Below are 141,128 nucleotides of genomic sequence, written 5' to 3'. Positions count from 1 at the left end.
TTTCATTTTTTAGATTTGCAATTTTCTTGTAATATTAATTGTTTTATTTCATTATACCAATGAAGTATAACAAATAATATTACAAGAAATTGCAAACCTAGAAAATGTATTATAACTTTAATTTGTGATTTTATTTAATAATAAAAAAAGTGTTGAAAATTTGAAGATATTTCTAGATGAAAGGAAAATAACAAATAAAGTTTTAATATTTGTGATTTTGCTTTTGACTTTGAAGTACTTGAAATTTTTCACATATTTTTTTTAGATATTAAAATGTTTTAAAGATTAAAATTTTTTAATCAATATAGATTTCAACATGAAATTAAAAAACAAGTAGAACAACAAATTAAAGTTGTTTCATTTTTTAGATTTGCAATTTTCTTGTAATATTAATTGTTTTATTTCATTATATGTTATATATCAATGAAGTATAACAAATAATATTACAAGAAATTGCAAACCTAGAAAATGTATTATAACTTTAATTTGCGATTTTATTTAATAATAAAAAAAGTGTTGAAAAATTGAAATTATTTCTAGATGAAAGGCAAATAACAAATAAAGTTTTAATATTTGTGATTTTGCTTTTGACTTTGAAGTACTTGAAATTTATCACATATTTTTTTAGATATTAAAATATTTTAAAGATTAAAATTTTTTAATCAATATAGATTTCAACATGAAATTAAAAAATAAGTAGAACAACAAATTAAAGTTGTTTCATTTTTTAGATTTGCAATTTTCTTGTAATATTAATTGTTTTATTTCATTATATGTTATATATCAATGAAGTATAACAAATAATATTACAAGAAATTACAAACCTAGAAAATGTATTATAACTTTAATTTATAATTTTATTTAATAATAGAAAAAGTGTTAAAAATTTGAAGATATTTCTAGATGAAAAGCAAATAACAAATAAAGTTATAATATTTGTGATTTTGCTTTTGACTTTGAAGTACTTGAAATTTCTCACATATATTTTATTTAGAAATTAAAATGTTATAAATATTAAAATTTTTTAATCAATATAGATTTTAACATGAAATTAAAAAATAAGTAAAACAATAAATTAAAATTGTTTCATTTTTTAGATTTGTAATTTTCTTGTAATATTAGTTGTTTTATTTCATTATATGTTATATGCCAATGAAGTATAACAAATAATATTACAAGAAATTGCAAATGTAAAAGATGTATTATAACTTTAATTTACAATTTCATTTAAAAATAGAAAAAGTGTTGAAAATTTGAAGATATTTCTAGATGAAAGGCAAATAACAAATAAAGTTATAATATTTATGATTTTGCTTTTGACTTTGAAGTACTTGAAATTTCTCACATATTTTTTTAGATATTAAAGTGTTTTAAAGATTAAAATTTTTTAATCAATACATGAAATTAAAAAACAAGTAGAACAACAAATTAAAGTTGTTTCATTTTTTAGATTTGCAATTTTTTTGTAATATTAATTGTTTTATTTCATTATATGTTATATATCAATGAAGTATAACAAATAATATTACAAGAAATTGCAAACCTAGAAAATGTATTATAACTTTAATTTGCGATTTTATTTAATAATAAAAAAAGTGTTGAAAATTTGAAGATATTTCTAGATGAAAGGCAAATAATAAATAAAGTTTTAATATTTGTGATTTTGCTTTTGACTTTGAAGTTCTTGAAATTTCTCACATATTTTTTTAGATATTAAAATGTTTTAAAGATTAAAATTTTTTAAACAATATGAATTTCAACATGAAATTAAAAAACAAGTAGAACAACAAATTAAAGTTGTTTCATTTTTTAGATTTGCAATTTTCTTGTAATATTAATTGTTTTATTTCATTATATGTTATATATCAATGAAGTATAACAAATAATATTACAAGAAATTGCAAACCTAGAAAATGTATTATAACTTTAATTTGCGATTTTATTTAATAATAAAAAAAGTGTTGAAAATTTGAAGATATTTCTAGATGAAAGGCAAATAACAAATAAAGTTTTAATATTTGTGATTTTGCTTTTGACTTTGAAGTACTTGAAATTTCTCACATATTTTTTTAGATATTAAAATATTTTAAAGATTAAATTTTTTTAATCAATATGGATTTCAACATGAAATTAAAAAACAAGTAGAACAACAAATTAAAGTTGTTTCATTTTTTAGATTTGCAATTTTCTTGTAATATTAATTGTTTTATTTCATTATATCAATGAAGTATAACAAATAATATTACAAGAAATTGCAAACCTAGAAAATGTATTATAACTTTAATTTGCGATTTTATTTAATAATAAAAAAAGTGTTGAAAATTTGAAGATATTTCTAGATGAAAGGCAAATAACAAATAAAGTTTTAATATTTGTGATTTTGCTTTTGACTTTGAAGTGCTTGAAATTTCTCACATATTTTTTTAGATATTAAAATATTTTAAAGATTAAAATTTTTTAATCAATATGGATTTCAACATGAAATTAAAAAACAAGTAGAACAACAAATTAAAGTTGTTTCATTTTTTAGATTTGCAATTTTCTTGTAATATTAATTGTTTTATTTCATTATATCAATGAAGTATAACAAATAATATTACAAGAAATTGCAAACCTAGAAAATGTATTATAACTTTAATTTGCGATTTTATTTAATAATAAAAAAAGTGTTTAAAATTTGAAGATATTTCTAGATGAAAGGCAAATAACAAATAAAGTTTTAATATTTGTGATTTTGCTTTAGACTTTGAAGTACTTGAAATTTCTCACATATTTTTTTAGATATTAAAATATTTTAAAGATTAAAATTTTTAATCAATATGGATTTCAACATGAAATTAAAAAACAAGTAGAACAACAAATTAACGTTGTTTCATTTTTTAGATTTGCAATTTTCTTGTAATATTAATTGTTTTATTTCATTATATCAATGAAATATAACAAATAATATTACAAGAAATTGCAAACCTAGAAAATGTATTATAACTTTAATTTGCGATTTTATTTAATAATAAAAAAAGTGTTGAAAATTTGAAGATATTTCTAGATGAAAGGCAAATAACAAATAAAGTTTTAATATTTGTGATTTTGCTTTTGACTTTGAAGTACTTGAAATTTTTCACATATTTTTTTAGATATTAAAATGTTTTAAGGATTAAAATTTTTTAATCAATATAGATTTCAACATGAAATTAAAAAACAAGTAGAACAACAAATTAAAGTTGTTTCATTTTTTAGATTTGCAATTTTCTTGTAATATTAATTATTTTATTTCATTATATGTTATATATCAATGAAGTATAACAAATAATATTACAAGAAATTGCAAACCTAGAAAATGTATTATAACTTTAATTTATAATTTTATTTAATAATAGAAAAAGTGTTGAAAATTTGAAGATATTTCTAGATGGAAAGCAAATAACAAATAAAGTTATAATATTTGTGATTTTGCTTTTGACTTTGAAGTACTTGAAATTTCTCACATATATTTTATTTAGAAATTAAAATGTTATAAAGATTAAAATTTTTTAATCAATATAGATTTTAACATGAAATTGAAAAATAAGTAAAACAATAAATTAAAATTGTTTCATTTTTTAGATTTGTAATTTGCTTGTAATATTAGTTGTTTTATTTCATTATATGTTATATGCCAATGAAGTATAACAAATAATATTACAAGAAATTGCAAATATAGAAAATGTATTATAACTTTAATTTACAATTTTATTTAAAAATAGAAAAAGTGTTGAAAATTTGAAGATATTTCTAGATGAAAGGCAAATAACAAATAAAGTTATAATATTTATGATTTTGCTTTTGACTTTGAAATACTTGAAATTTCTCACATATTTTTTTAGATATTAAAATGTTTTAAAGATTAAAATTTTTTAATCAATATAGATTTCAACATGAAATTAAAAAACAAGTAGAACAACAAATTAAAGTTGTTTCATTTTTTAGATTTGCAATTTTCTTGTAATATAAATTGTTTTATTTAATTATATGTTATATGTCAATGAAGTATAACAAATAATATTACAAGAAATTGGAAACCTAGAAAATGTATTATAACTTTAATTTGCTATTTAATTTAATAATAAAAAAAGTGGTGAAAATTTGAAGATATTTCTAGATGAAAGGCAAATAACAAATAAAGTTATAATATTTGTGATTTTGCTTTTGACTTTGAAGTACTTGAAATTTCTCACATATTTTTTTAGATATTAAAATGTTTTAAAGATTAAAATTTTTTAATCAATATAGATTTCAACATGAAATTAAAAAACAAGTAGAACGACAAATTAAAGTTGTTTCATTTTTTAGATTTGCAATTTTCTTGTAATATTAATTGTTTTATTTCATTATATGTTATATGTCAATGAAGCATAACAAATAATATTACAAGAAATTGCAAACCTATAAAATGTATTATAACTTTAATTTGCGTTTTTATTTAATAATAGAAAAAGTGTTAAAAATTTGAAGATATTTCTAGATAAAATGCAAATAACAGATAAAGTTCTAATATTTGTGATTTTGCTTTTGACTTTGAAGTACTTGAAATTTTTTACATTTTTTTTAGATTTTAAAATGTTATAAAGATTAAATTTTTTTTAATCAATGTAGATTTTAACATGAAATTAAAAAACAAGTAGAACAACAAATTAAAGTTGCTTCATTTTTTAGATTTGTGATTTTCTTGTAATATTAATTGTTTTATTTCGTTATATGTTATATGTCAATGAAGTATAACAAATAATATTACAAGAAATTGCAAACCTAGAAAATGTATTATAACTTTAATTTGCGATTCCATTAAATAATAGAAAATTTGTTGAAAATTTGGAGATACTTCTAGATAAAAGGCAAATAACAAATAAAATTATAATATTTATAATTTCGCTTTTGACTTTAAAGTATTTGAAATTTCTCACATATTTTTTCTTTAAACATTAAACTATTATAAATATTAAAATTCTTTAATTAATGTAGATTTTAACATGAAATTAAAAAACAAGTTGAACAACAAATTAAAATTGTTTCATTTTTTAGATTTGCAATTTTCTTGTAATATTAGTTGTTTTATTTCATTATATGTTATATGTCAATGAAGTATAACAAATAATATTACAAGAAATTGCAAACCTAGAAAATATATTATAACTTTAATTTGCTATTTAATAATAGAAAAAGTGTTAAAAATTTAAAAATATTTCTAGATAAAAGATAAATAACAAATAAAGTTATAATATTTGTGATTTTGCTTTTGATTTTGAAGTACTTGAAATTTCTCACATTTTTTTTTAGTTATTAAAATGTTATAAAGCTTAAATTTTTTTAATCAAGATAGATTTTAACATGAAATTAAAAAACAAGTAGAACAACAAATTAAAGTTGTTTCATTTGTTAGATTTGCAATTTTCTTGTAATATTAATTGTTTTGTTTCATTATATGTTATATGTCAATGAAGTCTAATAAATAATATTACAAAAAATTGCAAATCTAGAAAATGTATTATAATTTTAATTTGCGATTTTATTTAATAATAGAAAAATTGTTGAAAATTTGAAAATACTTTTAGATAAAAGATAAATAACAAATAAAATTATAATATTTGTAATTTCGCTTTTGACTTTAAAGTACTTGAAATTTCTCACATATTTTTTTCTTTAAACTTTAAAATATTTTAAATATTAAAATTCTTTAATCAATGTAGATTTTAACATGAAATTAAAAAACAAGTAGAACAAAAAATTAAAGTTGTTTCATTTTTTAGATTTGCAATTTTCTTTTAATATTAGTTGTTTTATTTCATTATGTGTTATATGTCAATGAAGTATAACAAATAATATTACAAGAAATTGCGAATCTAGAAAATGTATTATAACTTTAATTTGCGATTTTATTAAATAACAGAAAAATTGTTGAAAATTTGAAGATACTTCTAGATGAAAGACAAATAACAAATAAAGTTATAATATTTGTTATTTTGCTTTTGACTTTGAAGTACTTGAAATTTCTCACATATTTTTTTCTTTAGATATTAAATTGTTATAAATATTAAAATTCTTTAATCAATGTAGATTTTAACATGAAATTAAAAAATAAGTAGAACAAAAAATTAAAGTTGTTTTATTTTTTAGATTTGTAATTGTTTGTAATATTAATTGTTATATTTTATTATATGTAGGGGTGTTCAAACCCAAACCGATCTAAATTAAACCACTCATCTAATCCAATCCAAACTGAAACTCGATTAAAATCGCACGAATTCAAATTTGATTGGATTCTATTTTTTACAAACTGCTGGATCGGATTGGATTTTGGATCTACTTTTCATAACTGATCTAATCCAATCCAAACCGCACAATATGCTATAATATTATTATTTTATTATTATATTTACAATTATACTTATAACATGTTCAATTTGTTATATATTTTTATATTATTCATGTATTATTATTATTTAATAAATATTTTATATTCAAAATATTATTTATTCATTTATTTTAACTAACTTATAATTTTATTTCTATTGTTATGTTATTGTCAGCTTTTTAAGATATTGTTGAGACTTGTTATGTCATTGTTAATTATTTAAAATTTGATGTTGAGACTTGTTATATGTATTTAATTTTTTTAATTTACAAAACTGCAAATCCAATTCAATCTAAACCACTTGAAATTGGATCGGATCGAATCGATTTTTTTTTTTAAATAATCCAATACAAACCGCACCACAAGTAAAATTATTGTTCGAATTAGATGAGTTTTTGACTCAAAACCGATTCAAATTGCACCGCAAATACCCCTAATTATATGTTTATATGTCAATGAAGTGTAACAAATAATATTACAAGAAATTACAAATCTAAAAAATGTATTATAATTTTAATTTACGATTCTCTTTAATAATAGAAAAAATGTTAAAAAATTGAAGATACTTTTAGATAAAAAAAATAACAAATAAAATTATAATATTTATTATTTTGTATTTGACTTTAAAAAAATTTAAATTTTTCGAGATATTTTTTCTTTAGATATTAAAATATTATAAAAATTAAAATTCTTTAATCAATGTAGATTTTAATACGAAATTAAAAGATAAGTAAAACAAAAAATTAGAGTTATTTTATTTTTTAGATTTGCCATTTTTTTGTAATATTATTTGTTATGTTTCAATATGTGTTATGTAAACCCCGATAAATTAGTAGATAATTAGTCAATAAATTAGTTTTTAATAAAGAAGATTAGAAATGTGAATATTATATCAAATTGGAATAGAGCTCATCGAAACAAGAATTTCGACACTAATTTCAAAAAAAAAAGGGTCCAAGATTGGACCGCATAGACCGAATCGGTTGAACCGGACCCAAAACCGGACCGACCTATTAAATGAACCCAGCATTGCCTTCTCCCTCATTTCAACAACACGAAGCTGAAAGCTTCCCAAGGAGAAGAAGAGCGAAACACCCCCGTAACCTTACGGCAAATTTCCAACTCCCGTAACTCCTCCATCCGAGCTCCGATTGTCGCACCGTTTGCGGCCACGTGTTCACTGTGTCGAGCTCTACGTTTCTACCGGAACAATTTCATAGGTAACTTTTTATTTCACCCTCAACCTCCTCTTTCCCCAATTCTTGAACTATTGAATCGGAAGTTGAATTTCTTTGATTTCTGATATTTTATGATCCAATTAGCTTGAGAAAAATGTTCACTCTTGCTTATGTGAAGTTTGGATAAGGTGAGGATACGATAATTCTATTTTAATTTTATTAAATTCGAGCTTTGAGTATTAAATTGGATATATATGTGTTATGAATGTATATTAGGTTGTAAATAAATAATTGGAGCTTGAAATTGTGAATACTGGAACTTGGAGGAAGCTGATTAGTTGAATTTTGAGGGGCTACCTTGGTTTTAAATAAACAGCTTTGGTCGTTACGTGGAAATCGGCCAAGGTATGGTTTAGATTTCTTGCATTTAATATATAATGTTATGTGAAAACTTAGGCTAGATGACCATAGGATAAGTTGGATTGCATGTGTATATTTAATACTTAGTATCCTGTTGATGAACATGGTTGGTTTGGTACTTATTGATTAACTGGTGATTTGGTGAATTATTGATTTGAGGTATAACTATTGTGGAGGTTGTTGAGATAATGAGGTATTTTGTGTTAAAAGCCTAGGATTTGTGATCTATGATCCTTAGTTGAATTTTGGTTGTTGGATTTGAATATTGTATGAGTATAATTATTGATTTGAGGTAGATTTATTGTGGTGATTGTTATGATGATGAGGAAGGGTATGTTGAATTGAAAAGAATGAAGGTTTGGACCCGAAAAGGGTGGCAAAGTCCGAGTTTTAGAGGAGATACTGCCGAATTTTATAAAAATTAGATATTTTGTTTAGATGATTATTTAAAAAGATTTGGATTCAAAGGTTATATGGTTTGATTTTGAGTTATTAAGAAAATGAGTATGTTTTAAGTTTGATTCATTTAGAAAAGAATGAATTATGTTTTGAATTGGAACTATTTATGGACGGAATGGGAGGTGTGATAATGAAAGATAAGGATTGAATATGATTGATGTATGATGATGAATGAGATGCGATTGAGAATAATGTGGATGTTGATTAATTATAATTGAATTATTTATATGGCTTATGAATTTAAATAATCTGAGATACGAGATTCCTGGATTAAGTGCCGTGGCTTGCCACCACGTATACCAGGTTGAAAACTCGACACTCTGTTGACCCTACGACGTAAGTGTGACCGGGCACTATATAAATTCCCGGGAATATTACCCCCATTGAGCAATATTGATTATTTGAGATAAAGCTATGTATAGACTCTTGGAGATGCACGTCTGGGGACAGTCTAAGTACAATTAAGACTTGTCGAGTTGGCTGGATAACCGACAGATGAACCTCATCAGCCATAGGACAGACATGTATCTTATGCATATTACTTGAATTACTTGCTTGTGCTTTAATTAGGTGTGCCTATATGTACTTGCCATGTTAAATGTGTATTTGTTACCTGCAGTATTTGTAACCTTCTTGTGCTTGTCTTTATCTGTCTATTTGTTTGTGAAAATGCATGATGGAGTTGGAGGTATGGAAGAATGGCAGTATGGGACTTAGATTTAAGGTTAAGTTAAGTTAGGTTTAAATATTCTTAGAAAACCACCTTTTATGGCTCCTGTTTAATACTTTAAGCTCTATAATCTGAGTGTCGGCGTTCTAGGATTGTCTCTGGCGTTCTAGGATTCCCAGGACCTTATATATTATGTGTGTGGCACCTTTACCATATTGAGAACCTCCGGTTCTCATTCCATACTATGTTGTTGTTTTTCATATGCAGGTCGAGAGGCTTCTCGTTAGGTGTCTGGACTCTTGTAGCGGAATGGTTACTGGGTTATTTTGTTATGCTGTGATGTATATATAAGTACTTAGTTTTCTCTTCGCATAACTTGTTCTTTTTTATCCTCTTAGATGTTTATGGAGAGGCAGGATGATGTATATGTACTTTCGAGTTTTGGATATGTATGTATATGTGTGTAAATATTCTCCGGCCAGTCTTGACTTCGTAGGCTGAGTTAGGAGCTTGTTATTTTGTATCTTTGGCACTCTATTCCTACTTCTGTTATCATATGTTTAATAGTTATGGTTTCCTTAGCATGCAAGTTAACTCATTCCTTGAGCATTGCGCCTTTATTTCGCGATTTTTGTTTCCTCTATTCTTCAAGGCTCCTAGCATATTATAATTCTTCTGTTATTATATGTATTCATTTTATTTTAGAGATCGTAATACCACACCACCTTTGTTTTACGACTTAAGCGTAAAGCTTAGTGTGGTAGGGTGTTACATTATGGTATTAGAGCATTTCGTTCCTATAGAGCCTGAAAGACGGACTGATTGTGCTTCTGTGCATTCTCTGTATATGTGTTTATATGCTATTAGGATATCTGACTGATATATATTGCATAAATGTTTGTGAGCATGCATTTGGAACTTAAAGCATTAGACCTGCGATATTGAGACTGATCAACTTAATATCACTTGTTTGGTGTGTATAGGGACCAGATGTCGACTCGCGGATGCAGTCGCGGGCGAGGTAGAGGTAGGATAGGCACCGTTACTCCTGCCCCCACAGGGACTGATCCAGTGGACTTTATGGTTGCCCTGGGAAATATGGCTGCAGTTATGCAGGCGACAGCTGAGGCACTGGATAATCATATAAACCAGGGTAATCATGGGGACAATAATGATGAAGACGGTCCTATGACACTTGCTACATTTCTGAAAGCTCACCCTCCAACTTTTAGGGGGACCTCAAATCCCACTGATGCAGATAATTGGATCCAGGCTTTGGAACGAGCATTGTGATGCGTGAGCATCTTTTCCAATTTTTTCCTAGTGAATTTGCATGTAATTTGTTGAGTTTAATTAAGAATTAATTATATTTTAGCCACTATGGATGCTATTTTGATTTTTGTGCAATACTGTTTATTTTAGGTAGCATTCGGCTGTATTTGATGGAGTTTCTGCAGCACAACAATCAAAGGAGATGGCAGCGAGGAGCGACGCGCACGCGTGCCTGACGCGTGCGCGTGATTTGGAAGTATCCATGGCGACGTGTGCGTGTGACTGACGTGTACGTGTAATTTGAAGATTTGCTCAGCGACGCGTGCGCGTGACTGACGCGTACGCGTGACTCCCGAAAAAGACCATTGACGCGTGCGCGTGACCGACGCGTACGCGTGACATGCGCAACATGCAAAAAATCGCAGAAAGACGCTGGGGGTGATTTCTGGGCTATTTTGACCCAGTTTCCAGCCCAGAAAACACATATTAGAAGCTGCAGAATGGACAAATCAAGTGGTCCCCACCCATCAGCTGAAGACTTGTTAATTAATTCGAATTTAAATTCAAATTTGATTTTTAAATAGGAAAAGATATTATTTTAATTTTAATTTTAGAAATTTGATTTTTAAATTATTAGGATTAGTTATAAAAGGGGATTCAGATCCATCAGATTGGAACTCAGTACATTTTACCTGAATCCTTATTTTCTCTTTTCCATGAGCAACTAAACCTCCATTGTTAAGGTTAGGAGCTCTATCTATTGTATGGATTGATTTTATTGTTTCTCTATTTTAATTCATGTCTTGATTTATATTTAAGAATTATTTTCGTTCTTTATTTTATGAATTTGGGTGGAACGGAAGTATGACCCTCTTTCTATTTGAGTTCTTGTATAACTTGGAAAAGCTCTTTACTTGAACAACAGCTTGAAAATAAATTCTCTTAAATTTTAATTATCTGGATTTAACGGGATGACATATAATCCTTTTATTTTTTAAGTAATTAGAGTTTTTGTGGCATATAAACTGGAATTTGATCATCACCCTCTAATTGGAATTAATTGACTAAGGAATTGGCTGTTGATGAATTTTAGAGGAGACTAGAAAGGTCTAAGGAATTAGGGTCTAGTCACATGTAGTTTGCCATGAATTAAATCTTGCATGATTAAAATAGTTAATAAGAAAAGTCGATCCGAAAAATAGATAACTCTGAAACCTTAACTATCTTCTCTATATTTTTTCCAAAGTATTTACTTGCCTTTCTTCAATATTCTTTATATTGTTTAATGTCTTTTATATTGCATCTCAATACTCTTTTCTGTTTGTCTAACTAAGCCTATCAAACACTATTGTTGCTTAATCCATCAATCCTCGTGTTTCCCCTGCTGTTACGTGAGTAAGGGTCGATCCCACGATGATTGATGGATTAAGCAACAATAGTGTTTGATAGGATTAGTTAGACAAACAGAAAATAGTGTTGAGATGCAATATAAAAGACATTAAACAATATAAAGAATATTGAAGAAAGGCAAGTAAATACTTTGGGAAGAAAATATGGAGAAGATAGTTAAGGCTTCAGAGTTATCTATTCTTCCGGATTAACTTTTCTTACTAACTATTTTAATTATGTAGGATTTAATTTATGACAAACTATATGTGACTAGACCCTAATTCCTTAGACCTTCCTAGTCTCCTCTAAAATTCATCAGTAGCCAATTCCTTGGTCAATTAATTCCAATTAGAGGGTGATGGTCAAATTCCAGTTTGTGTGCCACAAAAACTCCAATTACCCAAAAATAAAAGGATTATATGTCACGTATCCCGTTAAATCCAGATAATTAAAATTTAGGAGAATATGTTTTCAAGCTGTTGGTCAAGTAAAAAGCTTTTCCAAGTTTTACAGGAACTCAAATAGAAAGAGGGTCATACTTCCGTTCCACCCAAATTCATAAAATAAAGAGTGAAAACAATTCTTAAATTATAAATCCATACATAAATTAAAATAGATAAAGCAATAAAATCAATCCATAGAAATAGACAGAGCTCCTAACCTTAACAATGGAGGATTAGTTGCTCATGGTTCAGAGTAGAAAATAAGGATTCAGTAAAATGTACTGAGTTCCAATCTGATGGATCTGAATCCCCTTTTATAACTAATCCTAATAATTTAAAAATCAAATTTGAATTTAAATTTGAATTAATTAACAAGTCTTCAGCTGATGGGTGGAGACCACTTGATTTGTCCATTCTGCAGCTTCTAATATGTGTTTTTTGGGCTGGAAACTGGGTCAAAACAGCCCAGAAATTGCCCCCAGCGTCTTTCTCCATTTTTTTGCACGTTGCGCATGTCACGCGTACGCGTCGGTCACGCGCATGCGTCAATGGTCTTTTTCCGCGAGTCACGCGTACGCGTCAGTCACGCGCACGCGTCGCCATGGATACTTCCAAATCACGCGTGCGCGTCACTCCTCGCTGCCATCTCCTTTGATTCTTGTACTGCAGAAACTCCATTAAATCTTGCCGAATGCTACCTAAAATAAATAGTATTGCACAAAACTCAAAATAGCATCCATAGTGGCTAAAATATAATTAATTCTTAATTAAACTCAACAAATTACATGCAAATTCACTAGGAAAATATAGGAAAGATGCTCACGCATCACATTGCAGGCCCAACAGGTTCCTGAAGAGCAATGGGTTGAATTTGGAACTTATCAGTTACAAGGTGAAGCTCAGTATTGGTGGCAGGGAACACGACGTATCCTGCAGCCTGATGGTGCTGCGATTCCTTGGGAGGTTTTCCGGACAGAATTCTATAAGAAATACTTTCCTAATTCATCTAGAAATGCCAAGGAACTTGAATTAATGCAGTTAAAGCAGGGACATATGACAGTTGCTGAGTATACTAGAAAATTTGAAGAGTTATGTCGCTTTTCTCGTATCTGTCAAGGTACGCCTGAAGATTTTGCTGAGTGGAAGTGTATTAAATATGAAGAAGGTCTTCGGAGTGATATTCTGAGCTTTGTTGCCCCAATGGAGATCATGGTGTTTTCTGAATTGGCGAATAAGAGTAGGGTGGCTGAGGATTGTGTGCGGAAGGCGGCAGCAGAGAAAGGAAGCTTGAGGTGCCTTTTCAGAGGCCTTCAGGGAGGAACTTTGCTCCGAGAGGTAGGAATTTCAAGCTTGGAGGCTTTGTTCCGTAGCAGACTCAGGGTCAAGGTAATTACAGATGGCCAAATACTAATGTTAGTCATGGAAGAAGGTTTGGGAAGCAGCTACAGCAGGATCTGAACTGTCAGAAGTGCAGAAAGTATCATCTTGGAGTTCCATGCAGATTAGGACTTGGAGTATACTATTCCTGTGGACAGCCCTGGCATATGGCCATTAATTGTCCGGAGAGAAAGAAGTATGAGACTGGTAGGGTACAGCAGCCAGGAAGAGTGTATACCACTTCTACAATAGGTGCTGAGGGATCTGAGACACTGATTAGAGGTATTTGTGAAATGGCTGGTAAAATCTTAAATGCTTTATTTGATTCAGGAGCAAGTCATTCATTTATTGCATTTGAAAAGGACAATGAGTTAGGATTGAGAATGGTTGTTTTAGGTTATAATTTGAAAGTATATAATGCTACTCATGAAGCTATGGTGACAGGATAGGATGTCCACAAGTTCCCTTTCAAGTACAACAGCGTGAATTTGTGCATGATTTGATTTGTTTGCCTATGACTGATCTTGATCTCATCTTGGGATTGGATTGGTTATCCAAGAATCATGTTTTGCTTGATTGTTCTGAGAAGTCAGTACAGTTTATGCCGGAAAGGTCAGAAGCACCGGTTGTGGTGAATAGTTACTATTTGAACTCTATGATAGTAAACTGTTCTGGAACTGAATTTCAGGGTATTATGTTATTAACTGCGGGAGTATCAGGTGATGATCAAAGTTTAGAGCAGATTTCGGTTGTATGTGAATTTTCAGATGTGTTTTCGGATGATATTAATGAATTTCTACCTAACCGAGAGGTTGAGTTTGCAATTGAATTAGTGCCTGGAGCCGGTCCGATTTCAATTACTCCTTACAGGATGTCACCTTTAGAAATGGCTGAACTGAAAGCTCAGCTGGAAGATCTGTTGGGTAAGCATTTTATCCGACCAAGTGTTTCTCCGTGGGGAGCGCCATTGTTACTGGTAAAGAAGAAGAATGGGAGTATGCAGTCGTGTGTTGACTATCGGCAGTTGAATAAGATCACTGTGAAGAATAAATATCCGTTGCCTAGAATCGATGATCTAATGGATCAGTTACAGGGTGCCGGTGTGTTTTCTAAGATTGATCTGCGATCCGGTTATCATCAGATAAGGGTTAGAGATGAAGATATTCCAAAAACTGCTTTCAGAACATGTTATGGTCATTATGAGTATACAGTGATGTCTTTTAGGTTAACTAATGCTCCAGCAGTATTTATGAATTATATGAACAGAATTTTTCGGCCGTATCTGGACAAGTTTGTCATTGTCTTGATTGATGATATTCTTGTTTACTCTAAGATTGAAGAGGAGCATGCTTATTATTTGCGAACTGTGTTGCAAATTATGAGAGACAGGAATTTATATGCTAAGTTATCTAAATGTGAGTTTTGGAAGAGTGAAGTAAAGTTTCTTGGTCACGTGGTGAGTAAGCAGGGAATAGCTGTGGATCCTGCTAAGGTGGAAGCAGTGATGAATTGAGAGCGACCAACTTCAATGATAGAGATCAGGAGTTTCCTAGGTTTGGCGGGGTATTATCACAGATTCATTAAGGAATTTTCACAGCTTGCTTTACCTTTAACTAAGTTGACTAGGAAGGATACGCCTTTTGTTTGGACTCCGGAGTGTGAAGAGAGTTTCCAAGCATTGAAGCACAGGTTGATTACTGCACCCGTATTAGTATTACCTGAACCAAGTGAACCATTTGAAGTGTATTGTGATGCATCTCTGAAGGGTTTGGGGTGCATTCTGATGCAGTACCAGAATGTTGTAGCATACGCCTCACGGCAATTAAGGCCGCATGAGATGAATTATCCGACACATAATTTGGAACTTGCTGCTGTTGTGTTTGCTTTAAAGATCTGGAGGCACTACCTCTATGGTGTTAAGTTTCATGTTTTCTCAGACCATAAGAGTTTGAAGTATCTTTTTTAGCAAAAAAAGTTGAATATGCGTCAGAGGAGGTGGATGGAGCTTCTAAAAGATTATGATTTTGAATTGAATTATCATCCAGGAAAAGCGAACGTTGTGGCGGACGCCTTGAGTCGGAAGTCTTTATATGCAGCTTGGATGATGCTACGGGAAGAAGAGTTACTAAAGGCATTTCAAGGTTTGAATTTGGGAGTTAGAGAAGAATCTGGAATTCTATGTCTGAGTCAGTTGCAAATTTCAAGTGAATTTAAATCAGAATTTATGAAAGCTCATCGAGACAGTGAAGCATTACGTAAGGTATTACCAGCAGTTGGACAGGAAAAATAGTGGAGAATGTCAGAAGGACAGGATGGTTTGTGGAGGTTCAAGAACCAGATTATTGTGCCAGATATTGGAGACCTGCGACAGAGTATCTTGAAGGAAGCTCATAAGTGTGGGTTTTCAATCCATCCAAGGAGCACTAAAATGTATCAAGATCTGAAAGCGATGCTCTGGTGGCCAGGTATGAAGAATGATGTGGCATTGCATGTATCTAAATGTTTAACGTGTCAGAAGGTTAAGATTGAGCATAAGAGACCATCAGGAACTCTTCAGCCTTTAGAGATTCCACAATGAAAATGGGAGAGTATCGCAATGGATTTTGTGATAGGTTTGCCTAGAACCCGATCTGGTTGTGACGCTATTTGGGTGGTTGTGGATCGATTGACAAAATCAGCTCACTTTCTTCCTATCCGAATAAGTTGTACAATGGAGGAATTGGCTTGAATGTATATCAAAGAGATTGTCAGGTTACATGGCGTGCATTCTACTATTATATCTGCCAAAGATCCCCGTTTTACATTAAGGTTCTGGGGAGCTTTTCAGCGTGTATTTGGGACTCAGTTAAGTTTGAGTACTGCGTATCACCCTCAGACAGATGGTCAGTAAGAGAGAACTATTCAGACCTTAGAAGATATGCTAAGGGCTTGTGTATTGGACTAGCCAGCGAGCTGGGATTGGTATATGCCATTAATAGAGTTTGCTTATAATAATAGCTATCATGCGAGCATTGGAATGGCTCCACATGAAGCTCTGTATGGCAGAAAATGTCAATCTCTGCTATGTTGGTATGAAACTGGAGAAAGAAGTTTGTTAGGGCCTGAGATGATAGCTGAAACTACTGAACAGATAAAGAAGATTCGTAGCCGAATGCTTATAGCCCAGAGCCGTCAAAAGAGCTATGCTGATCAGAGGCGAAAGCCTTTGGAGTTCGAAGAAGGAGAACATGTCTTTCTGAAAGTTACACCAACCACTGGAGTGGGAAGAGCTATTAAGACTAAGAAACTGAATCCCCGCTATATTGGACCGTTTGAGATCCTGAAGAAAATTGGACCAGTGGCTTATAGAATTGCCTTACCACCGTATCTTTCGAATTTGCACGACGTGTTTCATGTGTCACAGCTTCGGAAGTATACTCCTGATGCAAGTCATGTTCTAGAACCAGAACCAATCCAAGTAAGAGAAGATCTAACACTTTCAATAATTCCAGTAAGATTTGATGATACTAATATTAAACGATTACGCGGAAAGAAAGTATCATTGGTAAAAGTACCTTGAAGTCGAGCTGGTATCAAGGAACATACTTGGAAACTCTAATCAGATATGCAGAAGGATTACCCACATCTCTTTTTAGGTAATTGAATTTGAATTTTGAGGGCAAAATTCTTTGTTAGGTGGGTAGGATGTAAACCCCGATAAACTAGTAGATAATTAGTCAATAAATTAGTTTTTAATAAATAATATTAGAAATGTGAATATTATATCAAATTGGAATAGAGCTCATCGAAACGAGAATTTTGACACTAATTTCGAAGAAAACGGTCAAATCTTGGACCGCATAGACCGAACCGGTTGAACCGAGCCAAACCGGACCGACCTGTTAAATGAACCAGCATTGCCTTCTCCCTCATTTCAGCAACACGAAGCTGAAATCTTCCCAGGAAGAAGAAGAGCGAAACACCCCCGTAACCTTACGGCAAATTTCCAACTCCCGTAACTTCTCCGTCCGAGCTCCGATTGCCGCACCGTTTGCAGCCACGCGTTCACCGCGTCGAGCTCTACATTTCTACTGGAACAATTTTATAGGTAACTTATTATTTCACTCTCAGCCTCCTCTTCCCCCAATTCTTGAACTATTGAATAGAAAGTTGAATTTCTTTGATTTCTGATGTTTTAGGATCCAATTAGCTTGAGGAAAACGTTCACTCTTGCTTATGTGAAGCTTAGGTAAGGTGAGGATATGATAATTCTATTTTAATTTTATTAAATTCAAGCTTTGAGTATTAAATTGGATATATATGTGTTATGAATGTATATTAGGTTGTAAATAAATAATTGGAGTTTAAAATTGTGAATACTGGAACTTGGAGGAAGCTAATTAGTTGAATTTTGAGGGGCTACCTTGGTTTTAAATAAATAGCTTTGGTCATTACGTGGAAATCGGCCAAGGTATGGTTTAGGTTTCTTGCATTTAATATATAATGTTTTGTGAAAACTTAGGCTAGATGACCATAGGATAAGTTGGATTGCATGTGTATATTTAATACTTAGTATCCTGTTGATGAACATGGTTGGTTTGGTACTTGTTGATAAACTGGTGATTTGGTGAATTATTGATTTGAGGTATAACTATTGTGGAGGTTGTTGTGATAACGAGGTATTTTGTATTAAAAGCCTAGGATTTGTGATCTATGATCCTTAGTTAAATTTTGGTTGTTGGATTTGAATATTGTATGAGTATAATTGTTGATTTGAGGTAGATTTATTGTAGTGATTGTTATGATGATGAGGAAGGGTATGTTGAATTGAAAAGAATGCAGTTTTGGATCCGAAAAGGGTGGCAAAGTCCGAGTTTTAGAGGAGATACTGCCAAATTTTATAAAAATTAGAGATTTTGTTTAGATGATTATTTAAAAAGATTTGGATTCAAAGGTTATATAGTTTGATTTTGAGTTATTAAGAAAATGAGTATGTTTTAAGTTTGATTCATTTAAAAAAGAATGAATTATGTTTTGAATTAGAACTATTGATGGACGGAATGAGAGGTGTGATAATGAAAGATAAGGATTGAATATGATTGATGTATGATGATGAATGAGATGCGATTGAGAATGATGTGGATGTTGATGAATTATAATTGAATTATTTATATGACTTATGAATTTAAATAATCTGAGATACGAGATTCCCTGGATTAAGTGCCGTGGCTTGCCACCACGTGTACCAGGTTGAAAACTCGACACTCTGTTGACCCTACGACGTAAGTGTGACCGGACACTATATAAATTCCCGTAAATGTTACCCCCTATTGAGTAATATTGATTATTTGAGATAAAGCTATGCATAGACTCTTGGGGATGCACGTCGGGGGACAGTCTAAGTACAAATCAGACTTGTTGGGTTGGCTGGATAACCGACAGATGAGCCTCATCAGCCATAGGATAGGCATGCATCATATGCATATTACTTGAATTACTTGCTTGTGCTTTAATTGGGTGTGCCTTTATGTACTTGCCATGTTAAATGTGTATTTGTTACCTGCAATATTTGTAACCTTCTTGTGCTTGTCTTTATCTGTCTATTTGTCTGTGAAAATGTATGATGGAGTTGGAGGTATGGAGGAATGGCAGTATGAGACTTAGATTTAATGTTAAGTTAAGTTAGGTTTAAGTATTCTTAGAAAACCACCTTTTGTGGCTCCTGTTTAATACTTTAAGGTCTATAATCTGAGTGTCGGCGTTCTAGAATTGCCTCTGGCATTCCTAGGACCTTATATATTATGTGTGTAGCACTTTTATCATACTGAGAACCTTCGGTTCTCATTCCATACTATGTTGTTGTTTTTCATATGCAGGTCGAGAGGCTTCTCGTTAGGCGTCTGGACTCTTGAAGCGGAGTGGTTACTGGGTTATTTTGTTATGCTGTAATGTATATATATGTACTTAGCTTTCTCTTCGTATAACTTGTTCTTTTTGATCCTCTTAGAGGTTTATGGAGAGGTAGGATGGTGTATATGTACTTTCGAGTTTTGGATATGTATGTATATGTGTGTAAATATTATCCGGCCAGTCTTGACTTCGCAGGCTGAGTTAGGAGCTTGTTATTTTGTATCTTTGACACTCTATTCCTACTTCTGTTATCATATGTTTAATAGTTATGGTTTCCTTAGCACGCGAGTTAACTCGTTCCTTGAGCGTTGCGTTTTTATTTCGTGATTTTTGTTTCCTCTATTCTTCAAGGCTCCTAGCATATTATAATTCTTCTGCTATTATATGTATTCATTTTATTTTAGAGGTCGTAATACCACACCACCTCTGTTTTACGACTTAAGCATAAATCTTAGAATAGTAAAGTGTTACATGTTATATATCAATAAAGTATAATAAATAATATTACAAAAAATAACAAACTTAAAAAATGTATTATAATTATAATTTGCGATATTTTTTAATAACAAGTTACTTCATTTTCTTGTAATATTATTTTTACAAAGACTACTAAAAGATATAATAATGCCCATTAAAAACTTCTAGTCAATTTTTAATATATTAAAAACTATTAAAACAAATAGTACACGTTGATTATATACTATAGTGTGAATTGGTTAGAAAATTTTAAATGAGTTATCATTATGTTTCGGTTACTAATTTTTATGATTTTGTTATTATCTTATCCTCTTATTTTTTTTCTCAACTTTTTCATAGTTAAAAAATAATTTAAAAATATTAAAAATTGAAGATATTTTTAGATAAAAAAAAATAACAAATAAAATTTTTAATATTAAATTATAAATTTTTAATTATTTTTCCTATAATTCATTAATTCTTTCATATGCCTCGTTTCAATTTTTAAAAGTTTAACCTAAAACAAAACTTGAAGGGTAATATCGTACTTTCACAAAACTTGAAGTACCTTCTCTTCGAAGTTCGAACACAAAACTTGAAGCTTGAAACTTGAAACTTGAAATTGAAACTGAAAGTGATCTGATTCCCAAAACAAAAACCAAATCCTAACAAAACCACAGTTTTCTGGAAACAAAGTTTTTGACTTCCGATTCAACCACTCTCACTCTCAGGTAATTTCTCTTTTCCCACTATTTGGTTAAAAAAAGTGTTCTTTTTCCTTTTTTTATTATTATTTTTCTTTGCATTCGTGATTGGGGATTAGGGATTGTGTGTATTCGATTTTAATCATGTTTTATGCTTTTGGGTCATTGAAAAGTTTTATCTTTTACCCTTTTTTATTTTAATTACGTCTCTTCCCATTAATGAGAGTGTTTTTTTTTTCTTCGCTCTTTTTTGTATTATTTTTCTCAGCATCAACAATCATCAAACTTGATAGGAAGAACAACCCAGAATAGTTTACCTCATTGAAGCATTTTCTTTTTTGAAATAAAATAAAAAAGGAGAGTTTTTTTTTTTCTTTAATCTTTGTCTTCAAGAATTCAGCTAGATTATTTGCTCCTAAGAGGGAAGAAAGCAAGTTTGGATTTGTAGCAGAATTGTGATTAGCATTAGCAACATATAATGCTGTAAGAGAAACTTTATGGCACAATAAAAGTGTTTTTGTTTCGCAGGTTTGAATCTTTAAGGTGTTGTATTTAATAATTTGGAGTTGCTGACAATGGTCTTGCTAAGTGGCAATAACAAAAGGTAATCTTTAAAATCACCTAGAGTTAATCTGATTTTAGGTTTTCTAATGTTTAGTTGAAGCCATGATTGTTCTTATTTGTAGAAGTCCTATTGCTTTAGTTGACTATATTAAGTATTAATCTTATTCTTATCATAGCCAATTAAGGTTTATCGCTAACCAATGGATTGTTGCATGAACAAGCTGGATTCGAACTCTAACAATTGCTTAAGTAGATGAGTGAGTTCACCACTCGACCAACCTAAGATGGATTTTTGTAGTTAGTTAGTTAGTTGGTGATTATTGTGAATAAAATAGGGTAAAGAAAAGGGTTCCCATCATTCGAGTAATTGTGAGTGTTAGGAGAGTCTAAGCGGGATGTCAAATACCCTATCTATCTTGTAAGTTGTAATTCGTCAACAAACAGTAATAATCTGTTGCAGTGCTAACATTATGTTATGCCATTATGTTCAGCATTTTCTGTTTATCTTCTGGTGTGATCGAAATGTAAAATGTTTAAAATATGAGATGCCTTTAGCTGCTCGGATTTCATTCATAATCTTAGGATATGGAGAGGTTGCCTTGACACTAATCCCTTAGAAGTATGCTTAATCTTTGATATTTGATATCAAAGTAGTTTTTGGGATTTCTCTTCTTTTGTTTCTTCGAAGTATTGCGAATATGGTGAAACAAAGAAATGAGATGTTGGCGACAAAAACATGTTTGAAAATAGAGATAGAGGCGCATACTTGTCCAGTTGTCCTGCCTCGGGACAAATTTTCAAGATGACTTGTGCAATTTCAAAATAGAGGGACGTAAGAAACGTGTCATGGGGATGGGACGTGTCTCTACTATCGCATTGTCTCCGTCGTTTCCTACCTAGCGACAAGATTCAAATGCTATCTAAGAACTTAGCAGTGTGTGTATTCGGTGGAAACATCATTGCCGTATTTGTAACCTGTATTATTTGTCTTCATAACCGGTTTATGTTTACCTGATGTTTAAGTGCAGTGTTTCGCAACAAACCAATGATGAGAGATCCAAAGCACAAGGCGTTACAGCGATTCACAATTCGCAAGGAAACAAGAGCACTGATGGTGGCCGAATGCAGAGTTCGTTCGACACAAGCATGAATAAAGGAATGACAATAATGGATGAATTCAAATATGGGTTTCCATCACAAGGCTTGTCAACTACTTCAAATAAATGGTGGGGAAGTAGTGATCATGATGACAGTGCAGGCACCAGTGGAAGCCGAGCCGAGTGTAAAATTGAAGAAAGTGCCGCCGGGGAAGCAGAAAAGGTGGCATCTGAAACTGGAAATGCTGGAAGCAGCGAAATTCCTCAAGGAGCGGCTTTGCTGATGACCGTGCGCAAAAGAGCTGCAGAAGAAGGAAGAGAAGCGCTCAAGTTAGGCGTTTTCCAACGCTATGGTGTAAACAAGCTAGGAAAAAGGGAGAAAACGCTGCTTCGCCGAATATTCAGATCTTCATTGCCAAGTTCTTGGATACCTGATTTGTAATTTGGTGTGCCAGAATTCGAATTCTGGTGTTTGGAGCTAATGACATGATATGTGTAAGTGTAATACTCTGGTGCTGAGGTTGCTGAGATTGTAGTGACTAATGAGAGAATATGAGAACCAATTAGATAAGATTTGATCAAAATTAGTTACAGCTTTGAGTTATTAACTATGGACACAGATTTTTTTCCCTTTCTTAATGGAAATTAAAATGTTTAATGGTAAAGGAAAAATTTAGACAATATTGTGTTAGTGAAAATTTTTTTTTCTAAGTTCATTTACAATTTCCCTTCTCATCTCTTTCTTTTTTTATAAGTTTGTCCCAACACCATTTGTTGCCGTCGAATATCTTAAATTCTAAATTCTAAACTCTTAAATCTAAATTATAAATGCAAAATCTTTCAAAGAGTGAGGGTATAAATATAATTTTAATATGAAAATTAGTTCAATAGACATTTTTCAAGTGTATTCTAAAGTGAATCATATTTGTGGGAAGAAGATTTTAGAGAGCACCAAAATGGGGTTCTAAGCTTAGGCTAACCAAAAAAGAAAGTTGGGTTTGGGTTTAAAGAAATTTGTAGATATGTATTCTATTGTAAATGTATGGTAGACACCTAAACTCATGGTTTCCATGTGCTTAGTTTATTGAAGAGAAAAAACTCTAAACGACACTGACAATTATTTCGAAAGACAACGAGACTCTCAATAAAAAAATATCATTTTTGATTCCTAATCTTTATTTTTATGAGACTGATTAGTTTCTTTGTCAATATTTTCTATCTATATTAACGGATAAACCTACATGATATGTTAAACTAACATGTTAAACTGTTAATTTATCCATTAAGAATGAACTAGGATTAACATCAAGGCCGTTTAGTTTTTATTTTTATTTTTTATTACCTTTTTCAAATACATTAGTTAAATTTATTGTGTAAAACTAAGAAATATTAGTAATTTTTAAATTGTTTTTACTTATAAAAGTTAAATAGAGAATATATTAGTGATTAATATGTCACATAAATATGTTTTAAAAAGAAATCATTAAAAGAAGGACTAACCAGTCTCACAAAATTAAATATCAAGAATCAAAAATGGTATTTTTTTTTTTGTTTAAAGACCTCGTAATCCTTCGAAAAAATTATCAGCATCGGGTTGGATATTTACTCTTTATCGAATATTAGTGAGAAGAGTATTATTTAATAGATATAGTATATCATCTTTTTTATTTATTTACTTTTTTTTCATTCTGAAATCTTACATCAACACGTTTGTGCATAATTCTTTCCTTCTTTTTTGGTCTGTGTAATGAGATGAGGTCTATTAGTGTCTAAAATAAATAAATATTTTTATTCTGTAAAAACAAAAATCTAGATAATAATAATAATAAGCACATCCACACCTAATGTATAATATTGATCTTAAAAGAAAAATCTAATGTTGTATTTCATAAAATGGTAAAGGCATGTTCATGTGCTTATAATAATTAACATGTTATCTGTTTTTGAGATAAATTAAAAGAAAATGAAGATGTTGATGTATAGCCATTAGCCAAACATTTTTATTGTAATTTATTGTGGCACCATGTGATATTTTTTTTAGAGAAACAAAAGAAAAAAGAAATATGAAATTTATACCAAGTTTTTTAATACTCTCACATTCTTTTTTCTGACTTGTGGGAAGGGAGGGGACATTCATACACTAATATAATGTGTAATACAATTAATCAATTATTTTATAGTCAATAATTACATTTAATTTTGTTAGCATAAACCTTGGTATTATTAATTTTAGGATATAGACCCAAATAACTAGGGCTGTTCATGGATTGGATCGTATCCGCAGATCCACGGTAAATATCCGCATCCGATTCGAAAATTGCGGATAGATCCGCAAATTGATGCGGATCGGATCACGGATATCTGCTCTACATCCGCGTATCCGATCCGTGGATCTGCAGATCCGCACTATAATAATTAATAAATAAATAAATATATATGTTTGGTATTATATTTACTTGTTTGTATGTTTTAGTTAGTAATTATTATTCATATATTGTATTATTTTATTTTGTTATTTAGAGAGAGTTTGATTAAAATATTTTAGGAATAAATAAGTTTAAAAGTATAAAAGAAATATTTTTATCGAATTCTTTTACATAGAAATATGATTAAAAAGAGAAGGTTTAATTATGCGGATATATCCGATATCCGATCCGGCACTAAAAAGTGCGGATATCATATCCGATGAAAATTATGCGGATTGGATCGAATTTTCGGCTATATCTGATCCGATCCGATCCGTGGACATCCCTACAAATAACAAGCCTTAGGAGAAAAAGTTGGTCAACCACGTGAGGTGCACATGATGCATGTGAAGAGTTGTAAACTTATAAAATGCACATCTCAATTCTCATTAGAGAATTAAAGAATATAATATATAAAATATTAAAGAATTAAATAATCAATTAACAAAACAATAGTAGAATTAATGTAGTCATAGATAAAGCTTTTATCAATGAATTCTATAATTTAATAGTACCACTAATAAGTAGCAATGAAATAAAATACTCCTATATAGAATACAGCATCTCTTAACATTAGTACTCTGTGACAATGAGAATAATTGTTCTTATGTCATTGTTTGTTTCATGGTTTTTGGATCTCATTACTAATTTTATTTGAAATTACTTTTCAGAGCTTTTGAGTAAAATATTACTCATTTGACATTAAAAAAAAAATTAATACCAAACAATCAATGAATTAATGAAGCAACTTCTAATGAATTAAGATTTTTACATATGAAGTAAAAATAATAACCTAAATTAGATTACTGAAAATCTCTTGATGATTAAAAGAAATGTTTTTTTTTTGTGTTATTTTATCTTATTTTTTATAGGATCTTTTTTATAAAATTTAATAAATAAAGTACTCTTTTCCTATAAAATAGAAAGGGAAATATGCAAATCCCTAAAGTTAAGAACTAATCACTTGATTAAAAGTTTTTTTTTTTCAGGTCCTACTTAATTAAAAGGTTGAGTTACATATTAATATATTATATTTAAGAAAAATGTGGGCTATGACAAATTTTTGTGTACATAGACATTGCTTTATCCCTCTAATTACAAAGTTAATCAAGAAGATAAAGTCCACAATTTATGATAATCATCAAGAGAAAAAAAAAGTTGCAAGGTTGTTTTTGGCTCATACTTTAATAAAAAGTTATGCTTCAAATCAAAGCTTTTGTTTATGTAGTTCTTCCTCCACTTTGATTTGGTAATGTTGTATAGCTATGTTAAAAATTAATTAGATGTCAATATATAATAGATGAGGATTAATTAAACATAAACTTATGTAGCTATAACTATTTCATTTAATATCATATTCTTGTGAAACACTTAATATAATTTCATATTATAGAAAAGTTAAGACTTAAGAACCCTATCACCATGAGCTTCTTTTTTTAAAACATAAAATAATGTTTGATAACTAATTAAATATGAGAGATAATTATGAATATATACACCTTTTAATCTAGGTTTAATTACTCTGCTAATCCCTATAATTTTGTAAAATTTTCAATTAGGTCTTTATATTTTTTTTCTTTTAATTGAGTCTTTACACCAAATTTTTTTTTAATTGGGTCCCTACACTTTTTTTTTTCCTTTTATTTAGGTCCCTGTACCAATTTTTTTTTTAGTTAGGTCCCTATAAAATTAAGCTAATTACTACTAAGAAGGACTTAATTGAAAAAAAAGTTGGTGCAGGGACCCAATTAAAAAGAAAAAAAGTATAGAGACATAATTGAAAATTTTACGAAACTATAGAGACGAACATAGTAATTAAACCTTTAATCTAAGATTCATAATATAAATTTACACTTTAAAAATACGATTTTATTTGGTATTTTTATTTTTCTTTAAAAGTTTTATAAAAAAGATAAAAATAAAAAAATAGAATTTTTTATTTTTTATTCACAAAATTCTAAAGAACAAAAATATTAAAAAATACTTTTTTTTTCTTCACCCGATTATTTCCTTAACAATTTCATTACTTGACATTGACAATATACTAAGGCATTAATAAACAATAAGAAATCTTGGATTCAAGTTTCAAAAATAAGAAAAATTTAAAGTATTTTTTATAGATTATAATTTTTTATGCAATAAGATTATTTATTTATTTATTTATTTATTTTCCTTATTTCACACAAATAGGACAATTTTGGTTTGGTAAGCATACCTTAGAACAATCCTAGATTTGGCTTCAGCAATCAGCAGTTTCTCTCTGTTCCATTGAGGTTGACCCTTCTCTCTCTTAAAACCACTTAGCTTCTTTCTCTCTCTTCCAAACTCCACTTTTCTTTTTTTCACTTTTTGTTTAGCTTATTCAACACACTCTTTGAAAGCTAATAGCTATAAATGCTTATAACACTGTTCATCTCATTCTTGTTGCTTTCACTTTACTCTTTCTCTTTCAAGCTTCCTTTCCAGCTTGTTTTGGTCCTGCCCTCAAATCCTTCAACTTTCAGTACCCCACCAACCATTTTCCTCACCTTTGCATTTTCTCTTCTCCAAAATCCATTTTTTGGCATTAAAAATTAATTTTTTATTTTTGGGGTGTTAGCATTGATTCCCTGCCATTGTTGTTAACACCTTTTTCATTGTTCTGAGTTTCTTTCTATTTTTTTCCTCCTCATTTGAGTTCACAACACTCACTAGTAGGTAACTATTTGTGTAGCTGCAACTCTTTGTAGAATCTGGGTTTTGTAGGCTTTGTGTTTGTTTATATGCCTCATTGTGTTTCTTTGGGAGGTAGAAGAAGATCAAGGAAGAGGTGATATTGGATCAACACAAAGGTAAAGAGAAAATGCTTTTTTTGGAATCTGGATTAAATTCACATTTTGCTTTTCTATCTTTTGTTTGCTTGGATCATAAGTGATGCTTTACATCACATGTTAATTTCTTTTCTTTTCTTTTCTTTCCTTTTTTGTTGTTAGATTTTTATGTGTGTGATTAGAATTATTCCATTAAGTTTTCTAAGTGTGACTTTTCTCTGATTGGTGTGACACAAAATGAAAATGGGTTGTTGATTTTCTGAATGTTTGAAGTTGAAGCATATGCAATTGTATTTTTTTTGCTTTGAGGATGCCTGAATCCTACAATTTCAGTTCATGTTACTGGTAAATTATCTTGAATTTTGATGAAAATGTGTGATTGCTGATTCTAGAGTTGCTGAATATTTGGAATTTGAAATTAATTGTTAAGGGTGTGCATAATTGGATTCTTGCATGCAGGTAGGAATGCCTTGATTTTATGGGCTGAAGAATTTGGAGGGCAAGAATTGATTGACTTGTTGCCTCCAATTATGTCTGGCAACCATTCTTTAAAGGTTGAATTGTCGAAGACGACGGCATTATTGGGTTTGAGGCTGTGGGTTTTGATTGGGATAGGTGTTGGTGCATTCATAGTTCTAATTCTTTGTATATTACCTGTATGGGTGACATTTCGGAGAAAGTCGAGGAGATCTCTGGACAAGATCCCCATGTCTCAAATTCCAAATGTCTCGAAAGATATCAAGGTTGACAAGGTTGGGGTGCTGAATTGTCATGATCAAGCTGAAAGTGTATATATTCCTGTTCATGACAAGGCAAGTGATAATAATAATTCAGAAAAGTTGTTAGTTCATTTGGGAATGAGCAAATCCAGTGATGCAGATAATATCAGCCAATGCAGCTCGATTTTTCATCACGAGAGAGGGTTTAGTTCGATGTCCGGTGAAGAAGGAAGCTCCAGCACATTTAAGAAGCAGTCTGCATTGGGGATGGTAACTGCATCACCTCTAATTGGTTTGCCCGAGGTTTCTCATCTTGGATGGGGCCACTGGTTCACCCTTAGAGATCTCGAACTTGCAACCAATCGTTTCTCGGCTGAGAATGTGATTGGTGAGGGTGGATATGGAGTTGTTTACAGGGGAAGGCTAATCAATGGGTCTGAGGTGGCAGTGAAGAGACTTCTTAACAACTTGTAAGCATACTTTATGACATTTTTGGTACTTCCCTCCTTAATTTTCACATATAGCTTTCCATCCGTAATTGAATTGGTTGTTGAGTTCACAGGGGACAAGCAGAGAAAGAATTCAGGGTTGAAGTGGAAGCTATAGGCCATGTTAGACATAAAAATCTTGTGCGGTTGCTTGGATATTGCATAGAAGGAGTACATAGGTAAAACTTTTTCTGAACAAGTTGCATTCATTTTGTTAAAAAATCTTTTTTTTTTTTGTATGTTTTTTCTTATCAATAATGGTGTATCTTTACACTTCATTTATAGGTTGCTAGTGTATGAATATGTGAACAATGGTAATTTAGAACAATGGTTACATGGAGCTATGAGTCAACATGGAATACTTACCTGGGAAGCTCGTATGAAGGTTATACTCGGCACAGCCAAAGCGTAAGTTAAACTTCACATTCGTTGTTTTTCTCAAGTTAAATCAATCGGCATGAATCTTGGATTTTGTGACTATCTAAAATTCCTCATCTTGTGGCCATGGTTGTGAATAACTCATTTTATCCCTTGTTTTGTTACCATAAATTAATATATCATCAAAATGCTTGGTATTGAGAGTTTATTCATGTAATCATGTTGATATTGTTAAATATAACATTTACATGTACACATATTTTGAGATTTATTTGAGTCGATTAGAATTGTGGATAACATGATATTGTAAGCTTAGCAAGCATTGGAACTAATCTAGACTCTTGAGATTTTCTATATTTTTCGGTGGTTTAAGCTTTCACTTGTGGCATTGGTTTTCAAATTTATTGTTATTGGACTTATGATTGTTTGCAGGCTTGCTTATTTACACGAAGCAATCGAACCAAAAGTTGTTCACCGGGATATAAAGTCTAGCAACATATTGATTGATAGTGAGTTCAATGCGAAGGTTTCTGATTTTGGTTTGGCCAAACTTTTGGACTCAGGGGAAAGTCACATAACTACTAGAGTAATGGGAACATTCGGGTATGTTGAATTTTTTGTTGTCTTAAATTTTATTTCATAAGTAGAAACTAACTCATCTTCACAATTTCAGTTATGTGGCACCAGAATATGCTAACACCGGCATGTTAAATGAAAGAAGCGACATTTACAGCTTCGGTGTTGTCTTGCTAGAAGTGGTTACCGGAAGGGACCCGGTTGACTATTCCCGTTCCGCGAATGAGGTGTCTTAATCCTTACAAATGATAATTTGCCTTCCTTATTCGGTGTGTTTCGGTACAATGCTGACAGATGTTATTATGGTTATCCTCATGACAGGTGAATCTTGTTGAGTGGCTCAAGATCATGGTGGGAACAAGGAGGGCCGAGGAAGTTGTGGATTCTAGCCTCGAAGTGAAACCATCGATGCGTGTCCTAAAGCGTGCCCTTCTGGTCGCGCTTAGGTGTGTCGATCCTGATGCCGACAAGAGACCTAAAATGAGTCAGGTTGTGAGGATGCTTGAAGCAGACGAGTATCCGTTCCGACAGGTTTCCTTCAATATCTCATCCTATCCTATGTTTATTAGTCCCTCCTTCTATCTATATATGTCAATTTTGACAGAACCATCCAATCACGTAATGCAACAGCAGTAAAAATAACTACCTTTTACATTGACCGTATGAATGGTCATTTAAAAGAACGAACGTGATAGGACGATTGTGTAAAATATTTTATACTACCACTGTATCAAGAAATAACTAACTAAGAAAATATTTACTGTTTGGACTAGTTTAACCCTTGACATTATTAAATCATTAGTGCATATAGTCAATTCATGGGTTGCCTTGGCAATGAAGATAGGGGCATAAAGGGAGCTTCACATTTTTGCATTTTATGTGCATTTTTACTTTGGACAAATTTATGCTTAGTTTTCTTCAAACTTTGATCTTCTACAAGTTCTCTTCAGTCTTAATTAGGCTGCCAACCATTGATACCTGTTGAACACTGAAATTCGAGCTAATCGTGTGTAATTGAAACTGTATTCAGGATCGAAGAACTAGAAAGAGCCGCACCGGCAGCATGGAAATCGAATCTGTGAAGGATAATTCCGGTCCATCGGATGCCGAAATGGTGAAGGGTCCTGAAAGCAATGTGCTTGAGACATCCCAACAATAGGATTTCAGTTACAACCATATGACATACATAACCTGCATGTACAATTAACTTTGTACTGATTATAGTAAGGTGAAAACTCAGTTGCAGTGTGAAGTTGATAGCTGAGAGCCGTTAAATAATTTGAATGATTTGACTAAATTTTTATCTAACGACTCTCAGTTATCAGCTTCACGTGAAGTTGACTGCACTGAGTTTCCACCTTACAGTAACCAACCAAACAATATATATATATACACACATCCAAGTTTGTGTTAAGATTTTTTTTTTCTGCATCTGAGAAGAGAATCAGATGAAAGGTTAGCTTATCTAGATAATGAAGCATATTCTAATTCAATGTGAACAAATTCAATGCAATTGCACAAAAATTTGAAAGGAATGTGGGTGAGTGAGTGAGTGAAATGCTAGTAATGCTGTGTATATATCAAGGTTGCGAGAATTGAACTTGTCAATGAACTGATAAGGTGACTAATTTACTGGTTTAATGGTCTGACCGAAATTTAACTGGTTTAATTAATTATTAAATAAAAATATATATGCAAGGAGCCTACCTTCAGACCTTCTTATTACAAGATTGTTTATTTTGTACCTCTTTATAATCCCTCTATGGTTATGGATTGTGGAGATAGGGAAAATTCTTATATTTGGCTTTACTATCCTTGACACTTTGATTTAAGATTAATTATTATAAATTGTATATATGCTCCATAAGTTCTAGTGGCTTATTGAAGTTTGATGGTTCTGATTTAACTTGAGAAGGGGTTGAATCAGGTTTGCTTAAAATTTATTTTTCAAGCTCTATTTTTGTAGAAGCAGAAAATGCAGAAGATGTTTTCGTTTAGTCTCATGTGCAGAAACAGAAAATGAAAGAAGAGAAAGAGGTCAGCATGTATTTTGGTTTGGATTTTAAGTGCAATGAATTCTACGTCCAGTATCCACCACAAATTATGGTGAAATTTTCACTATAATCCACTTATTATAATCACCAATACTGAATTACAACCTAATTCAACTAGTATCTACCACTAAGCTTTTTTCACCAAAACTCAGTAATCCACAATGCTATCTCAACTTGGAAGGAGAATCTAAACAGATTCAAACTCACCAAGTGCTAATCCAACTTGGCAAAGGGAACTAGTCATAGTTCAATAACCCAAAACACAGAAGATCAATGGTTCTTTTATGCATTTTTTTGTCTTTTCTCTCATGATTTTTTTACTCACTTTTTCAGCCTTTTTCTTAATACAAAAGATGACTCAAGATAGCCATAACAAATAAAATAAGAAATGAAGCTCCAATAGAAGAAAAAGAATGCAGCTCAAAGTTGAGATAGTGCTCTAAATTTGCTCTCTTTTTCTTGTCTTCAAATGTAGAAGTGAGACTTCTTATATATCTTCAACTTGCTTTCCAATTAGCCTCTTTCATTTCTTGTCCCAGCTGTCCGTTGGAGATGTCTCTGTTGGCATGCAGTCCTTCTTCACCTTGCACCACTAACTCTGCTGATTGAGGAATTCGTCCACCACCTCTGGTATCCTTTTGATTTGCTTTTTTCTTTGGCATGTATTTCCTTTTTCCCTCTGCTCCATTACCCCTGCTGTCCGAGGAGTTGTACCACTACCTCTTCTCCTTTGCAAGTTTGTGTTTTGCTCTCCCAAATTCGGAAATTTGCTTTGGCTGATGTTTGGGGATTATAGATGTCTTTGTGTCCTTATTGCTTTGCCAAAACCACACTGTTCTTGCTGTGTTGCTTTCTTTTTGTTCTCGCTGTCCTCCGAGTACATAGCCTTCTATTTACTGAAAGGTGCTATGTTAAAGTGCATTAGGCTTGTGCATTTACTTGAAACATTAATGAAAATTATGGAATAAACAAGCTGCATTGTTTGGTTGTGGGATGAGTAATGGGCCTGCAACAATAAAATACATTAAATAATATTGGGCTTTTAATCCAATAAATGTTTATCATCATTTCTTTGCCCAAAATCAAATTAAGCTCAACAAAGCTTCTTTTTAATTGCTTTTAAGCGTTGTTTATCAAAAACCAATAACTGGTTAATCAGTTAAAAAATCTTAACCAAATTTTAAATAATTTGTTTTTTTTTTTTCAAATGGTTTATAAATTATAACCAGTTTAAAGAAATGGTTAACCGAATTGGTAAAAATTGATTTACAAACTGATTAACCAAATCAAAATCGATTTGATGGTTTGAAATTTTAAAGTTAACTTTTCTAATATAAATATGCTATAAATTTAAATCGGTTTTATAATAAGCAAAAAAAGAATACATTGGTTTTCTTTAAAGTGTCAAAAATCGGTTTATAAGTTAAAATATATTTTTATAAAATTGGTTTTTAAATGGAGAAAAATCGGTGTTTAAATGAAAAATCGGGTTTTAGATGAAAAAAAATTCGGCCTTTAAACAAAAAACTAGTTATTTTTTAAAACCAATTTTTATTTTTAAATTAGTTTATTATTTTTATAATCGATTTTTTTTACCAAAAATAGGGAAACTCGAACCCGCGAACTCTTAAATAAGTATGGGGAGACTATACTATTTGAGCTATAACTCATTAGCTTATAACCGATTTTTTTGTTTAAAACCGTTTAGTTTATTAATCTAAACCAAATTTTTAGTTAACTAAAATTAAATTATTTTTAGTTAACTTTAACAATGTACACCCCTATTTTTAAGATAACCTATCAGAAATACTTTTCGAAATATTTATATGCAAACAAAAATATCAATATCAAAATCAATAACAATACTCTTAAGATTTAAAAGCATGAGCCAATGAGTAATAGCTCAAATGACATAGTCTCCCTATACTCAATTAAGAGGTTACGGGTTCGAGTCTCATATCTTTGGTAAAAAAAAAAATTTAAAAGCATGACAAATATAACTAAATATTACATACATATTAGGATTTTAGTGATCGAATTTTAATGTAATTTTTTATATAATAATTATGTTAAGTGTACATACAAAATAGCACAAAATTAGTCACTCAAATAGAATACATATTAAAATATAAAATACATATTAAAAATAACTTTAACAACACATGTATTTATATATAAATACTTAGTTACTGATTTTTTGTGTGCATATAGCGTTTCGATTTTTATAAACATGATTAGAAAAAGAGAGTCATTATCTTTAAAATTTTGTGGTTTTATATTAAGTGAATTTTTTTCGCTTTTTATTTTTTTTAATGGTAAAAAAAATTAAAAAAAAATTAAAAAATTATAGATTAAATTTTTTACTAAATTTTGTTTGCTTTTTCTAAATAATCATTCAAAATATTTCTACAAAAGTTCGAATCAAAATACAAGTCATTTATTAAGTGTAATAACTATTTTCTATTTATAAAAAATGATATTTTTATTTATTTTTGTTACGTTTTTTATAATTTTTTGAGACATTTTCCTATACTAATCTTTTAGGAATAATTCTATCCACATCAACCTCTTAAAAATATTTTAAGTAGTTTATCTTTTTTCAGAAGATGAAATTAATATTGCATAATTTATATAAGGGCAGTTTTGGCATTATAGTTTGTGACGAAAGAGTAATTATTTCATCCACTACCATATGATTGTAAATTGTAATTAAAGAGTAGTTATTTATTCATTTTGATCCATAATAATTACTTAGTAGCAAGAACATTTGGCTACTAGTATTTTATTATTTTATTTGCTGATAAAAAAATAATTTTTTTAAATATATCTAAAATCTTAATATTTTAATAATTTTAACTATTAACTTTAATTAATATATTATATATTTCTTTTATAAATAACATCAATGATTAAAAGTATTTGAATACAAATATTTTAGTTACATTTAAAAGTTCATAGCTATACAACTTGTAAGTCAAATATGTGTGTTAGGAAATTGACATTTTAATTAGATGAATCTTTCATATCACATCACATCCTTCAATAATTGAAATGAAGACCAACTTGATTATTTTAATCAACATAAGATGATGGAAATTTTTTAAGTATACTATTATATATATCGGTGTTTCAGTTATTTTTAACCGTTGATTTTAATTATAAAATATATATATAATATATATAATTAATATCAATAATTAAAAATTATTGATATATCTATATTACGGTACACTTACAAATCTTTCTAAAATGATTCCTATGTTGGGTCACAAGTTATAAAATCACACAAGAAATGAAAGTCAAATCCCAACTGTATGGTGTGCCATAGTCCCATTGCCACGTATACCTTTTCAATATTTCAGATATAATTTTTTTTTTTGAAAAAAATATTTCAGATATATAATGTTACACTTATGGTAGGTAATTGTTCTGGAATTTCTTGTATAAGGGTAATATTTTTTTTACTAACAGTGTGTGATTGATTTATATTTAATCTAATAAATAATTATAGTTTGATTTATTTATATTAATATTAAAATTTTAATCAAAATGAAGTTTTTTTTGTTAATGATCTTATTTTATGTGATAAATTTTGTTTTGTAATTTATAAAAATTTTAACTCCAATCTTTAACTCAAATTTAAAAATCTAATTCAACCAAAGTTTAAAAAAGAGAAAAAACATATGAATGTTATAAAATTAACTCTATTTGTTGAGATTTTTTTAGTTTGTCTGTGATTGATTCGATTTGGATAATTATGTAAAATTGTAAAAAATTAGCTCTATAAAAATTAATTTTTATCTCAGGCTTATTTTTCAGGTATTTTTCCAAATTTAACAAATACTTAAAAAAGTATTTGTAAATTGTCTAACAAACGAGCCCTCATAAAAGCAAGAACAATTTGAAACAACATTTTTTGAGATGTATTTCAATTTTTTGTCACTTATATCAACTGTTATTCACAAAAGCAAATATTTATTCTTTTGTTAATTCTTGTCACACATTCTTTTAATTACTAAATAAATAAATAACCGATTTCCATTTACGAATTTAAAATTTTAATAATATATTTGTTATATGAATCATACCTAATTTATAAATTTCAAAATTTAACTTATCAATATCTAAACCATATATATATTTCAATTATATTATGTGTATATTAAAATTAGTAACTAAATATATTAAAATATAAATATATATTAAAAATAAATTAATACATAAATATACTAATGACTGATTTTAACAATTAATTTTAGCGTATAAATAATATTTTTTTATATATTTAAAAAAAATTAGTTAAATTTGTAGACAAATTTAGAAAACTAAAATATTATATTTTATTATGTTTACTCAAATAAAGAACTGATCCTCTGACTTTTTAAAGACACATTAAAATAAAAAAATAAAATAAAATAAAGGCCAACCCCTTACAAATTCGATTCTTTTAGGGAACCACACTAATCTAACGTGCCTGTGACAACTGTTCTGTCCATAAGGAAAGTTAAAAGAAACTAAAATTACAAAATGACCCACATCGCACCCAACTCTCCTACATACGTGGCAAGAGATGCGTGGGGCTGTGACAGAACCAAACAGTCACAGCCAGTGAGAATAATCTAATCTCAGTGACTAGTGATTACTATAAACTGAAACGGAAAAAAAAAAAAAAAAAACCAAAGGACCGAAAAAGAAAGCGCGAGAATTAAAAAATAAAAAATAAAAAATAAAAAGAGATTATGCTTTTAAAAAGTGATATATAGAGAAGAAAGAAGAAGAAGAAAGGGTTCGTTGTTTTCTTTTGAGTTTCGTGTGTTATTCTCTGTTTGGTTGGTTGGAAAATAAATAGAGAGAGAGAAAACCTGTGTCTTCCTTTTTGCGTTTCGTTTTGTTCTTTCGTGCAATGGGGAGCGAGAGCAGGAACGGTGACGGTTACGGCGGTGGAGAGGCGGCGCTGCCGGCGGCGGTAAAGAAGGTTGTTCAGAGTGTGAAGGAGATTTTGAACTTTTGCTCCGAGCAAGAGATCTACGCTGTGCTTAGGGAATGTGACATGGACCCTAACCGCGCCGTCGAAAGGCTTCTTGCTCAAGGTTTTTTCTTCTTTTTTCTTTTTTAAATTCTTTTTCTTCGTTCTTGTTACTACTCTGTTATTCTTTCGGGTTTGAAGTGAAAAAACGATGAATATTATTTATATTATTATTTTGTGTGTGGTGTTTGGTAGCTGAGAAAATTGGTGACAATGTGCATGTTGTTTACTGTGTTTAAATTTTCCAGCTTTTCTCTCTGTTTTCTTTTCTATCTTCTGTTTGATGTTTAGTTGCTGAGGAAATTGGTGACTGTGGAAGTTTTTTACTTTGTTTTTAGTTGTTCTTTTAACTGTTTATTCTGGTTGAGTGAACTTAAAGGTTCAGAGACAGGGAAAAGGAACGAAATTCTAAGTTCATTAGTTCTATATTATGGTTTATTTATATGAATGATGGAATTTGGCGATCTGTTTAGTTGTTGTGTATCTTGAATAAGAATGATTTTTTATGATTTGTTTTGTTATCTTAATTGTTTTTAAGTTTCTATTTTTTTTTTCCCGGATATTTAATTGTAGATACTTTTCATGAGGTTAGAAGCAAACGTGAAAGAAGAAAAGAGGTATTCCTCGTATGACATTATTCATAAATGTGTTGAGGATGGCCTTCTTATAGGGTGTGTAATCAATTTGCTTATTTAACTTCAGGGGAAGGAGGCATTGGATTCAAGGACAAGGGGTAGTAATGGTGGGCTGGGTCGGGCAGGCAAAACCGGCAATGGCAGTGATCGTAGTGTTACCAATAATGAGTTGACACATTTGAATTATAATGGTCTGTTGTCTGATTGCGGCATGATCTTCCATTTCTGCTAGATGCAGATATTATACACATTTAGTATTGCATTGTCTTACCTTGTGGAATGTGTAATTTCTCTCAGGACACGTCAAACCTGTTAACAAGGAAGATGTTGGGTCTATTGGTACGTCAGTTACGTCATCCACAAATCATGTCGTGGGAAGAGGTTCTAGAAGGTTAGCTTATTTTTCTGTATGCAATATAGTTTCTGGTGTTTTGTATGAATTTAAAATATAGCTGACTTATGGAGCATGGCTTGGTATTTGGTATATTTAATAAGACAGTTATCGCTTTGTATTTATACAGATACAAGAATGTTTTACCAAATGACCTTGATGTTTTTTTTCCCTTTTTTTTGGGGGGGAGGGTTGGAGCCAAACTGATCCCCCTGTGTGTGCACGCGTGCACTGACTTGGAAAGGACAATTGTTGACATCCAAAAGTCCATTAATGTTTTGGTCATCGAAGGTCAATGCTCCAATTAAAAAGCATCAGCGGATTAGATTATTGGCAATTGGAAATAACTGAAGCATTAAGGGATTGTTTTGCATGTTTTTCCTTAATTTATATATTCCCCCTAATTATGGGTCCTGCTAACTGCTGCTGCTATAATTTTTTTTTTACACGAATTACATACTGATTTCATGCATCTGTATTCAATTATTTTTGTATTTACTCCAACGTGGCAGGACACCACATTGACAACAGCATTATGGATTTGAAAAAAATAATAAATAGAGCTTAAGTGATTAAAATAAGTAAAATAGAGCTTAAGGCAGGACAAAGTTTAAGTATATATATATAATGACTTCTTTAAATTTTTAATTATATTACCATGTCTGTGTCCTGCTTATATCTACTGGTGGTTAGATGTAAGTGATTCCGTTGGGATAAGGCGGCGTTGTTGTTGCTTTTGTATGCATTTGTTTTATCTAGATAATTTATATAATCCATGAATACTAATATTTCTGTAGTACTCGTGAGGTGAACATTTTCGTTCTTCTGATTTCTGTGTCTTATATTGGCATATCATACTGAAATTACTGCTATTAGAAAATTTAACAATATATATAACAATGTCTCTAACAGTCTAACTATTCACCTCTCTTATTTGTTGAGAAATTGTTGCAGCGATTCTTTTAGTGCTGATACTGGAAGTTCGTCATTGGGAACAAGCGACTCCATATCAGTTTTTGCCCAAGTTTCTTCAGGACTTCAAACCTCACTGCTAGGAGTGAGCAAAGCACATCTTACTATGGCAGACATTGTAAGAATGGGTAGAACATCCCAAAATGTTTCACATGACGATTGTACTGCCTCAGGAGTTTCTGCATCTGGAAATTCAGAGACAATGCTAAATCTGGACAGTCAAAGTCATTCTGAGCAGCAACCTTTTCATGACAAGTGGCATGTAAATGAACAGCCAACTACCAGCAGTTCTCAAGCACCAACCGTATTTGCCTCTTTAAATGCTAATGGGCCTTCTAAGCAGAGTAGCTTGTGTGATACAGTAGTTAGTGTGTGCGGGAACTCTGAATTAGATTCATCCCAAGGTGCATGGGGGGATTGTGCTAGTGATGATGTTATGTGCAGCAAAACTAAACTAGAATCTCATTCAAACTCTAACTCAAAGGATACTTGTTCCTCTGATTTACATCATTCTCAGGGGCATGAAGGTTACTATTCTAACTGTTGTTTCAGCTTTAGAATAAGCAACTTCTCTATTGTGCTATGAAGTCTTCTTTGTGGTGGAGTTATGCTGAAATGAGATTTAGGATAACCTACTTCTCTAATTTGCTAGTAAGCATAAACTATATTGCAACATGATGTTAAGTCATCTTGGTGAATGATGCTTTTAGTTAGTTCTTAAGATTCAATACTATGATGCTTTATGAAGCCACAAACTATATGTGGACTTATTCATGAAAAGTCAGATGTAACTAAAATATCTATGTTTAGACCTCATAAAAGAAATAAATATATATTTAAACTGAACTTGAAAAAACCCTTGTTCTTAATGTATTGATTAATACTTTGTTTACATAATATGATTCATGTAATTGACCCCACTATTGACCTAAGGATTGATTGTTGTCATTGTTGTTGGAACTTGTTATTGGATTTTCTATTCTTTTAGAAGCTGGAAATGTGCCTAAATGCTTTTGATGACCTATATTTCATCTAGTTTAGGATCCATGTATTAGGTACTGATGCTGAGTTTACATGGACTTGGACTTCTCGAAACCTTTTTCTGTTGTTGTGGAGGATTGGAAGTGATATTTTCTAACTGTTTAGGTATTTAACTGGGTAAGTTTAGAACATTTTTCTGTTATCTGTGTAAACGTGAATAAGACCATTAGCTGAAATGTTGAGTTTGAAATGTGAAGTATGGGTAGTTTCCATGATTTTGGTTTTAGTTTCTAACTTTTATACTCGAGTTTTGTAGGAGTGTCTGATTTACAAATTGTTATATGTAGAAATCAATGTGAAAGGCAATGCTAAGATGTGCTATTTTTTCAGCATTCTTAATGCATTGAAAATATAGCTCCCATGCATTATCTACTCTGCTTTCATCCTCTTTTTTTGCTCAAGACCATGTTATGATTGCCAATATTCTATTTATATCTTCACTCTAATAAATTGGCTAGTAATGCCTTTGCAGATGTGTTATTGGCAGCTTCAGATTTCAAGGGGCTAAGCATAAGAGAATCTAAAGTGGAAATGCCATTATCTGGAGATAATCCTACAGTGGTTCTTCCAAATGATGTACATTTACAAGCTTTGGCTGATACATGCTCACATTTGAGTTTTGGAAAATTTAATGCCAGCAGTAATACTGCATCTTCTGTGATTCCTACACCTAATCTTCCTAGAAATGGATTGGAAGAGAAGTCTGCAGCTATTGATAGTTCCTTGGTTCAGTTCTCAGACGCCAGGCATTTCCTTTTCCATTACCAACTTGATATACCCTGCTTTGTCTATTCCAACGCATCTTTATATTGTTTTTTCTCTGTATTAGTTCTGTACAACATGGTGGTAAGCAACTTGAATTTGAGGCTGTTAGAGGATCAACAGGTGATAAGAATGATAACTTCCTTTCATCTCCTCAGCAAGAGCTTCTGAAGCATATTATTCCAGAGGAAACTTTTGGGCATGAATACAACGTGGTGGCATCTGTATCAGATCCCAATTGGCAAAATTCTCGCTGGGTGACTCCTTCCTTGCCTTTGAAGCAGCCAGGCTTGCAGAGTGGAAGTCATTATAATTTTCCAAGAGAAATGGTGATATAATAGTCCTTCAAATTTGAGTTGTTTTAAGCTTTCAGAAACTAATGGTTTTACTGTTGATATTGGCATAATGATATAAGGTTACAGTAGAACACTGATGTCATTGACATCATGTCATCTGTTCTATGCTGCTCTCTCAATCTAGTGGGATAAAACCTAGTTGTTTGTTTGTTTTCTGCGCTTCTATCCTGTATTAATGAGATTCGCTTCTATTTATCTTGATGTAGCTTGATGAATCAAATTCGAGTCCTGGTGATATGTTCACATTCATCGGGTCACAATCACAACCTGGAGGATACAATAGTTCACTGTTGTCCACAAGCAATAATGGCAATTCCATATCTGGGGTATGTAGGAAATATTTTTCTATGCTTATTATGTTCATTAGTTGTTTCTGTGATTTTATTGTTATTTTGCCTGCGCTGATAACTTTATACAACAGAAACTCTTCTGCTTAGATATTCAACTTCCTGATGCTTGAATCACTAGAAGATTGGTGGTAGAAGTTTATTAATGAGATTTGCTTTTATTTATCTTGACACAGCTTAATGAATCAAATTTGATTCCTGGTGATATGTTGGCATTACTAAGATCTGAACAACCTGTACGATACAACAGCTCAGTGTTGTCCCTAAGCAATACTCCCAACTCCATATCTGATGTAGGGAATATTCTTCTATGCTTATTTTGCTCATTAGTTGTTTCTTTGATTTTATTGTAATCTTGCCTAGGCTAATAACTTGATACAACATAAGTTGTTCTGCTAGAAATAATCAACTTTGCAATGCTTAAATAACTAGAAAATTGTTGGTAGAAGCAGATGTTATTTGAAGGTAGAAGACTAGAAGGTTACAATTCCCATTAGTTTTGATTTCAATATTTCTTTTGATTTGAAGTACAGCACTGATGCCTTGGTGGGTTGTGAGAATGAGGAATTAATAAGGAATGGATATGTCATCTGAATCGTGATACTACTATGATTTGGGCTTTTTGGCACAACATTAAAACCATCATTTGACAATGTTTTTAACCATAATCCGGGTCTAAGTTAATAAATATTAACATCTGCATGAAACAACAGATTTGAGTACTAGTTGCATTCTAGTTGATGTTGAAAGATATTGCATTGTTAGTTATTTGGGGCTTAAAAGGTTCCAAGGGATTAGGGCCCTCAACTAAGGTATTGATGAATCGGGCCTAATAACTATCATTGTTGATGTTTTTTAATATTGAGTCTTGACAGATGTTGAATCATATAGGTCATGGAACCTGGCATGTTCGATCTACCTAAAAGATCTGCACTTTCCCACGATCCTACGGTGCAATCCTCAGTACAGTTCCAGCAATTCCCCAACATGGAAGGATATTCTTCATTGCCCCGTGATCAATCATACATAACAGCCATCAATTCACAGCAACCATTTTCAGGCAATCCTCGATATAACCAATCTGCTTTGGACATGAAGTACAACCTTCATCAAGACAGAAATGAACTACTAATGAATAGATTGCCTCCTGCCGCTGCCAGAGAAACCTATGGTTATGGAAATCATGGCTCTTCCTTTTATGGTCCTAGAAATGTTTTGCCAAATTCATCTCTTGGTTATACAATGCCTCAGAGTAACTTAGATGATATTTTACCTTCTCAATATGGCAACGGTGGGCGTAACATTAGCTCTATTCAACAGGTTGGTTTCATACTTTGTTTTCTTTTTGTGTATGGATGATGAATGATCTTATCTAGAAAGCTGTTTTTGTTAATATCAATGTGTTCATATACAATATTAGTGTAATTGTTTTTGAAATAGTTATTTTCACTAATTGTGCATCACCCTTTCAGTAATTTCCTTGAAGTTGGTTGACAGTTTAAGTTTATACTAGTGCATGAAAGCTATACTCAACTAATGGTTTTTACATGATTGAATGCTATTTGCTGTAGTTTCTATTTGTGAAGATCTTCATAGTTGGCTATGGTTGAGCATCCAATTATTGTTAATTAGGTGTTTATGGTTTCACATGAATTAATGATTATATCCATTATCCTTGTATGTTCCATAACCCATACTATTATGAAGCCCACTCTTAGATAATATTATCACTTGGCTTAACAATTGTTTTCATTCTTCTACATAGAACGGTAGCTTATCTCAACAGGATTATGGGGCCGCGCCAAGAGCTTCATTTCGAACTGAGAGGACCGAGTATAACTTCATGAGGCAGCAGCAGCAGCAACAAAATTTGGCGCCAGTGTCTCAATATGTAAATCCCGGATATTCTGACCCTTATCATTCTCAGAAACAGGTTGCGGAAGAACTTCAGCAGGCAGGTGGTTTACAAGGTTTGTCACCCCAGCAGTTGCAGCAACTATGGAGATACATTCACTAACTGTATACAACCTGCTCCTTTTTCCTCCCCCTTTTTTGTTTTTTGAGGAATTATTGTAGCAGGTTTAGATGAATTAGGGTTTCAAAATTTTCATTCAGATGCTCGGCTTTAATACAGTTGTACATGCTTCTAAAGAGAACCGAAGTTGTCACATTCTAAAGGGGTATTCCTTGAGTTTGGCTTTGTGGTGAGTTTTGGTATCACTTTGCTTCGGTGTGAGATGTTCATTCTTTTCTTTTTCTTTTTGTTAATATAATGTGCCGATTTAACACCCAGCATAAAAAATGACAAATCGGCGATGATCGTCACCATTGATCGGGAATGCGCCACGACACGTTCCGATGTAGTGAGCTCTAATTTGTTGCTAACTGACCAGACAACATTAGAGGATAACATTTAGGGGGAAGATGAGATGTAGTGATCTATCTAGAGTTGATAAGAAAATGTCGACTTTGGTGAGGGTGACTTCTATTGTATCAGTTGTGATGTCAACCTTTGTGAACTATTAAACTAGAGTTAAAATGTTCGCTGACACGAAGATCATCTATTTGGCTTATATATACAAAAATTGCCAACATCATAACAGAGGAAGAACTACAAAATACATTGTTGAGGGATTATTACAACAAATAAAGAGATGAGTGCCGATAGAGAAAACGATAGGATCCATGAGAAATTCTTGCATATTCAAAATGGGCAAAAATAGTGAAACTTGAAGCACATTTTTGTGAAACAGGGACCTGTCTTTACACAACAGTACCTTTTCCAAAGTAATGTGGATGAATGAGTTTCTACCACCAAAGGATGGTGTTGAATGTTACGGTTACTACTCCCCAAGCTTTGGTTTCTTTGTCTGTTCTCTTTCCTCTTCCTCCTCGATTAACATGATTTTCTACCTCCAAAGGAACTGCATGTGTATAACACAAAAAAGAAAAAAAAATGACATTTACAAATACATATAATATATACACATTCACCAAGCAACAAACCAAAGCAATAGGCCAACGAACTATAACTCAAATGACATAATCTCTTTATTCTCATCTAGAAATCTCAAAAAAAACAAACTAACTAAATACTTATAAAATCGTGTTTTTTGGTAGTTCAATCGATTAGACCTACAACACAATTGATTAAATATTGGACGAGAATATAACTTTCTCAAAATTTAATTGACTGGAATTGTTACACAATCAATTTAACTATGCCGGGACAAATATTAACTAAGCCCTTGTTTTATTAACTTTCTTAATTGTATAATACAAGGAAAAGAATGGCAGCCGTTGATCACAAGAACCCGCGACACTTGATTTTGGGAAGTGGCACATGATTTGCGATTTGGATGAGAAACAGCGCGAAAGCAAAATATACTGAAGCCCTAAAAGCATCTGTAGCAGTAAGCAACCTGGTGCTGGTGCTGGTGCTGGTGGGTGCTAGGTGAATCAACTTTTCCCTTAGTGCTGGTCGCCGACGAACTCTTCTCCTCAGCCAGCGTCCAGCCCCGCCGTCGCCGATTCTCTTCTCCTGGATCCCTTCACCTCGCGTCTCCAGGTCTGCTCGGAGCTGCTGTTGGCGTCGCCGCCTCTGCCCGAGCTCACTTTCCTTCCTCCTTCGCCGTCACTTCTCTTCCTCCCTCACCGCCGTAAGCAAAGCTGCTTCAATTTAGAGTGAAATTCACATGGATAGTAGCGAAAGCCCAACCGAAACAAAGAAAACCAAGTCCAAGACACCTCGAAAAAACAAAGAAACCGTTCTCAAGCAAAGTACTTCTCTCTCGATCTCTCGTTCAAGCATTCTCGACATTCATAAACTTTATCCTCCAACTGATATTTTATTTATTTTATTTCTTTACTTATTAAATTTGCAGAATCTCCCGCGGAGTTCTTTGCTGAGAACAAGAACATTGCAGGATTTGATAATGTAAGCTTGATCTTGTAATCAATTATAAGGAGTGGCGTGTCTGATTTTTATGTATCTATTGATTTTGTGATTTGTTTGTATTTATATTATGTGGATTTCACATCAGCCGGGAAAATCTCTTTATACTACTGTTAGAGAGCTTGTGGAGAATTCGCTTGACTCAGCGGAATCCATATCGGAGCTTCCGGTGGTTGAGATAACCATGTGAGTTTGCATTTGAAAGTACAATGAACTAGTAAATGATTGATTGTTCCACGCTGACATGGTTGTTGCAGTGAGGAGATAAAGAAAAGCAAATTTAATTCTATGATCGGTCTCATTGACTGCGAGCGTGTTGATGCGGAGTTGTACGATGATTATGAAACTGAGAAGGCCCGTGAGGTGTGCTTGATTACATTATTGTTGAGTTAGTTGTGCCATAATGCGAAATACTAGACTGTGTCGAACTGTATTGTTGTGTGGTATCAATTTCTAATTATAGCAATAAACTTGAATCAATATTTTGCAAATGCAATTAAATAGAGAAAAGCATATGAGGTCCTTGTGTAAGATTCTAAATTTGTTCCTATGCAGAAACGGTTGGCGAAAGAGGCCCGTGCTCAAGAAATACAAGCAAAGAATGCTGCCCTTGGAAAGAAAGTGAAAGAGACTCCAGCTTCAAAGGGTATCAGGGGCCGAGGCGAGGCTTCATTTTACAGAGTTATATGCAAGGTATGCATTGTTTCTGCTCTCAAGCATTCTCATACTGTATTGTATTGATGCGGGTTACCTTATATGTTAGTTTTATTCAAGTCAACATTCATCAAAGCTGTTTTATTCGATTTTGAATTCAATTTGAAAGTCCTTTTTTCATTTTCTGTTTACTAATCTCATCTTTGAAGTGAAGCTCAAATTATCTCATGATTGATTGCAGGACAATGGAAAAGGAATGCCACATGATGACATCCCGAATATGTTTGGCCGAGGTCATTCAATTACTCGATACCTTAATTATCCATGAATATACACTTTTTGTTCTGACATATCTTTTATCGGTACGAGCTAGACCTGATTTGTTTAAGCTTATCCATTCACGCAGTTCTCTCTGGGACAAAATATGGCTTGAAACAGACACGGGGGAAGTTTGGTCTTGGAGCAAAGATGGTATTGGCAACATGCATTATTTAGATAGAGGGTCACTCTTTTTATAATCAACTAGTTGAACGAATGCCAATTTTTTTTTTCCTTTCTTGAAGTTGAAGTACATGCATATAGTAGTTTCAGCTGGCCTTATGAACTATATTCTTCATATGTGCAGGCATTAATATGGTCCAAAATGAGCACTGGGCTTCCAATTGAGATCTCTTCATCAATGAGAAACCAAAGTTATATGTCATTTTGCAGGCTGGATATTGACATTCATAAGTATGATTTCAAGTTATTAAATGAATTGTCTTTTAATCCCTTCTCCAGATAAACAAATGCCTTAATTTTCAGGAATATTCCACATGTACATGTAAATGAAAAACGAGAGAACAAGGAGCGCTGGCATGGGGCTGAAATTCAAGTTGTCATTGAGGGGAACTGGACAACATACCGTGTATGTAACACTTATTTGGTGCTACCTTAATGATTTCATTGCAAACCCCAGATATAATGGATATGGAGCTTTTCCACTTTCCAAAGTACACTTTTTTCATGCTTATTGATTGTTTCTAAAGACTGAAGTTGACTATGTTTCACTAATATAAGCTCCCTTGTTTACATTTGCAGTCAAAAATATTACATTACATGAGACAAATGGCTGTCATCACCCCTTATGCACAATTTCTATTTAAATTTGTTTCAGATGCTCCTGAGTATGTATACATATATCTATTCGTAACCCCCCTAAACTATGGCAATGCATAATCATCTCATACTAGCTATTCTCTTTGGCAGAAAGAATGTCACTATAAGGTTTTCTCGAAGAACAGATGTGATGCCTCCTGTTCCCCTGGAGACAAAGCATCATCCATCGTCAGTTGATTTGCTGCTAATTAAACGCCTTATTGCTGAAACTTCGAAGCAGAACCTTTTGCAATTTCTTCAACATGAATTTGTAAATATTAGTAAATCTCATGCTGAAAGATTGATAGGTATAAAAATAGTTCATATGGTTCGATGAATGTTGTTCAAACCATAAACATTCTAGTTATTTACTGCACTTTTGACCTTTTTCAGGTGAAATGGGTCCAGACTTCAGCCCAAAAATGGCTCTTAAGTCTCTAACTCCACAGCAACTAGTACGCATTCATCAGTTATTTCGTCAAGCCAAGTTTGATGATCCTAACGGCCATGTTAGTTACTAGTCTTTATTATGGGCCCCTTTTCTTTTTAGTTTCATTTATTATTATTATTATAAATAAATTCCTTACTCTTGTCATTTGGTGGGTCTTTAATACTATTTTCAGTGTCTTAGCCCTGCTGGTGAGTACAATCTCCGGCTAGGAATAATAAAAGAGCTACACCCAGACATGGTTGCAACTTATTCAGGCAGGTTGTTTGAATATGAAAATTTCTAGATCTTCCTATTCAAGTTATTGCTTGTGGAAACTTCTATATATTCTGTTTAAATATCGTTTTTAATCCTTGTGGTTGTGGTTGAGTAGATCATGGGTATTTGGCTTAGTTCCTATGATACTCTTTTTGTTGGGGTTCTAAAGGTGTCACCCTGCCAACATCCACGAGATATTTAGTTATGTTGCTTTGCACTTCACTTTTCTGGCAATAGATAACTCTTGGTTCCTAAGTTAATTTCTTCTGTCATTGCTGCACAGTGCTCAGGTTTTTGAAGGCCACCCATTCATAGTTGAAGCTGGAGTCAGTATCGGTGGAAAAAATGTCAAGCAAGTAAAGTTTCAGATCTATTAGTGTTTTATTTTATATATTAGATAATAGTTGAAATCCATGGGAGTAAAATACATCATTTTATGTGAAAATAGCTGACGTTTCAACCAATTACAATGGACCTATAAATTAGCAAAAGGAAAATGTGATTTAGTTGATTACTTTTTGATGAACCATGATAAATGTTAAATAGTATATGCTGCACCCTACTTCTTACTCTTCTCAGGATACTTTAATGCTTAGTTTGACTCCTCTCACCAGAGTTGTATATTAGGTGTAGGAGACTCCTGATCAAGCAGCTGATCAATTAGGCAATATTAAAGAGCTAATGATTGTGATCTTTATTCTGTTCTAAAATAATTGATGGTCTGTCAATGACAAAGCATATAACGGTATAACACTTGTCTCAGGGTTTGAATATATTTCGATTTGCAAATAGAATTCCACTACTTTTTGAGCAAGGAGCTGATGTTGTCACCAGGACTGCACTGAAGCGAATCAAGTATGCACATAAGCAGATGGTTTCCTCTTGCCTTTCCGATTTTTGACCTGCATTGGCAGGATAAGGGTCAATAATTGCTTTGCAAAATTCTCTGGTAATTGCAGTAAAGAATATGAAATCTGACTAAATGCCTTTTCAGTTGGAGTAGTTACAAAATCAACCAGCTACAAGACAAGATTGGCATCTTTGTTAGCATTGTGAGCACAAAAATTCCCTTCAAAGGGACTGGAAAAGAATACATTGGAGATGACATAACTGAGATTGCTTCTGCTGTAAAGGTTGAAATTGATTTTTTTTACTTTACCAATTTCACATTATAGTAAAGGTAAATAACATAAAAGTACTGTTTCTCCAGTATTCCATTCAGCAGTGTTGCGTTCAATTGAAATCCAAGATTGTGAAAAAGATGCAGGCACGTGAGCAGCAGGAGAGGAAACGGAATTTAAGCAAGTATGTCTATGTCTTACTTCTCAAATCCAAGAATTGCCTGATGCTCTGCTTGCTTTTTTGTTTTTATTGCATGAAATAAAATGTGATTCGTACCAACTGGTGGTTGTCAGGTACATTCCTGATGCTACTGGGGCAGTATACAATGTTTTGAAAGACATGGCAGAGACACAGTTACATGCATCAAAGAAGTTCCGCTATGGAGATGATGATGGAGAACTATTAAGAAAAGTATATGAGAATTTGATTACTAAAGAAACGCTCAGTGAAAAACTTGCTAAACATGTTGAACAGGTATGTTGTCTGGCTAACATTTTATCGAAACTTTGTAGTTTGTAGTTCTACTGCTATGTTAGCCAAATTTTCTGTCAACCTGAAAACATTAAAAAATTGTTTGAGTGGCAGTTGAATTGATATAGAGTAACACTTTTTGCTTGTTTGTGATATGAACTTGACTGTCCTAAGTTAGGATCTAGATATATTTAGCGTCACAACTATGAAAATGGACTTCATAGATCTTTCTATTTGAAAGATTTTTTATGACTATCATAAACTTTGTGCCCGTTTGGCAAAATTTTCCTTTCCGATAAGGACTCTGCTCAAGTGATCGTAGGTTTTCTGAAGCCATCTTTCTGATTCAGCAATAGGATTGTTTTCTATCCTTTATATGAACAATAGAAAAAATTGAATTTCGGATTTATTGATCAGCTTTGCTATATGATGTGTGATACAGGTGGATTATGAAATGGCGTTGGAGTATGCCACGCAGAGTGGAGTGAGCGAGGAACCAAGAGAAACAATATATATAAAACCATTGGAAACTGAAAATAAGATTATTGATTTACATTCTCCATTCTTTGTTTTTAGAATGTTTCATTAGATCTAGAAAATCATTAGACATATTACACGAAGAAAAAATTGTTGTATCTATTGTTTTCATTTGTAACTTGTAACTTGTAACTTGTAAGAAAGAGTAATAAGAATCATAATACAGTGGATTCTAAATTATGGTTACATTAATGTCTATAATATGACATTTCTGGAAATATAGGAGGGCCTATCTCAATTTTTTTAACCATCCTAATCTGTTGTTACTTTGTAATTTTTGGGCTCACAAGTCTTTTCTTTCCCCAACTAATGTTAATAATACCACTAATAACATACTCAAAAACCTTTTTCAGTGTTTATGCTTACAATATTTTCGTTTATGCAACTGATTAACATGAAAATTTTGTAAGCGTACACTAGAATGTCTGAGAATCTGAAAGGCATCCTTCAAAATAATAACATGCACACGCTCATTATATAACTGAAATAGTATGTTTTATGATTATATTTTATCGTTGAAGACTAGTTAATGATATAAGCTCAAATTAGGGCATAGACATTAGTCACAGTACGCAATGGAAATGGAGGATTTGATGGAGCGCGTAAAACAAAAATGGAAATGGAGGATTTGATGGATACTTTGTTTTTGTTCACTTGATGGGTACTTATTTGAATGAGTTTTACGATGATGTCTATGTTCATGAAGTTGTTTGTTTTAGACGAATGGAAATTGTGATATGGATGGGAGACTGGTTTTCAATTGTGTCAGTAGTAGTTAATGTTTGTGCTAAGTTTGAAGTATGTCACATCAGTTGTGTAGGTAATTAAGCAATGTAATTTGTAAATGTTATGATATACATATATGAATGTCCATGGTTTTTAACCATTCAAATTTCAATCTTGGATGGCTTTTGTTTTTCAAAATTGGTGGATTGATTTTACGCATGTTCACTTTGGCCTCCCTATGTCTGCATCCGCTGGCATGTGTCGGACTCAGTTTCAAAACCATGTCATCTTGATACTAAATGATTTTTTTTTTGGACATTTTATTGTTGAGCATGAAGAGGACTGACATTACTTAGAAGCTTTTCTACTACTCTTATGTCGGACACTATATTATGTTTGAAAATCACACAAGCACTCACTCATTGGTTACTGCATAATGTGGTCAAATCCAGTCTCCTTAAATTAAGGGACAATAGTGTTCAGTGGTACAAGAGTGTGGTTTACCCATTTAAATAGTAGTATTTTTATTAAAAAATAAAACATTTTAATAACAAATTTATTTCAATTATAAAATTTTAAATTTTAAATTAAATTTTTTAGCATATTTAAAATTAAAATTAAAAATATAACATTTGACTAAAAAGATAAGATATCGTAATAAACAGTTAATGAATAAATTAAATTAATTAATTAATAAATTAATATTTATTAAAAATATATTCAACACCTAATAAATATTAATAACTTATCAACTAACTTATTTTATATTATCAAAACATAATTTATTCGTAACAACACCAAATTTATATAATCACATATGTTTATTTATTTAAAAGATAAAAACAATAACAATGACCTAAAAGTCGATTGCTCTCGTCATATATCAAATAGTATTCAGATATATTTTGTAATTTTGTTATGAAACTATTTAATGGTTCAAACTTTATGGGACATCGAATACTACGCTGGAATAGGGAAGAAACTGGAGTGAAGAACCTCAAGCCTTGTCCAAACACCACCCTCACCAGCCTCAGAGCTCCTCTGTTCGACTGCTTCTCGGCGCTCCTCTGGTCCAATCGAACTGTTGAGTGTCGAAGATTCTTCACAGTGCCTTCTTCTTCTTCTTCTTCCTCTGTTGACGACGACACCATAGCTGGCTTCTCAGTGACTTCTTCTTCGGCGCTCCTCTGGTTCTCAGTTCTACCACCATCAGTCAGCCACCGCCTCTGCTCAACTGCCCCTTCCCCTGTTCCCAAGCTCAGGTAAACCTTCTTTTTTATTTGAAAAAAAATAATTAATGTTGATATTCTAAACTTCTGATTAGAGTTCTGATTAGTGATTACAAGTGAACTAGTATTTTTTTTTTCCTGGAAAAATATAATTAAGGTTGAGCTTCTGAAATTCAGTTTTCGGTTCTGATTCTTGTTCTGATTACCACCAGGAAACTGATTATTTGCTCTGATTATTACCTGTTTTTTTTCTTATTTGTTCTTATTTTAATTGATGCGGTTATTGTTGATTTTTATGATGATTATTATTATTATACTTTATAATGTTGGAGTTGCTCTGAACTTGTTATTATAATTTATAAGGTTGATTTGTTGTTCTGAACTTCTGATTATTGTTGATTTGTTCTCTTTGTTTGGTTCTGATCTATTTTGATTTTAATTACGGATAATGTTGATTTGTTCTCCATGTTTGGGCCTGATTTGTTCTGAATTTAATTAAAATATGTTCTGATTATTGTTGCTTTGTTCTCCTTGTTTGGTTCTGATTTTAATTAAAACATGGCAATGGTTAATTATTGGTGATTTGTTGCTGAATACCATCTTAGATTTTCATTTTTACCAGCACTGTGTTCTTCTAATGTCTGTGCATTGCTATTGATGAATTCAAGGGGAGCGGAGAATGAAGTTAGAGACAGAAAGTCTCAACGATGGTAAATGCAATGATGGAAAAGAAAAAGAGAAGGTTCACTTTCTGTGCTGATAAAGTGATTATGCTGGTCGTGTAAGTTGACACAGTTACACAACTATTCACAGATACATGTACACATATATTATTTGTTGTATCTTGTTGCTCATTTGTTTTGAGGAGATTATCGAGGAGTTTGAGAAACTTGAATTATGTATGCAAAAAAGAAATTTGAAGTTCCTTTCGTAGTTTATGCTTTATAATTTAATATTGATTTCTTTCTTTTGTTGTAGAAACTTGTGCAATTAAACAAGTATAAGTCGGTTTTTCTTTAGCTGATTACCGAGAAACCCAGCATGCAGGGGGACAAGTTAAAACGTCACGTCGTGTAATCAGATTCCTTGGAATTGGATTATAGAAACAAACGCACCGTTGGCTCCATCGTCCTCCAACAACACGATGACGATGACAATTGTACCCTCCCTTCACTTCTTGCTCCCTCAGAACCCAAAACCCTTCCAAATCCCTAATTTTATCCTGAAAACCCACTACGCCCCTTTTAATTTCAGACCCCAATTTTCCCGGGAAACAAACACCCCTCCTTCCCCCACCGACCGCGGACTCATTTTCCAGGAAAAAGTTCAGTACCTCAAGAATCTCAAAGTGAACCCACAGAAAGCCTTCCAAGTAAACCCTAACCTCCGATCCACACCACTTTCCACCGTCAAATCCGTCGAGCAATGCCTCTCTTCCATGGGAATCCACCGCTCCGCCATGGGAAGAATCCTCGATATGCTCCCGGAGCTTCTCAACCGAGACCCCGCCACGGACCTCTATCCGATCCTCGATTTCCTCCTCAACGACGTCGGAATCCCTTACCCCGACGTTCACAAATCGATCTCGCGGTGCCCTAGGCTCTTGATCTGCAGCGTGGAGGAGCAATTGAAGCCAACCCTAAAATTCCTGATGAAATTAGGGTTCACCGGTTCGAATTCCCTAACGTGCCAGAACACTGTGCTACTTGTTTCGAGCGTGGAGGGAACGCTCATTCCGAAGATCGAGTTCTTGAAAAGCTTGGGGCTTTCGGAATCAGAGGTTAATTGCATGGTTGTGAGGTCCCCTGCTTTGTTAACCTACAGTGTAGAGAAGAATTTGAAGCCTAAAGTTGAGTACTTTTTGAATGAGATGAATGGAAACGTTTCAGAGTTGAATCGGTTTCCGCAGTATTTTTCATTTAGCTTGGAAGGGAGGATTAAGCCAAGGCATAAGGTGTTGGTTGAGAATAGGGTGAAACTACCTTTGCATCTTATGTTGAAGGGTGATGATGGTGTTTTCTATGAGACACTGATTAATACCAGGTTAAGAAAGCTTGATGGAAGGTAGTTGTTGTAAATTGGTTCTTGGTGAGAATGGAAGAAGTATCATTCTTCTATGAATTGACAGTATGAAGGTATAAAATGTATGTGCATATTTGATATAAATCAATCGTGTTTTACCTGTTTGCATAAAGATTTTTGAATTGTTCACAGCATGGTTTCTCATCAAAATGGTGGTGGATGGAGAGTGGATCGGCATGGCTTCATCGGACATAATTTTCGAAAAAATGTTGGAAATGCAACAAAAGCTTGGCCATTTAAATCCATACTTGTTTGGTTTGTGTTATACAGATAAGAGGACTGCATGTTATTTGATCAGAAGAGCCATGATCGATGGATTCCTTCCACTTCCTCCACTCTGTAGCCAAAAGAAAAAGAGGATAACAAAAGTATCTTTCAATAGTTTTGCTCAGAATATAGTGTGTAGTACTTTATAATATGTGCAATTTTGATTGTCTTTGTGATTATGAAACCAAAGAGATAATCTTTTTGTTAATAATACCTGCTTAATTTTCTCCGGCATTCACTGTCCGAAACTATGTTGAAGGATGTTTGTGGAATATTTCAGCGGCCATTTTTGTGTACTTAGTAGATGATACTAATATTTTTCCAATATATTAAGCATGATTTTCTTGGCTGCATCTTTGAGATGATGTAAACAGTGACTCAAGTCCTTGCCCATTATTAGACACTAGATTGAATCAGTGGTGTTCATACTTGATCAAGTTGTATCTTAGTGTTGAATAATAGAGAAATGGAGAGAATTGAGCTCTGATGAATGGTAGCCTAACTAACTTAAGGCTCTAACTAGTTTGTTAAGTTATACTACTAACTATTACAAGCTATATTTGGTACCCCCCCTAAGTTGGAGGATACAGGTTGTATGTTCCTAACTTGGCCATAAGGAATCAAGCTTTTGCCACCAATTCTGCCATGAGAAATTCTTGCATATTCATAAAGGCAAAAAATAGTGCAGCTTGAAACACATTTTTGTTAAAGAAGGACCTGTCTTTACACAACAGTACCTTTTTCAAAGTAATGTGGACAAATGAATTTCTAATTCTACCATCAATGATAAATTGCTTAATTAAATCCCGTAATCAAAGAACTGCCCCAGATAAAAATAGAAGGGAAGTTCCATTTGAACCAATGATTTGAATGGAAGCCAAAGGGTGGTGTTGAATGTTACTGGTACTACTCCCCAAGCTTTCTTTTCTTTAACTTGGCCAACCTTCTTCTCCGGTCTCTTTCCTCTTCCTCCTCGATTAACTTCAGTTGTTCATCGTCCTCTTGTTTAGCAATTAAGGAACTGCATGTGTATAGCACAAAATCAACAACCATAAAAAGAAAATTACTTTAACATAAAGAAGTGACATTTGGAAATATATACTGAATAATATACACACATTTACCAAGCAACAAACTAAAGCAATACTGAATAAAGTACTAAATAAAAATGTTCAATCTGGAAAAACATACCTCCTCCTTTCTTCCTTTAAGATTTCATCGAAGCCCGCCTCCATATTATCATCATCGTCTTGGTCGGCAAATTTGTTGGGGTTGTAGCTGCAAACGATCCACCAAACAATTATCAACAATTTCAAATTAGTAGTAATGCGAGAAATAAAGACAAACAATAAAATTTGGTTAATTCTCCTTCCCTAATCCCAGTTTATAAGCACCATAAAAGAAATACATTGATTAGGTATTACAACAATCAAGATTCATATAAACATTTGAGTATGGCTTCCTGCATCAGCAAAGTAAGAATATCAAAGCCCCTGTCCCCCCTTATTCACAGAAGAGGAATCAAGAAATAAGAACATTCAGCTACTATAAAACTTCAAATGCTTTTTTCTTGAACTGAAAACAAAACTAAAACATTGTATAAAATTCAAGATTATCTTCACAAAACAAATAAACCTTACTTGAACATTGATCTGATCATTCTACTGATATCCATGTCGTCCTCAACATCATCAGGATGCCGTGTTGCGACCTTTTTCTTAGGACGATGATCTTGTGAAGCAATTGGATTTTGTTTAACTGGTTTATTATTCTGTAAACCAAGTAAATGTCTAATTCCATTAAGAATTTAAAGAGAAATTATATGAACAAGATCAAAGCAAAATCCCATAACATTGATATGTGTCAGTGTTCACAAGTATATAACACCACCTGTGGTTTTGATGATGCTACTGATTGTTTTGGTATCATTTTAGGCTTATTTGGTTCTAGCGCGTCTTTCCTTGCTTCCACACTATGCCCAAGAATTGATGAATGAGTGGCCTTTGGAGGAAGTGGTTTCCGGAAACCATTTGTTGTACCAACAGACATCTTTGAAGGCACTTTCGGCCCAATCGGCCGGCCTGGTCCATTCGCGCTGTTGTTACCAAGCTGTCTTCTAGAATGTTCTGATGATGTACTAGGTTTGCTGCTGGAACTTAACTTATTATTCGGTCCTGGTTTAGGTGGCAAATGGCTAGTCATAGAACCCGGTCTCAGTTCACTCAAAGGTTGTTTACTCCTCCCCGGAACCTGAGCCGGCCGTCCCTCTTTAACATCAGCAAAAATCCTGTATAAGTTTCCTCAACTACAATAATATATTTTAGTGCCCACAATGCAACCCCACATTAACAAATAGCCAATATACCCGAATTTCGTACAGAGACTTTCTGAGGTTGAGTTGCTTTTGAAGGAGCTGGAAGCTCTGCATCATCGGATAAAAGAAAGGAATAGTCTCTTGTATTTTTTAGTTTTTGGGCGTTTACCATTGTCTGCATGGACATGAAAAAGAATCATTTAGAGCAAAGAAGCAAAGTTACAAACTTATACAAAAAGCTTTAAACAGATATCAACAAGACCTCGGCGTGTTTGGAAGGCCGAGGCGGATTCTTAGATATAGGCTTTGAGCCTCTGTTTGATACTTTATTTGGGTTCTTCTTCTGCAAACAAGATCATTATGAAAAACAATGTACTTAGCTAAACCACAACTCAGAATGTTTAGACAGAAAATTAAAGTTTTTAGGCTTATCATACATGAACTCATTCTAGTTAAAAAGCATATGACTGTGCCCAATAAAAAGATTCCAAAACATATTAAAAAGGAATTATAGTAGCTTGAATTGAAATTATTAACATCATGCATAATTTTATAGGAAAGATGGTAAAGAAACCAAAACATAGATTGTGATTTTGTGAATACATACAATGTGATTGGGGTTGGAAACCCTAGGTGCCAAATGCTGGTTTTCTAATAATGACTTGCTCTCTTGGATTACCCTCTGTGCAATAACAGGTTGGGCAGGGCCAAAAAAGGAGCCATAACTGCAATAAAAGATGGATAAAAACAGTGAAAGATCAGGGATTTTGTCACATCATAGATAGATAGCACTTTCAATACAACGTGTGGTTCAAGAATCTCACATTACACAGGATCCGGGAAGGGGCCACAACCAAATGGTGTAATACTTTAATGTAGTTCAAAAACAAGATAATAAGGAGGGAAAAAAAAACTACTTATCAACAAAGATAATGAGATTATGTCCCTTAAACAGCCAAATTTTATCATGCAAATCTATTGAACAACCAAGATACTTAGATACTTCATCAAAATCAATTATGTAATTCCTAAAGGGACTGTGCATTGCAAGACTCACTTATCATAAGGCAGTTTGTTACTCTTTCTATGATCGGTCGAATCCGTGCGAGAAGCACTACTACCAGTACCAGTACCCTCCCTCTTCATCTGCTTCCGAATTGATTCTTTCAATTTCTGCCTCAACTCAAGGTACTCAAGCTCCTCCTTCGTCGGCTTCCGAGGCTTTTCTTCTTCTTCTTCCTCTTCATACTCTTCCGCACCCTCACCCTCGTCATAGTAATCATCATAATCCTGTAGTTCCTGCAATTAGGGATGATCATAGCTCATGAGCCAAAAATGCAGCCGGAAAAAAGTGCTTAAACGAACACAAGCCAAATAATCAGAAGGTCACAGAAAAAATAATCACAATATAATTTTTTTTTAAAGAAGGGGAATCTTGAAACCCATAAATTATGGATCTTACATCTCTATCATCATCATCATCATCATAGCCCCGCATTGCCGCTTGAAGTACAAAATCAACCAATTAATCAACAATGCAACAGTAATTGATGGAAGAGTGGTTGCATGCTCTCTGTTTGCACCAATCACACAAAGCAATTCAAAAATTAAACTTTTTTACGTTAGACATAATCCAATACCCTTGTGAACAAAAAAAAAAAAAATCCCTTTTAATATGAAAAACAATAGAACCAGGATTATTGGGTTCATAATCTCGTTAGAAACTCGAAAAATTAAATACCACAAACCAGAAAATATGTATTGGTGATTGATTTTCACCGAAATTTCAATCATTTCAGAAAATCAAATGATCCGCATGGTGAATAATTCATATCAAAATTCATGGTAGTAAAGTAGCAACAATTTAAAAAAATTAAAAAAGATTAAAAACGAGAAGGAACTGAAAAAAAAAAACGAAAGTGGAAGGGAAAATGGGAGATTATGAAAAGAGCTTACATTGTATGATGATTGATCGATGAAGCGAAAAAGAAAGGGATCTGATTACAAAGGAAGCTCCGTTTATTGAATTCACAGTTCTATTTTATTTATTTATTTTAATTTTAATTATTTTTAATTACGGTAACAATTTTTTAAATAAAATACCAAATATATCCCTACCTTCAAAAACCCCAATTCCCTTCTTTTCTTCTCCGCAGCGTTCACTTCTTCTGCTCTTCTCTCATCCCTCAACTACCGCCACCGCCACCACCACTGACCACCGTCTTCATCTCTCTCCGGCGCTGCCGCGGCAACATCTGTATCTTCTCCATTTTTTGTTTATTTATTTTATTTTGTTTTTAAATTTCTTCCACTTTCATTAATAATTGAATTGAATTCTATTCCATTTTGTGTGTGAATTTCAGGATAGAAATCAAGCATTTTCTCACTCGGAGCAAGAAATTCTTAACAGTTTTAACGGTAACTTTCCACTCTTTTCATAGCCTTTTCACTTTGCTGCTGCTTTTTCTCTGTTACTTCATGTTAATTCCCAAATCTTGTATGAAAATATATAAAGTATACACTTAAATAGGTCCCCGAGAAATTCTAGATCGGACACTTTGTTTCTCAACAAATTTTCATTCTCTAGAACTTGTCAGATTGTCTTATGATAATAATTTTTTGGGACTTAATTGTGTTAGTGACTTATTTGTTCAACACTAATATTAATAATATGATTGAAAGCGGAGGGACCAATCTTTCTCGAGAATTTCCACAGTAATAAAAATTTGTTGGGACCAAAGTGTTCTGAAATTCGTTGGACCAATTTGGATGTTTACTTGAGTGAGATATATATTCTCAAGTGCCTAGTGTTTGTTCTTTGATATATGTATTGTATTATTTATATTCATTCCTTTTTGAATTTTGATACATGGTTTTGGTTCTAATTCCAAATCATACTAATTAACAAGCCAACCTAGTGTTTGAGGAGCAGCAGCATTAACAAAAAGCAAGAATAAAATGACAACGACGATGACACTTTTGAAAGACATTGTTCCTTCAGCTCAGAACAACATTAACACCAAATTCATAGTTTTGGAGAAAGGCAATGCAACACTGGAGGGCCAGAACAAGTTATGCATGGCTCTTGTGGCCGACGAGACTGCAGCCGTTCATGTTCAGCTTTGGGGAGATGAGTGCAATGCTTTCGAGGGTGGCGACATAATTCAGCTGACCAATGGCATCTTCTCCTACCAACGCAACCACCTTGTGCTAAGGTCAGGCAAGAGAGGTAAGATGGAGAAGGTAGGAGAGTTTACCATGGCGTATGTTGAGACACCAAATATGAGTGAGATTCATTGGATTCCTGATCCAATGAATACTAGCAAGTATATACAGCATCAAGTTATATCTGTCCACTCTCGCATGTTTCCTCCCATTGCCTGAGACTAATGTGCTATAAGAGGAAGCATAGGTGTAATGGATTAGAGTGTGATGGTGAATCAATGCTCTAATAACTCCCTTCTTTAATATCTATCTACTGCACTATAAATAGGTGTAAATTTGGTCTCACTGTTGTTCTGAGCTAGAAGCACAATGTCTATAAGAAGTGCCATTATCATCATTTTGTTCTTACCTTTTTGTTACTGCTGCTAGTCAAACACCAGGTTTAGTATGATTTAGAGTTAGAACGTAAGCCATGTATCAAAGAGGAATACATGTTTCGGAATATTATTAAGGAGTAAAATATTTATTGAATAAACTATTTTTCCATACTTATGGAATTTGTTGGTGAAAAGGAATCATTATTGAAGATGTGTTTTTAATTTCTTTCTGTTAATTTGATTTTATATATTTAGAAGTCAATTTTGATTTATTTACACCCATCCAAGTAAATTATATTTCTCTTCATTTTTATTGGGTTTAATTTCTCGACTCAAACGTTTTTATAAAGAGATGTTCGCAAATCTATTATACAATGGTTAAGTAAGAAACTTTAGTTTAATTTCATGGCTTTATTTAGATTATTTTGATTTTAGCATATGGTAGCTTTAAAATATTTAATTTATACTATACTGATTAGATCACTTCTCATGACATGATATTACCAACCATCAATGTGATATATGACCTGGTAAATAAATTTAGTCAAGCGCAACACAATTCGAACTCAACCCATTCAATAAATATGTTTGACCCTGTTTAGTTTTTTTTTTTTTTTTTTTTGGGGGGGGGGGTGAATTTAGGAATTATAATAATTTTTTAAGCTCATAAAAAGTTAAACGGGCAGGCCATTTAAGCCTGCAGACTGACTTATATGAGCCAGACGTGTTAAACGTGCTGTTTCGTTTACGAACGTTTATTTGTTAGCCTAGGCCTGACCCGTTTGACACTCCTGCTTCGGCTTGGAAATGTTTTCAGTTGACAAACAAATTTATGCACAGAATGAACTCTTCTCTAAACTGATGTGGGTTTGGTTTACATATTATGAAAATATGAAACTGTTTTTTAGTTTTAACTTAAAACACATTTTGTGTCTGGAATTCAGAATGGGAAGCACAGAAGATAATCCAGTTTCTCACCTCGATCAAGAAATTTTCCACAAATTTAGGGATTTCATGACAGGGTAATTTTTCACTCTTTATAGCTTCTTTGTTTCTTTGATATTGGTCTATTGGTAAGTATCTGGTAGTTTTATATGCTTGTATATAAAAATAAAGCCTGCTTGCCATGGTTGACCCTTAAAGGATTGAAAAGTTACTTGGAACAAATATTGGGAATAATATTTCCCATTTCATGAATGCAATCTTACAAGAACAATAGTATTTTCCTTATGTTTCCTTTAGCAGTTTCAAATGAATAAATGAAATCCATGTCTAGATATGTAAACTAATTGAAAGAAGAATTTCATTTGGATGCAATACAAAGCATATGTTATTGTTGCTTTGCAGTTGTTTTAATTGCTTGAATAACCAAGAGGATCAACAAGTTTGAGGGAGGTTTCCCACATAGTTCATTGTAGTTGCCATAAATTTTTGTCTTGTCATCCTAATTTGTGTTGTAATTCTCCACCTCTACAAACTACAGATTTCCTAACTAGTAGCCACTTCAAGATAATCATTTTCGGACATGCAATAACTATAATGATTCTTAGTCCCAAGGGCTGCTAGAGGTGGCAATAACTGTCAAATGGCGGAGGTAGTGGGAAATAGAAAGAGTGCATCATAGAAAAACTTTCCATGTCGGTATTTCTTATGATTTGAGACAGTGCTCTACCTAATACACAAACATATATCTTCTTTTCCCCCTGTTCTTTAGGAATTGGTGCTATTTTGTGGTTTCTTTCTTTCACCATCAGAAAATATATCTATGCAATGTTATGTTTCTCAACAGCTACCCAATGATAGGATTACAAAGATTGATGAGTTGGGAAATGTAGGAAGCAAGCAGCTGTGTGGATTTCAACAAGCACTTGGTAGTTTTACACAATTATGTTTACCATCTGTTAGTTAGGTAGTGTGAAATAATAATTTTACTTACGTATGCTTCATGGTTGTTTTGAATTTTCTTTATCGACATGTAGAGTTTATCCGGAGACCTCCTATAGATACCAATTCTATATTAGTTGGCAAGATAATGGAAGCTAATGGAACAGATAGAGTTAAATCCTATGTCAACTCTGGTTGCAAGAAACCCAATGACAGTGTCAATAATGTAACCAATTGTAAGTATGGCTCTTGCTTACCCTTGAATGACGATCAGAGGATTTCTTCTTGTGTGCACTTATAGGCTGATCATACATTTTGCAAATGTATGCAAGTATTATTTCTTAGTTATTCAAGAATCTGTGCAAGTTCTGAAAAAGAAGTATTCTAAATTCCATTCACAAGTTTTGTTCCCATTAAATGATCTTGCTTCGCATGATTAGCTCAGTTGTGCTGGCATTTCTTACTTGTAATTCTTGGTTCTATACTTCTCCATTCTCATTCCTTTTTGGTTTCCATCTAATTTGTTTATTCACATTTTTTAGTCAATTCAAGAAATTGCTACTATAGTCCTTGTAAATTTTGATTATTATAACTAGAATTGGACATATCTTATGAATTTTGTTCATTCGATAGTAGTCATCTGTTTGGAACATCAATTTTATTTTTGGTTATCGATTCTCGTTTCAATTTCTATCCACTTTAGTGCTATTGCTATTATTTGTGCTGATACATTGGTTTTGACATGGCAAAATTGAATATGGAAGTGTGCTCATGCAAACGTGGACTTCTTAACCATATAAGCAAAGGTGTGGCACTACTAAGGCTTATTTTTGTTATGTGATTGATCATTTGTCTTGTTATAACTGTTACTTCTATTTAACAATTTGGCCTATTAGGCCTTTTGTTTTTGTTTATCCCGTCTTTTCAATCTTCACCTTAGCTTATGTTCAGCATTTGTCCTTGGTACAAATGGATGCTGCTGCTATTCATTGTCTTCTCTGTCTTGCAGCCAAGGTAATAATTAATGAGCTTGAAGGTTTATTGAGAGACGTAACGAGTGCCATACAAAGGACACACGGGAAATTATCTGTCTTCTCGGATATTGAGTTTGGTGTTGAATTGAATAATCAGGCAGCTTCTGATGATTTGGTAATACTTTTTGTTTGGGGGTGACTATTGATTCACTATCTTTCTGGGTTTAGCTTTTTACCCACATAACTTCAAATTTTAAGACTTGATAGTAAAATTTCAATAACGGATCCTCTCATCTGATGTTTTCGCATGATTCAGTTGTGCATGATCTTTCACCATTAACAATCATGCATAATAACTGTGGGGTGTTCGCATTAACAATCATATAGCATAAGGCAATTTTCCTCTTTCTCTGCTTTGCCAGGAAGATATGCATCTTCACTAAAATTCATGCATCATTTACATGTTACTGATACAACTTATACAATGGAAACTATGGGGATGTAGCTCATTTAAGAATGACAGTTACGTTTTTCTCAGGAAGAAAACGTTGGCTTCTCACATTCTCAAAATACTGATTGCACAAATACTGAAGAAAAGAACAGTAGTGATGTCACACATTTTGCTTCTCTAATGGCTATCTTATATGGTATGGTCAAGCAAGACTATTTGATGCAGGTAAATGATCTCTATTGTGACCTTAACAATTCATATTTAAATTATGGAAAACCTTTATGTTATGAACCACTTGTTCCAAAAGTTTAAGCTAATAGGAAAATATACATAAATGATGATTATATACATGTCCTTTTATACACGAGTTTTTTTCTTTTATTTGTGTGAATTTTGCATAGTCTTTCTTTTATTTGTCTTGTGCTGAAATTTGTTTTGTTTTAGGATCAACAAAGATCGAACTTTAGACTTTTAGGTTATAAAAGCTGATACCATATTATGAATCTATTTATCTTAAAAGATTAAGCTGATAAGGGGAAGTACATATTTAACATCTTATAAACTCTCTATTTGTTTAATTATATTGATGTAGGAAAAGATAGTTTCTGCATTAGATCTCAAGGTGCCATCGGAAGAGCTGCAAAGCTTCTGTGAGATGTGGTCTTGGCGTCCCTTCATAGATGATGACATTATGCATCAAGCTTGGAAACTTATTCCATGATTAATGTTTTGTCTCGTATTATTCTTCCTTAGAATACTTTGTCATTAGGCTAGATACACTTGTAATGATTTGTTGTTGATGTTATGTCTTTTCAACTTTTGTCACATTTTAGTTTAACATGTGATTTTTGAATGGGCTATTGTGATTAAAAAATTATCAATGTATTAGTTAAAATATTTTCAAGTATTTTTTTTATCCAAATGTTATGATTAGTTTGTTTTATTTTCATTTATATTTTTTTCACTTTCCCCAAAAATACTGCTGAAATAACATTAAGTAAATATGATGGATGATGGCAAATTGGCAATTAAGTCCATAGTTTAGTGATTTAGTGTCCTACTCTATCTAGATAGTGTCATATTATATACACTCTTCAATACCATTCTTTAGAAAAGAAAAATCTGATAATGAGAATGCATTTTATTGAAGAATTTGAATTTATGCTAAAATTAATAAAGTAAAAAGAAGATTGGGCCAGCTGAAAGAATCTCTTGTGTAAGCTCATCATTAGTTCCAATCTTGTAATTTGTGAAGGTTTCAAAATTATTCTTGAACAATCCAGCCAGCTTCAACAGTGTTCCTTGGTATGCATCACTGCAGTTGAACAAAATCTCCAATGTTATAATGTTATTGTGACATTGATTCAAGAATGTACTCTTTTTTCTTCACAATGATAGATACAAAAAAATTTGAGTTTTTGGTGAGTCCTTATCTTCTAAAGACCATGTAATTTATACTGCACTTTTGAATTTTTTAGTAAATGCTTCTTATATAACAAGCAGGATATCTTTCATGTTTGATAGCATTATATATTTGTATAAATTCGTATTTGTGCTATATAATAGATGCAGCTTTAAATTATGTGTTTTGAAAAGAATTAGTATCTAAGAACTATATTGTAAATAGGTTTGCTAGAAAACCTTCATTGTGACATCTCTACTTGTATTCTCTTTGTATTTTGGTATTTTTGTGTGTGATAAATCATAAATCTTAATAACTAAGGCATATTTATAGATAGATAAAATGACACTATGCCAACAACTAAAATACATTTTCAAATTCAAAACTTAACAATATAAAATTCAATCCACCAATGTTAAAAAAATAAAAACCATCATGATTGAAATTTGTTGAATATATATATATATATATATATATATATATATATATATATATATTAGAATTTAAGTTTGATACATTGTCAGTGTAAAATAGTTTTATACGTGCATTTACGTAACATTACATCAATAAAAGTAACTACTTTTCACATTGACTGCATGAATGGTTATCCAAAAAAACGGATATAATTATACGATTGTGTAAAACGTTTTACATTGTTAGTGCATGAAAATTAAATTTATGTTATAATACATATATTTAATATTCCTCTTTATATGTCTATTACGGATAATTGGATATGTTTTGTTAAAATTTTATTAAAAAAAATTCAATGAAAAAAACCTTAACAAACAAAAAGTACCATATATTTTTATAATAAATTGCCCACGAGTTGTTATAATTCATATATTTAATTTATCTAATGATAAAAGATTTTACTCATTTGTATTAGTTTTTTGTATTTTTGTTGTCTACCAGAAAAAAAGTCACTTATCATTTTTTTTTATTAATCCGTCGTAAATCTTAGTTCTATTTAAGAGTCTGTCGTTGGCCAATAGATTGCTATATGCACAAGGTGGAATTCGAACTACGACACTTTAAGTAGAAGAGTGAACTGACCACTCGATCAATTCAAGTTGGTCAAGTCACTTATCATTTACAGCATAAAACGTTTTACATAATTGTGCAATCACAATCGTTCTCTTGAATAACTATTCATGCAGTCAATATAAAAAATAATTATTTTTATTAATACGACGTTATATGATTAGATACACGTATAAAATGATTTTTACGTCAAAATTAAATTCTAAAAACAAACCCACCTTAAATTTTCTAAAGATATTTTAGTATTTACATATCATTATTGGACATGAATTAGTCCTTATTTTTATTGTATTTATCGGCCCTATTTTAATGCTCGAGTTTGTTTGTTGTTTAGTTGGATTGATTGACCGGTTGTCCATATGTAAATAAGTGAAGAAAATTTACTTAATCACTAATTTTGGATAATATTTTGCACCGCGTAATCCTAGTTTAAAAAGTGAAAATATTATGATTCAACTTTTTTTTTATTGATAAGTTAATATTTTTTAATTTTTTAATTTATTATTTTATTATTTTATTAGTGAATTATTTATTAAAAATAATTTTTTTTAAAATTATTTTAAGAATAACAATATAATATTCACAGATACTTTCTATTCCAATTTAATTAAAATATGTTCAAGTTCAACCTAATACGAAAAATATTAAGAGACTTAGTATTCTTTTAATAGAAACAGAAATAAAAATTTAACTTATTAAATCAAATATAAGACAAATATAAAAACTATTGATTACATAATATATTAGAGAAAAGGACAAATTAATACTTAATTTTTTGGTCTGCAAACATTTAAATTTCTGATAATTTAAAAATATATTTAAGTTTATGACCTTTTTAGAATTTAGAACACAATCCCTGAATCTAATTTGTCGAATTTAAAAAAAAAAATTACATGTATATCCGTATCAACCAGGTCAATTCAACAAGAATCACGATTGATTTTTTTTATTGAGTTTATCATGACAGACCAAAGTAAACATAAAGGATCAATATGTCCATATTTAAAAAAAGTTAAAAACTTAAATGTATTTTTAAATTTTCGATGGCTTAAATATTTATGGATGAAAATGTGGAACTATTTGTTATTTTTTCGTAATATTTTTTTAAAAAAATTTTCTTTACCAAAAGTCCAAAACAGAGTCATGTAAGAAAAGACTGAAAGAGGGACCCGACCCACCCGTTTCTTTCATTTGATTCCGTGTCTTTCGGAGTTGACTAATTGACTATCCTACCAACCAGAAAACCCTTTTTCTTTTTTTTCTTTAATAAAAAAAAAAACTTATTTTGTTGTTTTGCTGCTTTTTCTTTTAAAACCCCTCGCTAAATTCTCTTCCTGCTTTGTCTTCACGCTTGGCTTTGTTGTTTGTTGAAGCTGAGAAAAACAGAACAAGAAGAAGAAGAAGAAGAAGAAGAACAAGAAGAAGAAGAAGAAGAACATGAAGAACAAGAAGGCAATGGTGAATTGCCCGAAGAAGCACGTGAACTTGTTCTACTCCGTTGACTGTGAGGAACTCGCTCACAATGTTGCTTCTCATTCATTTGACCACGTCACTCTTCAGAGTATCAAATGGAGGTAACTCTAACAATTACTATATTCTCTTTGTTTCCATTCAATGCTTTATTATTATTATTATTATTCGTATGAATCTTTTTATTTATTTATTTTTCAATTTTATTTTCTTGCTTGAAAGTTGAAACTATTAATGGATTGTGTATTGGCTCCTATTCCAGTGATTTCAGTGGTAACTGAATATTTGGATGAGCTTATTTTGCTTTCTTGAAAAGAAAAAAGAAAAAAAAAAGGAAAGGAAAAAAGAATCATGTTTTTTAATTAACTGATATGATGAAAAGAAACTTTGATTAAAAAAAGAAAAAAAGGAACTGATTGTAGGAGTTCTTTAAGCTATCTAAATTCTATAGCTTACTTTAGCATATTAGAAGAATCATGTTTATTTATTTTTTAATTAACTCTTTTCGGCATCTTTGATCCGAGAAGAGCAAGCAAATCCAGCATTAAAACTTACATTACATGAAATCAACCATTTATATATTGAAACAGTGAATGGTTCTGATTGGAATTGAGTTTCACTGATGTGATAGTGGAAATTACCTCTTATATGAACAATAAAAAGTAGAAAATAAAATAAATGATATATTGATCTGCATAAAGCCATAAACTCAAGAGTCTCTGGTTCAAAACAAATTCATTCCCAATTTCTCTGAATTCTTGCAAAACAATGAACTACCTGTGTATTATTCCCTCTCATTTTCTCATCTATGTTCATCACTTCATCCCAGTTCTCATTTGACTATGCTCTGAACTTAACAGAATGAACATTCATTTTATTTCCGATTTTGGCTTATTAACAATGTGTATTAGTCTTTACTTGTCTTCCCCTTTTAACATACGTTATTATGTTTTGATGTTTCTTCATGCATCGTTTAGGAAAAGAAAATTCAAAAGCTGACTAATTTTATGGTTCTCCAGGTCTTTTGCTGATGGATTTCCAAATATTTTTATAGAAAATGCAGAAGAGCTCCGAGGTCAACACGTTGCTTTTCTGGCATCTTTCAGCTCCCCAGCACATATCTTTGAGCAACTTTCTGTTGTGTATGCACTCCCTCGTCTATTTGTCGCTTCGTTCACATTGGTATTGCCTTTCTTTCCAACTGGATCCTTCGAGCGAATGGAGGAAGAAGGAGATGTAGCAACTGCCTTCACCCTTGCAAGGATGTTGACGAATATTCCGATTTCAAGAGGTGGCCCAACTAGTTTAGTCATATATGACATTCATGCTTTGCAGGTTTGTGTACATAATGCATTAAAAGGAATTCATTAGCTTCACTTTTGTGGTCCTTTAATTATGGTACTTATGGATTGTTATTAAAGTTATGTTTACTGTTAAATACACTATCCAAAGAATGAGTGATGACACGTCGACACCATCCAATAGAATACATGGCCTAGATGGAATCAAAAGTACAATTTAAGAGTAGTGTTTTTGCCCAAAACTACTTGTTCACTTCAGATGATCATGGATATTCTATCATAATACTATGTTTATGTTCTTCACTTAATTTCTTATATACTTTTGAAGAAGAGGCAACATTGCTCTCATTTGTTTCTTATGATGTTCTGTTAAACTTCTCATTCAATTCAAATACCATGAATTTTCTTTAAATTTTATTTATGATTTAAATATGCAGGAGAGGTTTTATTTTGGAGATGAGGTTTTGCCGTTGTTTGAGACCGGTATTCCTCTCTTAAAGCAACGCTTGCAACGGCTTCCGGATGCCAAAAATGTGAGTATTTTGTAATCTACATTACTTCAAAATCTTACTGCCTTTGTCTAGCGATCAAATTACGATGTTAAAACAGTTGTAATTTCCAGGTAGTTATAGCATTTCCAGATGATGGTGCTTGGAAGAGGTTTCACAAGCAGTTTGAAAGTTTCCAAGTGGTGAGTCTCTTAGTATCTATCCATTTAATCTATTCTGTAATTTTTTTCCCAAATAGATTACCTGAAATTTGAGGTGGCAGGTAGTATGTACAAAAGTTCGTGACGGTGACAAGCGGATAGTTCAACTCAAGGAAGGCAACGTCACCGGTCATCATGTAGTAATTGTTGATGATTTGGTTCAATCTGGAAGCACCCTGGTTGAGTGTCAGGCAAGTTATTTCAATTTGCGAATTGAAGATGCTTATGTCAATTTTTTTTTTCTTTTCGTATGTTCTCATTTTTCTTATGATTCTAGCTTAGCAACACCATAAGCAAAACTTGATGTCTATATTAGAATCTTAAACATGAATGCATGTGTCTGCATCTATTTGCAACTTAGCAATTAACATGTATCTCCTTTTTATCTTGCTGGTTTTACTCAGAAAGTTTTAGCATCCAAAGGTGCAGCAAAGGTGAGCGCCTATGTCACACATGGCGTATTCCCCAAGCAATCGTGGGAGCGATTCACTCATAAAGACGGTTAGTCCCAACTCCCAAGCATAATATTTTCACATACTTCTACATTTCTCACACTTGAATACATGTTTTGATGGTATTGCCACCATTCGATTTTGAATTTTGCAGGAGCCTCGGATAATGCTTTTGCACACTTTTGGATCACAGATTCTTGCCCTTTAACTGTGAAAGCTATTGCAAACAAAGCTCCTTTTGAAGTATTGAGTCTAGCAGGATCTATTGCTAATGCCCTACAAATATGAAGGCAAATTAGGGAACTAATAATAATATTGGATAGAATATTCAAGTTGGTGATAAAGGAGATCCTCAACTTCAATTTTTTTTCCTGTTTTTACATTACAATAACATCCTTTTCATCTCTGCTGTAACCTTAGCATGGTGAAACCTGTGAATATAGTTTCTATTATGATTGTTCTCTAGCATAAAAGCAAGACCTATGCATGATGCAAATTAAATCATCCAAATCTTGCTCTGTATTACTCATCAACAGGCACTAATTTCTTTGTTCCTTTGTGGGTTAAAAAATAATAATAAATATGTAAGTGACTGCAAAAAATGTATGATTCATAAACACTATTTGGCTAAACAAATTGGAAACAAATGTAATACTCTAATGTTAAAAAAGGAAAAATATTTTGTCACAATGTATTTCAACATCTTCATGCAAAGAACTAACATTAATCTGGTGATGTACTTACACAAGGTAGTATTTGTTTAAAGTGATGTAATTGATCAATTGATTGACAGATTCTAAAGCTTAAGTTGATATATGACATGAAATCAAGCCGTTTTTTTTTACATTATTCTATGTAACAACACAAGTTAAATATAAATCTGTACATAACAACACAATTGATATAAAGCACGGGAATGCATGCAGCTTGGTTTTATTGTTGAAGAAGCTTCAGAACATTCTACTGATGAAGATCAACCGCCGCCAAGTGTTGGTCATTGAGGTAGAACATTCTCCTAATTATTTACATTCTACTAAATACTAATGACAAAAAATAATAAATTTTGATAACCCTATAGTATTTTTCATCTTCTAATTGTATAACTAGTGTGTTATAAACCCATTTGTTGCAACCATAATAAAAAGAGTGAATAAAATATTTGGTCAATACTTACGTCCATATTCAACACATATATAGTACATATATAAAGGGTGACTTCTGTGGTAATCATGTTTTGTAGTGGCAAAAATTAACTATAGTTAACTGACCAATAAAATTAGGACACATGGATGAAAAAAATAACTGATATATAATTAACTTAAAAAATGCGGTAATTCAAAAAACATTACTACAATAGTAGAATAATAATTACAGTCCATCAAAAAATGGTTTTGGGACCTGTAATTATTATTCTGCTATTGTGATAATATTTCTTGACCATTTTCCTTGAAACTAATCGTATACTAGTTAACTTTTCTATTTTGTGTCTTAATCTTGTTGGCCAATTAACTATAGTCCGTCTTAGCCACCACAAAACATGGTCAAAACTCACCTTTGCAAGGAGTGGAAATGATCAAATGAACGAGGAATCATGTGGGTTCCACCACTTTTTTTTAAACCAAAAAAAAAAAAATCGTAATCATGAAATAGCCTTCGATATGTATGCTTAAAAAATGTATATGAGTATTGGGCAAAATATTTAACATTGGGTAAGCTTCTTATGTTTTACTTCATTCTCTATCTCTTCCCTTCTTTTGGAAAATAGTGAGAGATTTCAGGAGAAAATTTAGCATCAACATTTGATACTTAATGCTCAATAGATATCGTTATCGTTACATCATGGATTCTTACATTCAAGAACGTTATCGATTTCGTTACAAGAGGTTGTTGAGGTAGCTTTACTAGATGGATAAATATATTGAAAAAGGGTCTAGAGAGTTAGTATAACATCCTCCCAAAAACTTAAAACTGATTTTCGGTTTTACCAAGGATTGAACTCTAGACCTTTCGGATCTAGAGCTCTAATTCCATGTCATAAAACCACTCATCTCAAAAACTTCAGCTGATGAAAAAATATAACACTAATAATTATATCTCTAATACTCCCTAAACCTCCATTGTGCATATTGTACAAATATTCCATTGGCTCCTCAAACTTTTTCTATTAATAATGGCTAATTAATGACTATAAATTACAAAATCTACTGTCCCTAACACTCCTCCTATATTTATATTGAGCATTAACTATCCAATGTTGATGCTAAATTTGAATTTTATTTTTATGGAATCAGACAATGCACAAATGTTACACCAGAACAGCTTGGTATCCAAGATCAGCCCCAACCAATGAAGGTAATTCAGAAGTGGTTTATTACTTATGAGTAATTGTTTTGAGTCAAAGCCAAAAACTATTCTCTTTTTCCCTTCCAATTACTCCCACACATCTAAAAAGCACAACATAAGTTCATTATAATAATATTGGTAAAGGCAGAATTAGAAACACCCTATACATTTCTTGGAAATTTCTTCCAAACAACCATGAAACAAGCTATTTGAAGTTTTGAACTCAATAAATTCAAAGATTCCAAAATTTACGAGGCAAGAAAAATATGGTGCAATTGAACAAGCAAGAAAGGTTATGGAGATTGGTAACCGTTGTTTCAGCTGTAATTGGATTAATCTGTTATGCTCTCAGCTCCTCCTTCAACCATCTCTTCGGCAACTGGAAACCATGGAAGATCATTTTCTACGCTCTCTTCAGTTTCATCACTTTCCTCGTCGCTCTTCTTGCAAAGGATTGGAAAAAGTCAAGAATTCTTAGATTCTTAGCACGAAAGTGGCAGCGCTTGAGAATTCTTCGGTTCAGATCTGTGACTACGTTCTTGGTTATGCTATGGACCACCGTCTTCTCCTTCTTCTCCGATAGAGCCACCGCTATGGTTGCAAAGCCAGATGCATATAGTGTGGTTTCTTCAGTTGCTTTTTCCACCATGTCACTTAGCTTATCGAGGAATGTCCCCTTTGTGTTCGAAGAACTCATGTACTTCTTCATTGGAATTTTCATAGCTCAAATGATGAAGATTAAGTTGCTGTTGGGATTTTCAGTTGGAACAGTTATTAGCTTTTGCTTTGTGATTCTCCATTCTCATGTAGATGCTCATGATCCAATAGAACGTGTTGGGATCCAAGATCCGCATCCTCAAGTGGCCATTGATGTAGAAAACCACGCAATCACTAACACTGCTGCTGCTCCTTCAACGGTTCAACAACGACCGGTGGCGACCGATGAGGATGAAGCTTCTCCATTCGACATCACGGCCACCAAAAATGCCTCGATTGATCGGCTCAAGCAGTGGAGGCAAGCGGCACTTGCGCTAAATGCTTCTCGCAGATTTGCTTACACCTTGGACTTGAAGAAAGAAGAGGAAAGGAAGCAAGTAATGAGAAAGATTCGAAATCATGCAGAAGCAATTAGGAATGCGCATCGTTTCAGAGCAGCCAGTGAAGCTGTACAACCCCTTCTGAACTCATCCGATGATGACGATGACGAAGAGGAGGAGGAGGAGGAAGATGAAGAAGAGAAGCTTCAGTGAGTGCAGCTTTTAGAGAGCATGTCTCTTTTTTCATGTAAATAAATGCATGTGTTGTTATCCAACTCTGAGTTATTCTAGCAGTTAACTTACTAATCCGATTAAGCAAATGTCTGAAGTTCGAATGTCGCTCTGTGCATTCAACAACTCTTTAGCCAGCAACAAACTCTTAAATAGACCTTACATTCACTCACAGCAGATTATAGTAATTATGAATGCAATTAATTGGGCTTACCATGTTACTACTTACTAAGCCTCTTTCTAGGATTAAACTACATCACATACATGCCAGATGTAGGTAGTTGTAGGTGCTTATTCTGATGAACATGGTTTTAAGATGTTCGTATCATATGATATCTACACTTATTTTATCAAATTTCACGATATTGATAAACTAAGGATAAACTCCAGAGAAAAATAAGAGGTTCTTCAAGGATATTCCAACATTTCAGTGTATCCAGTAACAATATTCTAGATGGCGGATCTAACATAAGAATAAGGCAAAGAAACTGGTTCACATATATACATACATGCACAAGTTATTTAGGTTTCATGACAACATTGACAAACCTAATATATTAGTCAAATCTGCAAACTCTGCCATGCAAGCTGACAAAGAAATGCCATCTTATTCTCTTCCACTTCTAATGACAATTGATTTCTCTACACACAAGAAACTGTTCCTTGCTGCTTCCTTCATTGATGATTATTATGAAATATTGACATATTCAGAGTCCCCAGCAGCTGAAAGCTATGCTGCTTCCTCACCATTGTACACCAACTTTTTTGTTCTTTTAAATCAATTAGCTTTGTACACCTTAAGATTGCCCTATGCAGTTGTTAGCATTCCCAACCCCCATTTATTATTGTGGCTAGGAACATATAAATAGCTAGCAAATGGTTAATCTTTTTCTAGTTTCTCGTCCCAATCGCCCTTTGGACTCTCCAATAAATCACCTGAGTAAGACCCGTCTGGTTGACGAATACATATATTCAAATTGCTGGACAGAAAATTCTCCTGGATGGTAAGAGAGAAACAATCAGAAAAACACTTGAAAAAAGCAATAATTGATCAATATATAAATTAAATCATTTCCAGTTCTAAAGTCTTAATGACTTTTCACAATCAAGTTTGCAAGACGTATGTATAAGTATAAGATCAGGATCAAAGTGTCCGGTCGGCTCGGCTCTATTAACAACTCTATTGTCGTCAGAAGTTACCTGATCATTCGTCTCTTGGCCCTCTGAATGGAAGAGAATTGGCCGACACCGCTTATCCTCATTCATTAAGCTTGAATTCTGAAAATGTGTCACAAGTGCAGACTTTCCTTGTATCCTTGCATATGCCAGTGAGGCAAATTTTTCGCTATTAAACTTCTCCCACTTCTTCCCATTAAATGCCTACATAGACTTTCATATTAATTTTTCTCTAGACCATGACAAGTTAAAATACTTGCAAATTACAAGAGATTACCAATTAAAAAACTTTTAACCTTGTATTTATATTTTCGTTGTTAAAAAGAAAAGAAATCAAATATTTCATATAGGCATGTGTTAAACAATGCACGTCACGTTAACAAATCCTTGCATCACAAACAATGCAGAAGAAAGTTAATTATTTAACAGACAAATAGAAGGTCATGGCATAGATTTTAAACCTCATAGAATGGAATGATGTGTGAAGGAGACACCATATTGATAAAGGCATAACCCACATTACACTTGTTCTGCAAGAAGAAATAGACAATAAGTCAACCTGGCCAAAAGACTCCATTATCGTTGATTAAAAAAATTATTGGATTCATATACCTTAAAATCAATTGGCAAGTAGAGAAAGTCATAAGCACCCCGGTGATTCTCATCAATTGCAGCAAGCAGCATCTTTGATGTGTACCTTAAACAATCACAATGAGCAAAACTCATTAATAACTGTTCGTATCAAATTGCTACAATAGCAAACACTTGACTAGGATACTTCTTTAATTGTTCTCACTTGTTAGGAATATTTTTAATCATTAAAGTCGTCCTTGTATCTTCACCACTGAGGATTTTATCAAGATCAAGTTGGTACAGCTTCTTTGAATCAATTGGGTTTCCACTATTCTCGGGTCGCCTACTTCGAGACAAGCCTTCAGTGTTAGTTGCTCCGGGTCCAGAATAAGAACTGCTTCCGAGAAGCAAAGAACCATGCCTAGGCAGTGACAGCATCCCGAAATTAGGTGAACCATTTTCAGCAGTATTTCCTGAAAGGCCAGCAGAACCACCTAAAGATGCATGACTGCTCCTGTTCATCATAAAACTCCTGTCACTGAGATTTAAATTCCCAAATCCAACTGGGCTCATTAAAGAAGCATCGGGTGATTCTGGGAAGTAGTTAAAATGCCTATCAAAATGAAGGCCAGATGGAGCAGATCCTATATGATGATGGGGCTGGGAACCAAGAAAAGAACTGCGATGACTTGAATATGGAAAACCCTGCCTTTGGCCACTAGAAGTAAATGGATGCCCCAAAGAAGACGAAGACCAACCAGATGTGGTTGAATGCTCAGTATAAGGAGTTGGGCTCCCCCAAAGAAATTGAGGGCCAGACAATGTTCCAATACTGGATGAGCTTGAACTTGATTCGCCAAAGGAAGATATAGGCCTAGGACTTGCATTCACTTTTTGCTCAGGGAAAGACATGGAATGCTGGAAAGCTGTTCCTTGCATTGATCCAGAGTTCACAAATATCTGATTTGCAGCCCTTCCGGGGTCCTTACCAATCGGCGCAATCTTGTTAGATGCATGTGGGGAAAGAATTGCAGCCAATCCAGAAAAATGGTTAGTATTGATAGGGCTGGTATGGCCCAAACCAGGCGACTTGCTAAACGAACCTAGTTGATTATGCTCAACTGGACTACCAAAATGTGCCCAGTTACCTAGCAAGACAATTGCGAGATATTTTAGCTTGTAATTGAAGGTGCTTTTCTAAAACGATATAGCTACAATGGCATTTGATTAATAAGACTGCAGTAAGAGTTGTTTACCGGGAGGAGAATTGGCCACAGGTGAACCTACTTGATGTCGAAAAGTTCGAGCTTCATCTTGCTCCAACTCTTGACTCAGTTGTTGCATCAAGCTAGCAAGAAATGCATCATTATGTTAGTCTTTAATAATTTATACTATGTAAATAATAAAATTTCCATTCACAAAAGATATAACAAATTGCTAACGAGTTAAAGCCAGCTTATCTGAGCAGTTAATTTAAGAGTAGAGTAGATTATTTCAAACATATTATCACATTTTATTTTGTAGTCAGTTAATTATCCAAAGTTTTTCTCCATGAAAACAACTTCAATTAACCAATCAAGCTGCTTGCAAGCAACTAGCTAACATCTCAAGGGAAAAATAGTAATATAACGTAATATGCATGGGTCTACCACTTTTGTTCAATCTTTCAACCATATGATTACTTTTCTACCGCATACATGAGAATAAATGAAACGGTTAACGAACAAACTTATGTCGGAAAAAGAAGAAGTTCTGAACAGCGAAAGATAAATTACAACTTACTTTCTACGTGCTCCGCCAGGGCGACTGGGTTCAAGTTTTATGCGTTTCCCAGCAATATCCCTTCGATTTAATGCTTTAAGAGCTGCTTCTGCCGCTCTAACATCATAAAACTCAATAAATTTATGGTGCCTCTTATGCGGTGTTTCCCTAATCTGAAATTTCATCACAGAAAATTACTACCAGCACTGGACAAACTTTAGGTAAAGACCAAGTAAATGCACAAATGAACAGGTAAACATATAAGCAATTAAGCTTTTACCTCCTTGACCTCTCCATAAGCACCAAAGATTAATCGAAGGTCCTCATTTGACACTGAAGGATCCAAATTGAATGCTACAAGGGTTCCTTGATTAATATCTTTCTCTGAGGGATTATCCTGAAATCAGCAGACGAAACACGTGTTACACAACTGTAATGTCAAGGATAATCATACCTTAAGATTTATGCTCTAAAATCAAACCTTGGGAATTGAAAAATGAATATCAAGTTTTCTTCTTCTCAAGGGCTTGTTTTGTAAGGCACGCATTGCAATGCGAGCATCTCGAATGTCATAGTAAGATATCATCACAAAGCCTCTATGCTTGCATGCAGTGTACAAAGTTCTGATATCCCCATATTGCTATCAAATAAGAAAGAAAGAATAAAGAATTATCACAAAATAAAACAAAGAAATACAAGATCTTCTGACGTTGTATGTAAATAAAAAATTAATAGTTAAAACATAAACTATTCAAACTCTAATCAGAATTTTCTCATAACAATTCTAACAGGTACATGCTCAAAAGGTCACTAAAAAAAAAAAAAGAAGTAAATCAAGCCTCTCCAAATAAACCCGCACCTCTCTGTTTCTAAGTCAGAAACTTCTGCTAATCTGCCTCCCATTTTGCACAAGTATAATTTTGGTAGGAGATGAAGGAAGCAGTTGAGGACAAAGATTAAAATGAGACAATTGGCTCATGTATTACTAAAGAAAAAGTATAATGATTGGCTTAATGCTCAACAACTCAATTAGTTATCTTAAGTCATAGATTGAGTATATATATGCAGCTAAAGAAGCATGGGCTGAATTACATAAACAATTATACTGAAGCATTAGGTAAATGTACAATACCTCAAATAAGGTCCGTAATTCAGAGTCCTCAACATTACTATTGATGTTTCGAACAAATAATGTCCTTGATGGATGCTCTCCATAAGGATGCTCACCAGCCACCGTTCCCATACCATTTGGGATTGAATAATGACCAATACCATTTGAAGCAACTCCATCTGAAATGCTTAGCTTTGACATGCCAACATTAAGACTCTCTTGGGGTTCAAAGTCCATTTCGAACCCCCCTCCACTGCCAAACAGATCATTATCATCCAAATCCTCCACTTGGCTTGGCAACCTACTAAGGTCGAAATCGTCCATTATCCCAGCTAAAAGCTCCTCTTCATCAGGAAGTATGTTTCCGACTATATTGGCTTCAAAATCTTCAAAAGGATCATTTTCCTCGTTCTCTTTGTCCACTTTATCTATTGTTAGCAAGTTATCATCAATAGGTTGGCCATAACGTTCAGAATCAGTCAAATTTACTGCATATCAACAACAAAATAGGACGAAGAAAAATGTTCTCAATAATTGCTCCAAATTGTTCCAATTTATGATACCAAAATCATAATCTCAAGCTTACACTTCTCATGTGGAAGAACAGGTAGTGAGCTGGAAAACAAGCTAACATCATTAGAAGCATGAAATACATTACTCTTGTGCGGTATTCCCCAAGCACTGCTTTCCACCTTTTTCGGAACATTAAGTGAAGAAGTCTTAAATGAGCCTACAAAATCAGCAAGAAAACTTATTTCATAATCATTCTCTACAGATGAGTGTATGTATAACTAGAGGGTCAATTTGGTACTGTAATTAGTTAATACAGAGGTAAAAAACTCCATATATTAGATTCACAAATAACCTAACCAAAGAAGTTTTCACATTTATTTTTACCCGATATAACAAACTCACCCTAACTATAAAGTACAAAATATGAAGAGGAAGTACCTGCAACACCATGGGAGGACAAAGAATCCCTATAATGTGTCTCCATTTTCAGCTACTGCCTAGAAAACATAGTGAGATGAATGAAAAGGAGTAGACTTCTTAATATCAATGTTTTGATAAAAGTTGCCACAACCATGTAAGTGTGTACCATAATTTAGTCTTTCAAATACAGGCAGAGGTCTTTTCGTAGTTCTAATCTATCTTACATAATTTTGGTTTTCCTTAAGAGCCCCAAGGGAAAGGTAAGAAGCAATAATTTGGATACCATATAATCACTATTATATCTACCAAGTTGAATTAACCAGCAATCATATTCAAGCATTCTGTTGGACAAAATAGTCCTACTTTGGAATGCATAACACAGAAGGAATAATTATTATTAGCCAAGCAAAGATTATTCCTTGGTTGGATCAGTCACATGTTACGAAAAACAGAACACAATAGCAAGTCAATTGTAACACTTTCCTCCTACCCGTTAAAATATTCTTTCTGTCCTTTAAGCTTTCAAACAATAAAACTCGTACCCTTTTATCTTTCCCTATAAAAGAATCATCAAATAAAGACGCCCACACCAGTACACCACTAACCTTTTTCTAGTTCCAATCCCATTCATGTTATCCAAATCATTTCAAACAAGCTCTCAATAATTGTGCCTAGGTAAAACTTTTAGACTAACCAGAACACAAAGCAACAGATTCTATATCTATTAGCACATATAGGAAGGTAACAAACACAACAGAGATCACAGAAAAGATGCTTTGAAAATTTAGCAGCCAAATTATTCCCAAATTGACAAAGGACCATACAATCAAATTAGTTCCAAAATCCAAACACAGTCTACCATCAACCTTAATCACAAGATCACCAGCATAGTAGCCATAAACGCACAACATTAAATACCAGTAAAGATAAACAAATAACAGATATTAGAAATAAATATTCAGCAGATCATGCATTGCAAAACCAAGTTAAGACTACACCCTACAATCTACATAGTCAACTTATGGTCAAAAAACAAAAATTGCACAGTCAAAATTCTTCAACTTGACCCCAAAAAAATTAAAAATAAATAATAAAAAAACTACAGTTACTCTCAAATTATGCCCCCACCACCACTAAGCCCCAAACTATAGTAACACAGTTCGTCATCATCAGAAAAAGCTTATGCACCAAAGCTAACCGATCAAACACAAAAACAACTTCAAAAAGGGGAAGAAAAAAAAGGCGCAAAATTTGAGTCAACTATATACTTAAAAATCATAAAAACAGAGAAATTTTGTCTTTTTACTATTCGTTAAAAAAAGAAAAAAGGTGAAGGTACATGAGAACTAAGGAAAAATTAAAAAAAAAAATTAATAAAAGAAGAAAGAAAGTACCTTTTTGTTGAAAAAGAAGAAAAAAGAGAGAATATTGTTGTGCTAGAAGGTTTTTTTGGATTAGGAATGTTATTGAGAGTGGTGCTTGTTGTTTGAATGAAGAAGAAAGAGTTCGTGTTGATCACGGAAGATTGAAGGGAAGAGAAGTGAAGTGAAGTGAAGAGAAAGAGTTTCCGTAGAAGCAGAGAAATTTCATCCTTATACTCTTCTACTTCCTCCTCTATCGCCGGGAAAGTAGAGAGCGAAGGAAATCAGCAGTGAGAGAAAATTTTCCCGGAAAATCAGTGAGAAAAAGGAACGAAAAAGAAAAGAAAAAGAGAAGAAAGAAAAAGAAAAAGGAAAAGGAAAAGAAATAAACAGAAAGGAAAATGATTGGAGGTAAGAAAAGACAAAATTAACAAAGTAAGCAGTTCTTAATATATTTAATTTAATGAGATAATAAATAAATAAAAATCTTTGTAAAATATAATATATTTCGGAATTCGGATAATTTTATAATTTTAAGAAACCATGGTGCCAAGCAAAAATGTTTTTTTTCCACCCTTATTAAATTTGATGCATTTTTAGAATTTCAATTTCTGACCTTTTAATTAAGTTATTGGCCATCAAATTACACCTACATTATTATCTAATCTATATTATATTATTAATTTATTATTCACCATTAAATCGCTAACAATAAAGTTATAGGGTGAATTGGAAGAGATTTTTGAAAAAAAAATATAAAGGTTTTTTTTTGTGACTTATATATATATATATATATATATATATATATATATATATATATATATAGACTACTTATTATTGGAAGAGATTTTTGAAAAAAAAATATATAGACTACTTAAAAAAATATAAAGGTTACTTATACTAAACGATTACTTATTATTGATAATCACTACTCATTAATATTTTTTATTTTCTTCAGTGTTTTGTTTTTGTTTGAAAATTATATTGACTTCTGACAAATTCTAATACAGGAATGATACTCTTTTTTTTGGGTTGAATAGAATTTTCAGTCTTTAATTTTAAATATTATAAATTCACTCACAACATACTCACATATATAATATTTAAGGATTTTATCCATGTTGATTTTTTTTTTTTCACATTATATCTCAGTTCAATAGAATAAAAGTTAATCCATTGTAAATCAAAATTCTATTTAAAAGGTTTTTTTGTCTTAGCTTTGTTTAAGAATTTGTTACTGAGTAATATTATTAGTAGTTTTTTTTTTTTTTTTTGTCAGTGGATTGGACACAACCCCCAATCTTAGGTACACAATACACACTCATACATTTCTCACATACTTACCAATTTTTTCTTCTTGCAACTTTGAAATGAAAAGGGAGCGAAATGCCGTATGAGCTATGGCTCATTGGCAATATTATTAGTGGTTTGAGTGCTTTGCAACTGTTTTCAATTTTTTTGCATTCCTTTTTTTATAGTAACAACCAGATTGGATTAGTGATGGCCCAATTAAATTGTTATGTGCATTGCCTAAAATCAACAACAGAGAAGCCCATTTTAACATCAGCGCAAGGCCCAAAAAGAAGATGGGATAATAGATAAGTGTATAGTCTTCTGACCAAAAAAGAATAGACAAGTGTATAGTCTTGGACTTAAACAACGGGACCTTCATACTTTTGGATCCTGGCAGTTTTATCTTTACCTATGAGGTAAAAAAACATTGTAACCTATCATCAAAAAAAAAAAAACAACTTAAGTTGGTCGGTAGTTAATTAGTTCATTCGTTCACTTAAATAAGTGTTAGAATTTAAATTTCATCTTGTATATGTAATAACTCATTGGTAAATGATAAACTTTTAAATTAAATTTAGATTTGTGACAAATTAATCATTGACTTACCAGACAAGGAAACACTTGAAAAAAAAATTGCAATAGGAAATTCAATTTAGTAGTTTGCAACTCTTATTATACTCTATCATCTTCACAATTCCATACATAATATCATTGACATTAAATAATGAAAAAGCTGGATTCATAACTAGTTGTCACTTTAATAACAATCACATAATTATGTAATTTTCTTTTCCTTTTCCTACATTGAGGATAAAGTTGATTTGAAAGGGTAAGTACCAAATTATTCTATTAGGCTTAGGCTCATTAAATGGTCATTTTAATTAGTTAGGTTTTAGTACTGTAAATAAACTATTTATTTGTAATCTATGTGTGAATAATCAATTTATCACTTTATACAAGATTTAACAATTTATGAATTATAAAATTATTTTTAACCCTCACTTTTTAGAGAATTTAATATATCTATAGTTAATAATTTGAGATAAAATTATCATTTTAAAAAAATTTGCTGATATTAGTAGTAAAATAATTGGTTGCTAGTCGAATTCTCTATGACATAACATACCTATTTTTAATTAAAAAAAAAGTGTTATTCTTAATAATTAAGTATCTCAAAAAAAGTTTAACCAATTTTCCTTATTTTTACTACTCTAATATATAAAAAAGAAGTGTTCTAAGATAGCGTTTGTTTTGAGGTACTGAAGACTGAGAGACTGAAATTCAGTATTATATTTGTTGGTTCAGAGATTGGTACTAAAATTTCTGTCTCTGTCTCCAAAATTTTAGTATTTCAGTACCTCCAAGAAATGGGGATACAGGAGACTGAAATTTTTAGAGATGGAGACTGAAACTTTAATAATATTTTATACATAAAATACTTTCATTTCAATTAATTAATTCCAATTTTATCCTTTGTACAAATTAAATTAGAATTTCATTCTTGTTTCAATTTCTGTCTCCCATTTTACACTAAACAGAATATTGAAATTTATTTTGATTTTTGTCTCTTATTCTCTATCTCTCAGTCTCAGTTTTTACGTCTCTGTCTCTCCACTAAACACGCTACCTAAGTGAACTTTTTTTTTATTGAATTAGTGAAGGAATTGAACTCAACATCTTTATTTCCCCACAAGATTATTATATAATATAGTTTACTAGTTAAAATCCTCATCATCTACCAATAATCTAAAAGAAGTGGGTACCATTTCACTTTTGAAAGTGTGATTCACTTTCCTTGATTGTCTCATATTATTGGCACATATATATGTTGGGGTTGGAACGTTATCATGTATTCTTGTGCAAGCATCGTAATTGTAAAGGTAGGTTAAAGTATACATATCATTATTATTATTATTATGGCAAATGGCCAATTATGAATTTATCAAACTAGTTATATTATGCACGTTATGATATAGAAAAAGGTAACATCATAAATAATAAAGTTATGTATATCCCGTGGATAATGAAACTTGTACTATGAGCTAGAAATTGCTAGATATATATTATGGAACCTAATTCATCCACTCATATTATCGAAAAATGGAGCATTTATTTTGGTGATGTGTTTTTTTTTTTTATTTATTATTCATTGAACTTCTAGCAATGTGTGTAAGCCACAAACTTTGGTGATATATATGTATATACCTTTTAGGAGTTATGATTTATGAATGATATAGACTTGTTTATTTCAAATATCTTTTTCACACAATGAAAGCTTTAATTTTTCTTTAATATGCACTAATAAAATATAAACCTTAAGGTGATATTGATTGGTATCATGATATATTATGGGCCCTTTATTTATTTGGATTCAATTAAAGAAAATTCGGATGTATAGGATATTTTTTTCAAATGACATATGAGCTTTGAATTTTTTGTGTATCCGGCTATTGATTTTGTTGGAGAATATAATTAATTTAGCATGGCTACAATTACAAAGAATTACTAAAATTTTAATGAATTTTAAATAAATTAAATTTAATTTACTAACTTATTAGTTGTGTAAAGGTGTCAGACTTAAAGAAGAAGATTAAGGAGAGAAGAATTGGAGAGTAAAGAAGAAGTGAGAGTAGAGTAGTTCTGTTGTTTGTAATTGGAATTGTGAGAATGATAAAGTTGAGTTTCTGGTAAGTTCAACAAGAGTACTTATAGCACAGCTATCACATATTGTGAACCACACGTGCTTAACTGATTGAGCTAACAGAAATCTAACCAACTGGGCTAACTAAGCTAACTAACTATGTGAGTTGTGAGCTAACTAAGCTAACTAAACTGAGGTAGCTAACTGACTTTTACTTTCTCAGCTTACTCTATTATGACCCCTGCTAATCAACTTTCCTTCTGATGCTTTGGGCTTGCCAGACTTATTAAGCTCTTTAGTTAGCTTGCTGTCATGACTCCTGCTATTACTGTTGCTGTCTTTGTTCTGTGCTTTCTCACACTGGTATGAATTCATTTCTCCCTTTGAACCTTCTTCTTTAAGTCTGACAGAAAGAGGTTTGTACTGCTCCAAGTCTTCTACCATCAATTTTGTTCTTGATTCCAAAAAGGCAGCACTTGGCAATGGTTTTGTCAACACATCAGCCAATTGCACAGTTTCAGGGACATGAGTGACTTGAATAACCTTTTTGGTGACATAGTCTCGAACAAAATGCAAGTCAGTTTCAAAATGTTTTTATTTTGAGTGCAAGATTGGGTTTGCTGCCAGCAACACTGAACTGAGATTGTCACAGTATATTGAAGGAGATGTTTAAAGTGGAATTTTTAGTTCAACCATGAGATTCTTTATCCAGATCAGCTTAACAACCAGGTCTGCCATAGCTCTATACTCAGCTTCGGTGCTGGACCTTGCAACAGCACTTTGCTTCTTTGAGCTCCACGACACCAAATTTCTTTCAAGAAAGACACAAAACCCTCCAGTTGATTTTCTATCATCTGGATCACCTCCCCAATTCAAGTCACTATATGCTGCAATGTTGTGAATGCTTGTTCTGTGTAGATGCAATCCGAAACTTGATGTGCCACTGACATATCTCAACACCCTCTTTACCAACTTCCAATGGTCATCTAGGGGTGTGTGCATAAACTGTGACAGTCTGCCTACACAATAAGACAGCTCTGGACAAGTGACTGTGAGGTACTACAAGCTCCCCACAACTGACCTGTAAAGCTTCGGGTTGTGAAAGGATGAACCACCAAAGGCAGAAAATTTAATTGAGGATGGGAGCAGTGTATGGCAGGGTTTACAGTTTTTCATTTCTGTCTTTTTAAGTAAGTCTTTAACATACTTTTCTTGAGACAGGACTAGACCACCAGCATTAGTCTTAGTTACCTGAATCCCAAGGAAGTAGTGCAAATCACCTAAATCCTTAAGTGCAAATTTGTGATTTAGCTGCTGAATCACTTGGCCAATTGCTTCTTTAAAGTCCCCTATGATTATTATATCATTGACATACACAAACACAAATAGTGTAGAGTTTTGTTTGAACCTGACAAAGACAAACACATCAGATTTTGTAGCACTGAATCCAACACTGTAGAAAGCTTGTGATACCAGGCCCTTGGTGCCTACTTCAAGCTATAGAGTGCCTTCGTGAGTTTGCAAACTAAATGACCATCTCTTAGTTCATAGCCTCTTGGTTGCCTCATGTATACATCTTCGGTTAGATCACCATGCAAGAATGCATTATTCACGTCAAGCTGTCTGACCTCCCAATTTTTGCACAAAGCCAAGGTAAGCACAATTCGAATCGAGGTGGATTTGACAACAGGGCTGTATGTCTCAGTGAAGTCAAAGCCTGGCCTTTGTGAAAAGCCCTAGGCCACCAAACGGGCTTTGTATTTCTAGAGGCTGCCATCAGAGTTATACTTACTCGGAACACCCACCTGTTGCCTACTACTTCTCTCCCTTGTGGTAAGGGAACTAGCTTCCAAGTATAATTTTGGATTAGAGCATTGTACTCTGTATCCATGGCAGCCTTCCAGGCTGGACTTGTTAGAGCATTTTTTATTGACCTTGGTTCAACATGAGCAGAGAAGACCTTGGGCATAAACACTCCATTTTTACTCCTCGTGACCATAGGATGAATATTCAAAGGTGCAGACAGGGGTTCATTTTCTAGGGGAAGGAAAATTTCAAGATCTGAAATAGGGATTGGGATTGGTGTAGCTGATGGTGCTGATGGCACAGGGAAAGAAGAGGTGGGATTAGGTATCTGTGTATTTGTAGTGAATGAAGGACTAGGACTAGAGTTGAGAGTGTGGTGAGGTGAGGTTGGTACTGGTGGGGAAGTGGGGTTGCTTACTCTAGGCTGAATAGAAAATGGTGTATGGGAGGGATTATTAGAGCTGTTTGGGAAATTGTTGTTTGAGGCTAATGTTGGAACTGTAGGAATTCTTAGAAGTGGAATGGTTGGTGCTGATTGAGATTGGGGTAGAGAACTTCCTTCTTGTGACTGTGAGAGTTTAAACTTGCCATTTTTGAAAGGGAACTGGTGCTCATCAAACACCACATTACTTGAGATCACCACTTTTCCTTGTTCAGTAAGGCACTTGAAGCCTTTGTGGAGTGTGTTGTAGCCCAAGAAGACACGGAGAGCTGATCTGAACTCCAATTTGTGCCTATTGTAAGGCCTCAAATGTGGAAAACACTGACAGACAAACACCTTGAGGCCTGTGTAGTCAAATTGCTTTGCAAACAGCTTTTCAAAAGGAGATTGATCTTGTAGCACTTGAGTTGGCAGCCTTTTTATTAAGTATACAGCAGCTAGAAAGGCTTCTCCCCAATATTTTGTTGGCATTCCAGCCCCTGCAAGCATTGCAAGGCCCTTCTCCACCACATGTCTGTGCTTTCTCTCAGCACTATCGTTCTGTTGGTGTTCATGTTTGCAGAAAAACCTGTGAATTATTCCTTGTGCCTGCAGATCCTTGGCTAAACTTACATATTCAGCAGCATTGTTAGATTGAAGCATCTTAATTCTAGTGTTAAATTGCAATTCAACTATATGTTGGAATATTTAAAAACTGATTTTACTTGAGACCGAGTTTTAATGAGATACAACCAGGTATATTTACTATAAGCATCAATGAAGCTCACAAAGTAATAGTTGCCATTCAAATCAGAAATAGGAGTAGCGCCCCAGACATTTGTGTAGACTAGTTGTAGAGGAGCAGTATAGACAGAATTAGAGGGAGGATAAGGAAGACAGTAAGATTTTCCAATACAGCATGACTCACAAGGGTTTTTATTAGAAGAAGCAACAGTGTTACATGACTTTAGAACAGAAGTAACAACATTATTAAAAGGGTGGCCTAGTCTATTGTGCCAAAGGAGAAATTGGTTATCTGCTATGGACACAGTTGATACGCAGTTGAGTTACTTGATGGAGTGAAGTTAAGGAACTTGTACATTCTCTTTTAACCTCTCCATGTATGACAATCTGTTTAGTTGCCTGAGATTTTACACAGTAGCTATTAGAATAAAATTCAAAGTAAACATCATTGTCACAATAGAATTTGTACACAATTACCAAATTCTTTGTGATATCAGGAACATGAAGTAGTTTGTGTAGCAAGAAGTTTTTGTTACTCAAATCAGTTTTAAAATAAGAGTTTCCAACAAGGTTAATGTGCAAACCTGATCCATTCCCTACGATCACTTGATCCGTGCCTTCATAGTTTTCTTTCTCAATCAAATTTTGATGGTCTGAGGTCATGTGATGTGTAGCACCCGAATTTGGATACCAGTTTTGATCTTGCAAGGTTGCTGGTGTGGCTAACACATTGCTCAGATTGGCTTGTACTTCTTGCAGTGGTTGTGCACTCGATTTGTTGTACTGTGTTCTTGAATCATCATTCCTCTCATACCTGTACCAACATGTCTTGGCAGTGTGTCCAAGCTTATCACACACTTGGCAAACAAGTCTTGCATTATTGAACATTCTTGAGCCTCCACTGTTATTGTTGAACCTTGAGTCATAATAGGACTGAGCATCATATCTTGAGTTGTTGCTTGAGCTGCTGCCACTGAAATTGTTCCCTCCTTGAGATCTTGAATTGTAATATTGTGCATCGAATTGTCCACCATTTTCATTGCTAAAATTGTTGCTACCATCAGTTCTTGAATTGTAGCTATTTGGACCAAACTGTCCACTTTCATTATAGAAGCCTCTGCCACCTCTCATGTTTTTGCCACCACCTCAAAAACAACCTCTAAATCCACCTCTTGTATTGACATTCTGTGAGTATCCTTGTGTGTTATGTGCTATATTTGCCTGTATAAATGAATCTGATTTTCTAAACCTCTCCAACATGCTTTCATGAGTTAATAAGAGCGATTCCAACTCTCCAACAGTGATGCTTACTGGTCTTGCAACCACAGAAGTGATTACCGTGCCATATTCCTCAGTAAGCCATTCAAGATCGCATTAACATGATCACTCTCCCGCATTGGTTCTCCTACCAAAGCTAAGACATCAATTGTCCCTTTTAAAGCTAACACATACTCATTTACTGAGTTGCCTATCTTGATCGTGCTCAATTTATTCTTTAATTGAATTATCTTTGCTCTAATTTGTGAAGAAAAGTGGTCATCTAACCTTTTTCAGACCTCATGTGAGTAGACACAGCCAACCATCCGATTTGTGAAGGGTTTAGTCATCGAAGCAAGAAGCCAAGACTTTAACAATGCATCTTGTCTTTTCCAAATTGTAAATTCTGATGTTATTCGTCCAGATCCATCAAGCCGTTGAGGAATTTCTTCTCCTGTGATGTGATGAAGCAGATTGTGACATTCGATTGTGGACTCCACTTGATCTTTCCACTGTAGGAAGTTATCATCATCAAGCTTCATAGAAATCGACGACAAGGTGAAGCTTGGCACTGCAGTCACTTGATTCACCGTAGACTCTGTTGTTGATGAGCTATCCGCCATTGAAGTTGAATGCAAACTCTGATACCATGTAAAGATATCAGACTTAAAGAATAAGATTAAAGAGAGGAGAATTGAAGAGTAAAAAAGGAGTGAGAGCAGAATAATTTTATTATTTGTAATTGGAATTGTGAAAATGATAAAATTGAGTTTCTAGTAAATTCAACAAGAGTACTTATAGCAAAGCTATCACATATTGTGAACCACATGTGTTTAACTGACTGAACTAACAAAAATCTAATTAATTGGACTAACTAAGTTAACTAATTATGTGAGTTGTGAGTTAATTAAGCTAACTAAATTGAGCTAGCTAACTAAATTTTACTTTTTCAGCTTACTCTATCAAGTTGCACCATTACTTTATAGCGGTAGCATGAAATTTTTTTTTTTTTAAACACTTTTAAAACTAAATGAGTTTGGTGATTTGTAATTCTCAATTCTATATATAAAATAGTTTGGTATCATTTTTGTTCCCCTTCCATAGTTCCATGTATATAGCTTTAGATATTAGGATCTACCAATTTGCAAATGCCCAAATCTTAGCATAGTTTTTACTTTTTTTTTTTTTTTTTGACATAAAGCATAGATATATGGTATATGTATATATAGATAGATAGATAGATATAGATACAAGGTTTGGATTGAATGGAGGGCCAACAAAATAACTCAAAAAGCGCTTAGCCACACCATATGGGGACTGAAAAGATATTTTGAAAGTGAAATGTGGTACACGTAATAGTTTCATCCTTATTTTTAATGATATTTGTACATTATTATTATTATTATTATTATTATTATTATTATTATTATTATTATTATTATTATTAATCAATGCCAATAGGCAGTAGGCAGTAGGCAGTAGGCAGTAGCCAGTAGCTTTAGCTTGCTACTCATCAAACCATAATTTATTAATTTCCCCCACTTTTAACTAAAATATATATATATATATATATATATATATATATATTGTGATTTTTATCTTAAAATAATTAATACAAAATAAAAATATTTTTTTATATCATAAAAAAATATATAAAAAATTACATAAACATCATTTTTCTTTTAATTAAAATAAAAATTTAAATACAGTTATTTTTATGTGAAATAGTTAATAATTAAAAATTATTAAATAATAATTTAATTAAATATATTAAATTATGTAACAATTTTTAATTATTACTTTTATATATAAAAAATTTAACGTGAATTTTTTTAATTAATTATATGATAATATTAATTAAAAAAGAGGTAGAATCTCCGGTGGTACCACAAACTTTTACATATAGACAAAAATGAAATGATAAGATCATGATAAGTGAATAACACAATAAGGTGATAACATTACACTGAAACAAGGTACAATTACTCCAAACATTTTGGCACTGCCACGTGGGCCACCTAACTATCACGGTTAACCTCTATAAACTTGCCACGTGTTGTACAATCCCGGTCCCACGTCACACTAAAATTTTTTTGTTCACAAATTTGTAATTCACAGATGGGACAGGAAATTCCAAACCAAAAAAAAAAAAATGCTAGTAAGGTATTGTTAATATATTTCTCTTTTACAAAGGTTGGTTTTAAAACTTTTACAAAAAATATTTAAAATATTTTTATGTTAATGATATTCTTTATGATTCTAAATTAATTAATAGACAACAAAACTAAGTCAATTCCCACAATGAGTATATGTTTAAATTCAACTCAACACTTTAGTCTTAAACTTTGATTATGCTTATGATAATAAAGCACATTGAATATTAATTAAACAAATGAATTTTACTCCAAAAGTTTATTTAATATTTAATAAATTAACTTAAATGATCAATTAACAATGTATCATAATTGAATATGTTCTTTATTATTAAAAGTAAAACTACAATTATTTCCACTTAATTATATAACACACACAAATTCCCAGACACACTGATAATAACATGAGGAAAATGGAGTGCAAAACTCCAAATTAAATGGACCTGAATATTTAAAAGTTTAATTTAATTTTTGCATTTTAATTTTCGTCTGCATTCCTTTTTTTACAAATGTACAACTCTTTTCATCTTAATTATGCAATTTAACCTTCTAAATTTCATCAATTTATTTGAAACAACTCATCAAGAGGAGTCATATATGCTCTTTAAAATAAAAAACATTCAAGGAAAAATGTAAAATATACTCTTATATATTTTTTAAAATAATTTATATGCAATTCATTTAAATTGGTCAAATAATTAATTTATTTAAGGGAGCCACTTAGATAAAGACGCTAAAAACGATTTTTTATAAAGATATTTTTTAATAATTAAAATTTAACATATATAATCAATTAAATCGTGTTATTTTTGTAAAAATTAAGCTAGACAAATTGATTTGACCGAAAAATAGTGAATCAAATATTGAATTGGTCTAAATTAATATCATTTTTTTATAGAAAATAACTACAATATCCTATTATAAAAAATTACTAAAATACTTCTATTATATATATTAATTTTGAGAATCCTAAATTTTAGTCATTTATTTTTCTATCGTAGGGTTTGGGCTATATATATATATATAATAATAAGAGTATTTTAATCATTCTCTATAATAAGAGTATTGTAGTTACTTTTTATAAAAAAAAATATTAATTTAGATCAATTCAAGATTTGATTAACCATTTTTTCGATTAAATTAATTTGTCTAGCCTAATTTTAACAAAAATAACATAATTTAATTGATTATATATATTAAATTTTAATTACTAAAAAAAATTTTTAAAATAAAATATTTTAAGTGTCTTTATCTGAGTGACTTCTTTTATTTAAATAAATATTAAAAATTCAAATTTTATTTTATGTATGTAATAATTTATTGGCCAACAATAAACCTCGACGTATAGAATTGGAGAATATTGTAGGAAAAAAGAAATTCATACGCAAATTTCGTATAAAAATACGTATCCGTAGAGAGTATACATGCAGCACTAAATATACGTTAAGGATAAGAAGAAGATACACAAAAAAGGCACCAACCTAGATTTAAGGCTTAAGCCTCTCTCAATATTTTATTTTTCACGTATCTCTATTTTCTCTCTCCTCTCTCCTCTCCCTGTCGGTGTACACAGATCTTGCGCACTTCCAACGTTCTTCTTCTTCTTTTTGTGTCACTATTCTTCTCATTTCGGCTTATTCAGCTGCAACAAATCGTGGGTATCACTTAGTTTTTAAGTTCAATCAACAAAGCTATAGCGGTGTGTTTCTCCGAGCTCGGGATCTTTGGTGGGGTTGTGAGGAAATTCAAAAAAATAAGGACTTTTTTGTTGCCAAATTGGAAATTTGTGGCTTTAGAAATCTTGGTTCTTCCAAAAACTTGGTGAGGTTGGTGTTTGTGGGATTTGGAGAAGAGTGAGCGAGTGTGTGTGTGTGTTTAATTGTTTATCAGTGATTCCATTTTTCTTCTATGTTTGGTGAAGAGAAGGATAATAATAATAATAATAAGCTGGGATTGTTGTTGTGGATTTGTGATAAGGAGAGAGGGTAGGTGGGGATAAATGTGGCTGATTTGAATGGTCAAAGTTTGAATTTTTTTGAAAATTCTAAGGTCTTTGTTTTGTTCAGTTTGTGCTTGATCTTCAAGAGGTGTCAATAATTTTGTTGGGCTCAGCAGAAAATGCAGCAAGATCACAGGAAAAAGGTGGATTTTTTTTCAGCTCATCATTTCTGAAAATTGTGCAATTGAGATTGGTAAAGTAATCATGATTTAGTTCATAACTTATTATGTCATCAATGAATCTATCAGGCTTATTTATTGATCTTTGTGGTTGTGATGATTGGTGAGAGTTATGATGAAGGCACCACCCTAAGATTATGTTGGAGAATGGTGGTTACTGAGAGTTATTAATGTGTTGATTTTGTTCTTAACTCTGTTAACTTGAGACTCATATTTTTTCAGTTTTAGTCCTTCATGTGGTTTGGTTTCTGTATGCATCTGTTACTAATGAGAGCATAACGGCATGGTTTGGCAAGATATTTTTTTTTTCTTTTTTAAATAATCTTTTCTGCCCCTCTTGATTTGTGATTTATGCAATTTGTCTCAGTTCAAGATTGAACTCCTAATCTAAATGCATACAGTATCAGATCAGACTTTTTGTGATTGTGTGATATTATTGGTATTTTAGTTTCCTTTGTCCTCTGTTAACAAATCAAATTTTGTCTTCTAATATAATTCCTTCTTATGGAGGCAATATGTCACTTCATGTTTATTATCTGTGTGTTTGATTGTTTTATTTCAATCTGTGTCATACTAATAATCATAGTCCTATAAATATAATTGAACTCATCTTTTTGTTGAGTTTTTGAATCTCTGGTACTATGATAATTCCATGATTTGACTTTTATGTTAACATAGGAATTTGTATTATGCCTGTTAATTTTATTGATGAGTTCTGAAATATGTCTAATGTAAATTTATCTTTTTAAGACAACAAAGAAAATTCAAGTTTGTTTCTAATTTGTATTTCTACCTGTGATCTAATTTCCTTTTTGCATTTATTTGATGCTTCGGGGCCAATTTGTAACTTGTTTTACACCATAAAAGCTAACTTTCCTGATTTTGCTACAGAATTCAGCAGAGATGGATTTTTTCTCCGAATATGGTGATGCCAACCGGTACAAAATTCAAGAAGTCATTGGGAAAGGAAGTTATGGTGTTGTCTGTTCGGCCATTGACACTCATACAGGCGAAAAAGTGGCGATTAAGAAGATTCATGACATCTTCGAGCATATATCTGATGCCGCGCGTATCCTCCGTGAAATAAAGCTTCTTAGGCTTCTACGACATCCCGATATAGTTGAAATCAAACACATCATGCTGCCACCTTCTAGGAAGGACTTCAAAGATATTTATGTTGTTTTTGAGCTTATGGAGTCTGATCTTCATCAAGTCATCAAAGCCAATGATGACTTAACAAAAGAGCACTATCAGTTTTTCCTTTACCAATTACTTCGAGCATTGAAGTATATTCACACAGGTAATTATCCATATGTAGCCGTGCTTACTGATTTTGGGTGTTTTTGTGCTTATTTTATGAAAAAAGTACCTTTGAATATATATATATATATTGTCGTGTAAGTTTCTTAGCGATTTTGTTGATATTGATTCCAATATTGCCTATTCTAACTAATAATTTGCTACACAATACAGCAAACGTTTATCATAGAGATTTGAAGCCAAAGAACATACTAGCAAATGCAAACTGTAAACTTAAAATTTGTGATTTCGGGTTAGCTAGAGTTGCCTTCAATGACACACCAACTACTATTTTTTGGACGGTACGCCTTTAATACATCTCCTTTATACCTTTTTTTCGCTACCAGCTTTGCTTTTAATTCATTTATTTATCTAAACTTATCACTTGATTTGGAAAGTAGGGACTGATGTTTCGAGCTTTGCTTATTGCATGTTATGTAGGATTATGTTGCAACAAGGTGGTATAGAGCTCCGGAGCTTTGTGGATCATTTTATTCTAAGGTATGGCATTTCTAGATTCTTTTGGACATCTGTAGAAACTGGTGATGGTATAAAAATGCCTCTAGTCTACTTACCACACCTTAATTTAAATTGCGTTACGCCAATGATACATTTATTTGGTTATCACTTAAGATTGAAGACTGTTATCATTATGTTTTGTCTTACTAATATTGTAGCCATATATGCATTTGTTTTCTTTGCTTCTTATGTTGAACTATCACTTTTGTGTTCATTTTGATATTTTTCTGGTTGGCCTTGGATTTTGAGATTTCTGCAGCTGTAACATATTTTTTCTTTTTTCTCCTTTTGTAATTCTTGGTGCAGTATACACCAGCAATTGATATATGGAGCATCGGGTGCATCTTTGCCGAAGTGCTCACAGGAAAGCCACTTTTTCCTGGAAAAAATGTTGTCCACCAGTTGGATCTGATGACAGATCTGCTTGGGACACCCTCACTGGATACCATATCACGGGTAACTTCTTCCTCGCAGTTGTGCATGAAACCATCTATTGCACTATAAGCACAATTCTGAACCAAAGCTTACAGGTTTGCATCAAATTTTTTGAGTTGGATGCAGGTACGCAATGAGAAGGCACGGAGATACCTTACTAGCATGAGGAAAAAACAGCCTGTGCCATTTGCACATAAGTTTCCTAATGCAGACCCTTTAGCGCTACGACTACTAGAGAGATTGCTGGCTTTTGATCCGAAAGACCGACCTACTGCTGCAGAGGTTTGTGACATTGTGACATTGTAGATCATGTATAGCAATCTGTATAGCAATCTTGACCTTCTTTCTTGAGATATATAATGGTTTTTGGTGTCTTCAGGCATTGGCTGATCCTTACTTCAAGGGACTGGCTAAAGTTGAGAGAGAACCGTCCTGCCAGCCAATCACGAAAATGGAGTTCGAATTCGAAAGGCGAAGAGTCACGAAGGAGGAAATTCGTGAGCTAATTTTCCGTGAGATTCTAGAGTATCATCCACAATTATTGAAAGACTACATGAATGGAACAGAGAGAACTAATTTTCTTTATCCAAGGTTTCTAGTTTCTTCATAGCATTTCAACTGTTTTCGCCATCTTTTCTCTTTTCCTCTCTTGATAGTTTTTACAATTTCTGTACAGTGCCGTTGATCAATTCCGGAAGCAGTTTGCTCATTTAGAGGAAAATGGTAAAAATGGACCAGCAGTGCCACTTGATAGAAAGCATGTTTCTCTTCCAAGGTAATTCTAATCTATAGTTGCAAATTTCTCATTTGCGTTTGTTAGGCATTTTATGCATTGCCATTGTAGTTGTGGTAACCATATATAAAATTGAATCTTGCAGAATTATAATCACTAACTAACCTAGTGCATCATAAACCAACATTGTCTTCGGTTCACCGCAGCATTGTCTTTGTTTGCATACATGTTATGATTATGAATGTTTAACATCAACAAGGAGGCATAGTCAGATTTTCACTTCATCATGCTCTGATATTATTGACAGGTCAACAATTATACATTCAAACATTGCACCCACCAAAGAGCAGACGAGTATTGCTTCCTCAAAAAACCGGCAAACAGCTGAAGACTATAACAAGAGCTCAAGAGATACAGAAATTACAGTGCCACGGCCGATGCCAGGTGCCCAAAGAATTCCACTAGGTATAGATTTGTTATCATTGTTCCTCTTAAGTAAGTTTATAGTTTTACATGCATGATTTGTAATAAGTTATACCTGCATTTATATTTTCAGCAAAACCTGGTAAAGTTGTTGGGCCGGTTGGACCGTACGAGTATGCGAGTGTTGTCAAGGATTCTTATGATCCAAGAACATTAGTAAGAGGTTCTGTGGTTCCTTCTCAACCTGTTCCCACAGCATACTATTACCATAGTTCTAGCACCAGTAATCGACCGGCAACAGAAGCCGATAAGGGCGTTCCTTTGCAGGCAACAACACATGGTCAACAATGTGGAGTTAATGCCAAGATAGCGCCGGATATAGCAATCAATATCGACAAGAACCCATTTTTCATGACGCGTGTGGGAGTGAACAAGCTAGAACAAGATGATCAAATAGCTATAGAAACAAATTTGCTGCAATCTAAGGCTCAATATGGTGGGATTAGTGCTGCAGCTGGAGCCACTGCTCATAGAAAAGTTGGACCTGTTCAGTATGGTATGACAAGAATGTTCTAACTTCTAAGTAAGATTTCAAAATATGGCAAGAGCAATCCCTTGTAGAGCAAAAAGAAAAGTTCCCCCTCTAAACTGAACTGAATCTCTGAAGTGAGAAGACTTAACTTTAAGGTGGATATATTCTTATTTTCTCACTTTAAGGGTGTTTCTGAGTTGGGGTTCTAGAGAGAAAGAAATGGAACCGTTCCATTCTTTTGCTTCAGAAATCCAACTCAGAAATACGTCCTTAGGGAGAAACTATACAGTCTTTAAAGGAATCGTATTCGCATCCGCGGAAAAAAATGCTTGGTCTCTTGTGGTTTGTATAATATGAGGGAAGGTAAGGGCCATAATGAGGCAATGCTTTCCCTATGAAGAGCCAGCATTCTGTGGTTAAAAGTTGTAAACTTTGGTTACAATTGTCAACAAACTGTAACCATGAAACAGAATCCTAATCTTGCAAGTTAATCCATACCATTCTATTTCCCTTTCTTCTTATTTGCCTCCTTGGAGTGCTGTTGATTTCAAGTGATACTTAAATCTCTTGGATGTGTCGATCTCCGGAAGATTAATGAAGTTCTATGAACTTAACACATCAAATTGATTCATTGTCAAAGTAACTTGTATTGGTAAATTATGAATACATTTGGAATTTCAAACCAATGTTCTAAACAGAATCTATCTATTCTTAATATATAAAAATTAATATATAAAAATAGATAGATAAGTTTATCCATATTATTTTTAAGATATTATGCTCCTTTTAGTAATGTTATGTCACTAACATTGTTTATTTGACAAAATTTTAGAATCAATCAATAAGTTTTTGTCAAATCAACAAAAAAAAATACAAAAGAAATTAAAAAAGACATTAAATTTATATTCTTATATTTATTATATCTTACCGTTATAAACAATATAATAAATTTATAATCACAATAATTAATTTATTAATTTATATAAATAACTCATTATTACAAATGTTATAATAATATTATTAATCATAATAAATTTTACGTTATAAATATTTAAATTTCATATTATATGAATTATTTATATAAGTCTCTTGTCACTATTCCTTTAGATAACATTAAATTTAGTACAAGAAATTTATTTTCGAACTACACATCTCAAATTTGAGCATTATTCTTTGGACAATATCACCAAAAAATAGACAATTAGTTTATCAAAGTTCACATAGTTTGTCTATGAAAAACATTAACTCCCACAAATGAAGAAAAATTTATTTGCTTAGAAATGATTATATTAGATGAAAAAATACAAAACAAACATATTTATTGTATTTTTAAACTATTCTTCTACCTTAGTCCATGACAATAATAAAAAAATCTCGTGGCCCACAAATTCAACCCAACAGAATACATAAATTTAGTTACAATTTTAGTCTTTATTATTTTATCTTATCTTATTTTTAATTATTCTTATCTTATTTTTTTTACTTTTATCTTTATTAAATTAATGCTCTATATATATTTAATTTTACTTGCGATATACAATTCAATTAGAAGAAAAAAAGGAAGGGGAAAAAGGACAACGAAATTAGGGTTAGGATTTTAGCCCTCTTTCTTCTTCGTGTATATCTAATTCAGCAAAGAATCTCTCTTTTCTTCTTCAATCGATAATAAATGGCGTCAACGAAGAAGATCACTTTGAAAAGTTCCGATGGCGAGGCGTTTGAGGTTGACGAGGCAGTGGCTCTCGAATCGCAGACGATCAAGCACATGATCGAAGACGATTGCGCTGACAGTGGAATTCCTCTTCCAAACGTCACCAGCAAGATCCTTGCGAAGGTGATTGAGTATTGCAAGAAGCACGTCGATGCTGCTGCTTCCGAGGAGAAGCCATCCGAGGAGGATCTCAAGATGTGGGATGCTGAATTCGTTAAGGTCGATCAGGCCACGCTCTTCGATCTCATTCTGGCTGCAAACTACTTGAACATCAAGAGCCTCTTGGACCTTACTTGCCAGACAGTGGCAGACATGATCAAGGGCAAGACTCCGGAGGAGATTCGCAAGACATTCAATATCAAGAATGACTTCACGCCGGAGGAGGAGGAGGAGGTCCGCCGCGAAAACCAGTGGGCGTTTGAATGATGATGATCTGCTGCTTCTCCTGCTGCATGCATAGCTTCTGAGATTGGGTGCCCTGTGGTTCCATTTATGCTATAGTTGCTAGTTTTACTTTTACGGTTTATCTTATTTTCCCTCTTATTTGGATCTTGAAATTGTAAGTATTTGATTATGGTGGAGGAATGATTTGTTTCTGGTTACCATATTTTAATGTTTAAAAAAAAAATTACAAAATATAATATTCTTCTTCTTTTCTTTTCTTATTTTTTAATAATTTTATTTTTATCATAAATTAAATTTACGAAAGAATACTTTAATTATTTTTGTTTTTTTATACTTTTGTATTATTTTATAATATTTTATATATAAATGTATTTTAATATCGTTAAAATTATATTTTTTTTAATATACTATTTATTGTTCTATTTTTAATAAATGTAATTAAAATGCTACAACAATTTTTATATTATTTTTAATAAATGTAAACAAAAAAAATTTTGAACACAACTACTTCAAATCTAATAACACTCCAAAAAAGTAATAACATTGAAATACTATCTTAATTGAAAAATTTGTACAATCTCACATTTATATTTAAAGTCAAAGTAAATGATTTTAATTTTAAAAAAAAAAATTAACAATACACTATTGCCAGAAGATCTGTTCTAACAAAAAATATTGAATCTCAACACTCATTACAATAAATAAAACAGGTAATACTCTAAAAAAATTACTTATTTAAGATATTTTTTTATTTCTAATTTAAATTATTCATTGATTATAAACCAATTTCACCAATATTAATAACATCAGACGAAGATTTCATACCTATGAAGAGATTAAGGAGAAAGAAAACCATACAAATTCAAGACACATCTAGAAGTTTAATATCCAAAATAAAACAAATACCAAAATCAAACCACTAAATAAAAATGTCATTTTATACGACTTCAACATCCAAATCTGTTGTACTACAAATTATTGTAAATAAAATATCTTTTAAATTTAACTATAATTTACACATATTTAATTTAATTCTACAAAATATAATAATTTTTAATATTTATTATATACTATTATTAATTTATCGCCCTGCGTATCGCGGGTCTCATTTTAATTTAGCTTTAATTTATATTGAAATGCTGTGTGTTTCGTATAGACAAAAAATAAAGACAGAAATTTAAGTGCAGTCAATTTTAACTAAGAGGCGTTAGATAAAAATTTAATCAAATCAATTAAATCATTTAACGATTTTTAATTATCAATTTCACGTAAAGTTGACTGCACTAAAATTTTTTAAAAAATGAATACAAATATTTTGTTAACGTATATAAAAAAGAAATAGTTTATTAAAAATTATTTTTATATTTTCAATGTATTGAACTTATAAAAAACAAAAAGTATTTTTTTATTATACTCTTAAAATATATTATTAAAGTATATGATAGTTAAATAAAAAAATATAAATAATATGTCTGATTAAAAAGAAATTGAAGATACAACAACTTACAATTGTTTCTTTTTCATGCTTATCAAAATATACAGAGAGTAGCATATCAAAAAATATATATATATATATATTTTCCTCTTTTTTTTTTGTGAATTGTTATCTTTTTATGTATCGAAAATAAAAAATTCGCAATTTTTAATACTCGAAAAAATAAAAAGTCAAGAACTTAAACATTACAGTTTCCTCCGTCATTTTTTTTTCTTTTTGATTTTCTCGGCAACCAAACGCCGCGTTTTTTTTTTCCGATCTCTGATATATCACTTTTCGATCGTAAGAGCGCTCCTTCGCGCCGCCGCAGCAGAATCCGTTCGTTTGCATCAGTTGAAGAATTCGGGAAAATCGTGATCGATCGAGAAAAACGCATCAATAAGATAGGACGAGATCGACGATGCTAAGATGATGGAGGCGGAGCCGGAGATTGCGGCGGTGGCGAAGGTGGCGAGGGCAATGACGCTTCGCCGCCACCATTCCATGTCGGACTTGACCTTGGAATCGGTGCCGGAGGTGGCGGAGATTATAGAGGACGAGGTTCAGGATGAGGCGGAGTCGGAAGCCATAGCGGAGCTGCGGAAGCTTCTAGAAGAGAGAAAAACTCTGGCTGAGGTTCTAGAGAGAGAAAGGAAGGCGTTGAAGCAAGAGAACGCGCGGAGTGAGATGAAGGCGAGGGAGCTGGAGCGGAAGCTCATAGTCACAGAGATAAATGAGATCAAAGAGAGAAGCAAGAGATTTAGGGTTGAACAATCGCTGATGGAGAAAATCGATGAGAAATTGGGGGAAATTGGGATCCTAACGGAGAAGATCGAGAAATTGGAGAAGGCGTTGAGGAATTGCGAGGAGAGAGCAAGGTGCATGGAGTGGGTTGCGATTGGTTTGAGAGAGAGGGTTAGGGAGGCAGAGAGAGTGATAGGAGTGGCAGGGCTCGATGGCCGCAGAGGTTCTCGATGTGGCGGCGAAGAGGAGGAGTTGGAGTTGCCGCCGTGGCCGGTGGTGGTGAAGGGATTAGGGTTAGCAGGAGCTATTAGTGCTGCTGTGGCTGCTATGATCTATTTTTGGTTTGGAAGACACAAATCTAGAAGATGAAATGCATGGTTGCATGTGATTTGATCAAATTCAAGAATTTCAACGAGCTCTCAAAGTAAGAAAATGTTTACGTTCAATCCTTTGAAAAATGAGAAACATTCTTATATTCATTCTTTTATTACATAGTGAACTGATTTACTCTTCAAAATGAATTGTAGAACTCAACTAGTGTTAAAGAAAAGTGCTTAGATGTGCTTATACATAAAAGAGAAAAGTGCTGGTTTTGTTTCATGTAGCATTCCACACTTCAATTTTGTAGTATTAGTTGTTATTTTTCCTTTTTGGTCATCTTCTTGCAATTAGTGTCAAGTGATAATGGAGTGAGCTTTTTAACTTCTTGTACTACATACATTTATATAGTATGATTACTGAAGTGGTAATAGAATTATAGAACATACAATTTTCTTCTTGAAGTACCTGATAGAGTACGATTGGTAGTTGATTTTTTGTATATACGTAACATGATTGAAAAATATTATAATTTTTGGAACTAAATATACTATATTTTAAGTATAAAACATGGTACAACAATACAATTTAAAAGAGTAAAATCGAATATGATCCTCTTTTAATGATATAAGTATAATATATATAGGGGAATACTCACATAATGACATCTTTATATGAAGATGATATTGTGAATCCTTAGATGATTAATCAAAAATATTTAGTCAACTTTATCAAATCATCTAATGATTCACAATGCTATCTTCATGTGAAGATGTCATCATGGGAGTATCCACCGTATATATATATCCCTCAAACACCAAATAAAGGATTTAGTAGGCTAAGAAAGTAATAAATTGATTCCCCAAAAATCCCATTTCCCTTATTATTTATTGATTATTATCACTGTGTGCCATGTTGTCCCTACGGCATTCAAAGGGTAATCCATGAGCATAACGCCTCAAATCACGGCAATAGTGATAAACAACCCACTTTGAGTTAACTTGCTTCAACTTTTTCTTGTTTTCATTGTCAATACCTTTCTTCATTGAAGCACCAAAACCCTTGCAATCTGCTATACCTTTCTTTGGAACACAAGCAGTGCCATTGTAGTTCTTGAACCTTGCTATAAATGGTGCTTGTGACAAGTCAATCTTCACTTGGCCCCACCTTGTTGCCCATGCATCCCCATTCCAGAGTGTTGTGTACAGTCTCATTGGTTGCTTTGTTGGGAATGGAACACCGATTATTTCTTTGTTGTTTATCACTCTGATTGGAGTGTCGTCCACCCAGATTCTGCAATCCCAAATACACCACAAAACAAGATATATATTATTGTATGAACTAATCCACAAATGTTTATATTATTAGAAGATGAAGTTGCATGAATGGAAATTAATGTATAGTGTTTAGTTAGGTATAAACTCATATGCACTTAATTTAATATGAAGTTGATAGTTGAGAATAGTTAAATGATTTGACAGGTTTGATTAAATTAGCATCAAACGGCTTTTAGCTATTAACTTCACATAAAGTTAACTGTACTTGAGTTTTCACCGTGTAATTAGCTTACATTATGCGGGTAGGGCTCCAATCAATGGAATAGGTGTGATAATCTGCTGTTGGATCAAACCAAAGATAGTATTGAACCTCACGACCCCCAACACCATTTGCAAACACATTTGTTGATAGCATATATGGATCTCCGGTTAAGTTCCCCAAGAACTCAAGATCAACCTCATCATGGTGATCTCCTTGAGAGCTTAGCTGCATGCACGCACCATCAACATCGACATTACATGTCAAATAATCAAAACTAACATATAGTAATGCTACACATAATTCATCAAGAATCTTGAGGCTATATATGTTGATGTGCTACACGCTTCGAGTATATTTATATTCAAAAATTATATTTATACCCTAAAATCAGTTACCATATATTTATATATAAATACATGTATTATTTAGTTAATTTTCTATGTGTATTTTATATTCTAACATATATTTTATACTAGTTATTGATTTTAATATAAACGTAACATATCCATTTATATTAGTTAGGGATAAAAATAGAGTAGTGTAAATTTCATATGTAAAATTTTGTATCAAACTTGTCCATTAGAAAAAAAAAATCACCATATGATCTCTTCTAAGGAAACATTCATCCTTTTTTTCGTACACTGATTTTTCAATTTCCTTTCGCCACTAATTATATATAATTGTAAATTACTTTTATTTGTGAGTATATCCTTATTTTGTATAACTTTTTCAATCAAATTCTTACAAAATTATGCTTAAAAATAAATATTTTTGTATGGGACAAGAACCTAATCACAAATTTTTGTAAAATATGAAAGCTTAATTATAAATTTTTAAAATATATGAATTTATTTACAAAATTGATAAAACTACAGAAACCATCACTTTAATTAGTTAAACCTTTATATAAATATGAAGGTAATTAAATTAGGAGTTAATGAAAAGAAAGAAATACATACATAAAATGCAGTAACAGTTCCTGCAGAGTTTCCTCCAACAAGCTTGATCTTCATGTCAAATCTTCCAAACAAGAATTGATCCTTGGTAGCAACCCCAGAACCAGAATATTTATCCATTGAGAGAGACATGCTTTGTCCACCATCAGAAATCTTAACCCTATCATCTCCAAATAGAAGGTCAAAATCAGTGTTGAAATTCCCACCATATGCAATTGTGCTGAACCCTAACAACATACAAAGAAGGAGAAAATATGAACCACCCCATGAAGGAGCCATTTTTTTAATTATTAATTCAATTTTTCCTTTTTGTTTTTGGGAAATTGATTATTAGGGGAATTATTAATGATTAATTTATATAAAAAGTTTGTACGAAATTAAAACATTTGGGTGTGACAAATTGTTGCAAATGAAGGTGTCTAATCTGTCGAATACAACCGCAATGTTGCTGTTGCAATTGCAGTTGCAAACAACAATTTGAAAAATTGAAAAAAAATGTTGGTTCTTTTTGTTTTGTTTGAGAAAGATGATGAGAGGGATATGAAGATAGTTGGTGGTGTCTCTTGACATTTTGACGTTGGACAAAGAGTCAAACCTCAAAATTAGGTACTTCCTTAAATAGAAAAATGCTAAACTATGATTATATTTTTTTGTAATAAATAAGAATAATTTTGTCTTCCTTATACCTAATAATTAGGTATACATGCACATGCATATATTAAGAGAAATTCTATGTTAAGAAACCGTTTAATAGTTGGGAAAAATTTTAGGTGCATCAGAAACACCGATGTTCTAATTATTTTAACCGTTGATCTGAATTATAAAAAATATATAATATATATTAATTAAAATCAACTGTTTAAATAACTGGAACACCGGTGTTTCTAGTACACTTGAAATTTTTCCTAATAGTTGTACCACTGGAAAAACATGAGCTTGCTGTTTCAACGAGAATACATTATTTTTTTAGTTGAAAACTCAAGTGCAGTCAACTTCACGTGAAGTTGATAATTGAGAGTCGTTAGATGATTTGACTAATTTGACTAAATTTTCATCTAACGGCTCTCAACTATCAACGTCGACTGTACCTGAATTTTCACCATTTTTTTATTTTACAAATATTCCGTATTAACATTTAATTTAGTTCATTTTTTTATTTATTTTTCAAAATCACCATTGGTAACAATATTAAAGTGACAACAATTAGCCAAAGTGTGGTGTGTGAGAATCCTATATAGGTTGATAGATGCATCAAACTGTCTGTGACATGTCAACTTAGCATAAAATTACCATATAAAAATAGATAAAACATTTTTTTATTTTAGTAATTAAACCCATTAAGAAGTTGACTTCAGCTGAAAAATAATTATTGGGCCACAACTAAACAAACACACTCATTTAATTTTATTTTTAATTATTTTTTAATTTCTTTTTCCTACCTCCAAACATTATAATTTCAGCCACCACTATCCTAGTCAACTGCAAAGTATTTATTATACTCTCTGAGTTGACCAATTACTTTTTATTTTTGCTAACCTAAATTTTAAATTTTAAACTTTTAAATTTTTTATTTTAAATCTAAAATTTTATACCTTAAATTAATACTATCCTGGTCAACTGCAAAGTTTTTATTATACTCTCTGAGTTGACCAATTACTTTTTATTTTTGCTAACCTAAATTTTAAATTTTAAATTCTAAACTTTCAATTTTAAATCTAAAATTTTATATCTTAAATTAATTTATTTTGTTTAATTTTCAAATAATGTTCTTTTTATCTGAGTTTTGAATTTTTTATTAAATTTTTTTTTCTAATTATTGGTTGATTTTCAAATTAGTTCGATGGAGTGATGTTGACTCCGTACTTTTTGTTAAATATGTACATATTAAACTTAGGTAAATGCTATGGTATTTATCACTTTGTATCTAAGTTACTAAAAAAAATAAACAAATAATATTTAATAAATTTTACATGATTTACTTTTTATTTTAAATATTTTATTTTATTTTTTTTTAAAAAGTTAAGCAATTTAAGTACCATAACAAAGGCATTATAGAACTTACCTTAAATTTATTAATGGTTCTGTTATCTAATAAGGAACATAAAGTTTAAAATTGTTGAAATTGAAAATTTAGCTATAGAGCTAGAGAGTATAATTGGCTCAGTAAAGAGTAAAGAGTAAATAAAGACCCTATTTGTCCAATTTGTCTCCAAAATTAAGAGACAGTGAAACATTTTGCTGTTCTCGTAGGCCTATGGATTGTAGTAGAGTTGCCATGTTTGGATCTCAAACTTTAGCTTTTGCATGTTGGGCCCAATAAATATTTCTATATAGATACACAATTATACACACAGAAACATGAACCAATTAGTTAGATTACTTTAGTGGTTAGTTCATTAATATGTTTAAATAAGTGTTGAGATTATGTCCAAAAAAAAAAGTGTTAAAATTCGAATTCTGTCTTATGTATCTAACAATCCATTGGTTAGCGACAAATCTAGGGATGGCAAACGAATCAAAACTCGCAGGGTCGGCTCGCGTAACCCGCCAAGAAAAGGCGAACTGCACTAAAAATTTGAGACCATCAAACTTAAAAAGTCCGTCTAACACGAACCGCCTAATCTCGTGGGCTTCAGCGGGGCGGGGCAAATTTTTTTTTTTTTGTCATGACTTTTTTTAAAAATTTTTATGATGTTATTGATCAACAAGAGGATGAAGATGATAATTAAATATGTTCATGTTTTATGTTTGATTGATTACAAACATGAAGATGTTTAATTAAAACATGTCTATTTTTGGCTGATTTTCTTTGGTTACCAAACATTTCCGTAATCATATATTTTGCACCATGTTTTGTTTTGCTTTGGACAATGTTGGTTTTATTATTTTGTTTCAAAAAATTTGATTTATAGTTATATTTATTACATATTTATGGTTATAAAGACTTTAATGATTGTGAAATTAGAAATTATAACTTTTTTATGTCTTTAGAAATTATAAATTTATTGAAATGGTTATGAAATTATATATATTGTTTAATATTAATAATTTATTTAAAAAAAAAGATTTAGCGGGCCACCCGCTGTCCCGCCGTTAGGAGGAGCGAGAGAGGAATTCAGGACCGCCTTACTAGGTAGGGCGGGATAGCCCATCAGATGGCAGACTTTTGGCAGGGTGGGATAAAGCGGAACAGGTTTTTCTGTGTGTCACTCCTAAATAAATCCATAAATTTTCTATTCGTTCTTAACCTGTCGGATTGAGAGATACCGTTAAAAAAAATTTTCACACACGGACATGCGTTTATTATTATTAAAGATGATTTTGAATAAACCATTAAATATAATATTGAATTATCAAATTGCTTCAAATTTTATTAAGGACTATAGATGGTGTGGGAATAACATTTTAAAACGATAATTATAGATGGGTGTTGTCTTTTGGCAATAAATATTTAATAAAATAATAAATGAGATTTGGTAACTCTAGCAACTAAAACTTCTCATATTTCTCTCAAGAGTACCATTAAAACTTCTTCTATCAAAAAGGAATTAATCAAAGTGTATATATATGTTAAGTTTCTATTATGATAGATATTAAGCTGCAAGAGATAATTAAATATATATTAACTATTAAGGAGGCATTGTATGCTTATTATTAGCTATTCAAGTGCCAAATGGATTACTTACTATTATTTTCAATTTGGAATGAATTAGTTTCAATACTCGATTATATTAAATTACTAATAGTTGGTGCTTATTATAAAACTTTAAGAACTTCTGTTTCCTCCTCTTAATTTTTAACGAAATCAATTAAATAAATTATACAATATATTACATAAAAATTGTACATATAAAAATTTATAAAATAAAAACACTTTAAAAATCTTTAATTTATATGTAAATTTTTTATTTTATTTATTTATGCACTATATAAATAAATATATTATCATTTAAATATATACGCAATATAGAATATTATTAACACATTATATTCACAATTGTTTTATAATTATTTTTATCTATATATTTATGTCCAAATGAAACTAAAATGCTGTTTCCTCCTTTCTTAAATAAGTGTCTACTTTCTAGAATTTTTTTCTTCCACAAATAAAGGTCCATTAATTAGAAAACCAATCTAGCATTGTTATTTGTATTTTATAGTCATAGCTCTAAATTAAGGGATAGGATGAAAGAGAAAAAAAACAGTAAAATAATTAAACAGAATAATTATTGATGATATTAAGAGCAATTATGTAATTTACTTTTTAATTAATTTTTATAATATAATTCAAGATTTCCAGCACATTTAACTATTTTGTTATTTGTGTAAAAACTCAAAACTAGATAATTAGTATTCGAGAATGGATGGAATAATAGTATTAGTAATGTAGTGAAGTTTCAAAAGCTTTTACTTTTCTAACAAGTACTCTTAATAGAAAATGTAAATGGAAAAAAAAAAGTTAATTTTTAAGTATTTTTTATATATTTGGTAAACAAGAAAAAAATAAAACTTTTCTTTTTTAGTTTACTCTCTTAACCGATGTTTTTAAATTTGGTAATAATTTTGAGAATATCATTAAGACAATTATTAGTAAATTAGGAGTCCTAAGTTATTTTTGTAATTATCCTCTTAGTTCTTAAAAAAGTAAGAATTTAAATGTATATTTAATTTTTGAAAATATCAAAACAATAAAAAAATCAATTTTATTTAGAATAAAGATGATAATTTAGAACTTTAATTGATTTTTTTTAGCAAAACCTTCATATAAATTTAAGAGTGAATATCTATTTCAGTCTCTCTGATAATTTTTTTGATAATTTTTTTGAAAGACTATAACTCTATGAGGCTTCCAATAAAAAAAATATTTATTTCAGTCCTTGATATTTAATTTTATAAGACTAATTAGTCTTTTTGTCAATAATCTCTCTTTAGAATATGCTTATGTGATCGTTAATTACTAATATATCCTTTATTTAATTTTTATAAATAAAAATAATTTAAAAATTATTAATATTTTTTAGTTTTACACAATAAATTCAATCAATGTATTTGAAAAAGAAAACAACGAAAAAGTAAAATAAAAAAACTAATCAACCCTAACCATTATCCCTAAAAAATGAGATTCAAAAAAAATATCAATTCTAATTGATTTTTACCGAATAAATCAAAAGTTTAATATACTATATAATTTTATTCTATTATTAATACAAAAAAATATTAAGGACTAATTAATTTTACAGAAGTAAAAATTAAGAATAAAAAAAATAAATTTTTTATCAAAGTTTTCGTTGTCTTTCAAGCTAATTTAGAAATTTTTTCTTTCCTTTTACGTAATGAAAGAAGGGGTGTGATCTAGTGTGAATACTTGACACAGAAGAATGAATTTGTCTTCAGAAATCACAAATAAGAAGTGATTGAGTTGTTATTCGGAAATAAATGAGAATTGCAGATATTAGGTGAGATTGCACAAAAATGTTGGGGTGAGAAGTAAATACGAGTTGGAACTTTGGTGCCACTCTTAGTAATCTATTCAATCCCTATCAAATTCAAACCTTCCATTGACTCATCTTTTATTAGCTAGGCATCCGTTGGACTCAATTATTATTATTTTTTTATATTTTTCAATATATATATTATTCTTTTTAAAATTTGACAAAAATTTTATAAATATTCTTAATTTTTATTTTATTTTAATTTTATCTTAAAAATTTTTAATTTACATTAAATATATGACTGACATACAGGAAATTTAAAAAAAAAAATTAAAACTAATCCAACAATAATATATGATAATTATTTTTGGTTTATTTGTATTAATGGTTGTTCTTATAAAATTGTTGCTGAATTGATTTTAAATTTTTTTAAAAAAATTAGCCAATAAAAATATTTGATATAAATAAAAAATTTTTAAAATAAAATTAAAATAAAATAAAATCTAAAAATATTTTTAAAATTTTTAATAAATTTTACGGATAAAAAATATATTTTAATATATATACATGAACATAGAGTACTTTTTGTTTTCTTAAAATATATGGGTGATTTTTTTTACCACTTTATTTGGATGATTATAAAGTTTAAATATGAGGAATTTAAAATGATGGATAAGTTTGGTTTGATAGAAAAAAGATTGGGTGTGAGCTGGTTTGTTGCTTCTCACAGAGAAGACAATTATTAGTGACAGCCCATGCATGCATCAACATAATTTATAGGAAGTTTGGAACTGGCTAGCTATATATAGGAAAGCCAATCTGGTTTTGTTTAACTTGTTTGTTTTTATTTATTTATTTATTTAATTATTTATTTATTTATTTATTTCGGTGGGGTTGGGTGGTATTCTATTGGCAAGCTAAATCTGTTATAGATTTTAAATCATGTGAAAGTCTAAGACATAAATACTTACTTTGACCTTATATGTACAAACATTTTTTAACTAAAATTCAACTAGATTGGTATAATTCAACAAAAACAAAAATGCATGTCTATTATGTAATTTTTTATTTAATTTCTAGACTTCTTTAGCATAAAAATTTATTTAATATAATATATAAATTTATTTATATTGTGCACTAATTTTTTTATGCACTAAAATTTTTATATTGTATATTAAAATTTATATCCTCAATATTTTTACTAAAAATATATAGAAAAGGAAAAGGATAAAAAATAAGAAAAAGACAATAATAAAGAAAAATGAGAAAAAAAAGAGAAGAAGAAAAAAAAAGGTGGCAGCAACTACGACCACGACATTGAAAAAAAAAGCGCAAAAAAGAAGATAATAAAAGAGGAAGAAAAAGAATCAACTTGAGTTGATCGAGTGGTCAGTTCACTCGTCCGCTTAATTAAGTGTCGGGGTTCGAATCCCGTCTTATGCATAAAGCAACCCATTGACCAACAATAAACCCTTAAATGAAGCTCACATCATAGTTGATTCAAAATATATTTAGATGTCTAATTTTATTGAATGCTAAATACATACAAAATAATATTGAGACATGGAAGAAGATAAAACTGTCTTTATACTGTTTAATATCAATAAAGACTTTTTTTTAAGGGTGTCTATGAACGTAATATATATATATATATATATATATATATATATATATATATATATATATAAGAACAGTGGATTACGTATAACATATTTAAAAAAAATAAAAAAATAAATATTTTTTATTAATATTAATCAATATTTTTAGTTAATGATTTATTTTTATATTATTAAGAATTAAATTTTAATCTTTAGAATTTAAAATTTAATACTTAAGTCTTAAAGTATAAAGATAATGTTAGCTAAATATTCACCAAAAAAATAAATTTTATATTAATATATTTTTTATGTTTACATTGAAATTCAAACAAATTATTAAAATAATATGTAACACCAAATTTTGAATATTTGTTATACATTAATTAATATCTAAAAAGTCATATATATTTTTAAGAAATATTTATAATTTATACTAAAATTGATGCATTTCTATCCTGTTTAATTGAGTAATACGGACAAATATTTTTGTTATTATGGTATTCTTAAATATTGTTAGTTAATAAATTATTATATGTATAATATAAAATTTAACCTCCTAATACTTATTTACATAAATGATTAAATTGATTATTCGACCTTTTTCAAGTTGGTTTAATTTGATCATATATGTTATAACAAGAGTATCTATATACTATGGATAAATTGATGTTCTTTCATTGGGTGTGTCTCCATCATCAGCTCCCATAAATATTGGGGCGTTGAACACTTCCTTGTCAATAACAAGTGATCACTACTACAACGAATAAAGATTTTCGCAATGGTAAAAATTCATCGGTAAAAATTAAAGAGAAATGTAAGTTACTCTCAACAAAACTTTTTCAGTATATTAACAAAAATTTACAATAAGCATAACAAATTAAAGAAATTGGCGTGACTAAATATATAATACCTATGAAACAATTAGTAACATATATAAAGTTAAACCACTCAATTGGGATATTAATAAATTAAAGTTTGATTAATTAAAGAGATACCGGTTAAAATAATCCTTAAAAAGGTATATGCATATATACATATTTTAATCCTTAAAAAGTAAACGTAATCCACTAACAATGTAATAATAATAGTTATGTGTACACTAAAATTAATCATCAAAGTTAGTTATTAGTATAAAATATATGTTAAAATATAAATATATGTTAAAGATAAATTAAACTATACATACATGTATTTATACACAAATACATTAGTGATTGATAATCATTCGATTACATCCGTTTTTGTATGATTATTTATGTAAACGATGTAATTAATGTAAAAAAAATAGTTATTTTTATTGACATAATATTTCATAATTAATTACACATATAAAATTATTTTACACAGACAAGATATCAAAATAATAAATTATTATTATTATTATTATTATTATTATTATTATTATTGGAGTAAGTAGTAAATAATTGAAATAGTAAGGAGTAAATGCAGCGTACACCAACATCAACTAACCACATAAAACCCCACCTGCTACTATTAACTTCCCTTCTCTCTTATTACCTTCAAACCATTTTATATTTATTCCATCCTTTTGTTCCCTTTCTCCACACACCACACTTCTTCTTCTTCTTCTTCTTCTTCTAGAACAAAAATGGAGACCAAAACAATTCATTTCTTTCTTGCATTGCTTGCTACATTCAACATTCTAGTTCCTGTTATATCATCAACCACCACCTTTGAAGATAACAAGAACTACTACATTACTCCAACTCCAGATCCAAGTATAGGAACTCCTCCCTCATCAGGTTTATTTACTTCTTTTTTTTCTTTAATTTCTAATATAATAATGTTATATATGTATAAGTTTTTGTTTATATATCTATAAAATGTTAGAAAATTATGACAACATTTTTTTTCTCCATTTTAGATATTACTATACCACATGTATTACATATAGTAGTATACATTACTAGCTACTAAAAAAATTCATGAGAATAAAAATATAGTTCTCTAAAAAAAATTAAAATTTTAATGTAATTTATTTAATGCATTTTAAAGTAACTTATCTTTTTATTTTATTTTATTTAATACAAAGCTTTTCTATTTAATTATTCAACCAGTGTCCTACTTGCAAAATAATCCCTGAAAAGTATAGCTTAGCAAAAGTTAGAGAAAAATCTTAAAGTACAATATACTTTTTATCATATTTTATTTTTATATAATTAGAATTTAATATTTAATATTTAAAATATTGATAAAAAAATAAATTTTAATTTATTAATCATATAACATTATTTAAAATTAAATTTGCATGATATATATTCTTATGTTAATTATGTTTATATTATATTATTCCTAATCTTGTAATATAAACATTAATGTTAATTAATTAATTGTAGGGTCATTATCACCACAAACTCCAACTCCATCATCTGCATCTCATGGATCTGGGCATGGATCATCACCCTCTCATGGAAGCCCATCACATGGAGGAAGCAGCAGCAACTGTGGCTCACCACCACCATCACACTCAGGAGGTGGTGGTTACTACAACTCGCCGCCGTCGTCACCAACACCAACCACCCCAATTGACCCTGGCACCCCCAGCATCCCCTCACCACCTTTCCTTCCTACACCATCTCCCTTCTCTGGTGGTACCTGCAAGTAAGCTAATTAATTTCATATACATTACATATTAATTACCTTACTAAAAAATATTTTTTAAACACAAAAAATCAACTACTAAATCAGTCATTATATATATTTGTATATTTGTATATAAATACATATATTATTTAATTTATTTTTAATATATATTTTATATTTCAATATATTTTATACTAATAACTAATTTAGTAATATAATATAATATGATTTTTTTTAAAAGATCATAGATAACAATTTAATATTTAAAAACATTTATAATAAATTATTGGAATCAGATTAAGGATGTGCTTGTTTTAAAAGTAAATTATTCTCTGTATTATTATTATTATTATTATTGAAAAATATACTAGAAACTTTTTTCTTTTATATTATTATTTTAGGAAGTTATTATTTTCATGCAATAACTTAAGTTTTTGAAATGTTATTTATTTTTTAAGATTTATTGAAGCATGAGGATACAACTATGCTCTTTTTCATTTTAAAGGGTTTTTTTTTTTTACCAAAATAAGTTAAAACAAATGCAAACCTTTTTAACATATATATATTCAGTTATTTCTCTGATTTTATTATTATTTTTTTGTTTGTTCATTTATTCAATAATTTATAGTACAGTATTATTTAATATGTAATATACTAATATTCCAAAATAGGCATATTATTATTACCACATTATTGTTAATTATAATAACATGATAATGGATTTTTTTTTCTTATTTTCTTTTAAATAAACTTTCAGCTTCTGGAGCAATCATCCAGGACTGATTTTCGGAGTTCTTGGATGGTGGGGAACCCTAGGAAATGCATTTGGTGTGACAAGTGTTCCAGGGATGAGTTCTGGAATCACATTGCCACAAGCACTCTCCAACACAAGAAAAGATGGAATTGGATCACTCCTTAGGGAAGGCACTGCTTCATACCTCAATTCCCTTGTCAACCACAAGTTTCCATACACAACCTCCCAGGTCAGAGACCGATTTGTCGCCTCAATCACCTCCAACAAGGCGGCCGCCGCCCAGGCTCAGCTCTTCAAGATGGCCAACGAAGGCCGAACAAAGCCTAATTTCTAAAACAATCACTGAGTTTCAGTAACCGAGTCTTATCCCTCTAGATAAAGTCGAACTCTGAAGAGTTGTTGGTCCTGGTCCTGTCTTTTGAAATAGATTAAATTTGTTTAATTGGGTATGTCTGTTTAATTATTGAGTTATTTAAGTACATTTGATGTTTTGAATTTTGTGCTAGTTTGTTATGTTATTTAATTAAGGCTAAGAGTACTATTATCTTTTGAGATATGGACATCATATGTTTTTCAATTTAATGCAAGGTTTTTTTTATGATTATGGTTTCGGAATTCCGGTAGTATTTAATAAAGTTCATTTATTGTTACAATTGATAGTTCTAGCTAGCTATATATATTGACCTTGGCTTCATTCATAATAAGATCCAACTACTTCATAACATAGCAATCCCCCACAAATGAAACATTGTGTTATATGATGGACTGATTATCCCAGACAAAGATGCAGGAATAGGTCTACAATGAAGTGTCAATTAATGATGGATCTATATTGATTTTGAATTGCTTTTTCAATCACTCATGATATTTGTAATTTTTTTTCTTTTTACTTTTAATTTTTTTTGTAACGAGATATAATAATAATAATAATAATTAATTGTTACATTTGATTTAAGGTGAAAACTCAGGTGCAGTCGACTTCACGTGAAGTTGATAGGTGAGAGCCGTTAGATGATTTGACTGATACTAAATTTTCATCTAACGACTCTTAACTATCAACTTCACGTAAAGTCGACTGCACTTGAATTTTCACTTTGATTTAATATAGTAACAAAAAAGTCCATTTATTGTAAAATAAAATAAATAAAAACATTAATTTTCATATATTTGACACTATAGAGCAAGGACCACATACATACATTATAAGTTAGGAAAATTTTTAAGTGTACTGGTATATCGGTGTTTCAGTAATTTTTAATTGTTGATTTTAATTATAAAAAGTATATATAATATATATAATTAAGATCAACGGTTAAAAATTACTGAAACACCGGTATACTTAAAAACTTTTCTATATGATAAAATTAAAAGTTTTGCATTGTTTCTTAGTGTGTAGTGAAGAAGAAAAATGCATGCATGATGATAGTGTTCTATTTCTAACCATGAGGTAGAGTAGGGTACCCTATAATATCTAATTGGTGACCATTTAATTGTTCGGAAAAGGAAGGGGTACAAGGCTGTCGTTTGGTTCAGAACATTTATAAGGATAGCTACAACCTATAAAATCAAACCACCAATCCTTCCCCCTCAAGAAAAAGAAATTAAACTACAGTATATTAGACTTAATTAATTAGTAGTGAGTAAGAGATAAATTAATGTTACAGCAACACACTAAGCAATAAGCATGCATGCACTATATAACTTGACTTATTTAATTATGTTTAATTATGGGCCTAACCAGGCCAAGGAGCTATAACTCAAATGACATAGTTTCTTCATACTCACTTAGAAGTCGCGGATTCGAATCTCATTCCTAACTTTATGGGCCTAACCAGTCCTTGAGAAGTTGATACCAAAGTTCATGGTATTGGCAATGATGTTGGTGAGGCATTATTTGATGAGATCATTATTCATATGTAAGGGTCAGGTTGGCCATGTTTACAACATTGGGACCAAAAAGAGAGAAGAATTATGTATTGATATATGCAAGCTTTTCAATTTGGATCCACATACACATGTCAACTTTGTGGACAATGACCAAAGGTAATATAAGAGCAATAGAGATATTTTTTTATTTATTTCAATGATTTTTTTTTTAAGTAGAAGTTTTGGAAAAGAAGACCTATATATAAATCATTGTTGCATTAGATTTGAGTCATGATTTTTGTTTCAATTAGTGATTTTTCAACATTTGTACTTCTCCAATTTTTGGGTTCTCTATAACCACTTGAATCCAATAATTTTGCAATACTTTTTAATTTATGTCTTGTAAAATTTTTCAAATGCAATCTTTGAAAGGACTTATAAATCCATTGCATTAAAGTTCATCACGTTCAAAATTAAATATGGGTATTGAATCGACCTATTTTTCTTTTTTTAATTGATATAAAAAATGCTATTTACATATTAAAATCAGTCATTAAAATTAATTATAATATATTTATATATAAATATATGTATATTTTAATTTATATTTTATATTGTTGGTTTTGATAACTGATTTTAGAATAATATTTGCCTTATGTGATTTTTCATTGGTTTCAACTTATTGGTTTCTAATAATAATTATATGTGTTCATATATATACACTTAGAATTCAAATGATGGTTTATGCACTATAGAATTTAAAAATAGTTTTATGCATCTCATTGGAACTTTAGAAATAGTCCCCTCCAAAATGATATATTGGTAGTAATAATAACTTAATATCATTGTTGGCTCTATATTCCTAGCTCAAGAGGGAGAAATAGACTACTGCCCCGGCAGTGATGGCGGATGCACTAGGTACAGTAAGTAGTGGTGAGACTCGACGGCACTATTAGAGGAGGCGGATGAAGGTGGTGTGAACAGGGGCTATGGGTGGACGTGAGAGACGGTGATAAAGACGTGACGATGCTAGTAGATTAAAGGAGACGGACACAAGAGTCATGAAAGTTCAGGATGTGAAAGAGGGTGGCGAGATGCGATGGCGCTGATGGAGGAGGCGGACATAGGAGCAGTGAAATGGGATCACGGAGGCCAAGAACGCGAGAGACGGTGATGAAAATAGATGAAGGAGTAAAAGACAGAAGAAATGTGACGGTATTGGTGAGTGGTGGTAAACAATAATGGTGAGAATAATTAATTTGTAATTTATGTTTCAATTTATATTTTATAAAAAAACTAATTTGCCACATAAATCACTTTTTGAGTAATTTCAAAAGTCAGACATATGTCTCTCTACTTTAATTAAAAGGTTGCGAGCGACTTGTAATAATTATTTCACAACACCTTTAGATTGTGACAATTTTAAAAGGTAAGGTTGATTTTTGGGGTTTCACAAAGTGTGCAACTTGTGATTAGATACCATATGAATGCAATTCACACCAAACACCCCAGTTAATTGCATTAAAATTTACACCATTTCTACATGCATGCCAAAAATAATTAGCGACGCTCCTCAACTAAGCCACTAACTCAACTAACTACCAAACAAAAGATTCGAATTCCATAGGGAAAAAGATTCAGTGCTGACTCATTATAACTAGGTGCTTCCGACTTTAGTCGACCCTATTGCTTCAAACTAGGTTTAGTTAATTATTATCGCTATTTATGTGTGTGTTTTTCTTTTTGCCCATACCTTTATATATAGGCAGCTATAGCCTTTGTTAATCTTCTTTCTAATAAAATTATTTAAGAAAAATACCAAAAAATTATTAAAATTTATTATTTTTAATAATTATTTTTAGTCATCAATCTAATTCTTTTAATTTAATAATATACTTTAATATATATTTTTAAATATTAATAATTAAAAAATATTTTTAATAATTTTTTAACATTTTTCATTATTTAAATGGTATATTTCATTTTGTACATTAGACTATTTTATTTGCTATTTTTATTGTCTTTTATTATATGTAATAATTTATAAAAAATATAGTTTAACATATCTCGGACTTAAACTCAAGATTTTTTTAATGTTTAGATAAATTGTTTGGATGATTTGAAATGAATTAATAATTTTTGAATTATGAAAAGACGATTTATTTTTTCGACAGATCGATGATTAGAAATTGAAAAAGATATTTATTCATAAAAATAAAAAGATATCCGATAAGATATATATAGGACTATTGGTCAGTGGTCACTTCACTGAGGCATAAATTAAATTATACGTATATATTAAAAATAAATGGAAGATTATACTAACTAAATATATATTAAAAATAAATTAAATTATACGTATATTAGAATTTGGATTTAATATTTTTGAATGAAAATAAAGAAATTATACCATTTAAATTAGATGAATTCTACCATATCCTCTCTAAAATAAAGGGTAAATTACCCCTTGTGATATATACAGTGATTATTGATAATTATCTTTCTATCAGAATTTCAAGATTTACATTATCTTCTATTTTCTTTTCAATTGACGTTATATTTCTCTTGATACTTGGTAACAATGTCATTTTCATCATTTCACCAAATATACTTCTTCTTCTCCAATTTTAAAATTCTAATTCCTTTTAAATCGAATCACCATTTCCAATCAATTAAGTTAGGATTTTGAACTTGTTCTTACGTTTTTAATCTCCAATTTTAACGAGCACAACTATCAATTTTTCAACTCTCTTCTTTTTAAGATTTTTTTTCGTATTAAAAGATATTACGTTCAGAGAAAAGCAAGAGGGTATGTGTTTGTATGACAGATATGAATTTGCACTATAAATAAAATTCTTGTAAGTAATTAATGGCATGAATAATAAAATAATTAATTAATATTTGAGATAGATGTAAATATTAAAATACTTATTCCATTTTATTTTATTGTTATCTGAATAATAATTTAATATTTTTTGTGACAATATAATAGTTTAATATGCTACTGCCAATGTATTATTTTTTTTTTAAATTAGGGAAGATATGTATTTGGTGGAGATGATGAAAATGACACTATTATTAAATTTTAAGAGAAACATAAAGAAAAGAGAAGATAACGTGAATTTTGGAATTCTGATGAAATGATAATTTATCAATAATTATTGTATATGTCACAAGGGGTAATTTACCCTTTATTTTAGAAAGGGTATGGTAGAGTTCACCTTATCATGGGAATCAATAATAATTTTATAGAATATCATATCACAAATTCTATAGTTTTTATTATTTAGTGTTTAATTTTTATTTAATTTATTTTGTATGATAAATCTTAATTATTTAAAAATTATTTATTTTTATATTTTTTATTTTTAAACTACAATATATTATTATTATCTCAAAATTATTTTGCCAACTATTTGTAACTTTGAGACCGTAGAGTATTTAATTTTTCAGTCTTGTTTAAAAAATAAATTTTATAAACTAATAATCAATACAAATTAATAGACAAGTAATTAAAAGGCAAAAAACTTAAAAAATATTAACTAATTATTTATTGAAAAATAAAATTATAATATTTTCAAATAATTTCTTTTACCGTCTATTCTGTAAGAGCCACACTTTTTGGAATAACATTTGGCTGGTTTACTTTAGAAAACAGAAAGAATAAACTGAATTTCATTTTATTTTATATTTTATAAAAAATGGAAAAAAAAAAAATAGAACCCGTGACTAGTCTACTATGAATCTATATGATCACTTTTTCTTCCATTACAAATGCATCTCTCTCTCTCTAACACACTGAACTGAACCACCGAAGACGTAAAAGTGACTCGGTGAGTGACTCACTGAGTTAGTGAAGCTAATGTAGCTTTAGATCTCGAAGCAACGAACGATGAGGAGCTGAAATTGATTCCAATGGAACATTCCAGAAACAGATAGATGAAGTTCTCTATATCTGCCAAGGGAATAAAGAGACTCACGATATCGAGCGGCGCCGGTGCCGGTGGCGGCGCGGCAGAAGATGTATCGCTGAAGATTCCGTCGAAGCCAGCTTCCGGTCGCCGGATTACTGCAAGGACGGCGATTCCGGCGGCGCTGGTGCTCGGAACATTGTTGCCGTTTTTGTTTGTTAGAATCGCAATCTTTGTTCTCGAATCAGCTTCGGTTCGCTCTTCTTTCGGTGAATAATTTTTCCTTTTTTTTTATCTTTTTTTTCTCACACTTTCTATTTTTGTATTTTTTTTTTTACTTTCTGTTTTTATAAGTTTCAGGTTCTTGGATTTTAGATTTTTTGTATTATTTATGTATTTTTTTTATTGTGTCTTTCGTTGCTGCTTTACACGTGCATCCTTCTTTTAAATTGTTTAGGAAAGTTTTCAAGCATTTTCAGTAAATTTTAATTATTGTTCTTAATTATATATATTTTATAATTAAAATTAATAGTTAAAAATTACTAAAATATTAATATATTGATATACTTAAAAATTTTTTAATGATTTAATAGTTATTATGGTAGTTTTTCAATAATTTTTAATAATTTAGTTATGTGGAGAAGAAGTAAATTAATCACTTTTCAAGTACGGAGAAAGTAAATTACCAAATGAGTCTAACTAATATTTATTGTGAATTTATTAAAATAAAAAATAAAAAATTTTCTATTAATTTAATACGTATAATGAAACCTAATATTAGCTAAACCTTTGTAAAAAAGTGAAAGTAACTTTCTATATTTTAAAAGATTGAATAGAGTTTTTGACCTAAATGGATTCTTGCAGACTGTGGAGGATGGAGGTTCTTCAGTGGAGCTGACAGGTCATTGGTAAGCGCTTCGTTTACCATATTCTTCTTCTTTTGTTACTAGCTTAAAAGTTTTTAAGTTCAGAAAATTGAAGAAACGGCAACATTTAACCCAAAAAAAAAATTTCATATGTAAAATATTTGATTGTTTAAATCCCAGCTTCATATATAGTCAAATTACTCGTTAAAAGTGGAGGTGTTCTCTAAATTTATCTCTAAAAGATTTTATAAATCAAATTAGTTTTTTAAAGACCATATTTGTCATATTTGTTTTTTCGTGTCACCGACTGATAATGTAAAATATTAATTAATAGTATATATGATATTTAATACGTCTAATTAGATATTGATTAAATATATTTATAAAAATCTATTTATTTAGTCGCTAAATTGGGAGTAAGGTGTGTGTAATTGAAAAAAATAATTAAATTAATAAATTTTTATAAACATATTTAGTTAATGTTTAATTAAACATATTAGGTATTTTATATATTGTCAATTAACGTTTTACAACATCAATCTTAGACAAAAATTATTAATGGAATAACTAAAAGATAAATATGATTAAATTTTAATTTTTGATAGACTAATTTGATTAAAAAAAAATTTTAAAGACGAATTTAAAAAATATGTTATTTTTTAAGGACTAATTTGACTATTAACTCTTTAAATTCCTAAAGAGTTTGTAATACAAAAGATATTCAAATTTTTTTATCTTATTATATGTAAAGAAAATTATATAAATTGAATATAAATATATATAGTTGAAATATCATTGTGAATTTCATTCTTCATATATGTGATTGATTTACAATCAATCATAATATGTGATATAACTTAGAAATCATGAAATAGTTTACACCGTGTAAATTTTTTAGAACTAAAATCTAATTAAATTAGTTGCTATCGCTTAAATCAAAATAGTTATATTTATCTTCTGTATTTATTATCTGAAACAAAAAACTTTTATTTACGTGACAAAACTACTGAATTTTTGAATAAAATAATTTGCACTAATAATTCATATAAATTTCGTTCATTAGTGAATATCAAGGCTAACATACCCTTATTTTCGTTATGCTTATTCCATCTATTGGTAAACATTTACATTTGCTTTTCTTCTTATTAGAGATATAACTTGAAGTGATGTTATAAAATGATATCTGAACTTTTATGTTTTAAAAATTTAAATTTTGATCATTATTATTCTCAAAAAAGAAAGAATTTCAACTTTGTAATATAAAAAAAATAGAGCAACAAAAATAGGAGTGTTTATGGATCGGATCCGATTCACATATCGCGATGTTTATCTTAATCTGATTCGAAAATTAAGGATTTTGTGGAGGTATCCGCATATACGCGTATCCGCAAAAATAAAGAAATAAATAAGTAAATATTCTTTTTATATTTTATTTTAACTAATAATTATCATATATATTGTATTATTTTAATTTATTATTTAAAAAAAATATGTTTAATATTATTTTAAGAGTAAGTATATTTAAAAGAATAGAAAACATGAATTTTATTGATATTTTTTTAATAAAAATAAGCTGTTAAAAATATTTTTATATTTTATGGATATATCCGATAAACGATCCGATCTGATTCGCAAATGTGCAGATCGGATTGGATCCAAACTTAAAAATTACAGATATTGAATCCAATCCGATGAATTTAGTACTGACCGGATCGAAATTTTGGTCATATCCGATCCGATCACCCTAAACAAAAATGCTACCTTGACTATTCATGTCACTAATTATGTCAATATCTCTTTCTTTTTAGTTTTTGATAAAGAGTTATCCACCAAAGAAGGGTAGTGTCTGTCTATCTGTCACCAACTTAGGCACAGTCCTCTCCATCATCACTTTTGAGTGGATAATGTCCATCATCCACTCTGTGAACTGTGATAGTTCTGTTCTTAGCTGTTCCTTCATCCATATGTTCTGCTTGTAAAATCTCTGCTTCATGTGGTTAAAGTCTCTGAAGATTCTAGTGTATGGATTACTAATGCAATCAAATGAAACTGCACAAAAGAAAACTTACAAATTGGTACAGAAGAAAAAAACAATCCTTTAATCCATCATGTTTTAGCTTTTTTAATTTAAGTTATCATGCTTTCTGCTGCAGTTTCCTTCCACTCCTTTGATAAAGAAAAAAAAAAATCTCTTTATAAATTAATATATATGAGACAAGATGTTCTACACATTTAATTTCATCCAATGGTAAAGACTACAGAAATTATATCATATTAGATAAAGAAAAAGAAATACAGCTACACATCAAAATTTTATTGTGTGTACTGGTTAATGAAACTTAATTATATTTGTTATGATTATAAATCACTTAACATTTGTTATGCATGTGCACGAAGAAACTAAGAGATGAGCTTACCAGAGCACTAATGGAGGCAAATGAGGGTAATGATGATATAGGAGCTGAGTCATTCAATGAACTTGTGAAAGAGTTTACCTCAAAACAAGACCTTAAGACTTTTGCTTTCAAGACCAAAGCCATGGTACATTTACTGTGTTTGCTTTTGATAGTTACTCTTTAATGTGAAATAAATTGCTTGGTTCAGTGTGGTAATTTCAGACTGAAAATCATGAGAAGCACCACAAGAGAGGAAACTGATTTGAATATACATATGATTACTTAACAAGAACAGCTGAATTTCGTTATGGTGTACATTATGTCTCCACAGAGAAATCATGTTATAAATCAGGAATGTGAGGAGTGAGGGAAGCTAGCATAACAAGAAAAATAATGAGTTGAATTGAAACTTAATGAATTGATCAATAGTAGCACACAATTAAGTATCAATGTTTTAAAGCAGCTATGATTTTATTAATTCTAAAATTAGCATTATGAGAATTTGGGTGATGATACATCATAATCAAAGTGTCCCTCCCTTTAAATAAGTTCTTGCATTACAGTCCATTTAAGTAAACTATCATAATCAAAATATGCATTTTTTTTTTCTGGTTTACACTCAGTTGTTGCAGATGGAACACAAAGCGCAGTTAGCAAAACAGCAGGAATCAGTTTACTGGCATCTTGCTTCACAGGGTATTCCCAAAAGTCTCCATTGTCTTAGTTTGAATTTAGTTGAAGAGTATGCTGTAAATGCCATTGCTCGCTCTCGTCTACCTTCTCCCGAATACGCGACTCGCCTCATCGATCCTAATTTTCGCCACCTGGTCCTCCTAACTGACAATGTCCTTGCTGCCTCTGTTGTTGTGGCCTCTGCAGTTCAAAATTCAGCCAACCCAGAAAAACTAGTCTTTCACATTGTTACTAACAAGGAAACTTATACTCCAATGCATGCTTGGTTTTCCACCAATTCTATTGAATCAGCAGTTGTGGAAGTAAGGGGATTGCACCAATATGATTGGTCTGCAGAAGTAAATGCTGGTATTAAAGATATGCTGGATATTAATCACTTAATTTGGAAGCATTATCATAGTAAAGAGAAAGACCTCAACTATAGTCAAGATCATAACAGATATTTGGACACTTTAAGGCCTAGCAGCCGTTCATTGATGAATCATCTCATCATTTACCTCCCTAAGGTAATTTGTTAATGATGGTCATTTTAATCTTTTGATACATTCATAAATAACAAAGTCTAAACAGTTGAACAACCATCACTAAGCAAACTACTAATAACAAAGCCTCAATTCTTCAATCTTCATGATGATTGTTTCGTCGTCTGATTTTCGACCACAACAGCTGTTTCCAGATCTCAAGAAGATAGTATTTCTGGATGATGATGTTGTAGTGCAACAAGACATATCTTCTTTGTGGGAACTAGATCTTAATGGTAAAGTCAGTGGTTCAGTATTCAGATCATGGTGTGGAAATGGTTGCTGCTCTGCTGGGACTAAATACATGGACTACTTGAACTTCTCACATCCTCTCATATCATCAAGCTTCAATGGCAACCGTTGTACATGGCTGTATGGCATGAATATATTTGATCTTGAAGCTTGGAGGAACACAAATATCACTGAGATTTACCATCATTGGTTGAAACTTGTAAGTATACAATAATACACTTGATGAAGAATGTCTAGCACCTTCAATTTTTCCTTTAAAATGGTGTCTCATTCTTGATGCAGAACATAGATATTTGAAATTTTCATAAAATGTTTCAATTATATTATAATATGTGATGCAATTTGCAAAAAATCTTCAGAATTTTCATGGTTTATTTATTTAGTAAGAGTAAAGTATCGTTTTTGTCCCCGACGTATGGGGTAAATCATATTTGTGTCCCTAACGTTTAAATCATCCTATTTATATCCTTAACGTTTGTAAAAATGATTCAATGTTATCCTGCCGTCAATTACAATCATGAGCGCTTTAGTTTGAGTTTTAAAAATCTCTTCTTGAAGTTAGAATAAAAATGTCTGGGATAAAATCGATGATCTACTCTAAAAAATAGCTCATCAAATACAACATTTACATAATTCACTTTTCTAGGGACATAATTGAATCTAAACATAAATAGTGGGTATAATATTAAAATCGAACACATCTAACTGATCTAAGTGAGAATAATTGAAAAATATAATCTGATTTGTTAGTATAATTGATAGTAGAATAACATTGAATCACTTTTATAAACGTTAAGGATACAAATAGGACGATTTAAACGTTAAGGACACAAATAGGACTTACTCTAAACATTGGGACAAAAGCGATACTTTACTCATTTAGTAATTATGGTATAGTATTGTTTACTTGAGCATTTTTCTTCTCTTCATCAGAACCTGAAGTCTGGATTGGAATTGTGGAATCCAGGATTGCTTCCTCCTGCATTGATTGCATTTGAGGGTCAAGTACATTCTATAAACTCATCAATGCTTGTGACTGACTTAGGCCATCGCCATGGCGCTGCCGAAATTAGCAGAGAAAGAGTGGAAGCCGCCACAGTTATTCATTTCGCCGGCCCTGCAAAACCATGGCTTGAAATTAGTTTCCCAGAGGTTCGAAGTTTATGGAGTCAATATGTAAATTTCTCTAATAAATTTACAAGGAGATGTGGAATAATTACATCAGAAAAAAAAAGTGAGAAAGAAAGTGGTTCTTATTTAGAGATACATCAGCATCAATAATATTAATATTATGTTCGGTATATGGTTGCAAAAGTTGGTTCTTTCCTTCCCAGTTGGAAGAAATTTTGTAACTAAAGTAAATTCCAGAAGCATTATAATTAAGGATCACACTACTATTGGAACTATATATATTTCAGATAGATTAAATTATGTGAAGGCTGTGCTTGAACTTCCATTGGTTTCCACCACCCTCTATCAGCTGCAGTCAAATAAAGGTAAAATAATAAGGTTGTGAGAAACATGCCAAAATAATTTTTTTGTTATATTAATTATTTAATTATTTAATTATCATCATATCTTATATTTTGTTATATTAATTAAGCAGTGGAAGAACAGAAGTAGATGTATACAAATGGATGCTTACACAACAATATTGGTGACCAGATCCTAAAAGAAGTTGCGATCAAATGGTGGTGGTGGTTGTTGTGAAGATGCAATTGTGTCACATATAGTTCCTCCACCAGGTGCCATTAAAAAATTTTGTTCATGTTGATGTTGTTGTTGTTGTTGAGCTCTCTCAAATTCACCTATCTGTACCAACATATATATATATATTCACAAAATATAAAAATAAATTTAAAAGTTAATGATAGATATAATATATAAATATATGTATTTCATGAAATTAAAGATAAGCATTATATTTTATTTTAAATATTTTCAACAAAATTATTCACTTTTTCAGCACATATGCCATCATGTTGCATGCATATTTTCCCAGCATAATTTTTTTTATTTTATTTTATTACAATCTTTCCATAGTCAAGAATACTTTAAAATGTTTTTTTTTTTTGGACAATAGGAGACCATTAATTACGAATATTCTATTAAAATAATTAATTTTAGCATAAGTAATTCAAAAAATCCCTTGTAATGATGTAGCGGAAACATTGAATTTCAAAGAAATTGTTATATATTTTAAATTGCTTTAGAATGTTATTTAAAAGTGATTATTTTGTTAAAGCGTTTTGTTGATCGTAAAAAATTAATAAATTTAGTGCACATTTGAATTCCAATTTAAATGCTGTCTCTATTTTTTGAATTAGAGATTTAATTTTTTTTTTATTCATGATGTAAAATTTGTTATTTGCAACTCTATTAAACAGAATTAAGATAAAATTTTAACTACATCTAAATTGTTGTTACAAAATTTGAATTTCATTCAATTTCTTCTGTTAAAATTATCTTCAAATGTTTAAAATAAAATTGAAACAATTAAATATTTGAGGCATAATTTAAACATTTTCTTTTCTAAAGTTTTCTATTGAAATTTACCTTATCAATGAATAAATAAAATTAAAGGTGTGGTTATGTAGAGATTGAGGAACAGACCTTTGCTCTCAGAAAATTGTTGTGGTTTTGCAGCTCAATTTCCTGCACATACATTGTAAGTATACACATTTTTTAAATACTTACATTTTAATTTAATATTATTTTCTAATAGTGTTATAATACAAAAATAAATAAATAAAGTAAATGGGGAAAACAACAACAATAATAATAATAATAATAATAATAATAATAATAATAATAATAATAAGGTTTAATTACTCTGTTGATCTCTATAGGTTCGCGAAATTTTCAATTAGATTCCTATACTTTTTTTCCTTTTAATTGAGTTCTTGCACTAAATTTTATTTTTAATTGGGTCCTATACTTTTTTTTTTCTTTTTATATGAGTCCCTGCACCAATTTTTTTTTTAATTGGATCTCTATATAATTAAACCAATTACTGTTAAGAGGGACCTAATTGAAAAAAAAATTGGTGTAGAGATCCAATTAAAAAGAAAAAAAAGTATAGGAACCTAATTGAAAATTTTACGAAACTATAGCGACCAACAGAGTAATTAAACTTAATAATAATAATAATAATAATAATAATATGACCAAATTAAAGTAATGATATAAGTACCCGTTTTTGCATGAATTCAACTTCAGCTAACAATGTTTCATGCTGCAATAACATTTAAAAGTTATGAGGATAATTAGGAGAATAAGTTAGAATTTTAAATATTTTTCATTTCAACAAAAAGCATGAGACTCATTATCATCTTTACTGTGTCCAAAAATATTTGATACTCTTGAAATATTAATATTCCACATGTAATGTAATGTTATATGGAAAAAATTATATACCTTTCTGGATCTGACTCTGCTTAAGCCTTTCTCCAATCTGCTTTCAAGGTTCTTTAGTTCCTTAAGGCTTAGAGTGCTGAGTGCTTCACCAAGGATGTGCCTGAAAAACAAAATAATGCATTGCTTATTTATTTAATTTACTTACTTAATTATTATATATTCATGAATATAAGAAATTAATTAAAAGTACCTGTTTAAATTTTGAATCTCTCGGATTTGTCTTTTCAATTTGGTTGATTCTTGCTGGTAATACTGATATTGGTACATAATATTGTTTAGAGAACTATATATGGAGGAGAATCAAAATATGGTAAAACCAATATATATTAAAAATTTGGTATATACATATAAATTCAAGATGAATAAGTCACCCAAAAAAAAAAAAAAATTCAAGATGAATAATATACTTAGTTTAGATTTTCGTAACATGCACGTATTATTTAACAGTTATTAATTTATATTTTTAATTATTAAAATATTTAATTTAATATTATATATTTTGATTTTATTTATTTAGTTAATAATTTGAATTTTATATTAACGGGTTTATAGGATTTTTTTAATTTTAACTTAATATAAGATATATAAATATCTCTTAAATTATTATAGACAGATAAATAGAAATAAAAAGAATAAAATATATATTTTTTTATTTTCGTGATAAAATCATAGTATGAACAAGTAAGGTTGAGTGATTTTCTTTTGTAGTAGAAAATTAAATAGAAAAAATGGAGTCTTTTTCATTTGATTTTAATTTATTTTAAACTATGGTGTGAATAAATAAATTTGAATGAGTCTCTTTTATTGTATAAAAAAATTGAATAAAAGATAAAATTATTTTCTTTATACTTTTTTAATCTATCTCTTAGTTTATTTATTCTGTATTTTTTAATTCAATTTTAGTTATTGTTTTTTTCTTTATCCTTTCGATATTTTATCAATGAAGTTCCATCTTACAGGAGGAGCGTAACATTGAGATAGGAACACAGAAATATAAAATCATGTTTAGTAGATGAGACATAAATATAGACATTGTGTTTAAAAAAACTTAATTAATGTATTTTGTATTTTTTTTTACAGAAATGACACAATAATACTAATAAAAGGCACAACTTATTTTTTAATTTTTTTTTAAAAATTTTATATGTAAATAATAATAATAAATTTAACTTTCATAATTTATTCTTTTTATAATTTATCATCAAATAACGTACCAAAATATTAATTTTTGTCTCTCTATCTTTTATATTTTATTCTTAATATCATATTTTGTCCAAATGCACCCTTAAATATAATGGAAGGCACTAATTTGAAAAGGAAAATCCACCTTAATTAAACCATTATTAGAGCGGGTAATTTTGTTAATATAAATTAGATTTGGCAAATTTTTTTTTATATTTCGAAAATCGGAGAATAAATTATCTCCTATAATGTATTATTGCATGAAAAGTCTCTTCTGTATACTTTTAGCATATAAAATAAAGAAGTATTCAATTATTATAATCTATAGTTAAAATTTGTATAGAAATAAGCTTTTGAAGAAATATATATCAAATGCAGTTTAAGATTGCAAAAATATTTCATAAGTTTCATACTCCTATAAAAGTATGAAATGATGCAATAAATTAACAATTTAGTGTTTTATTCAAATAAATATATAAGAAGATTTATTTTTACATGTTAAATTTATGTATAATTTGACCTATCATGTGATAATATTAATTTATCTTCCAGTTTCCATAAGCTAATAGAACAATCGCTATGAGATTTTAGTTAATTTAAAATTAAATTACTATATTAATTACGCATAATTTAATGAACTCTTCCATAAAAAAAATTTATGTAATGTTTAATTAGTTTTATTTCATCAAGACCATTTTCCCCTTGTTTTATTATTATTATTATTATTATTATTATTATTATTATTATTATTATTATTATTATTATACAATGAATAGAAGTGAATTATGAAAAATATGTGAATTATCATTCAACAATGCATTTATAAATAGTAATAAATATATTATTTATTTATATTATTAGTATTATTATTTGAATAGATTTACCTGCGTGTTAGCTTCAGACACAGATTCTGCGCTTGTGGAAGTAGAATATGCTTTTTTATACCTTTCAATTGTTGCCCTAACACTTCAAATAAAAACAATACAAAAACAAATGTGAAAAACAAAAACTTGCTAATTATAACAAATTTCTTTTGTCTTAATAATCCATAACTTCATTCTATGATAATAAATTTCACTGATTTTAATTATTTTTTTTAACATTAATTTATTGCTTTTTGTCAACAAAGGCAAATTTGAATATATATGATAAATTTGGTATAGCAATATTTAATTGTATAACAATGCAAATAATAAAAAGTGACATATATATGTAAATAGTGTACTGAGGAATGTAGGGGGTAATAACCTTCCTTTTTCATTGAAATGTTCATCAGAACACATGCATAGTAAATTGGTGTTCATAGGAAATTGACATCAATAGTGGAAGCTTTATTTCCACAAACATGAAAACAAAAGAAAAGAGATGAAAAGAGAGACGACTTTGCTTTTATCTATTCTTAGAATCTATTATCATGCTGTTGCTTTATAATTTATATAATAAAAAAATAGAACATTTCAGAAAGAATTATAATAACTTATAAATCCTCTGTTACCTTCTTTTTGGATAATATTTATTTATCGATTATACTATGTGTACATTAAAATCAGCCACAAGTATAAAATATATGTTACAATATAAATATACATTAAAAATAAATTAAACCACACATGAATTATTTATACATAAATATATTAGTGACTGATTTTAATGGTTGATTTTGATTTACGAATAGTATTTTTGTTATTTATTAAAAAAATGATATTTTTTTAAGAGATGCCTAAATAATATTTTATTTCTCTTTATTTATAAAATATATACACTTTTTTCTATAAAATTAAAATAGGATACACTTTAGTCTGTTAAATCAAGATATATATATAAACCAGTAAGAAGTATTTGGTTGATTCAAATAATTTATAAAATATATTTTTATAAATTTGCGAGTCGGCCCGCCCTCATTTTTTTTTGAAAATATTTAAAATGTTTTAGTAAGTTAATTAAATTAAAAGATAAAATTTATAACTTGAAAACTAATTATTTGATGAAATTCATAAGTCAATAAAAAATTTATTTAAAAGTATAAAAGGGACTTAATTTTTTGCTTTATGTAAAAAAATTAGGCAAGAGAAGAAAAATTATATTTTATAAATAAATAAAAAATGTTATTTAGAAATCTCGCAAAAGAGTGAAATATTATTTTATTTATTTCTTATATTAAAAAAAACTAGGAATTTGAGAGAGGGGGGAGGGGGGGACTTACACACAAATGAAAAAGAAACACTTTAAATGAATGAAGATTTCAATATCTATTCTAGTGAAAAATAATTAATAATTTATATTCACGTGATTCAAAAATCATATTTAGTAACTTCTATATTGCTATACAATAATAAATTTAAATTCAGCATTGCATAACAATGCAACAGTTACTAATACGATTTTTTAATTATCTGGGTTAAAATACACTCACATAGAATCTATGTATATATTTAGTAACTTCCTTATTCCTCGTTTGCATTTATTTCACTTTAAAAATCAAAACTCCTTTTTATTTGAAAATAAGTACTTAAAAAAGCTCGGTGGTCAACTTTCGTTTATCTGTCCATATGAAAAAAAAATAAATTCATTTGACACTTTCTATAATGTTAATAATTAATTATGTAACACTTGTATATTATTTTATTATTAATGCATATAAAAAGAAAAAAAAGTTCTGAAAAATATTTATCATTTTTCATCCATTTAATAATGTAACGAGTTAAATAGAACAATTTGATATCATTCTCCCAAAAGGTGCATAATACTTTAAACAATTATATTAGGTTTACACTAAAATGAATCATTAAAATCAGTCATCAGTATAAAATATATATAAAATATAAAATATATACACATTAAAAATTAGTTAAACTATACATATATTTATAGACTAAATATACAAGAGCTAATTTTAGTGTGTAAATAATATTTTTATACTTTAAATTTTTTTTGTTACAAATTTTCATAAAAAAAATATGAAGTTAATAAGTAGTAGTTAGAGATACATAAATAATAATTATATATCTAACACAAATTTGTGCGAATAATAATGAGTAGTTATTTTTTACAAATAGGATTGGATCCTGTAGCTGAGAAACCCTAACTGAAAATATAATCTTATGATTTCCTTCACAACACACCGTATTAGAAAGGACAAAATTTATGAAAGCTGGAACAAATTTGGACTTTTATGAACCTTTAGACACAACATATTTGCCATAGATATGGTGATGAGAAAAATTGGTTTCAACTTTAAAGGAATCTATCTGAGCCCTTTGACTCCACGAACCCTACAAACTAATTGGTTTTCGATAATTACTACCTTAGCTTGTACGAAATAATAGAGAAGGTCCAACAGATCGATTTTAATGTTTTTTATCTTTATTTTTTAACAAAAAGGATATTTTTAATTTGATTGGTGAATTAATTTTTTTGGCCAACGTCAACCAAATTTATTTAAAAATTTTATTTATTAAAATTTTATTAATTTTAAATATTTTAAAAATAATCTTTTTTTAAATAAAGAAAAATTGATGACTAGTATTAGTTAATTAAAAGTTAGAAAAATTTTAAAGTATATCGGTACACTAGTGTTTTAGTAATTTTTTTAACCGTTAATCTTAATTATAAAAAATATATATAATATATATAATTAAGATCAATGGTTAAAATTCATTGAAATCCCAGTATAGCAGTATACTTGAAAACTTTCTTAAAAATTAATTTCTATATTCTTTTATATTAATTTTAATGCAAATAAAATTTTACACAATTATTCAATCACAATTGAATAATTTTTGAAGTAATAAATTTAAAAATTAATTTTACTGATAATGTAATGATATATGATTAATTGTTCATATAAAATTCTATTATATTGACATAATTCATATATATTATTAGTGACTAGCTAGTGAAAATCTAACCCTAATTTTGAATTTTGGATGATCAAATTGACCTAATCTGACAAATTGATGAAGAAGTAGTAGAGAGATCAGATCAGAAGCAAAGGGATGAATGAGTGCAAGAAAGACAGCTTTTATATTTGTGGCAGAAATTTCTAGGTTTTGAGGTTTTCATATGAAGGGAAAGAAAGAGAGGATTGGACATAACAACATCTATGAGAAAAATATATACATATTAATTACACAAAGAAGCTAAGATCTATCTCTGCCTTCAAATCTTTGAAACCCTAATTAAAGCTGTTACTCATCTTCTTCTTCTTCTTCTTCTGCTATATTTATATAGTAATTTATTATGGCTTATTATTACTATCTCCTAGTTGGCACAGATCTGCAACCTTTTCAAAGTTCAGACCGAACAAACTGATCCAGAAGCATAAAAAAAGCAAGAAAGAAGAAAAAAAAAAATAGACACAAAATAAAATATGCTATTTACATACACAGTCCACAAAGAAAAATTAAATAGAATTATAAACCAGAACACTTTTATTTTGAAAAAAAAAATAAAACAAAAGAGGTTGTGGAATTGAAGAAAATAATCACCTAGGACCTTAAATAATTTTTTTCCAAAGGTAAATAATTTTTTATTATTAAAAAAGGATAAAAGAAATTAAATAATTACTTATTAAGTCTAAAAGATTTTACTAATCAATAATCATCAAATTCATCCATTTCTAAAAACCAAAAATTTTTTAATAAAATATTATTTGCACATAAAAATCAGTTATTAAGTTAACTAATATATATTTATGTATAAATACATATATACAATTTAATTTAAAATTTTTTTTGTTAGTTGATTTTGGTGTATACTTAACATTTTTTTTTTAATTATCAACTTTTTTGTGTTGATTACCTAAAAAAAATCTGATAATAAGCCATCATCATTAACATGAAGATGTGGTTATGACTTATAAATATAAACAAATTTAAAAGTATTTAGGAAAAATTAAAGTATAATAATATAGAAATAATTAAGAAAGTGAAAGATTTGGAGATTGATTTGAAAGAAAAGGTGAAGGAATTGAACCTGTTGTTAGCATACTCATACAAACGGCCACGGCTGGAGAAGACAACAAGAGCGACTTCAGCATCACAAAGCACAGACAGTTCATAAGCTTTCTTCAGCAAACCGTTCCGCCTCTTACAGAACGTCACCTGCCGATTGGTCGTGTTCTCGATTCGCTTTATCTCGATCTTCCCTCTTCCCATTCTCTTCTGAGATGAAGATCCTTCATGATCAATACGATGAGCATCACCACCTCCACCACTTTGACTTTGATGGGGAAGCTCCATGCTTCAAGCTAAGATGTTATAATAATAATAATAATCAAGACATAAAAGCAGAAAAAGTAATTATAATTTTAATTAATTTGTTTGTACCTGTTATATATAGGTATTTGGAGTTAAGCGAAATCCTGAAAGTTCCTCTCAGGTGATTAAAAGGGTTTGCAAAATATGGAAGTGGTTTTGGTTTCTTAGCCCTTGCCTACTACACACAGGTATTTATGGACTCAAAACTGCTACACTTCAAAATTAACTTCCCGTCTTTGGAGAGAGAGAGAAAAAATTTATGTATATTAAAATGCATTTGTTTATAGGGATGGAATACTGAGACAGAGATATAGAGACACAAAATTGTATTTGATAATAAAATATAGACAAAACATTATGTTATTTTTTGTGCATCTTAACACAAAGAATATAGAGATATTTGGACACAACTTATTTTTTATTTTTTTATTATTATTGTTAATTTTTTATAATTATATTTTTTTATTATTATATTTTTTTTCTCAAATTTTTTGAATGAAAAAAATAAAAAAAAAATTATATTTTCATAATATATTCTAGTTTATTACCAAATAAAATAGAAGAACACAAAATTTTGTATTCCTGTCCTTTGTAACTAGTTTTCAATGTCTTATTTTATCCTATTCTCAGAAATAAACATAGTCATATACATTATTTTTGTTTATACAATTTTTTATAAAAATATTTGGAGCAATAAGTTGAAAATCATAGGTAGTTTATAAGAGTTAAGCTTCGGTCAATTTAGTCTCTGACATTGGCGAATTACACTATCCTGATTTAGTCCATAAAATTTCAATTGCTATAATTTTATTTTTCAGATTTAAAAAAATGTACCATATTAGTTCCTTGTGTATTTTTTGTCACCGAAATTTTACATACGTCATTAGTGATGTAGTTTCACCCTACCACGCTGGACATATTAACGGTTAGCTGAGTTGGATTAAAAGTATAATTATACCGATTTAATCTTTTTTTTTTCTTTTATGACCTAAACCACATAACGTTTCCAATTTTCTTTTTCTTCTTTTTCTTTCTCATCTTTTTCTACTTCTTCTTCTCATTGTTCTTTTTCTTTGTGCATCGTTGCAAGTCTAGGATCATGATTTCAAGTGATAGCCAGAGTTTTATGCGCTCAACAACCAGGACCCCAATTCAAAACGGGGCTTTAAGAGTACTAGAATAGTGTGGCTGTGGGTGCCATTCTATTCTTTGTTGGTCAATGATAAATTCTAATCCTAACAAATTATTTTTTAGATATCTAAACTACAATGTAAAAAAACATGCTTAATTATTTCAAATTTGTTATTATTGAAAAGATGTGGTGTAAATTGTTTGCATTAGTTGACAATTGATAAAAAAAAAATGGTTGAAAGTAAAAGTATGAAATTTATAGAAAAAGTTGATCAAGTTAAGCTAGCTTAATTTTGTCTAGAGAATTGACAAATTGAAAGCTGAATTGAAAACTCAAAAATTATACATTCAATTATTACTTTTAAATATATTTGTAATGTCAATAGTTGCTATGATATTGTTTTTGAAGGTATAGGAAGAATTTAGTGTGATAATGAAGGCAATATATAATGTATGAAAGAAAAATTTAACATTGTAATAATTTGAAATAAATACATAATATTAAATTCATTATTTGTTGTCAAAATAAATACATCTTTTAATGTTAATGAGTTATAGTTCAAATGACATTGTCTCTTCATACTCATTTAAGAGGTCACAGATTGGAGTCTCCCTGTCTTTGGTAAAAAAAAAATACATCTTTATATGATGTTGCTTTCTTTTTTAATTTTTGTTTATATTTATTAATTATTGCTGAAATATATAAATACACAATATTAAATGTAATAAGTGTGTAATTATAGATGTTACACACATAAAATTATAAATATTAAATTAAATAAAATATTTTTGAATTATTATTTTTTTAGTATTATTCTTTTTTATATATTTTTATTTTTTATTAAAAAATTTATAAAAACAAATAATATAAACAATGTTTTTTTATACCATTAAAAAAAGTGTGCAAAAAAAATATAAAAAAATAATACAGATATTATTTCTTTTTTATGTAAGGAATTTAATGCGTAATCTATAAGTTCTAAATATTTTTGGAGCATATTAATATTTGACATGTGTTTTAAAAACTATGACAATTTTTTTAATTCTTTGTTATAATAATTAAAGACTTGTTAATAAGTAATAATACTTATTAAAAACATTATGAAACTTTTATTGAAAGTTGTAAATTAAAAGTAATTTTTTTTAAATTTATTACATTAAATACATTATAATTAGAAACACTATAACTTTTATTGTCACTATTAACTAATATTTAATAATAATTCTCTTAGAGTCCTCTTTAGCTAAATCTTACTGATCATAATTTTTGATTTAATGATAACAATTATTTTGATAATTTGCACTAGAAATCTAAAATCAAATAAATTATATATTAAATTCTTTTATTTAAAATTCATTAGCTTATAGTGCTATATTTTATTGCTTATTATGTTTATTTCTTTAAATAAGGGAGTAAAGGATTAAAGTGAAAAGTACTTGTTACTCGACGAAATTAGTATCGATAGAAAGAAGTGAAAAAAATCTCTTGTCATAAACTATTCAAGCTGTGATGTTAATGGTTTAATGAATAAGGAGAGAGAGAAAGAAAAATTGGTTCTTCTCATTTTAAAAATTTTAAATGAATGAAAACTGAAAAATTGAAACAAAAAATATTTTGTGGTTAACCTTATGTACTCCTACTATAATTAATTACAATCAATATTAAACTAAAGGATAATCTAGGTAAACACTCTCCCGCAAGTTAGAATTGTATAGATCTAACAATCCTAGTTTGGAAATATTAGTAAGAAAAGGATCCAGTGGCAGAACTTTGGTAAGAAAATTAGTAAATTGGTCTTTGGAACGAACTGACATCAGATGAATGAGACTAGACAAATATTTTTCACGAACAATGTGGAAGTGTACTTCAATGTGTTTGGTTTTTTCATGAAAGATGGGATTATAGGCCATGTGAATGGCTAACTGTTTGTCACAAAATAGAGTGATAGACTTTTGAAGCGACAAACCAATGAAATCGATTAAGAAAGATAACAAACTTGCTTCACAAGTGGCAGACCTATATTCAGCTTCTACAGAGGACTTGGCAATAGTGATTTGCTTCTTACTCTTTCAGCTAACTAAAGAGTTCCCAAGCATGAAGCAATAACCGGAAACGGAGCGACGAGTATCAGCATATGTAGCCCAATCAGTGTCGACAAATCCGGTGAGATGCAGATAAGAAGTAAAAGGAGAAGAATAGACCAGTAAAGTTTGTCTTTTTAAATATCGGAGTACGCGGAAAGCAACCTGTAGGTGAAAAGTGGTTGCACATTCCAAAAACTGGCTCACACGTCCCACAACATAAGAGATACCGGGTCTAGTATTTGTAAGGTAAAGAAGTCGGCCGATAAGCTGTCTGTAATAAAATGGAGTAGAGAGAGGCTTGAAGGTCTATAGAGTACTTCCGCTGATAAGTATGAATTCCAGAGTTAGAGTGTGCTACTTCCATTCTCAAGAAGTAATTGAGATGACCAAGATCTTTTATTTTAAATTTATCATCCAAAATTTGTTGAGTAAACACCCAACTCGGTCCCTGTCCATTTTTCAGAAGGACAAAGCGATCCCTGTCCAAAAAAAGGTACATCCCGGCCCCTGTCTTTGTATTCCATGAGACATGGTGGCCCTTCTGTGCCTTCCGGCATTAAAAACAAACAGAATAAGTATTTGTGTCACTTAACGGTGATGAGCTGGCTGTCAGGTGTTCATTAAGTACCAAGCTGTCAATTTAAAAATGGATAGGGGTCGATCTGTCACTGCCTCCCAAACAAAAATGCTGTCGTTTTAAGTGGTATGGGAGGTTCAAATGCTGCGCTGCTTCACTATATACTCTGAAAATGTATCACTGTGTTCGAATGTAAACCCTAGAACGACATGGTTGATAATGAAGAACGTGGGTCGACATCAAATCGGTGAAGTGGGAGAGTTGAAAACAAATCAGGTTGGAGTTTGAAAGTTACTGGGAGTGTGGGATCAAGGTTGAAGAAGAAGTGGGTTGCTCCAGAGTGTAATTATGGAATTTATGCAATTTTGTTCATGTCCGGCACCAATATGAACCCAAAGAGACTATTCTTTCGATGCTCATACTTCAAGGTAGGTTTATTAACAATTAAAATTTTGTTCACTTTATTTTTCATTGATGCTGATATTTCAAGGTAAGTTTATCAAGAATTAAAATTATGCTCACTTTGTTTTCCATTAGATTTATAATAAAGAATATTATTTTGTAGACTCCAACACCTCATTGCAAATACTTTTGTTGGCTTGATGATTATGTTGCATTATTCAATGAGGATGCTATGAAGACTCTTTTGTTTGGAGGTTTGAAGCTGAATCAGAATCATAAAGAAGGTCATTCTTCTGCAGATAATAACAAAGTTAGGGAGCTAGAGGAAAGATTGGTTGACTTAGAAATTCATTTGAAGAAAGCTAAATTGAATTTTATTTAAATTAGATGCACTAGTGTTGGATGTGTTATGTTAGCATTTGTTGCTGGAATTATAGTTGGAAACCTATTTAGTGGTGTAGTTTAGAGAGATCAAATGTTACTTCTAAAGTATTGTGAAACATGGTGATCATGGTTGTTAAGTTGTTTAGGCTATGGTATTTGTTGTTATTGATCACTTTTGATGCATGAATATAAATATAATTAAGCTGCTTTTGTTTTTATATATTCGTTTATTCAATTTCAAAAAATGCAGTAGTATACATGATTTTGTAATAAAATAAAGCATTATAAATTTGTTGAACAAAGTAAGAAGCCATCTGTTGAAAGTTGAAACTTAACACGTGATACCATAAAATAGAATAAGGAAATCATCATAACAGCCCTTACGAATATAGTTACTCAAAAGAGTATTCAACCAACTATATCACTGGTTGCATGTCTTAGCATCTAATTATATAATAACAAAAGCAAGGGCAACACAAGGTCACTAATCAATATAGTTGTCATAGCAAGTAATTTGATAACTAAAATAGATACAGTGTTAATAAGCTATTGTCCAAATTATTTATTATTCCTAGTCTCAAATTTTTAATGGCTAGATCAACTACTCAATTCTTATTGGGAGGCCTAATCCCTAGAGTGGGGATGAACTTAAAAAGTCTTGCTGTAGTCCCTGAAGTTGCTGCAGCCATGGTCTCAACTGATACTCCTGTTAATACACCTAGGTTCGTTGAAGTAGATTGACCCGAACCAACAGATGGGGTTGGCCGTAAGTTCATTCGACTTGAGCCTTGTGCTATTGGAGCTGGATCAAACCTATCAAGATATTCCCAAACTGGAACACTGATCTGTTTCAGCTTTTTCATAGCTGCCTTGAATTCAATTTGTGTGGTGCAACGTGTATAATCCCATACAAGTTGCTTGGTCTATTGGTCCTTAAATTGCTTAATGAAATTTTTTCAAATGTGTAGTACACAGTTCCTATAAAAAGCCCTTAAAAATATGTCCTTTAAAGCTAATGCCAATCTCTACCAATAGACCAACAATGCAGGCCAATAAACCAATTTGGACCAACAATGCATAAATAAATAACAAATTCCAATAAACCAATTCATACCAACAATTCTTATCAATAAATAACAATGTATGAAATGAAACAGCTATTTTTTACTACCTTTTATTGGTCTGAAATAAAGTTCCAGCCCCTTTCCGTGCTATCACCTAAGTCATGTTGAAGTTGTGTTAAGAACCATTTTCAAGTGTCCTTACACTCATTTGGCACAACTGCATATGCAATAACAAAAAAATGGTTATTGCCATCTTGACCCACTGCAGACAGTAATTGACCGCCGTAATAGTCCTTAAGAAAATAACCGTCTAATCCAATCAAAGGCCTGTATCTTTCTATAAAGCCCTTCTTGCAAGCATCCAAGCTTATATATAGTCTATCAAACAAAGGGAGAGACTCTGGCTGAGGTATCACATCTAATCTTACAGTTGAACCATGGTTTGTCCTATGCAATTCCATCAGATAATCCCTAATCTTACCATACTGTGCTCCTTCGTCACCAATTACCTCCTCCCCAGCTGCCTTAAGTGCCATGCTTATCATTTTACCACTAAGTTGGATGTTATAGTCTTCGATCATGTATTCCATAACCTGCTTTGGCTTCATGTCTAGCTGAGTAAGAAGCCTCTTAACTAACTTCGATGTTATCCACTGCCTATCAGCAAGGTTGCTGCTGAAATCCCTCCCACAATTATGCTCATTGAACAAAATTTTTACTTGAAAACATCCATGTGCACTATTCCATGATGTCAATATTAGAAAGGGAAAACATCTTTATCTCTTGATGGCAAAATGCCCCAAAATTAGCAACATTGAGCCCTAACCAAACTCTATCTTTGTAAAGCGACACCAAGCCAAAAAAAATGCAAAC

General features: G+C 31.0%; 15 protein-coding genes and 1 long non-coding RNA gene across 45 annotated transcripts; 12 read left to right on the top strand and 4 right to left on the bottom strand.

The window, feature by feature from the left end:
- The first annotated feature begins 7,431 nt into the window (after positions 1-7,431).
- Positions 7,432-11,198, top strand: LOC112723726 (uncharacterized). 2 transcript variants are annotated; one of them, XR_011867154.1, is made up of 5 exons: positions 7,432-7,608; positions 7,711-7,754; positions 7,843-7,971; positions 10,099-10,411; positions 10,538-11,198. It is a non-coding gene; the product is annotated as an uncharacterized lncRNA (long non-coding RNA). The 2 variants fall into 2 exon arrangements; XR_003163142.3 differs by lacking the exon at positions 7,711-7,754.
- A 9,277-nt stretch (positions 11,199-20,475) lies between these two features.
- On the top strand, positions 20,476-22,987 carry LOC112719811 (uncharacterized). The gene is made up of 3 exons (XM_025770521.3): positions 20,476-20,672; positions 21,174-21,249; positions 22,238-22,987. The coding sequence occupies exons 2-3, from the start codon at positions 21,221-21,223 to the stop codon at positions 22,746-22,748; spliced, it is 540 nt and encodes a 179-aa protein (XP_025626306.1). The 5' UTR covers positions 20,476-20,672; positions 21,174-21,220; the 3' UTR covers positions 22,749-22,987.
- A 4,144-nt stretch (positions 22,988-27,131) lies between these two features.
- LOC112719810 (probable receptor-like protein kinase At2g42960) lies at positions 27,132-31,277 on the top strand. Of its 2 annotated transcripts, none has more exons than XM_025770520.3 (8): positions 27,132-27,602; positions 28,041-28,770; positions 28,863-28,967; positions 29,074-29,196; positions 29,599-29,769; positions 29,840-29,969; positions 30,064-30,273; positions 30,773-31,277. In XM_025770520.3, exons 2-8 carry the CDS (start codon positions 28,112-28,114, stop codon positions 30,899-30,901), a joined length of 1,527 nt encoding a protein of 508 aa, XP_025626305.1. In that variant the 5' UTR covers positions 27,132-27,602; positions 28,041-28,111; the 3' UTR covers positions 30,902-31,277. The 2 variants fall into 2 exon arrangements, with proteins under 2 accessions (XP_025626305.1, XP_072064008.1); XM_072207907.1 differs by lacking the exon at positions 27,132-27,602 and adding an exon at positions 27,736-27,926.
- A 5,193-nt stretch (positions 31,278-36,470) lies between these two features.
- LOC112719807 (uncharacterized) lies at positions 36,471-43,546 on the top strand. Its single transcript, XM_025770518.3, has 11 exons — positions 36,471-36,886; positions 37,396-37,439; positions 37,525-37,648; positions 37,755-37,848; positions 38,803-39,347; positions 40,334-40,607; positions 40,691-40,952; positions 41,186-41,305; positions 41,503-41,619; positions 42,218-42,646; positions 43,092-43,546. The coding sequence occupies exons 1-11, from the start codon at positions 36,700-36,702 to the stop codon at positions 43,341-43,343; spliced, it is 2,448 nt and encodes an 815-aa protein (XP_025626303.1). The 5' UTR covers positions 36,471-36,699; the 3' UTR covers positions 43,344-43,546.
- A 1,031-nt stretch (positions 43,547-44,577) lies between these two features.
- LOC112719808 (DNA topoisomerase 6 subunit B) lies at positions 44,578-50,126 on the top strand. 2 transcript variants are annotated; one of them, XM_025770519.3, is made up of 19 exons: positions 44,578-45,106; positions 45,211-45,263; positions 45,370-45,467; positions 45,539-45,644; positions 45,837-45,974; positions 46,177-46,228; positions 46,342-46,406; positions 46,561-46,667; positions 46,740-46,842; positions 47,016-47,101; positions 47,184-47,380; positions 47,466-47,581; positions 47,696-47,781; positions 48,062-48,134; positions 48,542-48,633; positions 48,773-48,911; positions 48,989-49,083; positions 49,194-49,374; positions 49,814-50,126. In XM_025770519.3, the coding sequence occupies exons 1-19, from the start codon at positions 45,022-45,024 to the stop codon at positions 49,958-49,960; spliced, it is 2,019 nt and encodes a 672-aa protein (XP_025626304.1). In that variant the 5' UTR covers positions 44,578-45,021; the 3' UTR covers positions 49,961-50,126. The 2 variants fall into 2 exon arrangements, with proteins under 2 accessions (XP_025626304.1, XP_072064007.1); XM_072207906.1 differs by lacking the exon at positions 45,370-45,467 and having other exon boundaries at positions 44,629-45,106.
- Positions 50,127-51,549: 1,423 nt separating this feature from the next.
- LOC112719804 (transcription termination factor MTEF1, chloroplastic) lies at positions 51,550-54,446 on the top strand. 7 transcript variants are annotated; one of them, XR_003812159.2, is made up of 4 exons: positions 51,568-51,896; positions 52,532-52,644; positions 52,842-53,998; positions 54,216-54,446. XR_003812159.2 is itself a non-coding variant. In XM_025770507.3 (3 exons), the coding sequence occupies exon 3, from the start codon at positions 53,008-53,010 to the stop codon at positions 53,929-53,931; it is 924 nt and encodes a 307-aa protein (XP_025626292.1). In that variant the 5' UTR covers positions 51,550-51,896; positions 52,486-52,644; positions 52,842-53,007; the 3' UTR covers positions 53,932-54,446. The 7 variants fall into 7 exon arrangements, 3 of the variants coding, with proteins under 3 accessions (XP_025626292.1, XP_072063993.1, XP_072063994.1); XR_003161905.3 differs by having other exon boundaries at positions 54,078-54,446; XR_011868016.1 differs by having other exon boundaries at positions 51,598-51,896; positions 52,486-52,644; positions 54,078-54,446.
- A 253-nt stretch (positions 54,447-54,699) lies between these two features.
- LOC112719803 (uncharacterized) lies at positions 54,700-58,558 on the bottom strand. Its single transcript, XM_025770505.2, has 10 exons — positions 58,483-58,558; positions 57,989-58,099; positions 57,584-57,825; positions 57,134-57,251; positions 56,789-56,869; positions 56,578-56,701; positions 56,103-56,479; positions 55,853-55,983; positions 55,404-55,490; positions 54,700-55,233 (listed from the first exon to the last, which is right to left on the bottom strand). The coding sequence occupies exons 2-10, from the start codon at positions 58,022-58,024 to the stop codon at positions 55,119-55,121; spliced, it is 1,311 nt and encodes a 436-aa protein (XP_025626290.1). The 5' UTR covers positions 58,025-58,099; positions 58,483-58,558; the 3' UTR covers positions 54,700-55,118.
- Positions 58,559-58,645: 87 nt separating this feature from the next.
- On the top strand, positions 58,646-64,299 carry LOC112719805 (uncharacterized). 16 transcript variants are annotated; one of them, XM_072207895.1, is made up of 10 exons: positions 58,646-58,783; positions 58,890-58,944; positions 59,445-59,755; positions 61,013-61,090; positions 61,872-61,939; positions 62,048-62,188; positions 62,717-62,758; positions 62,962-63,101; positions 63,465-63,602; positions 63,970-64,299. In XM_072207895.1, the coding sequence occupies exons 4-10, from the start codon at positions 61,014-61,016 to the stop codon at positions 64,096-64,098; spliced, it is 735 nt and encodes a 244-aa protein (XP_072063996.1). In that variant the 5' UTR covers positions 58,646-58,783; positions 58,890-58,944; positions 59,445-59,755; position 61,013; the 3' UTR covers positions 64,099-64,299. The 16 variants fall into 16 exon arrangements, with proteins under 16 accessions (XP_072063996.1, XP_072063995.1, XP_072064003.1 ...); XM_072207894.1 differs by having other exon boundaries at positions 63,450-63,602; XM_072207902.1 differs by having other exon boundaries at positions 61,858-61,939.
- Positions 64,300-66,916: 2,617 nt separating this feature from the next.
- On the top strand, positions 66,917-70,265 carry LOC112719802 (ribose-phosphate pyrophosphokinase 4). Of its 2 annotated transcripts, none has more exons than XM_025770504.3 (7): positions 66,917-67,397; positions 68,313-68,628; positions 69,032-69,127; positions 69,217-69,285; positions 69,366-69,494; positions 69,708-69,804; positions 69,910-70,265. In XM_025770504.3, exons 1-7 carry the CDS (start codon positions 67,261-67,263, stop codon positions 70,041-70,043), a joined length of 978 nt encoding a protein of 325 aa, XP_025626289.1. In that variant the 5' UTR covers positions 66,917-67,260; the 3' UTR covers positions 70,044-70,265. The 2 variants fall into 2 exon arrangements, with proteins under 2 accessions (XP_025626289.1, XP_072063992.1); XM_072207891.1 differs by having other exon boundaries at positions 67,004-67,397; positions 69,032-69,131; positions 69,221-69,285.
- Positions 70,266-73,755: 3,490 nt separating this feature from the next.
- Positions 73,756-80,708, bottom strand: LOC112719801 (protein MEI2-like 2). 2 transcript variants are annotated; one of them, XM_025770502.3, is made up of 13 exons: positions 80,315-80,708; positions 78,939-78,997; positions 78,574-78,717; positions 78,009-78,475; positions 77,358-77,516; positions 77,157-77,273; positions 76,898-77,049; positions 76,372-76,463; positions 75,339-76,263; positions 75,155-75,239; positions 75,004-75,072; positions 74,567-74,746; positions 73,756-74,363 (listed from the first exon to the last, which is right to left on the bottom strand). In XM_025770502.3, exons 2-13 carry the CDS (start codon positions 78,982-78,984, stop codon positions 74,247-74,249), a joined length of 2,553 nt encoding a protein of 850 aa, XP_025626287.1. In that variant the 5' UTR covers positions 78,985-78,997; positions 80,315-80,708; the 3' UTR covers positions 73,756-74,246. The 2 variants fall into 2 exon arrangements, with proteins under 2 accessions (XP_025626287.1, XP_025626288.1); XM_025770503.3 differs by having other exon boundaries at positions 78,939-78,993; positions 80,315-80,656.
- Positions 80,709-92,047: 11,339 nt separating this feature from the next.
- Positions 92,048-97,229, top strand: LOC112719797 (mitogen-activated protein kinase 20). 2 transcript variants are annotated; one of them, XM_025770497.3, is made up of 10 exons: positions 92,048-92,738; positions 93,666-94,074; positions 94,248-94,375; positions 94,515-94,574; positions 94,899-95,048; positions 95,154-95,309; positions 95,407-95,618; positions 95,704-95,802; positions 96,068-96,225; positions 96,317-97,229. In XM_025770497.3, exons 1-10 carry the CDS (start codon positions 92,715-92,717, stop codon positions 96,757-96,759), a joined length of 1,839 nt encoding a protein of 612 aa, XP_025626282.1. In that variant the 5' UTR covers positions 92,048-92,714; the 3' UTR covers positions 96,760-97,229. The 2 variants fall into 2 exon arrangements, with proteins under 2 accessions (XP_025626282.1, XP_025626283.1); XM_025770498.3 differs by having other exon boundaries at positions 92,059-92,788.
- Positions 97,230-97,808: 579 nt separating this feature from the next.
- Positions 97,809-99,062, top strand: LOC112719800 (SKP1-like protein 1B). Its single transcript, XM_025770501.3, has one exon. The coding sequence runs from the start codon at positions 98,385-98,387 to the stop codon at positions 98,850-98,852; it is 468 nt and encodes a 155-aa protein (XP_025626286.1). The 5' UTR covers positions 97,809-98,384; the 3' UTR covers positions 98,853-99,062.
- Positions 99,063-102,134: 3,072 nt separating this feature from the next.
- LOC112719798 (xyloglucan endotransglucosylase protein 1-like) lies at positions 102,135-104,287 on the bottom strand. The gene is made up of 3 exons (XM_025770499.3): positions 103,866-104,287; positions 102,938-103,131; positions 102,135-102,660 (listed from the first exon to the last, which is right to left on the bottom strand). The coding sequence occupies exons 1-3, from the start codon at positions 104,139-104,141 to the stop codon at positions 102,255-102,257; spliced, it is 876 nt and encodes a 291-aa protein (XP_025626284.1). The 5' UTR covers positions 104,142-104,287; the 3' UTR covers positions 102,135-102,254.
- An 8,132-nt stretch (positions 104,288-112,419) lies between these two features.
- LOC112719796 (uncharacterized) lies at positions 112,420-114,854 on the top strand. Its single transcript, XM_025770496.3, has 3 exons — positions 112,420-112,655; positions 113,250-113,514; positions 114,254-114,854. The coding sequence occupies exons 1-3, from the start codon at positions 112,502-112,504 to the stop codon at positions 114,582-114,584; spliced, it is 750 nt and encodes a 249-aa protein (XP_025626281.1). The 5' UTR covers positions 112,420-112,501; the 3' UTR covers positions 114,585-114,854.
- Positions 114,855-119,739: 4,885 nt separating this feature from the next.
- Positions 119,740-126,623, top strand: LOC112719793 (probable galacturonosyltransferase 15). The gene is made up of 7 exons (XM_025770493.3): positions 119,740-120,296; positions 120,892-120,935; positions 123,291-123,434; positions 123,913-124,488; positions 124,649-124,954; positions 125,689-126,251; positions 126,362-126,623. Exons 1-6 carry the CDS (start codon positions 120,056-120,058, stop codon positions 126,034-126,036), a joined length of 1,659 nt encoding a protein of 552 aa, XP_025626278.1. The 5' UTR covers positions 119,740-120,055; the 3' UTR covers positions 126,037-126,251; positions 126,362-126,623.
- Positions 124,425-134,822, bottom strand: LOC112719794 (agamous-like MADS-box protein MADS1). 3 transcript variants are annotated; one of them, XR_011868015.1, is made up of 10 exons: positions 134,682-134,822; positions 134,329-134,602; positions 130,239-130,320; positions 128,363-128,424; positions 128,173-128,272; positions 127,949-127,990; positions 127,369-127,410; positions 126,401-126,567; positions 125,663-125,872; positions 124,425-124,925 (listed from the first exon to the last, which is right to left on the bottom strand). XR_011868015.1 is itself a non-coding variant. In XM_025770494.3 (9 exons), exons 2-8 carry the CDS (start codon positions 134,592-134,594, stop codon positions 126,424-126,426), a joined length of 738 nt encoding a protein of 245 aa, XP_025626279.1. In that variant the 5' UTR covers positions 134,595-134,602; positions 134,682-134,822; the 3' UTR covers positions 125,480-126,235; positions 126,401-126,423. The 3 variants fall into 3 exon arrangements, 2 of the variants coding, with proteins under 2 accessions (XP_025626279.1, XP_025626280.1); XM_025770494.3 differs by lacking the exon at positions 124,425-124,925 and having other exon boundaries at positions 125,480-126,235; XM_025770495.3 differs by lacking the exons at positions 124,425-124,925; positions 125,663-125,872 and adding an exon at positions 125,991-126,235 and having other exon boundaries at positions 134,329-134,595.
- Positions 134,823-141,128: the final 6,306 nt, after the last annotated feature.

Source organism: Arachis hypogaea, chromosome 11, assembly GCF_003086295.3.
Source record: "Arachis hypogaea cultivar Tifrunner chromosome 11, arahy.Tifrunner.gnm2.J5K5, whole genome shotgun sequence".
Classification (NCBI taxonomy): domain Eukaryota; kingdom Viridiplantae; phylum Streptophyta; class Magnoliopsida; order Fabales; family Fabaceae; genus Arachis; species Arachis hypogaea.
The sequence above is the reverse complement of the archived record's forward strand: the minus strand, read 5'-3'. Positions and strand labels throughout refer to the sequence as shown.

What these genes read in the sequence shown, in the direction of transcription:
- LOC112719794 (XM_025770494.3), bottom strand. Translation starts at nt 134,594, where the DNA reads ATGGAGCTTCCCCATCAAAGTCAAAGTGGTGGAGGTGGTGATGCTCAT. An exon ending in GCAGAGTCAGATCCAGAAAG is followed by an intron (nt 127,991 to 128,172) that starts GTATATAATTTT and finishes ATGTTATTGCAG; the next exon opens with CATGAAACATTGTTAGCTGA. An exon ending in TTGAATTCATGCAAAAACGG is followed by an intron (nt 127,411 to 127,948) that starts GTACTTATATCA and finishes ATGTATGTGCAG; the next exon opens with GAAATTGAGCTGCAAAACCA.
- LOC112719802 (XM_025770504.3), top strand. Translation starts at nt 67,261, where the DNA reads ATGAAGAACAAGAAGGCAATGGTGAATTGCCCGAAGAAGCACGTGAAC. An exon ending in GGCTTCCGGATGCCAAAAAT is followed by an intron (nt 69,128 to 69,216) that starts GTGAGTATTTTG and finishes TGTAATTTCCAG; the next exon opens with GTAGTTATAGCATTTCCAGA. An exon ending in GCACCCTGGTTGAGTGTCAG is followed by an intron (nt 69,495 to 69,707) that starts GCAAGTTATTTC and finishes GGTTTTACTCAG; the next exon opens with AAAGTTTTAGCATCCAAAGG.
- LOC112719807 (XM_025770518.3), top strand. Translation starts at nt 36,700, where the DNA reads ATGGGGAGCGAGAGCAGGAACGGTGACGGTTACGGCGGTGGAGAGGCG. An exon ending in GTTCAGTTCTCAGACGCCAG is followed by an intron (nt 40,608 to 40,690) that starts GCATTTCCTTTT and finishes TCTCTGTATTAG; the next exon opens with TTCTGTACAACATGGTGGTA. An exon ending in ATGGCAATTCCATATCTGGG is followed by an intron (nt 41,306 to 41,502) that starts GTATGTAGGAAA and finishes ATCTTGACACAG; the next exon opens with CTTAATGAATCAAATTTGAT.
- LOC112719811 (XM_025770521.3), top strand. Translation starts at nt 21,221, where the DNA reads ATGGTCTTGCTAAGTGGCAATAACAAAAG. An exon ending in CTAAGTGGCAATAACAAAAG is followed by an intron (nt 21,250 to 22,237) that starts GTAATCTTTAAA and finishes GTTTAAGTGCAG; the next exon opens with TGTTTCGCAACAAACCAATG.
- LOC112719810 (XM_025770520.3), top strand. Translation starts at nt 28,112, where the DNA reads ATGTCTGGCAACCATTCTTTAAAGGTTGAATTGTCGAAGACGACGGCA. An exon ending in TGCATAGAAGGAGTACATAG is followed by an intron (nt 28,968 to 29,073) that starts GTAAAACTTTTT and finishes CTTCATTTATAG; the next exon opens with GTTGCTAGTGTATGAATATG. An exon ending in ATACTCGGCACAGCCAAAGC is followed by an intron (nt 29,197 to 29,598) that starts GTAAGTTAAACT and finishes GATTGTTTGCAG; the next exon opens with GCTTGCTTATTTACACGAAG.
- LOC112719804 (XM_025770507.3), top strand. Translation starts at nt 53,008, where the DNA reads ATGACGATGACAATTGTACCCTCCCTTCACTTCTTGCTCCCTCAGAAC.
- LOC112719808 (XM_025770519.3), top strand. Translation starts at nt 45,022, where the DNA reads ATGGATAGTAGCGAAAGCCCAACCGAAACAAAGAAAACCAAGTCCAAG. An exon ending in TTGGTCTTGGAGCAAAGATG is followed by an intron (nt 46,407 to 46,560) that starts GTATTGGCAACA and finishes TCATATGTGCAG; the next exon opens with GCATTAATATGGTCCAAAAT. An exon ending in AGATTGCTTCTGCTGTAAAG is followed by an intron (nt 48,912 to 48,988) that starts GTTGAAATTGAT and finishes CTGTTTCTCCAG; the next exon opens with TATTCCATTCAGCAGTGTTG.
- LOC112719801 (XM_025770502.3), bottom strand. Translation starts at nt 78,984, where the DNA reads ATGGAGACACATTATAGGGATTCTTTGTCCTCCCATGGTGTTGCAG. An exon ending in TGTTCTTCCACATGAGAAGT is followed by an intron (nt 78,476 to 78,573) that starts GTAAGCTTGAGA and finishes GTTGATATGCAG; the next exon opens with TAAATTTGACTGATTCTGAA. An exon ending in ATTAAAAATATTCCTAACAA is followed by an intron (nt 75,240 to 75,338) that starts GTGAGAACAATT and finishes TGATTGTTTAAG; the next exon opens with GTACACATCAAAGATGCTGC.
- LOC112719805 (XM_025770510.2), top strand. Translation starts at nt 61,014, where the DNA reads ATGGGAAGCACAGAAGATAATCCAGTTTCTCACCTCGATCAAGAAATT. An exon ending in TGGATTTCAACAAGCACTTG is followed by an intron (nt 61,940 to 62,047) that starts GTAGTTTTACAC and finishes ATCGACATGTAG; the next exon opens with AGTTTATCCGGAGACCTCCT. An exon ending in AGCAAGACTATTTGATGCAG is followed by an intron (nt 63,603 to 63,969) that starts GTAAATGATCTC and finishes ATATTGATGTAG; the next exon opens with GAAAAGATAGTTTCTGCATT.
- LOC112719793 (XM_025770493.3), top strand. Translation starts at nt 120,056, where the DNA reads ATGAAGTTCTCTATATCTGCCAAGGGAATAAAGAGACTCACGATATCG. An exon ending in GTGGAGCTGACAGGTCATTG is followed by an intron (nt 120,936 to 123,290) that starts GTAAGCGCTTCG and finishes ATGTGCACGAAG; the next exon opens with AAACTAAGAGATGAGCTTAC. An exon ending in TCATCATTTACCTCCCTAAG is followed by an intron (nt 124,489 to 124,648) that starts GTAATTTGTTAA and finishes CGACCACAACAG; the next exon opens with CTGTTTCCAGATCTCAAGAA.
- LOC112719800 (XM_025770501.3), top strand. Translation starts at nt 98,385, where the DNA reads ATGGCGTCAACGAAGAAGATCACTTTGAAAAGTTCCGATGGCGAGGCG.
- LOC112719803 (XM_025770505.2), bottom strand. Translation starts at nt 58,024, where the DNA reads ATGCGGGGCTATGATGATGATGATGATGATAGAGAT. An exon ending in TTTCCAACCCCAATCACATT is followed by an intron (nt 56,870 to 57,133) that starts GTATGTATTCAC and finishes TCTTGTTTGCAG; the next exon opens with AAGAAGAACCCAAATAAAGT. An exon ending in GGCCTTCCAAACACGCCGAG is followed by an intron (nt 56,702 to 56,788) that starts GTCTTGTTGATA and finishes ATGTCCATGCAG; the next exon opens with ACAATGGTAAACGCCCAAAA.
- LOC112719796 (XM_025770496.3), top strand. Translation starts at nt 112,502, where the DNA reads ATGGAGACCAAAACAATTCATTTCTTTCTTGCATTGCTTGCTACATTC. An exon ending in AGGAACTCCTCCCTCATCAG is followed by an intron (nt 112,656 to 113,249) that starts GTTTATTTACTT and finishes AATTAATTGTAG; the next exon opens with GGTCATTATCACCACAAACT. An exon ending in TTCTCTGGTGGTACCTGCAA is followed by an intron (nt 113,515 to 114,253) that starts GTAAGCTAATTA and finishes ATAAACTTTCAG; the next exon opens with CTTCTGGAGCAATCATCCAG.
- LOC112719797 (XM_025770497.3), top strand. Translation starts at nt 92,715, where the DNA reads ATGCAGCAAGATCACAGGAAAAAG. An exon ending in ACCGACCTACTGCTGCAGAG is followed by an intron (nt 95,310 to 95,406) that starts GTTTGTGACATT and finishes TGGTGTCTTCAG; the next exon opens with GCATTGGCTGATCCTTACTT. An exon ending in ACTAATTTTCTTTATCCAAG is followed by an intron (nt 95,619 to 95,703) that starts GTTTCTAGTTTC and finishes ATTTCTGTACAG; the next exon opens with TGCCGTTGATCAATTCCGGA.
- LOC112719798 (XM_025770499.3), bottom strand. Translation starts at nt 104,141, where the DNA reads ATGGCTCCTTCATGGGGTGGTTCATATTTTCTCCTTCTTTGTATGTTG. An exon ending in GAACTGTTACTGCATTTTAT is followed by an intron (nt 103,132 to 103,865) that starts GTATGTATTTCT and finishes GCGTGCATGCAG; the next exon opens with CTAAGCTCTCAAGGAGATCA. An exon ending in TGGAGCCCTACCCGCATAAT is followed by an intron (nt 102,661 to 102,937) that starts GTAAGCTAATTA and finishes TTGGGATTGCAG; the next exon opens with AATCTGGGTGGACGACACTC.